A 105,406-nucleotide genomic window follows, 5' to 3' on the forward strand; every position below is an offset into this window, starting at 1 on the left:
TTGTGCTGGGGAGCCCAGAACTGGATGCAATACTCCAGGAGAGGGCTGATCATGACAGAGTAGAGGGGGAGTATCACCTCCCTTGACCTGCTGGCCACACTCTTTTTCATGCACCCCAAGATCCCACTTCTTGGCCACCAGGGCACACTGCTGGCTCACTGTGTTGTTGGTAGTGATTTTTTTTTTTCCCATATCAATATTCTGGAATGAAACAGATTTACTTTGTTGATGTCTCATTACCTTTTTTTATCTATTCAGGGAAAAATCTGTGGCTTCTGGACAGCACAGGATAACTAATAATCAAAGAATTAAATTAGTTCTATTTATTTAAAGCAGGAAAAACATTAGAACTACAGCAGGTATGCTGGAGGGGGCAACCACAGCTCACTTCAATCTGTATATGCTTTACATATGAAAACTGGCACAGCCGGTAACAATTAAATAATCCTCACTTAGAATATCTAGTAGTGACAGTTATTAGTTTCTATTTAAAGCACACATGAGATACCAAGACATGACAAAGGAAATCTTATTCTTCAGTTTTCCTTTTTTCTTAAGTACAACACTAGAAGGTACTTGCCACACCATAATCAAAAACACAAGGCCTCATCTTAAGTTCACTTATCTATGGAATAATAAGCAAATGTAATGAGGGTGGATAGTGATATGAAAAGTGGGAATGGTTTTATACTGAGACAGGGGTGATTTAAGTTAAATATTAGAGGGAAGGTTTTCACCCAAAGGGTGGTGACACACTGGAACAGGTTGCCCACAGAGTTTGTGGATGCCCTGGAGACATTCAAGGCCAGGCTGGGTGTGGCTCTGGGAAGCCTGGTCTTGTGGTTGGTGACCCTGCACATAGCAGGGGATTGGAACTAGATGATCTTTGAGGTACTTTTCAACTCAGGCCATTCTATGATTCTATGACTTAAATTACAATAGCAGAAAGGGAAACCATGCACCACAGTAGATGCATACAGGTATAAATACTCAGCACCATAGAGCTCCAGTACTGGATATCATCATGCTAGTTTTAAAGTAGCTAACTTGGGATCCAGTGATAGAAAGACCACTTAGTCTTTTCTGTCAGTATGTTCCACTGTCTTATGAAATCTGCCAGAAATATCCACTAAATGGTAAGTTCACAGGAAAATCAGAGAAACTGAAAAACTGTATGCCAGTCAGTTTGACTGTCCTTTTGAAAACCGAAGAAGTGGAATTAATTCCTCTGAGTCAATTTGCATTAGCTGTCTCTTCTATCATACAATATTTTCCTTGGAAAAATATTTCTAGAATACAAATAATACTAGATGAAGTCAGTGTTTTAGAGGTTATCTCTGGGGACAGCCTAATGATGAGAAAACTATAGGAGTTAATATATATGATTAAAGAGTCATTGATAAATTTCTAATTTAAAAAAAAAAAAAAAAAAAAAAAAGATACCATTAAACAGTTACCTAAAGGTTGCTTAGCCATGGAGAAGCCCGTGTAGAAAATGCTTTTTATTGCTCAAAAGGCAGAGAAAATTCCTATTGCTGATGCAAATACTGCTCTGGATGAGGATGAAGTAATTAAATAAAGAAACATGTTTGAATAAAGTCTCCATGTTGGTCTTATTCTCACGAATACTTAAGGCCATTTATATTGTGGTATTGGGATATTGTATGCAGTTTGATTATATCTGTTTTTAAAGAAGGTCAGCCTTCTGAAACACTGCTTGCTTTCTTTTGAATACTGTCAGTCAAACATAAATCACTACCCTTCCACATCTCAGATATCCCCTCATAACAGAAGAAACAGTCTCAAGAAATATCCTAAAAATGTCACTTGCTGGCAAAACATTCCTGAATGCATAGTCTGCCAGAAAAAAAAGATTCCTTCACATATTTAACATCATACTATGTCTTTCAAACCCTGTATCTATTTGTATTTTTAATGTATTTACAAAACCATGACAACAATTCACAATAAATGAATTCCCTAATCTGATGTGAAAATAATCAGAGCAGCTAGAGCCAAAACTATTAAGTAGATCTCCCATCAATAATCTCCCTTCTGATGTTTATTTGTTTATTTCTCTTGTGCATATCACCTGTTGGCCAGACATAATATTTTGACATAATGTGGAAATCTTTATGCTAACATTAGCGTTCTCTTCAGTATCAGTGCATGCACGCTTCACCATTCCTTAATACTTCAGTGGTGTTTTGTGTTGCCAACAGCTTCATCTTTTGAAGAATTTGTTTTCTGTTAAGATCAGAATTACCTATATTCCAGTCAAGGAAAAAAAATAAAATTTAAAAAAAAAAATAAAAAATTACATTCTCAAATTGCTAATTCAGAGTCTGATTTTTAACCTGCAAGAGACCATCTATATAACTCTATATACATATTTCTATGTGTTTCAATTATATTAGTTGCCCGGAACTCCTTTGGGAATCTTTTTAAATTTTGATTTAATTTTCCTGTTGCCAGTAAACTTCATCATCGTACGCTTTGTGAAAATTACAAACTATTCTGTGTTTTTCCTCTATCTTTTGATTTGATCTAAAATGGCATCCTAATGCCAATTCATTAGTAAAAATGTTATTTGTAACATTAACAAGGCCCACTGAATAGTATTGTCCATAATACAGGCCTGTCACTTACCTCCTCAGAATCAGTTTGTGCTTATACTAATGAACCCTGTTAATTTTGTTTCTAAGGTAGAAATAAGACTGGTCTTAAATGTCCTATTTTTAATAGAAGTTGGGATTTCAGTAAATTTTGGAAGGAAGAAAATATACAGAGAATAATTGCAAGCTGATATTTGTCAGTTTAGTTCTGGGCTGTTATTCAGCTCAGTTCCCCTTGCTTGTATTGCACAACACCCTTTTCTGTTCTCAGTAAGAAAGCGAGATAAACAAATAGTTAAGTGCTTCAGCACAGTCCACATCCTCCTCAGAACTCAAGAAATCAATACTTGAAAAACGTTGCTGGCTCATGGGTAAGTCTAGAGATTTTACCTTATTAATTGCTTAGAACATACTGATCAAAATTAGATTCATAATGTCCCAGTCATTAGCAGTGAATTAATTGCTCATTACACAGGTTGACTTTTATGAATTGTTTACCTTAATAATTTATTTACATATTCTCCACCAGTAGTGATGAAATTCGTGTTTTAACTAGTAACCATTTCAGCAAGATTTATCATTTCAGTTTACACTCTAATGAACAAATATGAGAAATTACTTGTATGAGTGACAAAATTGATTTCCCTATTGAAGACTTAATCTCACTTCATCAATATTTGATTTATAGCAGTCATAAAGATAAATGTATCTACTATTAATTAAAATACTTCCCTCATCATTAACATCTTACATTTCTAATCATCTGACCATTATTTTTGTATTTTATCTCCTAAATTTCTTAAGATTTTATCTCATTAGCCAAAAATTACAATCATTTTAAGGCAATACTTTCTGTTTAGATAGTTGTCAAATTTTGCACTAGTTTCTCCATCACCTTTTGTTGCACATTTTGTCACAAGCCTTTTGTCCGTACCTCGGCTGGCATTCTGTTTTTTGTCGTTTGGGGTTGAAGTCGGGGTATTCCTAATAGAGGGGCATTGGCTGTGGAAATCACTCCCTCTACTGGCTTTTTGAGCTTCTTGCTTTTGCAGTTCACATTCTCAGCTGCAGCATTTAGCAGACTGATCTAACCCGTGGTTTTAACTTTCCCAATCTGTCTGGTGGCTAGAAGAACTGTCAGGACTTTTGCAGTCTTGTATGTACTTTCATAGGAAGCAAACAGATAATGTCCACGTGTTTCTGTTGAACTTGGAAAACTGAGAGACATTTAACGAAAAAAAATGAGAAGTTTGATTATAAAAAAGAAGAAGAAGAAGAAGAAGAAGAAGAAGAAGAAGAAGAAGAAGAAGAAGGAGAAAACCCATTCCAGGTTTTAAAAAAGTACTGAATGTAAGAATGTAAGTAAGACCAGGGTAAATAAAAACCATAGCATTAAAAAAAATAATAAAAAAATAATAATAATAATAAAAAATCATTGCCTTAACTGGAGATATAAAATGTTGAAAAGAGTAAAAAGAGTTTTTTTAAAAAAAAACTGCTACTGAGGTGAGAAAAATAAAAATAATTAAAAAAAAAAAAAAATCACAGGCAAACCATAGGAGAAAATGGAAAGTAAAAATAAAAACAAAGGCAGATATATAGACCTGGATTCTGTAACTACCTCAAGTATTCACATTCTGAAAGATGCAGTGACAGAAGTACCAGTCCCTTGTAGCACAGGATTGTAGGACTGTCAGTGTAGATCAGGGTAGATGTGCTCCTGATCATTGGCTGTTTGGTCTCTTAAGGGTAGCTGAAAATACAAATTTTACTGACATTTTTACATTAGTTTTAAAATTTCATGTCAAAATCTGCCAAATTGTGAATCTGATTTCTCAGGTTGTAAGACATGAGAATCTGGTTCTGGGCATAAGTCTGCTTATGATGTCTAGTTTCCTCATGTCTCAAAGGCAGGAGTAGCATCTTTAACTCATTTGGTCAGTGATATGACAGTTCAATGCCAATCCACATGTGGGTTGCATGGGCAGATGGCTCCACCCTGGGAATATACAGAAACAGGCACAGCTGTGGCAGCTGATCAGAAGCAGAAAACTGAAGGGCAAGTGTGTGCTCAGGAGGGAGAACTCCTACGTTTAGATGTTTCCAGCTGTGTTTCCCTGCAGGCCTACAAGAAGTAGCCTAGGTAGCCTCTCCCTATCAACCACAGGAAATATTCTGGGTGGGGAATATGATTTTGTGACCCCATCACATTGCCTGGCAGTGAGAACACATAGAGTTACAGATGGATTACTGACATTATTTAGATTATTGTAGCCACATATTCATTTGCTTTTATAGACATATATTTTTTTTTTTCCAATATTTTTAATGAAACCCAATTTTCAACATAATATGGAAAGACTTTCTTTCTTGTTGCAAGAGGGCATGGAGCTCCCTTGCAGGTTTTGCAAAGGACTCTTGTGGGTGCAGCACAAAACTCTTACTGTACATGCTTAGAGTCTTTTATACCCACACAACACAACAGCTTTCTCATGCAACCAAGATTACATGTAAGGCCTTACATGCAAGGACTGGGTACCTTGTGGGTGTTTATCTCTGGCTCTAATTATTTTTGAGCTTTACCACTCACTAGCAATGCTATGACACTCTTTACCCCACATCTCCCCCTTTTCTATTAACAGAATAAAAAGCATGGGTAAGAGACAGTTCTAAAAGTAGCTAAACTAAAATTAACACACAGAATAAATGATGGCTTCTTTAGAATACAAACAATAGTTCGTGTTAACTAATTCCCAATGATTTCAGTTCTTTAGACTTCTTGGTGAGGCAGCTTCACAAACAAAGTGTGACTTGATGGTGAGTGTCCAAACCACTTCCCCTTTTTTGTTTTTGAAGCATGATCTTTAAAGTGCCGTGTGCTCGTTCAGTAACAGCTTGACCTATTGGGTGTTGAATACCCACCCCACTGCCGAAAGAAGTAGTGGGTAGCGTGCTCCACATATCCTGGCCCATTGTCTGTTTTTTTCATTTTAGGGACCCCAAGGGCTGCAAAGGCCAATAAAAATTGTTTATAGACATGTTTTGCTTTTTCTCCTGTATGTACCAATGTAATGCAAGTAGAGAAAGTATCAACAGAAACATAAACATAACAGAGCTTCCCAAATTCTGGTATATGTGTAACATCTGTGCTACATTTCTAAGGAATTTAATCCTCAGTGATTAACAACTATGGATGGAGTTGGTGCAATATTTCGACAATCTAGGCAAGTTTGTATGATCTCTTGGTCCTGGTCTGAGGTTAGCTGAAGGGCACACTGTAATGCTTTTGCATTCTGATGGTAAAAACCATGAGATAAGTATGCTTGAGCAAACTGATCAGGGACAACAACTGCTCCTGCCAGTTTGTCTGCCTGTGCATTACCCTCAGAAATAGGGCCTGGCAGGGAGGAGTGAGAGCATACATGCTGAATAAAATAAGGACCTGAGTGATGGTCCAAGAACCACTTTAAACATACAAGGAATACAAACAATTGCACATTAATTGTCTCTTTTAGATAAGAATGTTTGAGTTGCATCATGATGTCTGCAACACAAGCAGAGTCTGTTATTATGTTTATGAGTTCAACCATCGTTTGAACACAGAAACCACTACTGTTAGATCAACAACTTGTGGAGAGCAGGTGGTGATATGGACATCACTATCCCATGTTCCAGCACTGTTCCTTCATATTATAACTGCATGGCCAGTCCTGCCGGATCCATCTGTAAAAACAATACGAAGACCTGCAAGAGGGGTTATTGGTAGTTTAAGCACTCGCAACAAATAGAGGGAGTTAAGGGACTGTAGGAGCTGATGGGCAGGCAAGTGAGTACTAATTTGTCCTGGGAAGTTGGCAAGGGCACACGGTAACAGCAGCATTTGTCAAAGCAGGAAATCCAACTGCTTGAGATCTGTAGGCAACTAGATGGTATTGAGCTCGCTGCCATCTAAGGCCATCAGCCATTCCTGTCCTTTCTGGACCAACATTGCCATTGCATCTATTACTGTGGTTAATGTTTTTGCAAACAGAAATATCCATTCCAATATGATTAGGGGGCTGGGGTCCTCCACAACCCACTGTGCCAGCAACACATACAGCTGGAAAGGAGAACTAATAACAAAAAAGTTAATAGGCTGCTTTAGTTTCCTGCGATGTGCTGCTTGTCATCTTTGTAACAGCTGTATTCAGAGCTGTTTTAACTTCAGCAGCCAAATGCTGCGGTGATAACAATTCCGGGTCCCCTTCCAGTAATTTAAAGAGGGAATGGAGGTTTCCTGTACAGACTCCTGTTAGTGGCCTTACCCAATTTATGGTGCCTAACAATTTCTGTAAATAATTCAGAGTATTAATCTTTGTTCCTATTGTTAGGGTCTGTGGCCAGACATTCTGTTGTAAAATCTTCCAGCCTAAGTATATCTACAGGAGTGTCTTTCGAATTTCATCTTTGCCAAATTTCTAGTCCAGCTGCAATTGCTGCCTGTATAATGCAAAATGCTATCAAATTCACCACTGGCTCTGTTGGTGATGCTACCAATATGTCATCCTTATAATGATATATACAAGCACTGTTATTCCCTTGGTGGATTAGCAATAGGATATTGGCAATAAACTGCTGACATATCATAGGACTATTTTTCATCCCTTGTGGCAAAACAGTCCAGTGATAATGACAGTGTGGTTCAGCAGCATTAATGGAAGGAACAGAAAAGGCAAGGAGTGTCCTGAGAGCACAATGTGGTGTTAAAGAAACAGTCTTTTAGATGTATTACTATCAGTTCCCATAACTGATGGAGCATAGTTGGGGATGTCCTTTACAGTACCTTCCCCATACTGTCACAGGGCTGTGTAAAACAAAAGGTCAAACAGAGGAGACTCTGCTTTCCAGTCCAATTATATTGATAATTACAGAACTTTGCTTAGGTGAAGCATGTCCCCCTATTCCCAACAGGGAACAGTGAGAGTTTATCAGTGGCCACTCTTCTGGCCAAAGCACTGCAGGGACAATGGTGACATCAGCACCACTGCCAAGAATTCCAGCTATTTGTACCATTTGATTCCCCTTCTGCAATACACAAGTCAGATTTGGTCTGCCCACAGAGACTTTCTGAGTTCAATATACCTGTGACATCCCAGTTGACCCAAAAATATTTGTACCCTGTGAGACATTAGCCCATAGCGGTGGCTCAGCTCAGGCTGAAAGTAGACCAACCACATGATACGACTTCCTGCAAGAACAGTGCAGGTGGGGGGAGGGGTGGAGGGGAGGGTGTTCACATTAATCTGTATTAATCTGTAACTGTATGTTGCTTCCCAGTGTGGGTCTTGATCTGGGGCTATGATAACGGTGAAAACATTCAACATGTCTGCGTCTTCAGCTTCCCCAGCCTCCTTCCAAATACATGCTTACATATCATGTGGATGGGGGAGAAACATATCTGGCTCCTCCTTAAGACCCATTGAGCCAGGATCAAAAGGGTCAGCAGAACCTTTAGGAGAGGGGGCAGTGAGGAAACCTTGCAGCAGAGATAGTGGAGGAGCCGACGGTACAATGGGGGAGCCCAATAAGAAACCAGAGGCTCCTTCATCCTCAGATGAATCAGAGGCAGTCAGTGATGAGCCAGTCTGACTTTTTAAGACTTCCAAAATCTCCCTCCAAGTTCCAAGTAACCTGGCCTCCATTTTATCACCCTTTGTGAATGCATTCTGCAATGTTATCCTGATCTCATCCCATGTTTCCAGACCATAAACTGACTAATTTGTTAGGGAAAAATTGTTCTCAGCTGTCTATGCGAGCATTTTTTGCAGGTCAGCAGAAGACACTGCCTTCCCCTGTCGCTTGGGAATACATTTAAAGGTATCAAGGACCTTTTCTGGTTCAGAAGTAATTTTGTTCCCCATAATACACAGTCACTTACTTTCACCCAGCAAAAGGCAATCAGAGCAGTTGGGGATGATGAATCCTCAGCTTGCAGCATTTATCTCAAAGGACTTCTTAAAAATTGCTTCATGTTTATCTCAGTGCCTGCCACGTTTGTCTCAGTGTGCTCCTGTACAGGTTTCTCTGCATTTCTCTCAATGCACCCATGTTTCTCTCAATGTGCTCATTTGTCTCAATGTGCTCCAGACTGGAAAGTCTTCAGTTCAGGTTAAGTTTTGGGTCCCTGTGCATTCTTGTCCATGTTCATTCTCTTTCTTGAGTCTCTATTCGGGCACCAATTTTTGTAAGAGGGCATGGAGGTCCCTTGCAGGTGTGGTGAAAGAGGTGTGCACTCCTTCACTGGTACAGAACAGAAAACATTTATCGTGGGCGCTTAGAGTTTTTTATATCTGCACAACACAACAGTTGTGTTTACTCTGTCCATTTCTGTATCAGTATAAACCAGAGAGAGATTCCTGTAGTAAACTAAATTTGCACAGAAAGTACTAAGAGCTCTTACCACTTCGACTCATCAGCTTAGCACATGGAACTACAGGCTCCTTTGTAAAGTAGAATTGCACTAACAGAGAAACCAGTGTTGTTTCTCATATATCAGTAAGCAAATGGGGAGGAAAATGCATCAAAACATAAACCTGAAACATATACATCCACAGATCTTAGATTCTTGTAGCAGACAATAAGAGACGAGGCAAGAATTAGGAACATTCTGAAACAGCAATATCATGGTCCAAAGGAAAAAGCTCTGGCTGAAGACTGCCACTTAATATAAAATAATGATTACATGCTAACTGCATATTGCACTGCCACTGTTACATTGTGTTTAAGAGTTCCAGTCAGAGACCACAGGTTCAATCCTTCTCATGCTTGTCTCCTAAGATATATAAAATTTCCCTGCACTTCCCCTAGGGATTTTCAGTTTGAGTAATGCAAGTGGATCATCTGAGTGGATGGAGGAAGTGGGAGTGGATCATCTAAATGGGTGTGGGAAGTGGGAAAGCTGAGTAAACTAATTTATAAAGACTGTAAAAACTATCTTGATTGTAAAGGTTATGTTGTAAACATTATGTGTTTCACAGCTACCACCCAAGTTTGGATATTGATCCAAGGCTCCTAAAATCAATATGCTCTCTATAAATATTAAAATAAAACTATCATAATTTTATCTTTTTTCCTGATTTTACTTCTGCTTAAAACATTAGTATCTCTGCCCATAAAGCATCATGCTTGGATCCTGTAAATCCATGTACAAAGCACTGCTGACTTTGCTGAGCTTTAATGAGAACAGATTTGTTCTTTATCCAACCGTAAACTGTAAAATAATGATCTATAAATGAATATGCATATACATTCTGCTCCTCGTGCTTCTATAATTCTACTATACATTTCTACCCATTTAACTTTTCTCTATCTCATCAAAGTTAAACTGCAAGCATCTTTCACCTCAATTACATCTTTATCATGAATGTAAATCAGCATAATAATTAATAAATACCTTAATTCTGTCTATCTTCCTTATGGAATCTCCTCTTCACATGTACAGTGTTTCCGATAAAATGACATGGACTCAAGGGTCTATAATCTAGGATTTCTCTCTAATCCTTGTTCTTATTCAAATTAATACCTGCTTTGAAGTTATATATTGTATGATTAGAATCACTGGAAATTTATAAACAAGAATTGTAAAATTTTAATCAGTTCTTTGTTGAAATACTGTCCTTCTCCTGCCCTTTACTATAAAACACAGAGTGAAGAAAATCAAATGTTACTCAAATCAAGCATTCATAAATACACATGAATATCTTTGCATGTTTGTGAAAGAGTAGACACACAAAACTAGTTGGACAGACTAGCAACTGCAACAAACAAGACATTTGGCATTACACTGTCCCTGGTATCAGAATCAGAGAATCATTGAATGGTTTGGGTTGGAAGGGCTCTTTAAGATCATGTACTTCAAACCCCCTGTTATAGGCAGGGACACCTCCCTCTAGAACTGGTTGCTCAAAGTCACATCCAGAGTGGCCTTGAATGCTTCCAGGAAGGAGGCATTTGTAGCCTCACTGGGCAGACTCTTTGAGTCTGAAATAAGAGTGTCACTAAGCTATGGCAAAAGCCTTGAAAGCAACAGCTCAGATAGCTCATAGCATCAGTGCTTCTGCCTGAAGAGAACTGAGCATCGTAATTATGTGGGTGTGCATTCTTACTCACTAGCTCTGACGGCATTCTTCTCAGCACTAGAACAGAGAAATGCCCCTTGAGAGTCTCATTCTTTGCTCACTCTGTGAGGTATGAAGCTGCCCTGAATCATGCTGCTAAAGCAAGGAATTCTGTTCCAGACAACTGGTATTTAATTCTGGCATTAGGAATACTGATTTAGTAGTTATGTTTAGTGGAATAAACCAAAGTTTACATTTAAGAGTTACAGAATGGATTCTACAGCAATAGTACCACAGTAATGCTGAATTAAATAAAACCTATCTAAGTAAAGTGACAAAATTATTTAGTGTAGCATCTCATTATATTACATATTTTAGATGATTGTATGACAAGATGAAAAGTTTGGATCTCTCTGAGATCTGGCAGCAGCATTCACAGGCATCATATTTCAGTAATGGCGAAAATATTATGAATAATCAGGCACGAGTGTAGGAGGCTCTTTTGACTACAACAAAAAGAATATTTGAATACAGTATCATGTTAAAAAGATGAAGCTTTGAAGTCCTACCTTTTATTACAGCTTTAAATTGCATATTCCAAGCACAACAGAAAATGCATCAGACTACAATTCTTGATTCAGAAACAGTGATATATGAAAAAATAAACATAAGTTTCCAAAAAGCAAAGTCAGAAATTACCTTAAAATGATTTATGACAATTTAAACTGATGACTAAGTGAGGATAAAACAAGTGAGCTTTTCATAATTGAAAATGATAATTGTGTAAATGATTGGTTTTCAAGGAGAATGAGATAATGTAAAGCTGAGTGACTTCTAAGAAGAAAAACATATCATATTGTTCCCTTTAGCAGTCAGACAATTTGCTTTCTCTCTATTTAATAGTTGTAAGATGTAAGATTAAATATATGAGTCACACACAAATTTATATAAAAGAAAAACTGCTTAAAAGCTGAACTACTTCGATGACCCTGTGCACTAAAATCAATTTTCAGTACGAACAGAATAATTGATTTATTTGTATCTTAGCCTGAAAACCAGCCTGCTGCACATACAGTTTAGCACTGATGAGTGAAAGAACCTTTTTTTTCTACTGATTCCTACTGAAAAAGTTAAATTGACAATTCTAGAAAGGGAGTGAACGTCAGGCTGCTCTAACAAACTACATTACTCAGCAAAATAGTATACTTGGAAATATTTAATTTAGACAGTGGTAATATAGCAGATGGCCCTGGAATCTCATGAAAGCTTAAACTTCATCAAATCAGTTTTGTTCAGCATTTTGGAAAAGAGATCAGCACTGGAAAATGAACCAACAAAACAAGAAAACAAACAACAAACCAAGAATATATATGGAAAATCAAGTCTAAGTACATGGAAACATACAAGGTAACAAATCACCAATAAAAATAATATTTTCCCAGGAACTGCAAGATTTTCAAAAGAACTGCTGTAAGTGTAATAACAGAGGACATGAAAGAAGCTGACAGATCTTTAAATCCCACCACTAGCTGCTGTAAACTTGATAATCATGCAGCTATACTTCATTTTCTTTCGTTAGTTTGTGTTCTTTTCTCTAACCGCCTTAGGAAGCAATTTCATCAATTTCCTTATTGGGACAGAAATGGCCTTTTGATTTCCACCTTACATTTTTTAAAGGCCAATTCATATATTCTTTTTACATACATCTCCTAGGCTCCACAGTGCAGGTCATAGTTTGCCTTTTTCAAGCTATGACACACTGCCAAGGCATAGGCATCCTGTGGCCAATTAGTATACTCCAACAATCCTCCTTCTTATTGCTTCCATTGGATGAGCCCCTCCACTTTTGCTACCATTTGTTCCAGGGTAAATTTGGATTTGAGAGACAAGGTGTCTCAGGGCCAGAAGCAATCAAGCTATGCACTCAGAGCAGTGCAGAACTACCCCCCAGAACTAAATACAGTTTCCTGTGCATGTATAGTTCAAAAAAGATTTGTCCAAGGGTGGTAAGGCTAGGACAGGTGCTTTCATTAATTCTAATTTGAGGTTTCTGAAGAACTTTCAGTATTCTGGAATCCACAGCAGGTCTCCCGTTTCTTCCCTTAAGGCATCATATAGGAGTTAAGCAAGCTAAAAACTCCTAATCAAAGGCTCCAGACTCCTGAGTTCCAAAAGATATTATTACGTCCTAACAGTTATGCTCCCAGTTTCAGCTGGATAGTTACCACTGCTGGTTCAGCATGTATCAATCATCCAGATGTCTCTGATTCCTTAACCCATTCCAGATATCACTGCGTTTTTCACCTCTTCCATCACTGTCTAGGGATAATTTCTGTAACATAAGAGTTTGAGACTCCACAGCTGCATTTTTTGGAAGATGGGCTGTGGATTTGTTCTTTACTAAATGTGATTTAGGCCTGCGGAGTGTTTAAGGTATGTCTGCCCATTAACTGCACCAGGCAATCAGGCCCGCTTCAAATTGCTAGGTAATGGAGTCCACCAGCTCCCTAAAAGCATGGTTGCACACTGAATTCCTTCAGAGAGAGCCATAACCAATATCCTAAAGCAAGATGAGAGCTTCCTTTGTTATTTTCTATAGATCCCAGGTCTCCACAAGAAATTTTAATCACTTTTCCAATCCATCAATTATTAAGATTTTCAACAAGTTTCCTCTGCAATTTGCACCAACTGCTCCATGTCTGGAACATCCAGAATGGAATGTGCAAATTTCTTCAAATTTCTTTTAAGCATATATAACACACGCTGCTGCAGCCACACGTTTAAAAAAAAAAAAAAAAAAAAAAAAAAAAAAAAAGGGGGGGGGGGGGGGGGGGGGGTTCTGGCTCTATTTTTACATAAGTTTCAAGCTGAACCCTCAACGTACTCCATAGTTCACCCTCCCAGCCTGGTCTCTTCACTTGGGGAGACTCGGTCTCAGCAGACTGGGCCTGTGAAACATACACACAAACACACACACTCAAGACCTTATGATGGCACAATACTGGGACAGACACATCCTGCCACCTAGTCCCTGTCTTAAAAGAGGGAGAGAAAGAAGAAAACAACACAAAACAACATAACAAAACAAAAACCTCTCACTGCCTCACCATCAGTATCTCAGTGGTCAGATTCCATCCTCATCACAAACTAATGTTTCAGTGTATGTTTGGATCTGAGAGACAAGATGTCTCAGGTGCAGAGGCAAGCAAGGTATGCTCTCAAAGCAGCACAGAGGGTTACAAGTTTTAGTCAACATACACATACTCTTGCACACACAGGCACCCATTTTAGATAATTCCCATAAGAAGCAACCAGAAACTCCCTTAGCAAGTGCACTAATACTTACCAACCCTTGAGAGACAGCAAACCACCAAAAAGCAGAGAGAAGGAAAATGCCAGCAGTGGATTTGATAGGCAGTGACAGCAGGATGTTCCCTGCTTCATAGTGCACTTTTCCTCTCTCTCCCACCACAGCCTCTCATCTGCTTTTATTCTCCCCAGGATCTGTGGGGTTTTTTCCACTTGCAGGCTGTACCTGCATGGTCACTCTGTGTAATGGAGCCCAGGTAGAACACCAGTTTGCAAAACAAGTCCTCGCAAAAACAAGATAAACTACCAAGATCAGCTCTCTCTACACTACGTCCCTTGAAACTGTCACAATACTTTGCTCCATCTCATTATTGTTCTTCAGTAGGTCACCAACACATAATTCTCCAAGTGTATAACATTGCATGTTATGCACTTGAATCTCATACATTTTCCAGATCTCTAATACCCAAGTTCATCTACATCGTTCTTAATATGCTTTGCAAATTCTAGCTCAGTTGCAGTTTAAACATCTTTTATTCTTGCTCCATACTTACAGAAAGTAACTTTGTTGTTCCTGTATTCAGTATTCTTTTATTTCTGTATTTCTTTTTTAACCTATTCCTTTTACTCATCCACTTAGTTCTAAAATCTTTTCAGTGATTATCCAGTATTATTTCTGCAAGTCTGTACCTTAATTGCTTAAATTATGACTCACTGGTTTGAACAAATTTTAATTTAATTCCAGAAGTCCTCTCCATTCAAATTCCTGTGCACTTCAGACTGGTTGAGATAGAGAACTTGCAGTTTTGTTTCAGTTTTTTTAGCTTATCTAAGCTTCAAGCCAAAAGGAAACTGTCCTTTCGGATATAAATTGAGCACATAGTAGCACACTGGGAATTACTTCAAAATAAGCATGTATCTTTCTTCTACTGGGCAATCATGACTGTGCACAGCCAAACTTATTTACTGTAAGCATTTTATCTGTGAATGTCTTCATGTAGACCTTCTTTACCAGGTCGAAAGAAAGAAAGAAAGAAGGAAGGAAGGAAGGAAGGAAGGAAGGAAGGAAGGAAGGAAGGAAGGAAGGAAGGAAGGAAGGAAGGAAGGAAGGAAGGAAGGAAGGAAGGAAGGAAGGAAGGAAGGAAGGAAGGAAGGAAGGAAGGAAGGAAGGAAGGAAGGAAGGAAAGAAAGAAAGAAAGAAAGAAAGAAAGAAAGAAAGAAAGAAAGAAAGAAAGAAAGAAAGAAAGAAAGAAAGAAAGAAAGAAAGAAAGAAAGAAAGAAAGAAAGAAAGAAAGAAAGAAAGAAAGAAAGAAAGAAAGAAAGAAAGAAAGAAAGAAAGAAAGAAAGAAAGAAAGAAAGAAAGAAAGAAAGAAGAGGAAACAATTAATATATCCCACCAAACTGCATAATTATTAAGAAGATCTGGGCAGTGGTATTCTTGGCAAATAAATAAATATCTCACCAATAAAGCAGGAAAATAGGCGATCATAGGCCAGGATAAGATTGGTTGTATTTTTATTTACTTTAACATACACGTCAATAGGACTTCACATAGCTGGAAATGAATAAACCCATGCCATGTCCTGAAAAACAGATTAATTCCATTTGTTACATTGTAGTCTGCTAGAGCAACAGGGTAGAAAAGAGCAAAACTTAGTAGCATCATAAGATCACAGAACCACAGAATTGCTGAGGATTGAGATCAACTGGTCCAACACCCTGCTCAAGAAGGGACAACCCGAGCAGGCTGCCAAGGATCATATCCAGGCAGTTTATGACTGCCTCCAAGAAAGGCACCTCTGTGCCTGCTGATGTTTAAGACGGTGTCTTTAATAATGTGCTTTAACTTTTTGTTAGCCCCGAGCTGGTCAGGCAGTTGAAACAGCCAGGTAGTTTTACTCAATGGTCTTTGCAAGCTCCCTCCATCTAAACTATTCTAACTCTTTGGACAACCTGTGGTCAACCAGTGAAGAAGTGTTTCCTGATGCACTCACAAAGCCTCCTATGTTCCTCCTGCTTCTAGTTAATGCCTATTGCTTCATCATGTCATAGGATTTCACAGAAAAGAGCCTGCCTTCACCCTTTTGCATCCTGCAGTGTACACACTGATAAGATCCCCACCAGCCTCTCTTTCTTCAGGCTACACAGTACCAGCTCTCTCAGCTCCTCCTTACAGCAGATGTATTCCAGACCCTTCACCATCTTCAAGGCTTTTGTTGGATGCTTTCCACAGTGTCCATGCTGCTCTTGTACTGGGGAACCCAGAACTGGACACAGCACTCCAGGTGTAGCCTAAATAGAGGAGAAGGATCACCTTCCTTAATCATTTAGCAGCATTTCTCTTAATGAAGCCCACAGTGCTGTAAGCCTCTTTGCTGCATGGGCATATTGCTGACCCATGTTTAACCTGGTATCTACCAGGAGCCCCAGGCCCTTTTTTGCAGAGCTCTTTCCCATGTGGCTGCCCGCAGCACATCCTCATGCTTGGACTGTTCCTCCCCAGATGCACGACTTGCATTTCTTTCTTGAACTACATGAGGTTCCTACCAGCCCACTATTCAGGCCTGTCAAGGCCCCCTTTGATGATAGCAGAGTCCTCCGGTGCATTCCTCATAGTTTTGTGTCTAAGTTTTCTTCCAGACTGCTCTGCATGAGTTGCAGCAATTCCATGTAAAAGTTCACAAAACTACTTCTGTTATTATGTACCTCATTTAAAACTTTCTGTTTGCTTTGGTGACCATTAAGTCATACAGGGGCTGCAGAGGAGCTGATACGCTGCTATACATGATGCAACCTGCTGCTGGCAGGTATTCTGCTCATACTGGTTCCAGTCTGGCTGTGGCACGCTCTGGGCAGAGCTTGTCCCTGAGTTCTGAAGAACCCTGAGCACAGGCGGGCATCGCTGCTCACCTGGAGAAGTCTGATGTATTCGAGTACCTGCACTGCTGCCTTTATGGAAAGAGCTGCAGCAGCCCAAAGTATTTTCGTGGTTTTGTCACTGTTGCTTTTTTTTTTTTTTTTTTTTTTTTTAATTTTTTTAATTGAAAAGTTTTAATTCAGCTCTCCCTAATCCACTCCCGCGTCTCACCTCTGCCACACCCAGCCTCCGGCACACCCCACCGCGGCTCCCCCCTCTGCCAGGCAGGAGACAGCGGACGTACCACCCTCAGGCCTCCTCGCGGCACAGCCCGCCGCACCTCAGCCCGCCGCCTGCTGCCCGGCCTCCGCCGGCACCCCGCGGGGAGGGCTCGGGGCAGTGCCCGAGAGCACCGGCCCGCCCCTGGGTGACCTCCAAGGAGGGCAGGGCCGGCCGGGCACCGTGGTGCCTGAGCGCTTTCCGCAGCCGTTTGTCTCTTGTCTCTTCCCGTTCGTGTGAGCAGCTGCTGCTGCGCAGCCCCTTCCCCGCCCGCCTCGGCGGCGTCGCCTCCTCATCGCAGCCTCGAGCAGCGCGGCCCGGTAAGCGGAGCGGGGCACGGGGAGGGGCAGCGCCGCCGGCCCGTAGGCCCAGCCGGGGCGCGCTAGGGAGAGGACACCTGCACGGAGCCCTCGGCGTGCTGCCCGCCCTGGGGGGAGCCGGAGAGCGGCGGCGGGAGCCCCGACTTCTCTTCAGAGTTTAGTTAGCGGTGCCGCCGTCTGACAGCGCCCGCAACGCGCGGGAGTGGGGCCCAGCACTCCATGCGCCGCCCAAAGGGCGGCTGCCGTCCCCCGGTCCCGCTTCGAGGCGGTCGGTGCCCGGTTGGGGCCTGGCGGGAGCACTGGGGACGTGCGCTGACAGGTGGCGGCTAGGCTGGGACGCTCGGTTAGCCGTGGCTGTGGCCCGGTGATTGATGGAGGGGAACATGTGTGCCTCCAGAACTGACGGCTCAGACCTTTATTTTTTGAGGCAGCCGGTGTTCGTACATACAGAAACATTAAACAGTCCTGGAACAGTCAGTGGGATTTCACGCACGAAGAAATTTACGTGCCAGTCCCTGGTTTTCCATTGACCCATTTTGTCTGTTGTGTCAAAGCAATTTAAACACTCCATGCTCTCTTGATGTACCCTGTAGACTCATAGACTTCAGCAGCAGGATCTTTTAGGAAATTAAATAGCACATTGTAAGTGGGACATTCCTTCCTATCTTTAAGTTTGACTGCCTTTTAATTTACTACTCTTGCTGGAAGGGAGTATCATTGCACACCGGCACCTGCTCATCAGCAGTGGACCATGACATGGGGCTGAGCACACAACAGCTGCACTGGTGGAGGAGCAGTTTGCAGTCCCACAGGAGAGACATGCACATCAGCTCACACATGTTGCTGTTCTGCCCTGGCAGCCTGAATGTAATTTTCTTTCTCCCCTTATAACATTTATTTTTTGAGAAATGCAGGTTAAGTGTCCTTTTACAAGCATCTCTTTTAAAGAAAAAAAGCTCTGGGGGTTGCAGCCTAAGCAGTGAGTTTTTGTGTGTGCTTGAGCTTCTTCTGGGATTGTTTTCCTGTTCAGCAAAGTGTTGGTTCCTCCCTTTTCAGAAACCAGAATTTCTGTAACATACACTTGTTGGCCAACGCAGTTCATCTCGCTTCTGTCGCTCTACCTCAAAGCTTCCATGCATCTACTGATTTTTCAAGACTCTCTGTCACTAATGCTCAGTTAATGTGCCCTAATTCCTTGCTGCAACCTAATTATTATTGACATCTTCATGGCTACAGTATCCTGATGGGGTCACAGGTGAACAAAAAGCACTGAGAACCACTTTGCTGTACTTGAGGGCAAACCTAGTTGAAGAGGTATGCTAGATCAGGCTTTCAACAGAAATACATTTTTATGTTTCGTCTTTTGCTTTGCATGTTTGAGACTTTCTTGGGGGCCCTTACTTCATGTTTTGTAGCATTATTTTTGAGAGCAGAGGACCAAAGCTGAAAAACTTATAGAGTTTGCATTGTATAAGAATCTTGAATAAAATATCTAAGAGGACTTCCTACTTATGAGAGGTTGCCAGTAGGGAAAGCATCCCATTCAAGGAATGGTGAGTAAACAGGAAGTTGATTAGCAATATTTTCTCAATTTATTTGCTGCTTCATCCTTCACATGATTCCTTTTGCGTTCTTCACAATAGCCCCACTAGTTCTGTGTTGTTGTTCATAGATTTTCCAGATGGATAGCAGAAGGGAAAAAATATTTTTGTTGTTTTTTTCTTCGCTTAATGAACTGGTGAGCATGTATAAACCTGAAAATTTTGAGGAACTCACACAGAGACTGCACGTGAAAATTACTTACCAGTTATTCACTGCAGTAATTGTTTAGTTTTCTGGTGTGTCTCGTTTACAAAGAAATCTAGTGAATCTTATGTTGTTTTCCACCCTAAGAAGACACTGTCCTTACCTTTTCTTCCTCATTAGAATTTGTTTGGTCAACTCAGTACTGGTAGCACTTCATTTTGAGTTCTGTAGCCAGATAAGAACACAGCTGTGTAAGAATAGATGACCCTTTTTAAAGAGTTCACAGGATTGTAGTGACAGGTAGAGATCAAAAAAAGCATGAGAAAAGTAAAGAATTGATTTTATTTTAACCCAAAGACAAGTCTGAAGGGAAGCTTTAAACTGTAAAATGTTCCCATGTGGAAGGAAAAAAGTCATTTTGTCCTCTGAATTCACAGCAAATAAAAGAATGAGTAAGGTTTAAATTGCATGAAAATTCAGATTAGACATAGGAGAAAGGTTATAACAATGAAGATAACAAGGTAATGAAATAGTTAGGGAGGGCTGTAAAGTCTCCATCAGAAGCCTTTTAAGAGAAGGTTAGAAAAAAGTTTTTAGAGAGTACAGAGTCTCTGACTTGTCTTTACATTGGCATCATTACTGAAAGGTGAAACAAGATGAGAACAAGGTGCCTTGTAACAATTTTAAAGACAAACCATGAGAAATAATATATATATATATTGCAATGTATCCAGAACACTATGGTTAAACTGCATTTGATTAATAAAATCACTTCTGAACCTTGTGTGCACGTTTTTTTGTTGGTTTTTGTTTGTTTGTTTGTTTTGAATTCCATTTTAATTTGTTTCCAAATCAAAATAGAAATGAATGCTTGTTGTAAAAATCGTGTTTCATCTGTTGTTTTCTAAGTGGTGCTTGTAGAAACCTCTGTAACATGTTAGTGTAATCTGTAGCATTTCTTCTGCCCTCTGCAAGATCTGCTAAGAGGGACATACATGTAAGATTTTAGCAGTGTCACAGGAAGTTTTTTTAAACTCTGTGAGGCCAGAGGAACACTTTACCCACTGTAATACTGTTCTTTAAAGTATTTGGATTTCAATGGTGGTGGGTTTTTTTCATCTAGGTTAGTACCAGCATTCTTGGTCTCACTTTGCAACCTGTGGTATGCAGATTATTATATCTGTAGTATATCATACATTCATTTATTTTTAAATAAAGGTATAGACCTGAGCAAATACCTGTAGTGTTTAATAAGAAAACAAAACCTTGATTTTGCAGCGTAACAGTGATTCCTTGCTAGGCAGTATTCAGGTAAAGGGAATGTTTACATTGCTTCGAATGTGACACTTTCATTAGGCAACCTTTCTTTAAACGACTTGAGCATTGTCTTTTAAATGCAGCAACTACATTTATCCAACAGCCTGTTGTCTGTTCGGAGCTCCATCACTAATTGTTCCATACCCCACCTCAGCAAGTATTACCACTTTCGACTGAAGAAGCTTTTGATCAGATGACAAAACAGGTTTTTTTCTAGTTAGTAGAAAGTGAACAGGCTAAATACAGAGACTTAAATATATACAGTTTGGATACACAGATACAGTATATATATCTGTACAAGACAGATATCACTAACTGCAGTTTCAGGGATGTGTCTTTAGTAAAAGATGATGTAGCTGTACCTGAAACTCCCATTTGAGCTAGCCTTATGCAAAGAGTTTTTCAGGCTTTACTGGGTCTTGGATTGGAGGTTCCCACAGAGCTTCTGTAAGGCTAAATTAATGCTATGAAACTGCTAAGAACAGATTAACTACAACAGCTTCAAGGTGTTTGAGTGATGCTCACTTGTAAATTGGTGATCATTCCTACAAAGTCCAGTATCATAGTTTTCACTGCAAATTGGTACATGCTGCCTGTGAAATCTTATGGAACCTGATTTTTTATTATTATTTTTTATTTATTTATTTTTATTTTTATTTAATATTAGTCCCTTTCACAATATTTCACAGACTGAAGTTGGTAAGAAGAAGCTGAGATTCTGCTTCCGGCATTTGAATAATCAAATATTTGTCACAAGTGAAATGGAATTTCCAGTGTAAATTCTGCCTTTTCTTTAAGTGTCTATTCTGTAATCTTTTGTTTGTCCACCTAAATGTACATTAACTACTTCCATTCATTTATCTAGAGAAGAAGACTAATGGAATCTTCATAAAATTTTATTTTAATCTACCATGAAAAAACAGATTTAATGTTTGTCTTGATTTCACTTTCTTAGTTTGGATCTAGTTACTAAATGCTGTGTATACACTTGAGGTAGTGTTATGTATGAAAATGATGTTTTAGTTCTTCCTTGTTAAACCATATTCAGACTCCATACGTATTTAGAAAATATAGAAAATTTGCAGAAAAAAGAACCTCAGATATAAATGGAAAACAATGAATACTGTGTGTTTGTTTCCTAGTCTTCTGTTCATTGAGAAAACAAGGCAGTAAAAGACAAGGCAGAAATAGGGAAGATACAAAGATACTACATGGCTCAGTAAGCCACATATTGCTATAAAGGCAACAAATGTTGATGACCTCAGAGCAAAAAATACACTAAAATGAAGTTGAAAGAACAGCACAATGAGACATTTGGACTGTGGAAGGAGCAGAGTTTATTTTATTAATAGTTTTAGATTTTGCCCCACAGCCTCCTTTATGGGAAGGACTGCTCAGTTTAGCAGTGTAAGTAGGCATAATTGCAGCATAATCTTCCAGTTGATTGTGTATGTGTAAAAGATATTTTGCTTTTTTCCATGTAGCTAGCATGAAGGGGTAAAACAGAAGCAGGAAGAAAGAGGAAAACAGTTGGAGAAAGCATGGCAAAATGGAAACTTACAGAATAAGGCAGAAAACAACAGAGAATAATTGTAACATAGCAAGGCATAGAGGAAAAAATATTTGCCTGTCTTAATTTAAGTCATAAGTTTGTTTTACAAGGAAGTTGATTTAGGTCTGTGAAAAGCTTGGTTGTACCAGTAGCACTGGTTTTCTTACAGAACATTATGAAAGAGAGCAAGCATTTTCAGAAAACAGCGTTTGTTTTTATACAGTGTTTTTCATCCATTAACTTTTGTTATGTGGCATCACATAAATGATGTGTGTATTAGATGTGTAGATGTGTAGGGCAACAGTGACTTGTTTCTGTGGAGGTGTTTTGAGAAACAGTGTGATGTGGAAGAGGAGATTGTAATTGGGAAGGTGGAAGTTCTCTCATCTGTTGGGGCACTGAGTTGTCTTAGTAAGGATTTATGAGTGCATACAGTAGTTCTGAGTAAATGGAGTGTTCTAGAATAGCTGAGTAAGGCCTGTAGCTTAAGAAGTTAGTGGACGGGGGGTTTAGGTAGGTGTATGTATAGGTTCTCTCACATGCATTGGGTTTTTGCATAGTGGGTGTATGCATCTGCATGGGATTTAGGGTGGTATATAAGGTGTGTGATGCAGCAATAAACTGAGGGAGGACATTATGGCATCCATGTTTGTGTCTCTCTCCCCCGAACAGTTGAGGTCCCGGGATAAGTCGGGTTAATTGGCGGACACGTCACTCATCTCTTCTGTAAGCACTGAGGAGATCGGTTTATTTTTGAGATTTTGGGATTTTTCTTTTCCAGTTCTGTATGCAACCTGGAAATTAGAATTGGGACAATTAGGAAACTGTTTTTACATACTTTCTTAAAGTGGTTAGATGATGTGCTGTACAAAATCAGGGAATGCTTGTAAACAAAAGCATTAGCCTCCTGCATCATGAAGAGGAGGTAAATAGACTGATAGATTTCAGAGTTGCGAAAGAAAACCATGTGTGGTTTTAAAAGGTGACTGAATTGTACATTTCTATGGTCTTTTCAAATAGACTCATAGAGCTGAAGAATCACAAGTTGAAATGAGTAACCAAGAGACTGATGTGCTACGTTGCTGCAGATGTAGAAAATACATAGCAAATTCTGTTTGCCTTGCAAAATGTTATGGAAAAGAGTCATCTAATGTAAGTATAATGTCTGAAGGGCTGTTTTGTTCTTGCTTTTTAACTTTTTCCAGTACTATTGGTTTTTAATACTGTTAGTCTTGCCTTCACTAAATTTGCTTGTGGAGATAAGTACTAAAATATGGACAATTCCATAGAGAAAAACGTCAGGGGTAGTGTTACCAAACCCAGGTAATCAACAATCACCTAATGTTCTGCAGCGGCTGATGTTTGTGATGCATTTGTCCACTAGCTTGTGTATATATTGTTACCAGTTTACATATAAAAATCAGTTTTATCTCTGCATCTTGTTTTGTTATAATTTGTCTTAACAGGGAACTCTTTATTTCTAAGGTGTATTTTAAATGCTGATGCTGATTTCCAGTTAACTGGTAGTTAACTGTGTGTTGGATATTCCTAGATCAGATACCTTTGCTATTAATTTTGAAAAAGTAGGGGGTAGTCTGTGCACATAAATTGCTGAGAAGATTAGTCTGCCTGCCAGGGAGATGCACTGCCAGGCGAAATACCACTTAGTAACTTGTATTGTACTGCTAAAATAAAGAGAAAAAAGATCATACAGAACGAAACAGTGACAGAATATTTCTTACTGCTTTGTAACATCAGTTAGCTATCATAAAGACTTAGGGTCCTTCCAGGTACGCCAAGAACACCATGCTTACATCCTGTGATGTTGAGTCAGAGAGAAAAAAATAAATAAAATATCTTGATTTTCTTTGTTTTTGAAAACACTAGAAATGAAATACAGCACCATTTGTTTAAGCACTGGAGAAAAGCGTAAGCATATAACTTTTCTTCAAATAAATGAAAGAAAGCCTTTTTTTTTTTTTTTTTTTTTTTTTTTTTCATCTAGAAAGTGTTTCTAGATATCAACACACACAAAAAAAGATAAACCAATTATGTTTTGTGTGCCCCCGGTGGCGCAGTGGTATAAAGTGCTGCTTGCGGCACCGAAGGGCCCGGGTTCGAATCCCCCCTGTGGCGCAGGGGCTAGAAGTGCCACTTCGCTACACAGAGGGCTTGAAACCCAGGAGTTGGACTCGATGATCTCTAAGGTCCCTTCCAACTCGCACGATACTATGATACTATGATGTTTTGCTTAAGATCTGCATTTGGAATTTATTGTAAAGTTAGAAGCTCAATGCTTTTGAATTGTGATTTGCCCCTACTCATTATGTACCTCTCCAACAATACAAAAGTAAAAATTTTAAATGGCTTTTCTGATACAAAAATTAAAATTTAACAGTAACATTAGTCCATTTGAATAAATAAGCAAAACATTTCCAAAGTCAGCAGTATTTGGATGCAGATATTTCTTGACAATAATAACTTTGTTCTAATCAAGATCTCTTCATATTTAATGCAATTAAATCATTTGTTTGAGCTTGTTCTTGAATAGCATATTGCTAGTGCCCTATTAGTGGAGTTATTCCATTTGTAAATTGAAGCCCAGATTATGACTATATAAATACCTATACATTTCTAAGGAAAGCTTCAGTTCCAGAGCACTGTTATTCTAGAAGGTTATGTGTGTCTGTACTTGACAAGCGCGTGAGAAGATACCTACAAGTGGGAAGGCAAAGACTCGTCTGCTGTGTACATAGTAGGAATTTCCCCTTTTCTGTACAGGTTTTGTGGGTACCTTATTAAAATAACTCACAGAATATACTCACATGGTCTTTCTCACATTGCAAAGTATACTCATTTCAGTTCTTTTTACAGGTTGTTTTTTTTACATGGTACTTTGTTTTGTGGATGGGAACATCTTTGCAAAGTCAAGCCTAGTGCACATTTCTTAAGGCAGTGTAGATCCTCTGATACATTCTGTGGGGCCAAGCAGAAATGCAAATGTATCCCATACTACTTCATCAGAGTACTAAGACACGCCTTTCAAGTGAATCTCTTAAGTTTACTACAAACATGAGTATGCTGAATCAAGATTCAAGGTGACTTGATTGTCATCACAATGTGCTTTCCTGTGTTTCAGGATATAGGATTAACATGGGTAGAGTCAACTTTCCATAATATGGATGTGATCTTGATTTGCTAACACACTGTAATCTTAGAAAGAAGATTAATTTCTTGCTGATTTTTTTTATGATCAGACTCCTTTTGCCTGCAGAGCTTGAGGGTGTAGAATATTTTTCATAGTATGTACTAAAGGTCTTTTGTTTGTTGTGTTTACAGGGAATTTCCATTCCTTTCATGGCAAAATATGGTGGAACTTTAAATTGTTAGTAAAGGTTCATCTTTATTATTGGTAGTAAAGGTTCATCTTTATTTTGAACAGAACTGGAAGTGCTCATTTACTAATTATGTAGATAGTAGATAAATGTAATTTAATACAGCTTTCTGAGTCAGCAGGAGACAGAGAAAGTACTCAGTAGAGTAATATTTTCAGTATATCATCTTCCCCTTTGAATTTTAGGCTTGCAGTTGAATATGTAGCTTAAATATGAGTAAAATAATATTCTTAGAACCAAACTTAACACCAAATGTTGAAGTTATGCATACATTATAAATACTTTAAATCAGGATTAGGTCTAAGTTGAATCAGAATTATCTAAGTTGAAGTACATGTAGTCTCCATAATGAGGAGGAGGGTGATAGCATAGATATGGCAAATGAATCTGTTTAACTCTTACTGTCATTAAGTGGAGAATTTCTAGAAGTTTGTCTACAGTACATCGCCCACTTTAAATTCTCAGAATAAAATTTTTACTTGCATTAGTCCCATAACTCGCATAAGTTCCAAACACTGAGTAGTCAGTCAGTGTTTTTTCCACATTCATCACTTTTAACAAAGGATTTTGAGACTTTGACACTTACTAGAGCTTATGTCTTAGCCATCCTTATAAGTTTACTGACATTCGAAACTACATTAAAACATTTTAACTGCACTTATGTCATTTCTGTGCTAGAGGGTAGCTAAGTAATTTTATTTATTTTAGTGTCAGTTACTGAAATGCTCTATTACTCTTACCAACTTTAATTTTTTTTTCTCTTTATTTAGTCACATTATTGCACATAAAACTCAAAAATTAATAGAATCCCTGGTTTCTCAGATAATTTTTCTGAAAGCATTTCAGAAGTGATTATAAATCAATTCAAGCAATAGATGTCCAGTACTGACCAGTCTTCATATAAACTATAACTTAAGATTTTCCTGTCTTTATGGAAAATTGTGCCAGCTGATAGAGCATGTGAAATCAGTTTCCTTATATACTTGGAAGATCAGCTGTTGCATACTTTCTGTTCTTGCAAACAAAATAAAAACACCTCCAGACGCCTCCATCTCCACAGTGGAGTCTGTCCAATGTCCTTAGATTCAGAAATAGTATATTCTTGACTGTACCTACTTGATTTTTGGCTTAAAAAATGTACCAGCATCTTTGAGTTTTATCATTTGTTAATAAAAATATTTACTGAGTTTGGGAGGCTGATATTTGACTATGTCCAAACAAAAAAAAAGCCTACGTGAACGTTGAATAACAATACAGTATTATTTTTTTCAATAGATATCACAGCATTCAGCTGTTGCTCAGGAGCCTTGCAGTGTATGGCATGTGAGCTTAGAAGCTATTCCAGAGTGGGTCAAATGCGTCATCGAGAAGGTAGATATATTTTTCCTTGTATCTTTATCATTTAACAAAACATGAAATAAGGAGGGAAGAAATTTCCAGAATACTTCTCTGAAAAGGTCTTTATATATTGCAGAGACTTTCTAACTGAGGTTTTTTTTCCTTGGTAACCTATATTATAATGGAAGACTTTTACCTTACATATATTTTCTTATGTACAAGGGCTGCTCTGAAATTAATGCCTCCTACTTTACGATGTTGGTCCACCATGTCAAAGGCAGATGGTTATTGTATGTCAGTAGAGGTCAAACCTTCCCACTGATATTCCATTACATTTTGTTGCTATACAACATATGGCAGCAGAGGGGCAGACTGACAAAATGACATCTCACATGGAAGTTCATACAAAGGAAAGGTGAGGAATTGAGTTCCTCCATGAAGAAAAAAATGCAGTTCTGCTCACGAGGAAGCAAAATTGCTTCTGACGGTTTCTTGGCAATACCAGACCAAGTATTCACTGGTTGGCCAATAGTCATATGCAGAAAGAAGAGCTGAAGTCACCCAACCAATAAAGGGGACCACTGGCCATACACACTCCTTCACAGTGAACAGCCAACATCCAAGTGACACTCTCTTTTCAGTGGCTGGCCCTTATGTGAGCCCATGGTGACTCCATTCAGAGTCCACCCGTTCTGATCACATGGGGAGCACAGGTGTAAACAGTTTGCCTGTGCTCCATAAGTCAGTGACACTTTTTCATCAAGTGCTCGATCACCAGTTCAAGCTATGACTTAACAGTTCCCCTACATGCACCCAATGGCATTCATTGACTCCTGCTGAACACTGAAGGTGGCCTAACAGTGGATATGTACATTGTGAGGCAGTGGGGGGTGTGTTTCAGCTGATGCAGATTGTCATGAGCATGGCATGCAGGCTCTTTTTCATTTCTGGGGGAAATGTATAGGTAACGGTGGTGATTATATATTAAAATGTGTGAATTATTTAAGCTTTGGCTTTTGGTTTGTGCTGATCATTGTATCTTTTGTGGACAGTAACAGTGAAGGTTTTTTAGAGATTTGTTGTTGGGATATGGTGTAATTTCTTTTACATACTGTGATTTTTTTTATATGACTAGAGAGTACTTGCTTACTTGGAAATTCCAAGGTCTGATGACAAGCTAGTGTCAATGCATTTGAGTCTTAACTGCCTGTTGAAAATTATAAGACATCTCACAACTGTTGAAATTATTGTTTCTGTTTAGTATATTCTTTTTTTGGGTTTAGAACTAAAATGTTATTTGTAGAATCACATAATGGCGTGGGTTGGAAGGGGACTTAAAGCTCGCCCAGTTCTGACTCCATGCCATAAGCCAAGTTTCCAGACATCAGATCAAGCTGATCAGGGCCCCATCCAACCTGGCCTTGGCACCTCTAGGGATGGCGCAGCCACAGCTTCTCTGGACAGCCTGTTTGAGTGCTATACCACCTTCTGAGTAAGGATTTTCCACCTAATATCTACCTTAAATCACTATTCCTTAGTTTAAACCATTCCCTTTCATCTGGTCACTATAAGACCTTGTAAAATGTTGCTCTGCCTCCTGCTTATAAGCTCCTTTCAAGTACTGGATGGCCATAATGAGGTCTCTCCACAGTCTTGACTTCTCCAGGTTGAACAAGCCCATCTCCCTCAGCCTTTCTTTGTAAGAAAGGCACTCCACCCCTCTGATCATCTTCATGACTCAGTTCACATCTGTCTTCTTTGCAGGCCCAAGGCCTAGATGCAGTACTGCAGGTGGAGCCTCATGAGGGCAGAGAAGAAGAGGACAGCCCCCTCTGTCTCCCTGCTGACCACCCTTCTGTTGATGTAGCCCATGATACAGTTGGCCTTCAGGGCTGAAAACAGAATCACAGAATCACAGAATCACAGAATTATAGGGGTTGGAAGGGACCTCTAGAGATCATCGAGTCCAACCCCCCTGCCAAAGCAGGCTCCCTACACCACGTCGCACAGGTAGGCGTCCAGGCGAGTCTTGAATATCTCCAGAGAAGGAGACTCCACCACCTCCCTGGGCAGCCTGTTCCAGTGCTCCGTCACCCTCACTGTAAAGAAGTTCTTGCGCACATTCGTGCGGAACTTCCTATGCTGGAGTTTCAGCCCATTGCCCCTAGTCCTGTCCCCACGCACTACTGAAAAGAGACCAGCCTCGCCACTATAGCTCCCACACCTCAGGTATTTATAAACCTGGATCAAGTCCCCTCTCAGCCTTCTTTTCTCAAGGCTAAACAGACCCAGTTCCCTAAGTCTCTCCTCGTAGGGGAGATGGTCCAGGCCCTTCACCATCTTTGTGGCCCTCCGCTGGACTCTTTCCAAGAGATCCCTGTCTTTTTTGTACTGGGGAGCCCAGAACTGGACACAGTATTCCAGATGAGGCCTCACCAGGGCAGAGTAGAGGGGGAGGATCACCTCCCTTGACCTGCTGGCTACGCTCTTTTTAATGCACCCCAGAATGCCATTGGCCTTTTTGGCTACAAGGGCACACTGCTGGCTCATGGCCAACCTGTTGTCCACCAGGACGCCCAGGTCCCTCTCAGCAGAGCTCCTCTCCAGCAGGTCTTCCCCCAACCTGTACTGGTGTATGCAATTATTTCTACCGAGATGCAAGACTCTACACTTGCTTATGTTAAACCTCATCCGGTTTCTTACTGCCCAGCTCTCCAGTCTGTCCAGGTCTCTCTGAATGGCTGCACAGCCTTCAGGCGTGTCAGCCAATCCTCCCAGCTTCGTGTCATCAGCAAACTTGCTGAGGGTGGCCACTATCCCCTCATCAAGGTCGTTGATGAAGATGTTGAACAAGACTGGACCCAGCACAGACCCCTGGGGGACACCACTAGTCACAGGCCTCCAGCCAGACACCGCACCGCCAACGACAACCCTCTGCACTCTGCCAGTCAGCCAATTCTCGATCCACTTCACCGTCCACTCATCTATCCCATACTTCCTCAGCTTTGTTATAAGGATGTCATGGGGGACCGTATCAAAAGCCTTACTGAAATCAAGGTAGACTACATCTACCGCTCTCCCCCCGTCCACCCAGCTAGTGACATCTTCATAAAAGGCCACCAGGTTGGTCGAGCACGACCTCCCCTTGGTGAACCCATGCTGAGTACTCCTGATAACCTCCTTTTCTCCCAGTTGTCTGGAGATGGCATCCAGCACAAGCTGTTCCATCACCTTCCCTGGGACAGAGGTGAGGCTGACTGGCCTATAATTACCCGGGTCATCCTTCTTGCCCTTTTTGAAGACTGGGGTGACATTGGCCATCCTCCAGTCTTCAGGCACCTCCCCAGTTCTCCAAGACCTTTGAAAAATTACAGAGAGCGGCTTAGCAATAACCTCCGCCAGCTCTCTCAGCACCCGCGGGTGCACCCCATCAGGTCCCATGGATTTATGGACATTAATGTTTCCTAAGCACTCACGGACCACCTCTTCCCTGACTAAAGGGAAATCTCCCATTCCCCATATTCTCTCATCAACCACCGGGGACTGGGATTCCTGGGGGAGAGCCCTTTCACTAAAGACAGAGGCAAAGAAGGCGTTCAGTATTTCCGCCTTCTCAGCATCCCCCGTTACCAGAACACCCCCCTCACTTAGTATGGGGCCCACATTCTCCCTAGCCTTCCTTTTGCGGTTAATGTACTTAAAAAACCCTTTTTTATTATCCTTTATCTCCTTAGCTAGATTCAGCTCCAGGTGGGCTTTAGCCTTCCTGGTCGCATCTCGGCAGTCCCTGACTACATTCTTATATTGTTCCCAAGTGGCCAGACCCTTTTTCCACATATCGTGTACTTTCTTCTTTCTGCGGAGCTTGCACATGAGTTCCTTACTCATCCACGCAGGTCTCCTGGCACCTTTTCCTGACTTCTTAGTTACAGGGACGCACCGATCCTGAACCTGGAAGAGGAGCCGTTTGAATGCTAGCCAGCTCTCACAGGCCCCCTTGCCTTCTAGCACCCTGGCCCACGGGATGGCCCCAAGTAAGTCCCGGAGGAGATCAAAGTTGGCTCTCCTGAAGTCCAGGGTAGCAATCCTACTTTTTGTTTTGCTTCCTCCGCTCAGGATCTCGAACTCCACCATCTCATGGTCGCTACAACCCAAGTTACCCCCGACTTTTACTTCCTTAACGAGTCCTTCCTTGTTGGTGAGAATAAGGAAAATACATATTACTGGCTTGTGTCAGTCTTTTCATCCACCAGAACCCCCCCAGGTCTTTTTCTACTGGTAGATTAGGAGAAGTAAGACATAACAGTTGTTTTTGGTTCGCTGCTCAGAAGAAGTTTAGTGTATTTCCTCAAAATTGCAGAAGATCAACACTTCTCTAGTTGTCGAGGCACAGAAATCAGTACTCTTTGAAGGTCTTCACTGTCAGTGTTTTGTTTTCCCTTTCATGTCCTGGAACTCTTGCTTCATTCACTTCTGACCTCTCTGGAAAGATGCTGCAGGTTTATGGATATGTATATGGGTTTTTAAAACAATTTTGGTTTATCCGCAGATCCTCCTGGGCTCTGAATAATGTTGTGATCATGTGTTATTTTCTCCTTTATGACTCCTGAATCAAAGGCTAAATCATTTTACATAAGCACAAAGTCTATTTGCAGCCTGCAACAGCCCACTGCTTCCCAGCCAGTTCTTTTTTGCCATCTGTCCCTGTTCTTAACCAATCTCATTGGGTCTCATGCACACATTAATATATATAAAAAAAATTCAATAGTTATAAATATCTGATCAGTGTTTCTAATGCCCATTATTAACTTGCATTCTGTTTTCCCTATCAGTCTTCATTTTGTTTGGCTTCTTTGGGTAACCTTTTCTACTTTTATGTCTTTATGGAGGTCATTTTTAAATGTGTACTCTCAGCTCTTCTTAAGGTCTTGCTGATTTTCCCACTTGCTACTGCCTCTGCTGTTACTTCTTAAACTGAGTCCGTGGTACATCAGTCCCTTGCTAAGCTCATGCTAAATCAATCCCAAATTCCCTTGTACTGCACTTCATCTCACAGTCTCCCTTCACACTGGACTTTAGGATGTACTTCCCTGCAGTCTCTTGCTTTCACATTTTTGCCGAATGTGTTCTGGGCTGCATTAAAAAAGGAGTGGACAGCTGGGAGAAGGAGGTGATTGTCCCCCACTACTCATCTCTTGGGAGGCCCCATCTGGAGTACTGCATACAAGCCTGTGGCCCCCAGTACAGAAAGGACATAGAGCTCTTCGAGCAGGTCCAAAGAGGGTCCTCTAAGATGATCAGAGGGCTGGAGCACCTCTCCTATGAGGAAAGGCTGAGGGAACTGGGCTTGTTTAGCCTGGAAAAGAGAAGGCTCCAGGGAGACCTCATTGTGACCTTCCAGTACTTGAAAGGAGATTATATACAGGAGGGAGAGCAGCTGTTTATGAGGGTGGATAGTGATAGAACAAGGGGGAGTGGTTTTAAACTGAGACGGGGGAGGTTTAGGGTACCTATTAGAGGGAAATTTTTCACTCAAGGTGCTGATGCACTGAAACAGGTTGCCCAAGGAGGTTGTGGTTGCCCCATTCCTGGAGGCATTTGAGGCCAGACTGGATGTGGCTCTAGGCAGCAGTGAAATTCTCTGCTGTTCAAAGGAACCTCTTGTATTCCAGTTGCCAGGCACTTAGCTTTCTTCCCTAACCTTTGAGGATCATTTCCTTCTCCCTGTCTATAGATTGAGGTTACTACCACAATAAAAAGTGTTTTTTCCTTAATTTTAGTGCCTAGTCCCCAGCATCCAAGAAAAAGAGTGTGAGAGACTTATAGTAAATCTCTGAGTTGGCTTAATTGTTCTTAGGGAATGGCAGAGACAGTTTGTCAGCCTTACAAACTAGGACTGCATGTTTAATGAGTTTTGTGGGATTTGTAAGTGTTTGGGCATATGCAAATAGATTTATTTTTCTCTTAGTTAATAACATGTCCAGATTTAAACAGGTTCTCATCTGGCGTATCTTTGATACTTTGTGAAATTTTATGTTTTTAACCCACTATGAAGGAGTTTCTCAAAGAAACAGTAAAGTAACAGTATCACATGAAAAATAACTTTTCTTCCACACACATTCTTTTCTGAAACTGCAAAAGTGCTTTTATTGAAACTTTCAAAAGTGTTCACTCAGACAAATATTGGTCATGGAATCATTTGCCAAGCGACCTTGCAAAGATATTTGCAACTGAAAGCAGTGCTTTTGCTAGAAATGCTAGCCAGCTTCTGTATTGGTTGCTAACCTCACTTCATGCACACTAGTGAGCAACATGTGACCGGAGTTTATAATAATGTTTCTCATCTGGTCCCGCAAACACTAGCATGCCTTTAATCCCCAAAGAAGTTTCTCCTGAGTAGATGAGTATAGTTGTGCAAGCATGAAGGAGATTTTAGGTCTTAGATGTGTATTTTCTTTTCAAAGAGTGTCATTAGGATTAACATGAGATTCATAAAAATGTTGATAATATAAGTAAGCATGTCCCTAATGATACAGTATTAGGGATTTATGATGGTGTGTTCACACAGATTATGTTGTTATACTACATAAACCAAAATGCAAGAACCATTTCAAGCTTTTTGTGGGTAAGCAATGAAAAAACCTTTATTTTCTTTGTGAGAAATTTCCTTCCACTGTACTTGGTATGCAAGAAATGTATCAGCGCTCAGAAAACTCAGCTGAGAAACTGTGCTTGCCAGTTACGGATTAACATGTTATATTAATTTCCTTGTTTAAAAGGATCTAATGTTTTCACTGGTATTGTTCTTCCTATGAACAAATTATTAGAATATTTTAGAGCCCCTACATTTTGAAGTGTACGTTAGTACTAGAATTCTTACATTTAGAATAGTTGTCACTTAGAATTAATTATCACTTCAGTAAGCAGTTTTCTCTGGAACGTTTTTTATGGTGGATTTTCTCTTTGGAGTCTCTTTTCTTGTGCTCAAAAAACCTCCTCCTTTTAGTAGAAGGACAAAAGTAAATACAGTAATGATTTCCTAATCTTGGATTTTTAATGAATGTGTTGAATGATAGTTTGTTTTTTGTTAATAGGCACAGTGGACCGTTGGAAAACTGCACTGTCCATTTTGTGAGGCCCGTTTAGGGGGATTTAACTTTGTTTGCAACACAAAATGCTCCTGTGGACAGCTAGTAAATATACATTTCTGCAAAAGTCGGACTGATTATCAAGCAGCTTGTTCTGTTAGGTTGGCAAAGTCAGAAGGAAAATGCTTACCTCTCTGTGAAATTAAGTCCGGTTTTAGCAAGGGTAGCCACCATGAAGTGGTAACAGCAGTTTCAGATATCAGCCCCCAGGAGCTTTCATACATCACCAGAAAGAATAACGATACTAAAAGATTTACAGAAGCACTTTGTCTAGAAGCAAGATCTCCCAGATTTCTGATGGAAAGTAAAAAATTTGCCCTAACGGCATTAAATCAAAAAGGAAATCTTTTTGCTTCCTGTCTGAATGAGGCACACACACTGAAACCTTTTCACCGAAGATCACACAGTTTGGATTTAAATATCAAAGAGACACTTGCTTTGTCACCCGTGTTATTTGAAACTTCCAGTATGGGACCGGTTTACCACATGAAATGGTCGAATGGCCAGAATGACAATCCATCACTTTATACACCAGGTGATCTGCACTTAGAGTCTAATAATAGTGCTTTTCAGGACCAACATAGTTCAGGTGCTGGCAAACTACAAAAAAGGTTTCGAGCTTTGTCCTGTACCACATTGGTACATAGAGACACAGAAAGTGATGAATGTGATTTTGAAGCTACTGGAAAATCTTCTGGGAATGCCATTGCTGATGGATCGCCTTTTCTGATGAACATTTCTTCATCTACAAGTGCTGTAGAAGAGGAACAATATACTGCATCTGTGACTCCTGTGCAGTCTACAAGTATTTCTTCCATCCAAAACCTGAGTAAGAGAGAAAAAAACAAGTTGAAAAGCATGAGGAGAAAACAGAGGCGGCGAGAACAGTGGCTACAGAAGCAAGTAGGTATTTAAAGTGATTTGTGCTACTTTCTTTTTGTTTGGCTTACTTTTACATTTTTTTTTTTATTTTATTTTTGATACTGTTTCTTAATTTGATTTTAACATAGCAGTGCTGTACAGACTTAGGTATCCTGCAAACAAGGCATTTCAACTTCTTTCTGCATGTAATGTGTCTAACTCAATTCAATCAATTTTTTCTGACATAAAATCAAATTGTAATGGATACATACATATATATGTACATATATATATATAAAAAACTCTGTTGGCTTTTTTAATGTTTTGTGATGTAACAGCAAATCCGAAGTAGGAAGAAATACAGTAAAATTTAATCAGTGTGACTGAAGGCAGCCTACATCTTGTAAATGAGAAACCGTAATATTTCGGAAGTTTTTAGCTACTATATAATGTCAATTTAGGTTATATTTGCAGAAAAGAAATATTTTTAAAGGTGTCTTATATATTATATTATATTATATTATATATAACATATAATATATATATATATTATAATTTTATTTATTTATTTATATAATATATAGTATTATATATTATTATGTATTATATATATCATATATGTTATATGATATATATGTATTATATATTATTTATAACATAAACCTTTCTTTGAGTAAAGAACTGAATATTGCTTTTGAAGATATAAGTCTTAGTATCTAAATGTCTTACCTACTAATATAAAAAGAAGCTGCATTTTTTATCTTGTGTACAGCTATGGTTTCCATTTTCAGGCTATCTAATGAAGATCAAAATTGAAGGCTACAGATAGTAATTTTTTCTTGAGGAGCTGGAGACCAAGAATATATATTAAAGTGAATAATATTTTTTGCTCAGGGACTAAGTAGAAAGGCTAGTACTAAAAAATAAATAATAATAATAAAAAAATAATAAAATTTCTCCTCATAAAATTCCTGCAGTAAAAGACTGTGTGGCTGTAGAGATCAAACATACCAACTTGCATAAGACAAGTAGAGTCTACTGAAGAAATCATTCCATTTTGGATAGGTGTGTTGTGGTAACCTTAAAATGTGCCATAACAGTGACATATTTCACATGCACATATTTTGATGTGATTGTTTTACATCTGATAGCAGTCAGGTTGAATTTAATACTTATGCCTCACTAAGAAATGCCAAACTTATTTTAACAGACTAAGCTTAGGTTAGACATTAAATTGTTTTTGTTGTTTTGAACATAATAAGCAGGTTATATAGGATCAGTGGTTTGTATATGAATCTTTAATCAGTCCTTTGTACATAAATGATTTTTCCTCCTAATGCTTTGATGTAGTCCTACAGTACTCAGGCAGTGAGTGACTTCAGGTTCTTTCCTATGTACTGTCAGTAGAACCTTTAGAGTGTAGAACAGAATCTAAGCAGAACAGTGAATTCAAGGTTGAGAGATAGTTACCTGGGGGCTGACTCTCTTAACTAAATTTAAGAACCAGCTTGTGAATATGAAGGGACATATCATAGGACTTTTTCAGTCTGTGTATGTGTTCTTTTATCTTTGGGATTTATTTTTTATTTTTTATTTTTTTTGGGGGGGTGAAGGGGGTGTTTAAAATTCATATTGCCAAATTTGGAAGCATGTTCAGATTTTTTATGTTACACTGATACTGAGAGTAAAGAACTCTTTTAAGATTTGTATGTCTTAATACTAAATATTTATTTTCTAACAAGTTTAAGAATTACTGGAATGTCAGAGTCCCTTAAATGGTTTTATAAATTCAAGGTCTTCTTATTTCTGTGGAAGGAAATGACAAAGCAAATACGTGGTGCGTATGAGAATTTGCACGGTTATGTCATCTGCAGTCTCTGTAGACACCTTTGTCTTTGCTAGATGCTACTTTCAATAGTAAAGAGCTGTACAGATTTTCCTAATTTGTGGCAGCTGGTGAGAAGAAAAGTTAAACTTCAAATCTTGCCCACATTAGACCATGTTTCTTATTGCTTTTGCTGCTTAAGTGTCCTCCATTCTCTTCCAAGTTTGCCTTCATTTCTCTTGGGCTTTCAGATACTCCTCTTGGTAATTATGTACATATTATTACATTGCTGCTTAAAATAGGAAGCAGAGCTGTGGGACCCTATAACTGTGATTTTCAGCATACTTATCACCTATGCTTACACAATCAGGTATTAAAACCTCGCAAAAACAAACTAACTAACTGAAAAAACAAACAATGTCATCATAAACCTCTGACTGGATAGAATGCGAGAGTTTTGATAAATGACACTGAGCATTGTTTCATTTAAGTGCTCTTCTCAAAGGCACTTCAGAGCAGCAGAATCCTTATGTGGGTGAATCTCTTCTAAGTTCTCTTCACTATAGGTAGTATATATCTCATTTTTATATTTAATTAAAGCCTTTCTGAAGAGCTGTTTAGGCTTTGAACTTGCTTTGCAAATGCATCACATTTCTCTACTTTTATTTCGTAGCATGGTAACTTTATCTGTCAAGTTGTTTTCCTGTTTTTAAGTAAGCCAAAATATGTCCATAAATGTTGTTTTGTGACAGAATGTGCACTACTATGAAGGTGAAGTATATAAAACTCAAATTGTAAATAGGGACAATCGTGTGAGCTTCTGACATACACTTGCACTTAGAGGCCTGTGCTGGGAGTACATGCAGGACTAAGCTGCCCTGCTTACAGCAGAGGGATTCAACCTTCCTTTGACTGTTCTGCAGGGGAGAGCTCTTAAAACCTGCGGTGTATAAGCATTTTGTGCACATACATGTAGGCATCTTTGTGTTCAGGAGGGATTTCTAGCTCTGCGTTGTACTGTTAGGTTATAAATTATTTAAGTCTAGGACATGCCACTGTAAATATTTTTTTCTCATAATTGTTACTATAGCTTTTTGTTACAAACTCTTCTTTTATGTGCATCTTTTTATATTTGCATTGTTTGCTATGGTCTGAAGCTCATACTTTTATCTAAAATATCTCAGATGGAGACATCATTGCTGCTCCTCCACTTATATTTTATTTCTGTTCAGCATAATTTTACATAAAGGAAGACTACTGAGCTAGCTTCAAAACTGTAGTATCAGTTCATCCATATCAGATGATTTTGGAAATCATCCTGATCCATCTGAAGAAACATGTTACTGAGAATTCTGAGAGCCTACTCTGTCTCTGCTTCTGAAGTTCTCTGCTTTCTTAGAAGATCTGTATTTCTTTAAACTGCTTAATTATTTTATGTGAAATAACTTGTTGTTACAGATATTTGTGGTTGTCCCATACAATGATAACAGAAATAAAACATGCTAGACACAGATATCTGATCAGTTAGATAAAGTGTTCTTACAGCTAAACCAAGTAAAACAAAGCTGCAGGCTGGAAAAATTCAGGCAGAGCAAGTCTGGCAAAGCTTTAGCTCAGACCTTGCAGGCTGAGAACAGAGCTGATACCTGTTGCTAGCTGTGGCAATACTGCATTACAGGGCTATGTGGTTGCAAACATAAGGCAGTATCTTTATTTAGCTAGTACATCTTATGAGACTGTTAAGGAGCATCTGAGCCAAAACTTGATTGTAACTATTATCTGGTATCTTTGTAATTAAGAGATTAATTCTGTCATGGATTATAAACTACAGTAAAGAAGAGGTATTAGCAATGATGGATTCATGCCCAAATGCATAGCTTACCTTTCTTAAATTGCAACTGTACATTCAGAGGGGCAACTGTAGTTTCTTTTGTTTTTATCATGACTATTATCTTATACCTTTGTAATTAAGAGATTAAATCTGTCACATATTATAAACTAGAGTAAGGAAGAGATATTGGCAATGATGGATTAATGCCTAAATGCATGACTTACCTTCCTTAAATTGCAGTTGTACTTTCAGAGGAGGTTGCATCTGAGGGAGACAACACACAAAAGTTACTGGTTTTTGAGGTGCACTTAGAGCTCCTCTTGCATGTCTGTAAGTCCTAGCACTTTAGACTTTAATTACTTTTATCAGTAGTCTTCTCATGTGTTTATTTATGATTGCAGTTTTTTAGGGTTTTTTGTGACCCAACCTCTTCATATAATAGTAGAACCATAGAAAGCATAGTATGGCTGGGGTTAGGAGGGACTTTAATGATCATCTACTTCTAACCCGCAGCAGTACGCAGGGTTGCCACTCACCAGATAAGGCTGCCCAGGACCCTATCCAGCCTGGCAAATGCCTCAAGGTATGGAGCATCCACAACTTCTTTGGCCTGTCTGTTCCAGCACCTTACATCAGGGTCTCTGAGTAAAAAAATTCCTCCTAATTTCCCCCTTATCTCTGCACTTTTAGTAAAGCCATTCTCCCTTATGCTGTCTGACCACCTAAAAAGTACATTTTGATCTTGTTTATAAGTTCCATTCAAGTATTGGAGGCCACAGTGAGATCTCCCCAGAGGCTTCTCTTCTCCAAGCTGAATAAGCCCAGCTCTCTTAGTCTTTTTTTGCAGGAGAGGTGGTCCAACCCCCTGATCATCTTCATTGTCCACTTCTGGACCCACTTCAACAGCTCTGCATCTGCCTTGTGCTGGGGGCCCCCGGGTCTGGATGCAGTACTCCAGATGTAGTCTTAGAGGGGCAGAGCAGAGTGGTACAGTCTCCTCCCTCTCACTGCTGGCCACCCTTCTTTTGATGCAACCCAGGATACAGTTGGCCTTCTGGGCTGCAAGCACACACTGCTCCCTCACATCCAGCTTTTCATCCTCCTGAGCCGCTGTGTCATTCTCCACAGGACTGCACTCAATGAGTTTTTCTCCCAGTCTGAACACATATTTGGGATTATCCTGACTGAAGTGCAACACCCTGCACTTGACCTTATTGAACCACATCATGATGTTCACATGAGCTCTCTTTTCAAGCTTGTCTAGTTCCCTCTGGATGACATCCCTTCTTTCTGTCATAAACTGTGCCACTGCTTGTCAATTTCAGGACTCCCTCTCATACACCACAGTCTCCCATTCCTCTGTATTTTATTGTTGACTGTCAAAAATGAGTGTTCTTTAGATAGTGTACATCACTGCTAACATTCCATGGTTATTACTTCTTCAGTAAAATAATGATGAGCAGTTGAGAACTATAGAAATACTATAGTATAGTATAATATTTTCTTCTTGCATGCACTATTGAATTTATATTATGTTGTTTTTAATAAGCTCATAGATGACTTAGATAATAATGGTTTATGAGATGTGCTGTCCCTCAGCTAAGAACAGCGATCCCTTAATGGAGGTAAGTTACAGTGCTGTGCGCACTGTGAAAAGCAGACTGAGTTGCACAGTTATATAATATGTCTCACTGCACAGAAAAATAAAAATTCAATGATACAAGTACTTCCATATTTATGAAATTTACTGCAGATTAATAGAAGGAATATGAATACACAGTAAGGAAAGATTTAAACAGAGAGCAGACCTTGGTTCTATGAATATAAGTAGAATTTTTTTCCAGGAAAAAGAAATTCCAAACATCTAGGAGCATTAAATTTCCATAGAGTTTTGTTTATTTCTGTTTGAAGAACTAATCATTCATGCACTGTAGCATTCAAGATACCTGATTTTTCTCATTCACAATCCCCTTCAATTTTACAGTATCAAGGATGCTAGTGTTTATTTTTGTCATTGTTTTCTTCCTCCCCACTCAACATGTCTTAATATGGCACAAAATAACTGTGTGAAAAGAATTGGTTTCTTTACAACTCTTCAATTTTTTTTTAAATTTTTTTTGTAAAAATCTAGGCATGCATGGAAAAGTCATTTTAAGCATTAAAAAGATCTCACACAAGTAGAAAAGAAATATGAGATTCTGTAAAACCTCACAAGTCAAGCCATCTGATTCTAGTAGGAAATAGCAAAAAGTAAAATATCAAATTAGTAAAATGAATTATCATATGTAGCACTGCAAATAATGCCAAATTATAATGATGCCAAACATATGGATACTGATGATTACACAATTGACAGCAAAATCTTTGCCAGTGCATTATAGCTAATTTTTGTGCTTGTTTCATTCTTTCCATAAGAACTTGGCACCAGTTTCTTCATATTGCATTAGACATTGCTCCCAAAGCTTATAAAAATTATTTCACAGAATCACAAAATGATCTGGGTTGGAAAGGACCTCAAGGATCTTGAAGCTACAACCCCACTGCCTGGCAGGGCCACCAAACTTCCACGTTTACTAGATCAGGTTGCCCAGGGCCCCATCCAACCTGGCCTTGATCACCTCTGGGAACGGGGCATCCACAGTCTCCCTGGGCAGCCTGTTCCAGGACCTCACCACTCTCCTAGTAAAGAACTTCCCCCTCACATCCAACCTAAATCTTCCCTCTTTCAATTTAAATCATTTCACTTTGTCCTGGTATTATCAGCCCTTTCAAAGACTTTACTCCCCTCCTGATTATAGGTTCCCTTCAGGTACTGAAAGGACGCAATGAGGTCACCCCGCAGCCTTCTCTTCTCCAGGCTGAACAAGCCCAGCTCCCTCAGCCTGTCTTCATAGGTCAGGTGCTCCAGCCCCTTGACCATCTTCGTGGCCCTCCTCTGGGCCCTCTCCAACAGCTCTCTGTCTTTCTGACAGGCTGAGGCTGTCAGAGGGCTCCATACCTGGACACAGTACTCCAGATGGGGCCTCACAAGAGCAGAGTAGAGAGGGACAGTCATCTCCCTGTTGCTGCTGGCCGCCCCTCTCCTGATGGAGCCCAGGATACCATTTGCTTTCTGAGCTGCAAGAGCACACTGCTGGCTCATGTTAAGTTCCCAGGCACAGAAGTGAGACTCACCGGCCTGTAGTTCCCCAGGTCCTCCCTGCTCCCCTTCTTGTATACAGGAGTGATGTGACCCTTTCTCCAGTCATCTGGGACCTCACCTGACAGCCACAACTTCTCAAATATGATGGGGAGTGGCTTGGCAATGACCCCAGTCAGCTCCTTCAGAACCCTGGGATGCACGCCATCTGGCCTCATAGACTTGTACTCATTCAGTCTCATGAGGCACTCTCAGAAATTTCACATACTTTCTTTTCAGTAGGGATGTTTTGGAAAAGGCTGCCCTATATCTAAACAATAGCTGTCATTGGAGATGATTTGTAGCCAAAAAAATACATTACTTTTTGAATTACATAAGCATTCATATGCTAATAACTACTCAGAAGAGAGGACAGAGCATTCTGGAAGGACAGAAATGAAGTTAGATGTAGAAATTTACAAATGTACAGTGTCTAGTTATGTTAAATGCATGGTTACGGAAGCCAAGATCCAAAGAACCTCAAAGAACCCTCCAGAAAAACTGCTGTACCACTTTAAATATGTGTATGTTCATGCTCTGTGAATCATTGGATCTGTAAACAATATCTGTTTAATTGTGTAGCTTTTCCATAGAAGTGTTTTGCTGCATTTTTCATAAAGACATCAGCAGGTAGGGTATCCTAACATATTTGTTTGTTTTGGAGCTCTTCAGAATTGTTAGATACTTGTCATTGTGAGTAAAATCAATAACCCTTGCCTCACTGGCATGCACTGCATCTTCAGAAGTGATTCAGTGGAAGAGAACAGCCAACTAGAAAGTTAATAGACCCAGTAAGCCATGCCATGTTTGGGCTAAAAACACTGTCTGAGAGAGGATTTGAAATTAGGTATGCTAAGAGTAACCACATTTGTTCCATGCTTTCATATTTAATCTGATGCAAAATTAGTGTATCTGTTTTTTTAGGCAGACATTTTTATTTGAGATCACAGAGCGCAGCAGAGGCAGAGGGAGGTAATCCTGCCCCTCTACTCTGTGCTGGTTAGACATCACCTGAACTATTGCATCCAGAAGTGGAGTCCTCAATACTGGAGAGACATGGACGTGTTGGAGCATGTCCAGAGGGTCACAGATGATCCAAGAGATTAAACAACCCCACTGCAAGGGCAGAGTGAGAGAGCTATGGCTGTTCAGCCTGGAGTAGAGAAGGCTCCAGGAGACTTTACAGCAGCCTTTCATTATCTAAAGCAGGGCTATAAGAGTTCATTGGTATAGGACAAAGCAAATGTCGTCAAACTGAAAAATGGGAGATTTAGATTGGATATAAGGAAAAAGCTTTTTACAATGAGGATAGTGAGGCACTGGAACAGTTTGCCCAGAGATGTGATGGAACCTCTGCCCATGGATGGACCAGGCTTTGAGCAACCTGATCTACTTTTGTGTCCATGTTTAGAAGTCCCTTCTTACTCATACAACTCTATGATTCTATAATCATTCTGAATCATGCCCCTCCAGTCTGGACCCTGTAAGACAGTCCAGGAGCATACTGAATTCTGCACATATTCCTGAGTTCCCATGCTGTTCTTTCCTGTGTCACAGAACATTTAATGTCAATGCAGTGAAGGTTACATGCAAGCTGAATCCATGGTTTTGCACTGTCAGGAAAGAGCACGATGCTGAAAATATCTAAGTGCCCCTGTATGAATCAGTCTGAATACAGGCAGGCAGTCAGATGTCCTCACCGTATATTTCTGGGATCATCATGCAGAAGCATTTGAGCTAACATTGCACAGAAGTGTTTCTGATGTGCTATATTTATTTCTTCACACCATATTATAGTGGTTAGACTGCTCATATGTCTAACGGGCCCTGAAAACTTCAGATTAGCTTTGATGTGATTCTGGTTATGTCCTATGATACCTGCTAAATAAAACTACTGTGTAAAGAACATGTTGTCTTTGCAATTATGACAGTTAATCATAGAATAAAACATCATAGAATGGTTTGGCTTGGAAAGAACCTTTAAGATCATGTAGTTCCAGTCCCCCTGCCTATAGGCAGGGACACCTCCCTGTAGACCAGGCTGCTCAAAGCCCCATCCAGCCTAGCCTGGAAGGCTTCCAAAGGAGGGGACATCAACAGCCCCATTGGGCAACTTGTTCCAGTGTCTAACCACCCTCACATTAAAAAAATTATTTCTAATTTCTAGTCTAAATCTACTCTTTCCCAGTTTAAAACCATTTGCTCTCATCCTGTTGCTACATGCCCTTCTAAAAAGCTTCTCCACAGTTTTCTTGTGGGCCCCCTTCAGGTACGGGAAGACTGCTATAAGGTCTCCTCAGAGCCTTCTTCAGCCTGTCCTTGTAGTGGAGGTGCTTCAGCCCTCTTATCATCTTTGTGGCCCTCCTCTGGACCTACTCCAACAGCTCCAAGTCCTTCTTGTGTTGGGGGCCCCAGAACTGGACACAGTACTCCAGGTGGGATCTCACAAGAGTAGAGTAGAGGGGCAGAGTCACCTCCCTCAACCTGCTGGTCGCGCTTCTCTTGATGCAACGCAGTATATAGTTGGCTATCTGGGCTGCAAGCACACATTGCTGGCTCACGTTGAATCTTTCATCAACTGACATGTGTGCCCCCTGTGGCGCAAGTGGTAGAACTGCCACTCTGCTACACTAGAGGGCTCGAATCCCGGGGGTTGGACTCGATGATCTCTAAGATCCCTTCCAACTCGCACAATACTATGATATTATGACATCTCCAATCCTCCTCAGAGCTGCTCTCAAGTCATTCTCTCCCAGCCTGTATGTTTTTAGGACTGTCCCAACCCAGATGCAGGACCTTGCACTTGGCCATGTTGAACTTCTTGAGGTTGGCATGGGCCCACCTGTCAAGCCTTTCGGAGGTCCTTCTAACCTAACTTTTCAGGTTATCATTCTTGACAAAGGTGGAAAAAAAAGCAATCTAAACAATTTATATTTTATACCGCTTTTTGTTTGTATAACACTTGGGCATTTACAAGGCCACCAAGTATTGGAAATTTGCCAGTGCTAGCAATGAGGTAGGCAGAATTTTTTGGCATTGGTTTCTCAGATGTTTCATTGATATATATTGTGTGTACTCTGAGAAGTGAACCTAATCACTAGATTTGGTGCCAAGAATTTTTTTTTTTTTTTTTTTTTTTTTCACACAGGTTGTACAGGGGAAAGTAGTTCCCCTAGTTTCCTTGTCAGTCTTACCTGGTTTTCTTCCTCTTAGTTTGCTAGGTTGTTGATCTTTACTTTTGCCTTTCAGTATAAATGTAAAACTTATTTCAGAATGTAGGAATGTCATTTTGAATCAGTGGCTATGAAGTAGAAGCTCCCATCTTATTACTCATAATTTTAGAATACTGGAGTCAGAAATCCAGGAGTATTCTGGTCCTATTTCTTATAATTCTATGACCTTTTAGCCACCTTGTGCTACTTTGAGTAGATCTAGTTCAGGGACTAAAACGTAATGGGTACATTTGTAATTGCTAGAAAAGAGCCCAGGACTCATCCTTCAGTGTGAAGCCTGGTGGCCCTGGTCCTGGTTGCAGTCTGCTTAGAGCACCTTCCACTCAGAGCAGTATGACTCTGGGTCTGAGACCCAGGTGGTGCACCACATTCTGAAGATGAAGTGGGGTACTGGATGTTTCCTCTGTCAGCTAAGAGTGTCTGAACTGATAGGAAAGGGCTATATGCATGCAAAATGTAAGTGCAGTGATTTTTACCACATCAAATTATAAGTAGATGTTGCATAGCTAAGAGTCTCAGCTGAGCATATGGAATAACATTTCAAATGCAAAACCTTAACAGTGTAGAAGAAGCTGTATCATCATTCTGTCTTTTCCTATATACAAAAAATTCCTTCTGGAAAAACTACTTTTTTTTTTTTACTGTTATTTGTTCATCCACCTCTAAACTGGCTTATCCAGAATATATATCCAGAATGCAGTGCTTCTAAGCACTTATCATATGAAAAAACTACAATAACACTTGAGCTTCTTAGAACTGGTAATATATCAGAAGTAATGTTTAGAGTTTGCTATTTAAACTAATTTTGTATATTTGCAATTAAACTTGTTAATGTGTATTTTTTTCCTATGCTTTTTTCATTTGCTTGGCATCGTTATGCAGACATACCAATTAGTTCTGTATAAAGTCTTATCTGGTAAGGCCATTTGTTTAGCAATGGATGTATGGATCATAGAAAGGGAGCTGTTTTCTCATCTTTCAGAAAGTAACATCTTTCTGTTACTGCCTAACAAACTAATGTTCAGTTGCAGTATAGTTTTAACAACTATGAATCTTTGTTCTTTAGAAATACTTAGAATTAAATAAAGCATTCATTATATGTAGGAGTTCACAATGTTTTTTTTCTACCACTTAGGAAAACTACATTAGTCGTGTATAGTATGTCCAGCTGAATGCAAGCTGTGCAAAGCTGGTACAAAAGAATTGTTTTCATGGTTTCTTGTAGTTTTTAAAGATAGATGTTTTTGCTTTTTAGATACTAAATTAAGAGCAGCATTTAGGAGGGCTTATGGTAATATTTTACATTAGAAACTACATTTATTACAGTTCAGTATTTGCTTTCTAAATATTATTATAAGTCATTTGTTCTTGATATCAAGTGGTCTCTTCTGGTATTTAAAAAACAGCTGATGAAACACATCTGTACATACTGTACATACTGTAATGCAAGGTCCATAATCTCCTGTAATTACGTAATTGTCCTCCACAATTATGCAACAGGCGACATGGTTCTGTTTGATTTAATATATGTTTTGGTACGTACATTTTAATATAGATTTTATTATGTATTTTATGAGCTTTAGACTTCCCTGCTCCTTATAGGATGCAGCCGTATGAAGAATAGCTAAATAAGTAGTATTTTCAGGGCTGTGGTAGGGTGATTCTGGTCAGCAGCCAAACACACATCTTCTTTATCACTCTGTTCTTCTCACTCTGGGAAGAAAATAGGAGGAAGGTGAGCTGACTTGTGGTTCAAAACACTACAAGCTTAATAGAGGAAATGAAAGCTGCACATAAAAGCAAAGAAAAAAGGACCTCATTTACTACTTCTCATCAGCAGGCAGATGTCCAGCTGCTTCCTGGAAAGCAGAGTCTCAGCACACATAGTGGTTACCTGCAAAAAAAAGATGTTGCAACCTTGAATACCCTCGCTCCTCCTCTCTCTGGGCTTCTATTGCTGAGAGTAATGGCCTGTGACACAGAATATCTCTTTTGTCAGTTTGGATCACCTGTTTTGGCCGTATCATCTCCCAGCCTCAAGCTCATACCAAACATGCTTGCTGTGGAGTGGGCATAGAAAGTTTCTCATTTCTTTATTGGTAGTTTCCTTGTTGTCACACCTTTGTTCTTTTCTTTGCATTTTCTTCCCAGTGGTGTCTCTTTTTGAGATCTGAGTCTGTTTCATTACCACTTTGTGCCCCCCTTTATTAAACGATCTGTGGTTGAGTAACTGATGTTGACATTGATGGACTTCAGAGTTAATATTGCAGTCAGGCTTAACAGGGGCAGAATTCACATCACTGAGTTTTTCTTTCAAGTTGTCTCTACTAGTTAAATTTTATTATTTTTGAAGGCTTAGCTGCAGAATGAGCACTAAGAACTACTTTCTAGTAACAAAGTGTTGGGTACTAGAGGATTTGAGTTTTTCATGTGTGCTCTAGATATTCCCTAGATATTCCCTTCACAAAGACCTCTTCTGCTTGAGGACTTCAACTTTCTTTTATTAGGAACCAAAATAAAGTAATGGCATCTCATTGAATTCACTGTGAAAGCCATAAAATAAAATGTAGCATATAATATTCTTATAAGATAACCAGATCCTTGAATAAAATTGCTTCAAACATGCCCTGTGTTTGCCTGAGGAACTGACATAAATAGTCATCTAAAAATGATCACAATCTATCAACTACAAGCTTACATTAAGGAGGCAAGCAATCCATCAGAGTCAAACTAAACAGCAGTGCTTTACTTTGTGTGCTTTACTGTACTAGATTTTTTGTCTTTGACCGTTACATTTCCTCATCAGAAAAGACATTTTCCATTTTGCTAAAGTAGGTCACAGGATGCTGCCTACATTAAGGGAATAAAAGTGAAATTATTCTGTAAAAAGATTTAGAACATTTATATATAAAATCTACGAGCGTGTAAAATATTTAAAATATGCTAAAGAAGGATTCACTTTATCCATTAACCTAAGTATCAAAGAGTGATTTTTCCAAGCAAAGGAAGCCCTGTCTCATTCAGCTACCTAAGAGCCTGAGCACATCTACTCACAAAAGAGAAAGCAAGCAAATATGGGATACCTCAGTTGGGAGCCTGGTGTTAAAGTGTTAAAGTGAAAACCTCACTTTTAAAGCTGAATATCTCTTATGGACAACACAGAGCAATCTGTTGTTATTGCTTTTGGAGATCTTACATGTTAAGGTGAGTGGTATGTCCCCATGTGCTGTGTCACAACAGTCCTATCAAAGATATCTGGGCATCTATGGTACATCCCAGTACAATATTAAGTGCTCCTTTTTAGATATCAGTAGAAAGGTTGCAAGACCCCACTTGAGACACTTGGATAATGGGGGATGCTGTCCGATAGAGATCTGACCTCTGCTGAAGTTTTACAAGACTATTTTATTGTTTCTCTCTTTTTTCCTACACTGTTCTAAAAGATGGAAAGCGGGAAATAGAGTCATTTCTTAATTTCCGTGTAGATAATTAAAAATAAAATCATATTTAATGAATGGTAATAGCAATGGGCAGTCTTATATTGTCACATTTAAACTGGAATTCTGTTGCATTTTCCTGAGAGGATTATGTTAATTCTGATCCCAAATTAGAATACAGTGTTTTGGCTCATCCCAGAAAAAGAAAACTGCAGTTAATTTTGCATAACTTAGGGCATTGGTTCATAAATAACCCAAATAACACTTTCTGATATTCCTTTTTTTTTTTTTTTTTCTTGAGTGTACTTTTAAATGTGTTTTTTTGTTTTGTTTTGTTTTGTTTTGTTTTGCATGAAAATACTGTAAGCTGAGCATTCTGTTTTGTTGGTTTATATTTCTGTGAATTTCCAAACTCCTTGTTTTGTATATTGTCTATCATAGTCAGATCTGACCGTGTGCTTTGTCATATAACCTAAGTTAGGCCTGAAGTGTAGGGCAATGTGTAAAACCAGATAGAAGACTTCTAATAAATATTTATTTCTTACTATTTATTTAAGGAGGGTGTTGCTGCTTAAGAAGTTAAGGTTTTTAGGTAAGGTGTACTGGTAGTAAAATAACTTCAGGAGCTTGTGATCCATGAAAACAGGTGATGATGTTTAAGGTGTTTTTTCTTCAGCTGCTTTTCAAAAAAAATCGTGTGTAATGTAAAGTAACTTTGGTTTTCTCTTTTCTATGGGCTTTGAGAGGGGGAGGAAAGGAAGAGGAGCTGTTAAATATAGCAATAGCTACCTTAAAGATTGTTGTTTGTTCTTCCCAATGTTTATTCCATTAATCTCTTTTTTAACTTAGTCTATATGTGGCTGCTAGTTGACTAGAATATTCTCTAGATAATAGCTATCAGGCTAGTTGAATATCAAAATTATTTCACTCCATGTGATAGCCAGAAGTATAAGCCCTGTTTTAAAATTCTATCTATTTGTATCAGCTGTATTTTCTTGAAAAACAAAAATAGTATTTAAGCATTTCCTGACATTCTTCTGCTAGACTTTTCACCTTTTCATTGGTGATATTTTATTTCTGACTGCCATTTGCCAATGTTTTTTTGTTCTTTTTGCTGTAATTTTGCAGCTTTGTTTTAATCTTCCAGCATGAGTGTGAGCCTTGTAAAGAAACTTTATCTACTATTCATTATTTGTGCGTTTAAGCAAAAAAGGAAAAAAAGCAGGGAAGAAAGTTAGTTGGAACCCTATTTGGGAGGAACACAGACAAAATGTACTCATCGGATAAAATTATCAAGGAGTTGGATTTCTTACAGCTTGACAGAATGTGTCAGAGTATCTTCAGTTTCTGGAGATGATGTGATTAAAAATCTGTAATACAGTTACTGTTACAGTGCAGCACATTTTCTTCTTACAAATATATTATTTTATGAAGAGTGAAAATGGGAACACGGAGAGCATTTCAGTTCAGATCACTTCATTAACAAAATACATTGCTGATTATGTTTTGCTAATAATGGAAAGATAATAATGAAAAGATAAATTCCATAAAAGCGTGCAGCATGAAAATGAATGGTAGAGGAATTACACAAAATACGTTTGAACATCCCTGTCTGCAGAATCCTAACTTCCAGCTGTTGTCACATTCTCAAAAATAAATACTTGTTAGCACAGTTTTTCACAGCCAGTTCATTTTGTTACAGCAAGAAAACAACCACAAAAGTAATCATATTTTGCTGAGCACTGCAGCAGCAGTAGTCCACAGTGCCCTTCCCCTGGCTTGTCTTAGCATCTCACATCCCCTCTGAAGAGAGAGACTTAAGAGCATTTCTTGGGCCAGATACCTTCTATATTTATAGGTAAGGTAAAAAGAATTTTGTTTCATCAATACCATTGATTGCCATAGACTTTATCAGGAGCAAATCCAATGTTAAAACAGTGGATCCAGAATCTCCTAAGAACACAGTCTCATTCTACATCCTAAATACTGCATGTTGGAGTATATTCCATAACAGCTGAGCCAAAGACACCTTTAGGTGTTTTCTCATCCAGCCTGTACTTTGCCAGACAGTTTCTGCCACTTCCATATTATCTAGAGGGCCATGTTTCTATTACACAAAGACACAAAAACAGGATAAATGTTGGTTTAAAAAATGTCATTCCTGACCAAATGGTTGTTTCCTTTACTAATAAAATTACATCTGCAATACAAGCAGAAAAGAAAGTCCTCTGTCGTTCCTGTCAAGTTTTTTAATCAAAAAACCCAGTCTTATAGTAATGCGTTGTTTAAACAGAGACTTAAGACATAATCATTAGCAGAGTAGGACATGTATCATAAATGAAAGTGCACATAGCATCTTAATGACAGTTGAAGAAGTACCATGTACCATGACTTGCCCACTGCCAACAGATGGAGCGAATTCTCTGTGAGAAAGGAGGATATCTGGCAGTGCTTGTTGAAAGATTTCCTTGTCAACAATCCGCTACTTAAAAATTGGGAAGCTACTATTTGTGGACTAGCTATACCTATTGTAAGTCTTATGTTGTAAAGACTTTGTTGCAAAGGAAATGATGTTTGAGAAATGATGGGGTAAGTGATTGGTGGGTGATTTTTTTTTATGTATAGACTCTCGAGTTATCAACTACTTTGAGGTTGCTAGTAGTTCTGTCATTTTGCAACTGATCCTATTTACAGTCAGTTATACACTTTAGCACAGTAATTCTTAAATCCTTATGTTGGTGAATATGTTGCACCAACATTAATAGTTCAGTCCTACTTTTTTAATCCAGGCAGAAAAACGTGAAAGAAGCAGATGTTCAGCTCCATTTTCTGTTTCATTATCCTATCTTTCTCAAAGAGGAGCTTTAAATTCTCGGATTTTTTTATGGAGGGGAGATGGATTTTAGTATTTGGTTTCTGAGAAGCTTTGTGAGAGGCTTCACTAGAAGGCAATCTGCAATACTAAATCATAACAGAGAGAAAAGATTGAATTCGTTAGAGATTGTTATTCAGTCCCCTCAAGGCTTTTGAAGGAAGCCTTACAAGAAGGGAAATTTTGCCACCCTAAAATTTCGAATGTTCTTCTCATCTTCCTAAATAGCTTCTGGGAAAAAAGTAAAGTAGGATGTGATATGCTGATTACACAACACAGATAATTCATGTCTTGCATAAAATAGTGTATGAATGTTGTAATATCTGCACAGTAAATTGCTGTATATGGAGCTACATATTTTTGTAATAATTAGGACTTAAATATACATACATATGTACAAGATTTTCCACTTATGCTGGGGAATAAAAAATAAGCAGTAATTTCTGCTCTGTTTATAGAAAAGATTTGTATAACAGCTGTTTAAATAGAGTATCTGGAAAGAGGATTTATTTAAGTATCAGCATACTGACAACGGGCCCTTCTGAAGCCATCTATGTTCATCGCTTTCTGACTGAGATATTTAATGGTTAAACAAGCTTTTGCACAGTTTGGATGACTGGATATGACTGAAATAAAATGCCAAGGAAAAAAAGCACAGTGCTTATTGATGACAGCTGTCATAACAGAACTATAATTTATACTTTCTGATAAAATAGCATAAAAAATCAGTTGAGATTGCATAATCAAAATGAGCATCCAGGTCTTATTTTCCAGAAAAGGAATATAAGGTGTATTTGGATGGCATTTTGTTCCTGGGGATAGTTCCTGTATTGTTTGTATCTCAGTTATCAGTTTGCTCACATTTTAAAGAAAATCCCCTTGAAATTTCGTTATCATTCCTGAAATGCATGAGAAGCAAATTCCAGGATTCAAGTGTGATAGAGTATGGATTATTGAGTAGTGATCTTACTGCATAAAGATGATAAACTAAGAGTGATGAAATCTGATTAATTTCACTTGTATTTATTTTCCTTGAATGTAAGTGAACATTGTACTTCAACACTGTTTGTGGATGGAATCTATTTATGTAGTAAATTATTAAATAGAGATTAAGGAAGACAGCCAAGATGCATTAAGTAGATGGCCTAATTGCTCCATGCAAGCTGATCACCCAATTGTTCCAATCAGTTAAGGAAACTTTGAAAAACTGGAACGATCATTTAACTGTCAAATATAGATTTAGATCCCTAATTTTAGGATGACGTATTTTAAAGCAATTTATTGCACTCAATGGATCTTTTGTCTACTGCAGTATGTCACAAGCAACCTCTTGATTGTAGAAACCAAAGGTATTAGCATGTTCCTGAAAGCAGGTGTCCTGTTTGTACCTTCATTTTGGGGTGAGAAGGGGATATGCCCTAGGCCAATGGAAAGGACGCCCTGGGCACCCAGCCCAGATGAGAAGTACATCACATTCCAGTGCGTGCCCAGCGGGTCACAGGTGGGGAATACCATGACGCACATCCAGCTAAATGCAGGCAGAGCCATAGTTAACATACAAAGGTAGCTCTGAAAGTAGTGCTCCCTGTTTTACTTTGTTGGCTTATGAAAAGCCATTGAAGATAAATTTTGGTGGGATGGCAGTAGAGTTTGAACCAGTATTCCATTACATTTGGTTGTCATGAGACAGATGGCAGCACAGGGGCAGTCTGGCAACATGATGTCTGACATGGAAGGCTGTATGAAGTGCAGTGTGTCAGGGATTTATTCCATGTGGAAAAAAATGCACCCACTTATATTCACTGACATTTGCTGAGTATTCATGGAGACCAGCCAGTAGGTGAGAGCACAGTGAGGTGATGGCTGATGCATTTCAGCAGTGGCTACAGCAGGGTGAAAAACAAACCACATTCCAGACAGCTGTGCACAGCCATCGCACCACAAAATGAGGAACGTCTCAGTCAGCTCATCCACATGAGTCAGCTAATGGTTCTGTCTATGCTGAAAAAAGAGGGTTTGTAGCTGAGAATTTGCTCTATTAAATAGTGTTACTGTGCTCTGTGTATCTGTTGTAGTTTCTATGCATCTTAGTTTCAGGTGGGGCAGAATTATTTTCTTCTGAGTGTCTGACAGGATGCTGTGTTTGGTTCTAGGAGAAAAACAGTGTTGATAACACACCAGTGTTTATAGTTGTCTGCTAAGCAGTGTTAAACAGAGCCAAGGCCATTGACAGCAAAGGGCCCAAGGGGCTCTGAGGGAAAAGAATTATGAGAACCAACATAAACTGGCCAAAGGGATGTTCCATATCATATGAAATCAAGTGGAAGGAGTTTCGAAGGGAGTGGTAGTTCATCTTACTCTCTTCTGCTACTTGGGGGCTAGCTGGGCATGCATGAGAGGATGATGAGCAATTACATCAGTTTTTATATACATTTTTGTATGTATATTGTCTTAACTATTTTCCTTTTCCTTTTTTTCTATCTTATGAAGTATTTTTATCTCAACCTGCACCATGTAAATAAAATTGGAGGCATTACTTCTGGAGCAGCCTACATACATTGGTTACATTTCTGTTTTGATTCAGTGTTATGGTGCTAAACTATTAGCTAAACTATATTCTCTCTGGTAAGAATGGGAAGAAACTTTACCCTCCTTTCCCTGGTTGATGCTGCAAGTCTGTATTATCATCATAGTAATAAAATTTGAGGGATCCTGTGGCCAAAACAATGAATGAGTGAAGGGAGGGTCATGCTTACGTAATTCTACTAAGTAGGCTGTGTGAAATTTATGCAGTAATTCCTTGTAAAAGCCTGTGGTGAGAGTTAATTTTAGGAAAACTATAATTTTGTCTAAAACATTGGTAATTATATTCATTTCTTATATATTCATATATATGTGTGTGTGCATAATTTATTATGCATTGTATATTTGATGTCATATTTAATAATTACATATTGTATACTCATATATGTATGTATTTGTATTAGATATATAACCAACCAGAAATTATGCGCAGCTTTCATAATGGTATTCTTTTGAATGGACTTGCTGTAGATTGTATTACACATGTATATATAGGCTATGGGATATAAAGCACATATGTAACTTGGAGCCAACAAATTGTATGAACAGTAAAGCCTTGGTAATAAACTGAAGGATCTGTCAATTAATATTATTGATTATAAAGCAGTGCCCTAGAAATGGAGATACACTAGAGCTACAGATGGTTTGTAAAGGCTGTTCAGAAAAGATGTGGAACTCCCTCTCCAGACAGACCTCTTTTCATGTCATCTTCTCCATGTTCTGCCATACAGTGCATAGAGACTTATTTTAATGATAGGAGGAGGAGTTCTGCACAAAGGGGCCTTTTGTACGCTATTAACTGGGATTGTGTCATACATCACTATAAATTGCTTTAGATTTATGCTAAATGACAAGAAGAATTACAGATGCATTGTTTGATATACAATGACTGTATTTATGCAAAGCTGCCAAATTACAGCAGCATTTCTCTAAACACCCTTTCACAGCCATTTTGTTAAGAGCATTTCCTTGAAAGAGTAACAGTACCTACTCTTCTACAGAGACTAGAAGTAGATGGAAAAATAATTGTTATTTCTGTGCTGGAAATCTTTTTGTTGTATTTAAAAGATTTATGAGACATAATACTAATATTTCAATTTTAAAAACAACTGATCCTATAGTTTTTATATGTGCAGACTGGCAGGATTGTTTCTTTTTACCATGTACAGAATGAACTACCAGCAGAAGAGAATTTTCCAGGTGTAGATAGAGATTGCTTTCTCTGTGCAGAATTTGCAGACTTTTGGGAATTAATTATTTCATCATGTTATTTGAAATACTAGTTGTTAAAAAGATGAGTTATTATTAACATTTGCTTTATTGTTAGGTGTGGCTTAACTAATTGCTATGCCTGGATGTTCTCTGCATATTAATATCTGTTGTGAAGCCGCGTTTGCCAAATTAGCTGTAATGCCTACATTATTCTCCTAAATTCCTGAATAAACAGTATGTATATTTAGTTAAATGCAAAATAAAAGAAAAAATGAAGATAAGCTTGAACTTCTTCTATACTTGTTGAGAGGTGAATATAAAGACACAAGCATTGAAATTACTGTTATTCAAGTACTTCAAGTAATATGTATTCCAGTAGTCTACTTCCGAATTTACCTTAGTAATTAAATTGTTCTAATAGGAAAAATACTTTTTATTAATCAATGAAATAGATTTCATCACCATAAGAGATCTTCATAAGAGTTATGTTTGTAGTTCTACCTTTAACAGTAAATTTGATTCTCCTAAGAGAAATTTCCAGGAGGATAATATTGCCAATTTCCATTTATATTCCAAAAGCTTAGCAGTTCAGTTACTTCATAAAAGGAATCAGGGTTTGTCCAAGATTCTTTACAAAAAATGCGTAAATAATTTCAAATCCATCATAACAGGAAGCAGATGCTTGTTAATAAGGGAGATGTATAAAATAACCAGTTGCAAGGCCATTATCTATGTGGGTTGCTTGTTTTAACCTGATTAAAATAGTATAAATCAGTAGTACATTAAAATACTCATTGCCAGTTCTGTGAGGTCTTTACTGGAATAAAAAGATAAAGTATTAGATCCTTTTTTCCTCCTTTACCTGTATGTGTGGGATTTGGTTTTTGTTTTTCATTTCTTCCACAAAATGTGTGGTTTGTTTTCACTTCAAATTTTATTCCGTCCAGTAGGTTTAAAAATTTCAGGCTGATTGAATTGCTGTGCCTTTTGTTGTAAGATGTATTTTAGGCTTTTATTTCATTGTCCCCTTTCTAGTTTTCAATGTCAGTTTTAAATTGTGTATAATACTTGGGTATTATATTCTAGCAGAGGTCTCAGTAACGGTACTGAATTTCAAGAGTCTTTAAAAGCAATCTGTGTAGACAATACAAGGAGAAATTTCTTTGGGGCAAGCACAAGTTATTTTCTTTAAATGATTTTCTATAACCATGTTTTCCCAGTGGGTATGAAGGCATCCTAACATTCAGTAAATATGTGAGGAGTTTTTTGGTCCTCCAAGGCTCAGTAGAATTGACAGATTTGTCATCTCCCTGTATCATCCATTGGTGGCACCTCTGATCTGGTGCCGTTGTAAATGACATCAATGAAGGGGCAGCATGACATAACATAAGTGAAATACATGTAGTTCCTTAGCTCTGGACTCTTGACTTCTTGCTTAGAAACTATGGTGAATAATGTCCAGTATTGTTGTTCCAGTGTTTGTAAGTACTGATCCACGATCTTGTATCCATCCATTACAGTTGCTCAGTTTCTAGTTCATAGTTAACACAGTTGTTTCTACCTGAACATTTTCCAGCATTATTTATATACCTTCTTTGAAATCATGAGAGGTGATCTCAGAGTATCTCTCAAAGAGTCATCATCAATGCACAGCCCTTTTGATCTTTATTCCTAACTGTCATTAAAACCTACTTAATTTTCTCAGCTGAGTTCTGTGAGTAACAACTGAGTAAACTTAACGTGGTGAGAAATATAGCTTGCCTATGTTGCTTAGTATGTCATCATTCAGTATTAAGAAAAGTTTGTAGTCATACTATTGTAGTCATCATTAACTGAAGAAAGAAAAAAATCTGAGGTTGATACAGTAAAGATAGTTTGTGCACAGATATATGATTAGACAAATCAAATCAAGCATATTTGATTAGGCAGGTTGCTAGAGCATGGGGAAAAAATGTGGGATGAGGATGTCCTTTCAAATAAGTAAAGTAGTATCATTCGCGAATAAACATAACGTCAGAATAACTTTCATTTAACAGAGAGGGAAAGGGAATTTGGGTGTTAAGGAAGGTATTGTCTTTAAGAAGGAAGACAGGTAGTATGTTATTTTCTCTGAAACACAGAGAGAGTAACTGGAGGTTAGAGTGCAAATATCTGTTCAGAAAAACCTAATTTTCACTTGTATTGTTTATACATTTATTGTTGTCTCTTTAAAGCTTCACATACTAAAAGCATAGGTGTCTCATTAGTACTTACCTTAGAAGCTAAGGTTTCCAGAGCGCTTCGCCGAAGGAGATGGAAAACACCATTGCCTGTAGCTATTTCTAAATGACATAACATAAAAATAAATATGCTGCTTGCTTTAAACAAAAGTTCTCTATGGAAGAAAATGAATGTTCCTCAGTTGTTTCTCCCTTGAGCAGTTCATAAAACCCAAGTGCAGCAGAGAGAGTCTGCAGAGAGGCCAAGGCTCCTGGTAGTAGGCAGCTCTGCAGAACTGCTTGAGTTGCTTTGCCAAGCTTTGAAGTTTTTAGCTTTCCTTTGGATCTTGCTAAAATATTGTATAGTAGAGTGCAGGTAGTTCAGAGTGAATTATTGATTTGTACAGATATATAAGCTGTGGGCATTGATGTTTGCAACCTATTATGATTCATATGTTTCAAGCTTAGGTTTGCAAGCATCCTGAAAAAATGTCCTTGTATATTCATCATACCAGTCAACAAAAATAGAGTGCTTAAAGGCAAACAGTCCCCAGTGGACCTTATGGCCTGATTTGAAAGAATTTTTGCTAGGTTAGTTAGCAAAGATTTATGATTTTTCCTACTGTGTTTTGGACTTGGTTTGTTTTCTATTTGTTTCAGACCAATTTAGTCTGCAAAAATCAGGTTACGTAATTTCTGATCAAAGCAACAACATATTAATGCTCATATCATCACTAGAAGTTGTTATGTGAATAGGTAAAGCCTACTTTCTTATCTCATAACTAATATATTTGTTCCTCCTCCTGTCTATGATCATTTGCGGTTTCTTTACTCTCTCTATGCCTAAGTCTCCCAGCTATTATTTGCAGATGTTAAAGCTTCTTATAGTACTGCTCTCTTATACCATGTCACTGCTTTGCTCTTCCAAGTCTTCACTGTAGACACCTACAGACTTTCCCACAGTAATCACAGAGTCACAGAATATCTGTACTTGGGAGGGACCCAGCTGCTGGCACCACATGAAGCTACCCAAAACTCAGCATTTCTTGAGCTCTGTCAGGTTGGGTTGTGACCACTGCTCTGGGCAGCCTGTTCCAGGGCCAGACCACCCTCTGGTGAAGAACCTTTAGTCTGATACCCAACATAGCCCTTCCCTGATGCTGCTTCAATGCCATCCCCTCAGGTCCTATGACTGTCACCATAGGGAAGAGACGAGCAGCTGTCCCTCTGCTATTTACCAAAGAAAGCTGTGGGCCACCATGAGGCCTCTTTTTAGTCTGTTCCAGGCTGAACAAACCACATGACCTTGGCTGTACCCTTCATCATCTTTATCTCTCTCCTTTCAATTCTCTGAAATAGCTTTAAAGTGATGGCACTCATTTCAGTCTGTCAATTTTTATGAATTTTTCAGGAAGCTCTAACATTGTATTGGATTTAGTTACAGTTAACTAACGGGTTTCAAAGCTGTTGCGGGACAACCTGACAGATACGGCAATCTAATTAGCTGTATTTTTGTAGGAAATTAGGCTAAAACAACAGATGTTTCTTTTCCAGTAATAGCCAAAATATTTATTTCTTCTTGATCTATTTCTGTGCAAAAGAGGATCTATATTAATCCTTTCAAACTTTTCAGACTGTTAGTGTGTGGTTTTGATTATATAATGTGAATGAAGTCTTTAAAGCTGCAAATCACTGTGGTGTCATTTATGTTCAATTTATGAATAGCAGGGAACTGACAAAGGAGCAGGTTTCAAGAGACCAATGAAGACTATGCATTCAAAATGTGAGGTACCCAAATGTGCAGCAAATTAGGTCTTCCTCCTAGTCTGGAATTGCAAGAAAGTAGATTTGTGTATTCTTCTCTAACAGACCACTGTCCCCATTTCAAGGTACTGTTTGAGGTACTTTACACATAAGAAAACAGAAAAGTGTTTGCTACTGCAAAGAAACTGTGGTTTATACACCTTCACATTAAGCATGCAAGGAGAGAACAAGATTTTTTTCCTCCTAACGAATCTACATAACAGCTAATCTGATCGCTACATAAGTCATTATCTGGAAAAAAAATTGTCATTATATTATGTTAGAAATGCATTCTGGAATGGGATCTACAAAGTTTATAGCAAGGATGAAGCTAAGTAAGAAGTTCTGAGTGTATTCGATAAGCTATGCACTAATAATGTATGTTTCCCTAGTCTTTGTTCCACAGGGTTCTCCATCACTCTTACACAGTCTCATCCATTGTAATGCCCAGCTATTTCATAATGTACATTCCTAAACTTTAGCCAGCACTTCACTCTGCTAGGAGTTTTTCTAGTCCACCATACAGCACAGTGCTTTGCTTCTCAGCATTTCCCATACACAGATTATTTCTCATTCTTAGCACCACAACACTACAAAATTGTCATCTGATAAAAGTGTGTCCAGACTGAATGGATTACCCCTGAAATTTTCATCATGGAAGTTACTGGAGAGTCGACATCATTCTTCTGTTTAAACTTTCTGTTAGAAGTATTAGAGAATATAATCCTGTGAGGCATGTATAGTCATATTCTATTATCATTTCAGGGCAATTTATTGCTACATTATTACATGCTCTTAAAAAGTTAACTGCTAATTAATTTGGACTTACATTTGCATTGTTAAAGCATTCATAGGTACCTTTATATTTCTGATTAAAAAGTGAAATATATGGAAACCATTCTGTAGTATTTACTTAGCTTCAGAGCCCTTCAAAAATCCACCTTTGATCATTAATCTTTGCTGGCGTAATATTTGTATGAAATACAGTTTTATGTGTGTTTTTTTTTCCCAGGTTTTATTTCAGACAGTTAATTTTTTGAATTCTGTGAACTGCAGAACTGATATTTTCTTTGTTATCATTCTCTGTAATTATGGACATTTAAAAGAACTTTAAAAGCATTGTAAATTGCTTCATTTAAAGTGACATTTCTCTGTAGGCTTACTTTTAACTGTTTGTAGTCTTGGTGCATGTTTTTTCTTCTCAATGTCTGTAGAACAGAAGGCTGCAGGGTGACCTCATTACAGCCTTCCGTTATTTAAAGGGAACCTTTAAAATGGAAGGAAGTCAACTCTGTGAAAGGGTAGATAACAGCAAGACAAGGGGAAATGGTTTTAAGTTGAGGGAGGGAAGATTTAGGTTGGATATCAGGGGGAAGTTCTTTACCAAGAGTGGTGAGGTGCTGGAACAGGCTGCCCAGAGAGGCTGTGGGTGCCCCATCCCTGGAGGTGTTCAAAGCCCTGGGCAGCCTAGTCTAGTATTAGATGCGGAGGTTGGTGATTCTGCATGCAGATATTTCAGCTTTTTGTATTGTCCTGCCTGTACAGGAAATGGGGAGCTGTGAGGGGACACAGCCAGCATGGCTGACCTAAACTGAGTAAAGAAATATTTTGCTAAATAGTATTAAATAGTATTTTGCTATCTTCCTTTTTGTCACTGTCTTTGATGTCTGTCATTTCTCATTTCTGTTTGTATTATCGTTCTGCAAAAGCAGTGGTCTGTCTTACAGTTGTAAAGATCTCAAGCACTGAAGCTTTCCTTCTAATTCAAATATTCAGGCACTGCTTAACTGCAGATGAAAAATGGTAACCCTATAAAATATTTGCTCAAGCTTCGCACTAGAGTTTGGAATTTGCTTTGATTTAGCTTTGCAATTCTAAAATTGTGTGCATATATAGATCTTTTGAGAAGAGGGGCAAAGCAGTAGAAATGATAGCTCTTCCTCTGATCCACTAATCAAATTACTCATACCTAGAGTCTAGTTAGGACAATAGGGTGATTTTTATGTACTTGCTAATTGTAAATGGCTCAGAGATTCTCCTGTCTGTTCTTCTCAAGCTGGCTACAAAGCCTCTGAACCAGCAATTGCCCTTGAGTTCTCAGCCATTTTGCTTCTAGCTCCATCATTTGTTTAATTGCTTCATGGAAAATGTTTAACTTGAAGCCTGTGAGAGAGATAGCTCAACTACACATCATGTATTTTCTCTCAGGTCAGCATTCATCAAAACCAGTCAGCAAAAATTGCTTCCACTCCACAACATTCGGGTTTATGCTAGCTTTTAATTATGATTTTATCCTAACGTGGCAGAGTTCTGTGGGTTGGAGCTGGGACTGCAGGGATGGTTTTTGTCACAACATATCAGAACTTCGTTATTTCTACCAAAGTCATCTGTGTCACATATCAAGCTGTGACTATACTCCTTGCTTCCTGTGCCGGTGTCATTTCCGTGTTATGTCAATGAAATCGTGTTGTGAGGCTTCCTTCATTTTAGAATTACCTAGCAGCAGTCACTTCATGGTGATCTTTTACCATGTCCTTCAGGTGTGGGATATTTGTGCTGTACGTATAGGGACAGTCTGGGTTAAGAGAATAATTGGTGTAATGCAGTGCTTCTAACACTGTTTTGGGCAGGCTTTCCCCAGAATATGACACAGTTGTTTTCATGCAGCACAGAGCTAGAAATAATAGTCCCAGACAGATTACATTGGCTGTGCATCAGGGCAGCCGAGTAAATTTCAGTACATGCAAATGTTTTCTGGACCCATCTCAGACCTGGAATGGAGAAACCTGGAGTAATAAATGCTGAGATAAGAGTTACAAGAGCCACATATATGTTGACACTCTGGGTTTCACATGATCTTATGATTGGAGACAGTGCTAAATCCAAGCTGTTTCCATGCACTTAAGTCACAGCAGGCCAGAATCTCTGAGCACTTTGGCAACTGTTCTGAAAACAGGTCACATAGAGCTGAGAAAGTCTGGCAGGACTACTACTTACTAGAGCTGATAAATTCTAGGTGAATATTTTTTGTGTTCTTAAATGCATCCCACAGTATAGATACTGTTGGAGCCTATTCATTATTTTTGCTGATGAGTGTCCCAGTCAACAGCTGTCTGACAGTAGTGAGAAAACACAGAAATCCAAACCAGTAAGTTATACATGTGATCATCCCTGAAATCAACATAGAGACGCTCATCATCATAGTATCATAGTATCATAGTATTGTGCGAGTTGGAAGGGACCTTAGAGATCACCGAGTCCAACTCCCAGGATTTGAGCCCTCTGTGTAGCAGAGCGGCACTTCTACCCCTTGCGCCACAGGGGGGATTCGAACCCGGGCCCTCTGGTGTTGCAAGCGGCAATTCTACAGCTGCGCCACCGGGGCACACAATTTAGGCATAAAATAATAGTTATTGTTAATATTTGCTATACCAGCATCAGACAGTGGTTGTCTGCTGTGGCCCACAAGTCTCAAAAGTGGCCCATGAAACATACAACTAGCAGTCAAGGAAATTAAATGCAAATCAAGCAGCTACTTTAGCACAAAGTAATATTTATTGAGTAAAAGGGTATCATTAGGTATTCTAAGTATCAGTATGTAAGGACTTCTGAAGAGCTACCAAGGAAGTAGATGCAGAGCAGTGCTTGAGAAAGGGGTTTTATATATACAAAAAAAAATTTTCCTTATATTCAATCTAAATCTCCTCTCTTTAGTCTGCAACCATTCCCCCTTGTCCTGTCACAACAAACACTGCTAAAGAGACTCTCCCTTCTTTCTTAGAGGCTCCCTTTTGATGCTGAAAGGCCACTGTCAGGTTTCCCCAGAGCCTTCTCTTCTCCAGGTTGAACAGCCCCAGTTCTCTCAGCTTGTCCTTGCAGGAGAGGCATTTCATCCCTTGGATCATTCTTGCTCTGCTGAACATAATTCTTTTGATGTAGCCTGAGCTGTTTTTTTGGGCTTCGAGGGTACATTGGTGGCTTATGTCCTGCTTGCAATCCACCTTATTGGTAGGGTTGCGAAGCCTTCGTCAACAAGTTCTGCTTGATCAGATGGCCTTTGGTAGACACCAAGACACAAGGTTCCCTTTGTTGTCTTGATCTGTAACTCTCAACCAAAGCTTTTGACTTGCTCATGGCCATTCAGAGATAATTCTTCACACACTATTCCTTCCTTGATGTAGAGTTCAGTGTCTTTCATCCTTCCTTGCCTCTCCATTCTGAACAGTTTGTAGCCATCAACAGCCACATTCCAGTCATGGAAATCATCCTTCCAGGTTTCAGTGACAGCAACTACATCAGGATTTGCTAGAAGCACAGTGGCTTCCATCTCCTACTGTTTGTTTCCCAATCTGCATGCATTGGCATAGAGGTACTTCATCTAGGAGCCAACTTTGTTGCCTTCTTTAAGATTAACTCTTTGATTCCTCCAAAATGTTTTTCTTGAGTTTCCCTATTACTTTCTCGTGTTGCCTCACTGGTCCCTGGCTCTTTCTCATAAGATTTCATGTGTGCTGCAACGTTTCCAGCACATCAGGGCAGAGGTTGAGACACCTTCTAGCACCCTGTCCCTCTAACCCAGCTATGCTGTCCCACACCCTATTATGAACAGGCTTGCTATCACCTCACTACACCTTCAAACCTAGTTTAAAGTCGTGACATTTTAAGATGTCAAGCATGCATGCTAGAGCCTGCATCCATGACTCAACTGAACCTTCTACTTGAAGGTTTGGTTTCTGCATTATAGTAATAAAATTGTGGCTTGCTTCAAATTGTGAATCAGCATTCATACCAAAGCACGCACTTTGCTGATGACTTCTCAACTGAAGAGCTATGTCCAGGTTATTTTTAGTTTTAGATTTTAGTTTTGTTTTGCCTTTCTTGGGAAACTATACAGCAGTTATTCTCATAATAAAGTTGTAAGTATATTGTTAAAATTTATTTTTAAAAAATGTGACTGCAGTGCAGCTGTATTCAGCATTGTTGCTTTTGTTATTTCTTTTTCTTTTTTTACTGTCTCATATGATTTTTGTTCTTCTATCAGAATACTTGTGACATTCCTTTCTTACCAATATGTTTCATCACCTCATTAAAATTAACCTTTATTAAAAATTAATATTGCCCACATGTATTGACATCTTAACCATTATTTAAAACACTTTCCTGCTGATTAGTTTATCCAGAATAGTCATGAGATGAGCTCTGAAGAGATGTTTTCTTTTTCTTCTTGCAGACTGCAAATGATAATCTGCATACAGACGATGAACCTGAACTCAGAGGAGATAAGGAAAGCTATCTCTGTGCAGTGTGCCTGGATGTTTATTTCAATCCTTACATGTGCTACCCATGCCACCATATCTTTTGTGAACCATGCTTAAGGATGCTTGCCAAAGACAATCCAGCCAGCACTCCATGTCCACTGTGTCGTACTACAATTGCCAGAGTCTTTTTCCAAACAGGTATCAAATTGAAAGCTTTTACAGTATTGAAAGTTTCTTCTAATTTTTCATTTGTGTGTTACAGAGAATTACAATATGTTTGATGTTGGATAGGACCTCTGGAGATCATCTACTCCAACCTTTCCTGCCTGTGTAGAATCCCCTAAGGAAAACCAGAATTGTGTCCAGATAGCTATTGAGTATCTCCGTTTCCTGCACTCAGTCATCTTCGTAGTAAAGAATTTTTTTCTTGTGATCATTCAGAACTTCCTGTGTTTGAGTTTGTGCCCTTGCCTCTCATCCTAACACTGGACCCTACTGAGAAGAGTCTGGCTCAATTTATTTGACATCCTTTCTTCAGATTTCCACTGAGCCTTCTCTTCTCCAGACAGAATAGGCCCAGCCCCTTCAGCCTTTCTTATAGAAGAGATGCTATAGTCCATTCATCATTTTAACTGCCCTTTTCTATGCCCTCTCCTAGAGCTCCATATTTCTCTTGTACTTGGGAGCCCATAGCTGGACACAGTACTCCAGATGAGGCCTTACCAGAGCAGAGTAAAGGGAGAGGATAACTTCACTCAACCTACTGGCAATGCTGTTCCTCATACAAACCAGGATACCACTGAGCTTGACCACAGGGGCACGCTCCTGGCTCACAGTGAGCTTGACGTCCACCAGACTCACATGTCCCTATCCACAGAGCTACCTTCCAGCAGATTAGCCCCTGACTGTATCAGTGCAGGTGGTCATTCCACCAGGGATGCACTACCCCACATTTGCCTTTGCTGAATTTCAATATATCTGAAAAAATACATAGTTAAAAGTGTAGCATACAGTTATAAAATCAGTCTCTTGTCCAAAGAGATAATAGTGTGCAGTGAGTACATCCAAAATTCATAGTGAGCAAAATTTAGTCTTGCTATCCATTGTGAGGATTTCTTCATATTTAACTCTTTCTAGGACTGTTCCATGCAGGCTTAAACCTTTTTGATATTTGAAGAGATATTCTGATGATGAGTAATGGTTGGCTTTTATAGAGCAGCATAAAATCTTTCTTTTGTACCTGGAGCTTTAAAAGGTAAATTCAAACACCGCAAATGAAATTCCACTTCAATAAAGTATCTCTATGGTAAGTGGAGGACTTTGCAGAGCTTCAAACTGTATATACACAATCATAACATAGCAGTCCAGAGGAGGGCAATGAGGATGATCTGAGGGCTGGAGTACCTTCCTTATGAGGACAGACCGAGAGAGCTAGCGCTTCTCAGCTTGAAGAAGGCTGCAAGGAGACCTTGTAGTGGCCTTCCAGTACCTGAAGGGGGCCTACAGGAAAGCTGTGGAGTGACTTTTTATAAGGCATGTAATGACAGGGTGAGGGGAAATGGTGTTCAACTGAAAAATGGTAGATTTAGCCTAGATATCAGGAAGAAGTTATTTACTATGAGAGTGATGAGACACTGGAACAGGTTGCTTAGTAAGGCTGTTAATGCCCCTTCCCTGGGTTTGTTCAAGGCCAGGCTGGATGGGGCTTTGAGCAACCTGTTCTACATGGAGGTGTCCCTGCCTATAGCAGGGGGTTGGAATTAGATGATCTTAAAGGTCCTTTTCAATTCAAACCACTCCATGATTCAATGATTCTGTGATTCATCCGTCCTGTTGCCTACATGAAATAAGCCTTTTCTGTCTTTTCTATCCTTGAAAATAAAAATTGCAATGAATAAAGTAGAATAATAGTACATAAGCTTTTTAAAAGGTCCTTGAAGGGCCTTTTCTTTCTTTTAAGACATACAAGGAGTTGTAGCAGCAGCTATATTATTTGTATTTATCTGGAGACATGACATTTAGATGGTAAAATCTTTGTTAAGCAATTGAAACTGTGGGTTTTTAAGTTTTTCATACTAACTGCTAACTTGAAAACTCTGTCTGCTATCATCAGGTCAGTTCATTTTTGTAGTAGGAAAATGTTGTTACTTTTAAACTTTATTTTCCATTCTTTTCTTTCTCCGGATGGGTTAGTTTTCCCAGATTTAAGTTGCAGACCATGTTAACTGAAATTACGTCTTCTTGAGCTAATAAGCTCCTGAGATTTATGGGTTATTGTCAACTCTTATAACCTGTCATTAACCATTCTATGAATGTTCATTAATGTTGTATATTAAAAATGTTCAAAATAATTTTTAGACTTTTCCTTTTTCTGCATTACCATCTGTTACTGAGTGACAGTGTTATAACAAAAAATAACATGAGCTAAGAAGTAATACCACAGTCAGACCAATAGACTCATTGAAGTCATCATAGGCCTATAAGTTGAATAAACTGATCTGCAATGTATTTCATTTTGTTAGCACTTGACATCTTTTCTAAATGTTTTATTTCTGAGGAAATAGCATGTTTAAATCTTGTTCTTGCGATGTCTGGGGAGTAGGATTTTTGATTCAAAAGTCTTGAAGAGCTCTACTTCACAGTAGACAAAGCACTTTTATTGTGTTGCATAGCCATATACAGCATTTATACATATGTTGTTTCCTGTTAATTATTGTAGAATTGAACAACTCTACCAAGTCCTTTTTCCCTACGGAATATTTGAAGCTACAAGAAAGCTTTCAAAAATCTAATTCTGCAAAATGGCCTCTACCAAGCTGCAAGAAAGCTTTCAGAGTTTTTGAAGGTAAGGACATTACTTACATATCATTTTAGACAAGAATAATTTTTAGACTTTGTGTCTGTATTTGTTGAAGATTTTCCTAAGCTTTGTTGAGTTTTGAATACAATTGAAAATAAGTCTCTAGCTGATCTGTGCTATAGGAAACCAGCAGTGGATGATAGTTGTAATTGAGTTAAATTCTCCCTCTGTGATTCATATGTAGTGTTCCAGATTTAAACATATATTGCAAATTTCAGAAAGGCAATTTGTGAGTATAAATTTCTACTTGTTCTTAAATCCTTAATTTTGTGCACATTATGAGGATAATTATATGTGGTTTCCTGTTTTGGAAAAAAAAAAAAAATGTGGCTGCAAGGTGGAAGAAAGAAAATTGCTCTGGAAAAAAATTACCAATTTTCAGTCTAGCCAATAAAGACCACCCTCAAGAATTCAGTCTCTTTTATTAATAAATTCATATTAAAATTTAGAATAATACCAAATGTACTATTTTATTTTATTGTTTTATACATGTGAAATGGAGTAAGGATGGGGCTTTTTAAGGAAGGACATGATGGCTGTGCAGAGGGGATGAAAACATGGAATTTTTGATGTGAGGATAACTGCCTCTTTGTAATATACTTTATCACTGTCCAAGAAGAGATTTGGTGGGATATGTTCCTTGACCAGGGTTACACCTTGCCAGTGTAGGGGTGGTGTATTTTAACCTGGCAGCTGCTCAACACCACACTGCATTTCCTCACCCCTCCCCCCACCCCAGTAGGATGAGGGAGAGAATTGGAAACAAAATAGAACTTGTGGGTTGTGGTAAAAACAACTTACTAAGACACAACAAGAAAACAGAAACAAAAATGTTGTGATACATATCTCTGTGGTGGCACATAATTGCCACCCACCAAACAATGCCTGGGTCATAATACAGCTGCACACTGACAAACACCCTGATACCAATGCAACATTTCACCGACTGCCAAACAACGCCCAGCAACCCTCAAGCACTGGCTGTGCGTGGCCAACTCCCACAGGTTTATAGCCTTCCACACGATGTCATATGGTACTGAATAACCCTGCCGCTAACTCAGGCCACCTGTCCTAGAGCTGCCCTGCCCCCTGGTGCCATAATGGCAATGGCTTTTCCCCACCAGGCAGCCCTGTCTAGCTCTGGGCATGCTCTCATCACTCAGCAACAACTGAAATGTCAGTGAACTGTTAACAATGTCTCTTTAAAATCTGCCTTTAAAATTTTACTTTATGAAATAAACAAATGCATTACATTTCTCAATTACTTTGAGTATCAGTAACTTCAAAAAATGTAAGTGCACAATAAAAATAACGGCTCAAATAACTATGTTGTTAAAGAGATAATAGGTGTTGTAGTTTTAATAAGGCAGTTAGATAGCAAGTGTGCATCGCTGGAGGCTGTCATACTTACTCAAGTCTAAAACCTGCCATTGAACAATATCTGAAAGTGTAGCCTTCCTTATGCAATGCCAGACTGGAACTGCATTCTGTAAACACTACACAATCACAGAAAGTTCATAAACTAAGGGAAAATCTCAAAAAGTAATTTGATTCCATAGATGTGATTTAAAGAAAAAGTGATTTACAGTCATTTAAATTGAGGGTACAATGCAAACGAATTTGCTATAGTCAGATGTAGGAGTGTCAAAGACAGACTGAGACAGTTAGGAGACTGGGCTTTATATAGTTATTGAAAAAGTTTTCATATAAAACTGAGATAGAAATACATTAGGGAAACCAGAAAAATATGGTAGTCAAGATAGAGATGGAAATGTGGTAAAATAGTGCTGTCTGCCTGCGTAGGGAAGATTTTAGATGTACCCAAAGATTACATAAATAGTGTTCACAATGAGAGATGGGAATTACAAAACTACTGTGTTACAAGACTTAATAGCTATTTAAAAGTATAGGTTTTGGTAGGATGATGGGAAATTCCCTCTAACTGTTCTTATGCTAAGATTTTTATTTAATATATAGTCATTACAATGGAAGTGAGAAAGCCAATTTAGAAACAGGATGGTTCTTTTTATTATATCAGTATTCCACATCATAACATCATGTAAAGTATGGATAATTTACCGAATGTTCAGCTCACAGAAGAAGACTATGTATCCCAGAGGACATCACAGTCAGGGATAAGTCACAGGACAAGGACACTATATAATCTCATTCCTGGGCTAGAATCACTCTCTTGGATCCTCGGAGCGTGGGGAGCGTTCCAGCCGTTTTGCCTAGAGCTTACAGTAGGCCTCTCGGTTTTGGGACTCACTCTCTCTCCTATTTTGCTTGATTCATTAGTCTTAATTTCAATTATATTGTATTATATCGTGTTATGCTGTATTTCGATATAGTATTTAGTAAATAAGTGTGCCTCCTTATATCGTTGCCGCTGTTTTCTTTTCCCTTTCCCTTTTTTCCTTTCCTTTTTGGGCCAGTGGCCCTGTGGGCCAGCTGCCCCCTGTCACGGGCACAGGTAGATTTTCGATTAACCCGCAACAGTTTTTTGAGTGCTTAATCTAGAAGATATTCCACCAATGTTGCATTTAATGGAATCTGTGCTATCTTCTTACTGATCACATCTGTTTAGTAATGTAACAAAAAGCTATTGGCTTCTGCACCAGGCAGGGACTGCAAGATAGAACAGTGATTTCAACTCCTGTTGTTACCAGTGGGAGCTCCTAGCCTGCAGCAGGCCACATCTGCCATATCCTTTTTGATAACAATTCTTTAGAGAAAAAGAGTGCTCAGATTTTTATGCATTTTTCAAAAAAGGTAGAAATATTGTGAAAGATTTTATTAACACCTACTGATACATACTTTTATCTCTGTCTTTAAAAATGCACATTGGGGTACAACACTCAAAAATCTTCCTTTATTCAAGATTCTTTCAGTGATTTCAGCTAGAAAGACAGGAAAAAAAATGCTAAACAGCTGTAAAAATACATGTCTAAAATCTCAACAACTAGGTTTTGAATTCATCATATTTCTTTTTTTAAAAAGAAGGGAAAGAGAAAAGCGGTGCTGTTTTTCAAGTTACTGGTGCCATGATCCACTAAGAATAGAAACAAAACACTTGGGCTGTGTGTCCGTGGGAACCAGGAGAATATACCAGGAAGGTACTGCAATGTGCTTGCTCCATTCTTATACTCTTCTTCACTTTTCATCAGTTTCTCATTGTTTGACCTTGTTAGAGAAAGAATAATAGGGTGATAGGCCTTTAGTCTATTCCAGTGCGCCTTTTCCTTTGAGGTATCTTACAGTTTGCTGGCAATTCTATCTTCAGTTACAATTTTTACTTAAACATCATAAAATAATGTTATGTATTTATCAAATAAAATTACATAAATACTTGGTATTTGCCCTCCAGAAACAACTGAGAACAATACATAATCCTGCTTACACCACCCTGGCTAAATTTGGAACTATTATGTTTTTGCAATGGTACTCTTTCATCATAGAATCTGTTCAGTGCATAATACTTACCATGTACTTAATTTTATGCTTTATGTAAGAGTCTGCTGAGACTAGTTCAGCTTGTGACTGATTTCTGTGAACGTGTGCCAGCAAAAACGCCTTCTGTCTTCATCACCAGCAGGGATTAGCAAGTAATTTTTTTTCTTTCCATGCATTTTACTGGAAGTGAGGAATGGTTATTGCCAGCTAGGCCAAGCTGAATGGGAAAATAAATATAGTGGCCACTGAACAATGCCCAGTAAAATTGATTTTATCTGTAGTTAGCTGTGAACTGTGTTTCGTAAAGATAATGGCAGACGCGCTTCTCCAGTACACTCCTTCAATACACTTAGCACTAAAATGCAGTGCATAGTAGAGCAATTTGTAATAAAATAGCCCCTGAAGAGTCTCTACTGGTGTAAGGATATCTTACCTTGAAAGTTATATTTGCTCAGTGTACAGAGATTTTATTAGACACCACACAGAAATCCCATTTACTGTAAGAATAAAGAAGAATCTGTGGCTGAGAGGAGGTTACAGAGAATGGTGGTAAAAGCCTCTAAAAGTCATCTAGTCAAGCCCCGCTTCTGTGTGCACCTTGTAGATCAGTGCCTTATCCAGCCTGGCTTGAACACCTTCAGGGATGGGGCGTCTGCAGCTTATCTAGGAAGCCTATTCCATTCAGCTATTAGAGAAAAGAAAAAAGAAGACTGAACATGTACATTTTTTTTCTGCTTCCTAACAGGATTTTTTAACAGTTTATAAACTTAGTTTATCTTAAACATATTCTATTTTAATTCTAAATCATAGTATCATAGTATCGTGCGAGTTGGAAGGGACCTTAGAGATCATCGAGTCCAACTCCCGGGATTCGAGCCCTCTAGTGTAGCAGAGCGGCAGTTTTACCCCTTACGCCACAAGGGGGATTTGAACCCGGGCCCTCTGGTGTTGCAAGCGGCGGTTCTAACACCGTGCGCCACCGGTGTTAAGATCTTTCTTGATAAAATTTTAAGTAATATTTTTTGGTGAAAATTTATTTTTTATTTTCCAATTAAGAAATATGACAGCTTTTCACACAGCTATTTCTGTAAAACCTTGGTCAGCTTCCTAAAAAGTGCTTAAGTAATGCCAGTATTACAAGACTTTGAATTCAAAAAACTATGCCAGCCTTCTCAAGATATGGTTTTGCATTGTGTATTTTTCTCTCTGGAGGAATTGGTATTTCTTTTGTTTGCTCAAATGAGAAGGAGGGATTTTCTGAATTGACTTTGGCTACAAATTTGAATATCAGTTTGAAGATGATGACATGGCTCCAAGATAGGTCATCCACCAGTTTGTCTGAAGAGGTTGCAAGAGGCACGCTGTCAGGCAGCTGGATGTGCAAATGTAAAGGTTTTGTGGCAATAGAAGTCTTGTCTTACATAGAATTCAGTGAAGCTCTGGCATACCTATACTGCATATTGTCTCTGGCCTTCTCTGTCACAAAAGTAGAGTCAATCATTTTACTTAAGAAAGTATTTACATTACTGTTATCTTAGTGTTCCAGTAAAATTGGCTTAAAACATTAAATCTTTAAGCACTGAAAGTCTTGTGGTAAGCAAAACATAAAAAAAAACTCTTCAAAGTTTTTATTAGATGATCAGTAATAGTACGTCACTATAATTTTTAAGAAAATGCAGTAATAATGCAATTCAGGAAATAGCATCTGAGGACAAACTAAGTACACCAAACTGGGGACAAATGATATCCTATTTATGCTATTTTATACTTATTCAATCTTGAGCTTTTTATATTAATCCTTCCTATAAATATCAATAGCTGTTGCCTCTACATATTTTTTATTGTAGCATTCCCAACAGATGGAAACTGCAAGGAAATAAATAGTTAGGAATAAAGCTAACAAGAGTAGTTATTACAACAATATTATATAAAAGGTTAAAGAATCTTTTTATAATTTAGCAAGAGTTGATGATATCTGAAATACAGCATTTGAACAGCTGAGGAGATGATAAAAGTAAAAATATATGCATGTCTTGCAACATGATTTTTAGAGGTATTTGGTGATAAGAAAGTAGGAGCATTGCAAGACGTTGCCAGCAGTGGACAGAATTTGAGACTGTGATAACTGCATGAAGAGACAGGGAAATAGACATGAACAAGAGATACAAAGTCAATAGGAAAATACATGTTGAGTTAGAATATTCTGAATAATTTCAAGCTGATTTCACACGTTGGCTGTTGGTATACATGCTATATAGAATTAAATATTTCAAGGTTTTGTTTGACATTCCCTGTTTTTTAGTGTTATTGTATAGTTACTACATATATATATATATATATAACATATTATAACATGCATACACATGTTATTATATAGTTATATATGATATAGTTATTACAGTAAGAACAGAGATATTCCAGAAGTTACATTCACTGTAGAGATACAACTTGTCAACATAAAAATGCTAATGAAAAGGGAAGTAAATGAGAATTGCAGTAACTGTTATGTGTCATTAATAAGCATGTTGAAAACTTAGAATGGTGTGCTCCTTACAATTAAAGGAATACATGTGTTTGATCTGAAATGTACATAGACTGTATTTAGATACATGACATGCTCTCACAAGGATAGTGAATATTTTGCATTCATCATCAAGGCCATATGGATTGCAGTCAGGAGAACTGTTATGGTGAAGGATAACAGCATTAAAGAAGCTGATGTTTCAGTTCACAGAGCTGGTGTGCACCTTGAAAAATGAGAACATGCTTTTCAATTACTGCATATTATTTTTATTTCATCACCCTCAATTGAATTTTCAAATACAGAAGCTTTAAATTAGGAGGGTAGGTTTTGCTGTAAATCATCTTAAAAATCTGTCATATGGTGTTCTGCCTGTTTTGTACTTAGTGTGTTGTACTTTAGGGGAAGGGAACAAAGCCAGCAAAAAATGCACTTAGTGATTTTAAAAAAAAAAGTCTGATTACAAACTGACTATCAAAATTCCTTCACAATTCCCACATTCTGACAGCATTTATATTGTGAAGCATGAGATTACTTACCCCATTTTTGAATGCATCCCAGTTCTTAGACTCACCAATTAGCTTGTAATTACAGAATAATCATAGATGTTTGAGCAGACAGACAACATTTTCTAAGCTTGTTGTGTCCTCCCATGCTTGTTGATTCATTTACTTGAAGAGAAATAAACAGCCCATGACAGAAAACAGAAGTTGTTCTATCTTTGTTGTGAATTTATTAGAAGAGCTGGGCATGGTAGCCTTTGAATATTTTTCATGAATTCAGTAAATAGATTTTCAGATGTAAAGAATTAGCAAAAATCTCAGATGTACATAACTCTCCATGTAAAAATGTGTTTCCTTGTGTATAGTGTGGCATCATGGATTTCTTCCTTTTAAAAATTCTCTTGTTTTATTTCTCAATAACTTGATTATTTGATGAGGTATGCCAGCTGGCTTTCTGGTTTGTGTTCTAATTGGTAAGAGCTGAATTATTCATCTGTAAAATAGTAAAAGGTAACTTGCTTCATGCATTTTTATTTGGTTATTAAGATTCAGAAGGTTGTTGTTGATTTCTGACAGAGGCACTACAGTTATGTCTTTGAACTGAAGATAATGGTAGAAATGGTAGCTGTACAAAAAACTGGAATTGTAAATAATCTCCACTGAATTCCAGTGGGTGTTATTTTAATGGAAAAAATATCTGCTCTCTTTCTCTTAGACAGAGTAAAACTGTCGTATCTTTTATGTCAGGTGTAATTATTTGTAAATTTTGTTTGAATTATATTTGTGATATTTCCAAGAGGAAAAATACTACAAATGAGCAGTTTATTCCTTTCTGTATGGAAGAGACGAGAGCTCTTAGTTCTAGTTATTAACAGTAAAAGGTTGAAAGATATGTTAATGCAGGCAGGTATTTTGTGAACAAATGTGTAATATAGGAGCTTAGAGCCTAGGTTTATTTAGATTGCGTATATCAGGTTTATATAGATTGCTACTGAGAAAAAATATATATATTAAAAGATTATCATTTCTGATTGTGAAAAAAAATATATGTTGAAAGGCTGAGCAATACGGAATAAAGCCTCCTAAGAGCCGTAACTGTTACAAGAACTTCTACAAATTATTTTGATTGTTATAATTTTAAGTTACTTCTGTTTCACTTGTGTATATTGCTGCTTACAAACAAGTGAGATTTTTGACATCTCAGACAATGAGTATGCAGATCTGAAGTATCTGAGGCAGTCAGGGTAGGCAGGTTTGAGCTTTTCATGCAGGAAAAGCTAAAAATCAGAATTTGAGAAAGGCTTGTGATGGGGATGAGTGGCTGTTGTTTCAGGAAGGAACTGGATGCTTTATTGAGTGTGGTGAAAGTTGTGAAACTGACTTGTAGCTTGGGACATGAAATTGGGGTTCGGTGGAAAATCCTTGCAGATATGCACACAAAGTGACTGCCATCTTCGCTTAGACGTCTGGCAACAGATGTTCTTTTCTTTGTTGGGAATAACTTAGAACTCATGGCTCATTTTAAATATTAAATCTTATGCTGTCAACACAACCAGAATATAAAGACCATGATGTGCACATGGGAGGAGGCTGGTATATGTGTAAGAAATTCAGGGCAAACACTGGGAAATTTCATTTGGTCTGTGTCTGACAGTAAACTGAAGGGTTGGTCTGCCGTTCAGACAGTCACATAGACAAGTTGGTGCAAACCAAAAGAATTCTCCTGAAATTCAACAGACCCAAATGTGTTGTCTTTTATCTGAGAGGGGGGAGCCCCTAGCAATGTTGAGCACTGGTTGGGGCACATTTCTCTGGAAAGAACATGGGTATCCCAAAGGAGAGGAAGCTGAACTGGCTGCATGCCTTAGTGCACTGTGCCCCAGCAGTACTTTGGGCTGAAGAAACAGGAGCGTGGCCAGTAGAGAGGAGAAGTCATTATCCCCGGCTATTCTGCAGACTACATCTGGAATACTGCAAGTACCAGGAAGAGGTTGTTAAATTGGAGCAGGTTTAGCAAAGGGACAGCAAGCTGATGATAAGGCTGGGTTTGCTTAGTTTGGAGAAGAGAAGGTTTTGGGGGAAGATGTCAGGGCAGCACTGTACCTATATGGAAGTCAACAAGAGCACAGAGCTTCCTCTTCATGATGACATGTGACAAGCATAATAACATAAGATGTTCAGACTGCAAATAAGATCAATATTTTTACTAGGAGGACATTCAAGCAGTGGACAAGCTGCCCACAGAAGTGATGCAGCATTCTGAGCTGTAAATTAGGTTATTGCATCTTAAAAAAAGAGACCAGTTAATATAACTGATAGTTCTCTGGAAATATTCAATACATAGCCATTGTCAGAAAGTAAATAGGCATTATTATGTTCATAATAAAATGGAAAGCTTTGGTTTGTTAGCAAGATTTGTGGTGAACCCATATTTGTGTGCCTCTGGTGGCGCAGTGGTATAAGGTGCTGCTTGCAACACCAGAGACCCAGGGTTCAAATCCCCCCTGTGGCGCAAGTGGTAGAAATGCTGCTCTGCTACACAGAAAGGCTCGAATCCTGGGAGTTGGACTCGATGATCTCTAAGGTCCCTTCCAACTCGCGTGATACTGTGGTCTCCAATTTTGCTATAATTTTGAATCTAGTTCTCTCAAAGGATGAAGCAGAGTGAGGTGTAATATAGAAAGAAGGGTCTGAATCATGGAAGTCTTTCCACACAGAAGGAGATTACAACTTTTTCATTTGGAGAAGGTTTTACAGAAAATATACAGGAGGTAAAATTATTAATGGTAGCTCAGAAGTCTTCTTACATTAGCAATTAAATCAGCCATAAAGGATAGGGAAAAACAACAGACATAGGACCATATGTCTACATTTGTGTTTTAGGAAAGAGATTAATAACTTTTTAATAACTTTAGCTGAATTCCCATTACTGGTTGGTGCACATCACCAGTGAGTATTTGAGCTCTTGGAGCTCATCTTCTGGTTTAACTGTACCCCAAATAGTCGTTCTGTTTCCAAGATTACTCCTCAAAGGGACAAAATGTGTGGTAAGGGGGCTTAATGTGACGTCTAGTTCAAAAGTATGCATGGTCACATCTCAGGAAAGGAGGTCCCATCAATGATGTTTTAATGCATTTTTCTGAGCATAGCTTCCAAAGTGCAACCTAAAGTGCAAGGACACTGTGCCAATACATACTTGCCTTTTTTTAGTCTTTTGGAAGATTTATCTGCTGCTGTTCATATCAATAACATGAGACTGTGTCAAAATGACATCTGTATGTCTGAAATGTTTGTTCTTAGGTAGTTTAATCTTACATGAGCATTTGCAGTGTAAATGGTTATTGTAGGCTGCATATTGATCAGGCACAATTTTTGAGTAAAATGTGCTTCCTTATCATCTTTTCTTCTTCAGTAGTAGCAAAACAAGTTCTGTTAATTTATAAATTAATTAAATTAGTAGCCTTATTTCAAGCATTGAGCCACAAAAACCTCGGCAAGAACATGTACCACAGATGTGCCCATTCATGTTCTGGAGCTAATCCTTTATTTGCTCAGTTTCTTGGTTACAGAAGTGTGTTTTGCACATAATGTTGCTTTTGTTATCCAGTGACTGGTTTCCACTAGCAATCTACTAGTCTCTTCTGGCACTGTGCATGTATCTGCATGTGGTTTGACTGGAAGTATATTTTTAGAGTATAACAACACAGGCACAAAAAGTTAAGTTACGTGTTTTAACAAATACATGTGTTTGTAGAAATTATTTAGGAAGTGTACTAATTAAATAAGATTGAGTTTGCTTTGGAAAAAAAATGGAGCAAATGCATTGGAAATGATTTGGAGCTCTGTCAGCTGTTCTGTTTCATAATTCAAACCCCTTTTACATGTTGCTGTACAGTTTTTAAGGAGCTTCATAGCTCTGAGTTTTTGTCTGCAGATGGCTAGAGACAGATGTAGAGGCAGTTTATGTCAGCTCTCACTGGAGACATAGACATTTGAAGGTATTTTCTATGCCACAACTTACTGAAGACAGTAGTCACAGGATGGATCATAGTGTCTGAAGGAAACTTTGGCATGATCATATAGGGTTTCTAAATTTGATCCTACTTCATTACTGTACTGAAGTTTATTTCATAATATGCTTCAGGTCAATGAAACACTGTTCTTTGTTAGCCTGTGCTAAGTTCAAGAATTCAGTTTACAGAGTAGTTTTAATATTGAAGTTTTCAGCTTAATCAGTGTATACTGTTTTAATAATGGATTTAAAATGCAATCCATATAACCAGCTGTCAACATCCTATAGCTTTGCCCGTGCTCAGCGAAGCCACAGGGATTGCATGTGTTACACACTAACCAATTCCTGACTGTACGTGTATCTTCAGTGCATCAACAGTAGTTTCTCTGTGGCTTTCTATAGCAAGAACAATACAGTAATTAATATCCTCTATGAATACAGCTGTTCTTGAATGTAGGATGATTGCATTATGACATCTAATCCATGATAAAATCAGTGTGTGTTTCCAGAAGGCTAATTGCAGAATAATGTTTGTCTAAATCCTGTAGAAGGTGAGGAATACCAATTCAAAACTAATGCAGCTGCTTGTGAATATAATTCCCCTGAGTAGATGTTACCAAACACTAGAATTCATGTGTAAAAGGTGAAGTGAATGATACAGTGTAAGTGATAATATTTATATATCTATGTATAATATTAGTGATAATATTATTTTCTTTAAAATACAACACAGGCCAAGATTTGTGTTTGACAATAGTGTTTAATGTGTTAGAGAAGCATTTAAGGAAAATAGAGGATTGAAATCATATTAGCATTTTTCAAGTGAATTATGTCTCGATATAAAGTTATTTAGACTCACATTTTTCAGGATTAATTTAAGGAATTATTGATACTATTTTTAAGTAATCAAAGACCATATATTGAATAAATATAATTTGAGGTTAACATAATTTAAAGCTTAACAGAAGTCTATATCATTCTTCTCTTTTAGCTGATGTTTAACTCATGTGTTTGTTAGGAGGTTTTTGCTTTTGTTTTTGCAGTATTGCAATTTCAAATTTCTCTAAAATTACAGCAATGGATTGTTTTCTCTTTCTAAAAGCAAAGTAACATATTTAGCCATGAGGCAAATCTTAGACCAATCTGAGTAGCTGAAAACCATCATAAAATATCATCTTTCCCTTCACTAGAATGAAACTTTTGCGTATGGTCTCCAAAACAAGATAGATAAAACATATAGAGGTATTCTGATGTATACAGGTGCAGGTCTGTAAGCAGTGCCTGTATACAATAAACTGAAACAAATGGTGATAGATAGATAGATAGATAGATAGATAGATAGATAGATAGATAGATAGATAGATAGATAGATAGATAGATGTGATGATATGGTGATGTCTAACCATCAGTGGTTCTCCAGAGAAAATCTCTCTTTTCAGCAGGCCAGTCATTCTTCTATTCCAAGCATCCTTGAATGATTATATATCTTATCTGGAGTAAAAAGATCTGTCATTAAATATCTCTAAAAGTACAACAGAAAGAAACAGTGGTCTTACTTGAAATGCATGGAAAAAATTGTTGGAATGGAGATAATTAATATTTTGTCCAGAACTTTTCAGCACAATTATTTCTGGGAAAAGAATACAAAGAAACAGTCAATATCCACCACTGAAAAAGTAAACTAGTGAATTCCAGCAAAATTCTCTATTAGAATACTTATTTTTTTAAAAACAGATTTCTCAATTACCTTGAACAAGGTCTGGTGTTATTTAAATGAAAATTACTGGCACACAAACAGCAATTATATATTAACCAATACTAAAGACAGGAACTTCAAGGAGTGCTGATTAAACTGCACTAGAAAGGCAGCACTATAGCAGATAAAAAATGAATGTATGCTGCTTCATGCTATCGGGCAGTGGTGCACACTGAAGGACTGAGAGATTTTATGTCATCTTATCCACCTTGGGACTCCCAAAAGCCATTATGTCTGTTTAGAGAAGAAGAATCTGTATGGCTCTGCAGAGCCCCATTGTAATGATTGAGAGCAACCTGGAAACAGAAGTCCAGAAAGTGCTCTCTTGCCACCTTGTCCTGCATGAATGGGACAGATCTTCTGCCCTTGCAGCTCACCTCCCACCCTCTTTTCCGAGTCGCAAACTGTGTCTGATGAAGATGAACGGATGTGTAAGAGACTTGAGCATCTTGCTTTGACATACTCAAGCTTACATAGTATTTATCTTACTAAATAGAGAAGTCAGGAGGAATGGAAAGGAGTGCTTGTTTGGCAGGGCAATGAGGATATTCTTGGGGTCTCACAGAGCATATAAAATGCACGGAGATCACTAATTCAGATGCTTAGATTTCATCATTTCAACCTAGCAGTGATATGTGAGATTTCCTGCTTCTTACTGTTCTGTAAGTAACTAAGAGAAAAGTTAACTTTTGTCATAGTCAGTCTAGTTGCTTTTATAAAGATGTTTTATATCATGGTGTATTCTTCAGCAGGTTTTCGAAGACGCTCAGACACTGTAACAAGGAGACATTTCCCACATGCTGCTCACAGAATGGACTATATGGACTTTGAAGATGATAGCCGTGGATGGCGGTTTGATATGGACATGGTGATAATCTACATTTATTCAGTCAACTGGGTAATAGGATTTATTGTGTTCTGTTTTCTTTGCTATTTCTTTTTCCCTTTCTAACCTGTAGAGATCACACCTAAGGAAAACAGCAACTGAACAACAATAATGTGAATAGAAAACAACTGAAGATGAGAAACATTCGAAGTTGCATTTTTATCATTCAGAACTGCATCAGACTGCATCAAGTGTGCTATTAGGCTATTTGATGCTTCTGCTATGTATGACAAAGCACTGAAGTTTGGTTCCAGATATAATGTGAATTCCAGATCATTCTTTATTCAGTAGCCGTTTTACCTTATGTTGGATGGGAACAGGACTTTACTACAAATGTATAAAATAATTACTTGGTAGAATCACACATTACTGTTTGTTCTTAGAGGAGTTAGAGTGTGTGTTATGATAGAAAGCAACCCATACACTCATGCTTAGGGTTGATGCTATATTAACAAACTTTGTAAATAAGTCATCTCATTCATTGGTGCTTGAATTGCTTGTGTATAAAAAACAATAAAGGCAGTTGCCATATATAATCAGATCTGTTGGGGATAGTAGATTATAAGCACTGCACTATGTAATATATAAATATTTACCAGAGTAATTTCACTGGTATAATCCAAATTACTGAAGGCTTTGACAATTGGTAGACCTGTCAGCTTTCTGTTGTGGGGATATACTGTACTCAGTGCCTGAAATCTTGAGCCTATAAACCAAAAAGAGAAATGACACTGCACAGCATTTGACAAGTTTGTCTTTTCAGCAAATGGCAATCAGAAGGAATCAACTAACAACCCAAGATCTGCACATTAAAGGGACCTTTTCTGTGCAAATTCACAGAGTGGCACTGTACCTTTAGTAGCCATTCAGATGACTGCATATGGATCCAGCAAGAGAGTTAATGGGGGCAGGCAGCAGGCCTGCAGCTGTGATGCTATGAGACACTAACTCCAGTAAAGAGTGGAGGAATAATGGAAACTGGAGCATTCTCCTGTGGTAATTTAGTCTGTACATGACTGAAACACTATTGAATTACCGTAGCAATTTGAGGATACTGTTTAACTGGGGGCTCACCAGCACTACGTGTCTCCAGGGAGACCAAGTAGGACGACACCACGTTTATGTGCACCTTTCATATAAAAGAATTGTAGAGCACTTTATTCCATGTGGAGACTGCTGAGTTTCAGTACCAAACTGCAGAGAGGTCAGCAATCATTGTGTACTTGCTATTTTACACGGTATTTTCAAATGAAAGTGAAAATAAATTACGGAGAGGATAATTGAAACTATTATGAGAATGGGAATCAAATGCTGAATAATGATACAAGGTATCTGAATGGTTTGCTTTTCAGGAAGGTACAAGGAAGTTCTTATTTCTAAGGTCATGATCCTACGAAGTACACTGTGGTTTGATCTAAAAAAGCATTTATGTTGTTACTGTGGTATCAGGGTTTGTGTGGGAGACCTGTGTTTTACTCAGTAGGTGGTATACTCCCCTGTTCTAAACGAGAACAAGGAGAAACGTGTTACAGAAGGTGCCATCTGCCAAATGTTACGGAATGAAACCAGAGGCATTATCAGTGTGCTTAACATTAAGCATGTGCTTAACATTAAGCATGTGCTTATGCTTCTTTGCTGGAGCAGGGCCATCATGCTCAGTATCTTATTGGTCATAAAGGGATCAGGACCAGAAACTTTGACTTAATCTGAAAAACAGCAGTAAATCAGCTGCTTGTATTTAATTGTCTTACAGGCTGCATAAAATAACTTCTTTGTATGTTTGCGACTATATGTGTAGAATTAGAAATTACAAGTCTGACCACACTGATTGAAATAAATGTCTATTGCCATCATATTTAATACATGAAAACGTAAGAAAGTGTACTAATTGAGATTAGCTATCACTATGTGACTATGACAGTGACAGAAATACATTTTCAGTAATTGCATTGCACCTAGTTTCATTATCTCCACTTAAAAATGATTGGCTGTGTTACTGGTGGTGTAGTCATACGATTTTAAAAGCTTTAAGGTTATAGGAAAGCTCTTGGTAAACCTTCTTCTCTATACAAATGCAGGTAAATCATTAAACATTTGGGATGTTTTTAGGTATAGGTTTCTGTTTTGCTACGTACAATGTGTAGGTCTGTATGCTGAAATGCTATCAGTAATTTGTAAAAATTTTCTATTCCAGGACTGAGATTCTAACTTTTTTTTGTTGTTGTTTGTCTCTAATGTTACAAACTTCATGCTCCTCTCTCCATGAAGAGAGGGACAAGTCTACCTGTTAAGCCAAAATTGCTTCTACCTTTAGTCTGAGAAAGTACTAAAATAAAGAGATATGTAATGAAGAAAATCTTTAGTTTAAATCACATAGTCTGAAATTTCAGTAATAATTTAAATTAAAAATAATATAACCAGGATATCTGCTGAAGCAGTATTCTTAAGTATTTCAAAATATATTCAGACATAAAAAACTTAGTATAGATAATAACTAATTATATAAGAAAGACTTACTTATATCAATCTTAGTAGCAGGTCACAATGGATTAATTCTGAAAATGGCAACAAGAAGAGTCAAAAATCCAGTGTAATATTGGCCCCAGCAAGCAAAAAAAAAAGTTGGTAACTGAAGTGTGGCTGCATTTTCCTTGATTTAGTAGGAGAGTCAGCTTGGTGTGGCATTCCCAACTGTGCAGCAGCACCTTTCTTTGAGGCCTAAACAGTGAACTCCCTCTTGGGCTGGACAATTTTACTTCATGTTGTTTGTTATTAATTCCAGGTCATTATTTTTTAAAGGCTTATAAATGACTGTTGCAACTTTGAGACGTCCTCCATAAGGAAAAAACAAACAAATGAACAAAAACATGGTAGGCATAGAAAGAAAGTAAACTTTTTGTAGTTTATTGCTTTTGTGAGATACTTTGTTTTGTAAAAATACAATGAAAATTAAAAGGTTCAAATCTGGTTTTCATCAAAGACTGCCTGTAAAATGATGTTGTTATCTCTGGGAGCAATTTTCTGGTTAAAAGCTGATCCTGCTCTTCAATCTTGTCTTTCTTACCTGCAGTGGTATTACAATGTTTGCAATAAATTTTGAGTTGTTTCTAATATTTCACAGCCATCAGTAGCTTTTCCTTGGTAGAATTAAATTTTAATGTTTTGGTTTTGTTGGGTTTTTTTTGTTTGTTTGTTTGTTTTTCTCAGCTGGGTTCTGCTGAATATTTTGTTACTGTGATTACTTCTTTACATATTAGCAGACGTTCATCAGAAATTATCCAGGGTAAGATTTTGGTCGTGGTGCTTTTAGTCCAAACTGATTAAATGTTGAAGTCAGCATAAATCCAGGATGAGAATGAGAAGTTTGCTTGTTGACTGGCAAAGGGGCTTTGTGCTCATTCAGTAATGTGTTTCTAGCTGTGCAGTGGGTGTGTTTATAAATCTCCTACCTGCTGGAGGTGCAGCCATCTTGCTTTCCTCCCACAGCTTTTTAAAACAATTCCCAAGCAACAGCTGCACCTGCCCACAAGGCTGGGATCTAAGGTTAGCCTTTAGCAGTACTCTGCAGATACACATGGAGTACATACATATACCACCAACAGCATTACTACAGTTACTGGTGGAGAAGGATGATGATAATGCAGTTTGGGCTTATTTCATCACTCTTTGAGAAAAATAAACCTGATATCGTGAGTCTCTGGGAGAGAAAGCAACTATTTTGGCTATCATAACAAGTAAATCTCTCATGTAGCATTGCTTTTGTGAGTATATATTCAGCATTCAGCATCTTTTGTCCTTGGCAACTCATACCACTTCATAACTGTGAGCTGTACTTAGAAATTAGTAAATGAATATACACGAAGAAGACTGAAAGAGAAGAAGACTGAAATTCCATACGTGCTGTTTTCTTGGTGCTCCCATGGGGGCAAACAGCCATTCTCATAGGGTTGTGCTCAATGGCACAAAGTTCATCTGGAGGCCAGTAATCAGCAGTGTACCTCTCAGCATGTTTGCTGGTGACAAAAAAAGTGGGACAACTGACTGATGTACCAGAGGGTTGTGCTGCCAATTTTAAGAAACAGGCTGCAAAAAGAGACCAGTGGGAACCCCATGCAGGTCAGCAAAGGGAGACACAAACTCCTGAATGTAGAGAGAAACAACCCCTTTCTCCAGTACATTCTGGGTGTTACTAGCTGGAAAGCAGCTCTGCAGGAAAGGGCTTGGGAGTCCTGCTGGACATCAAGTTGATCACAAGTAATGCACCCTTGCAACAAGAGGGCTTACAGTATTATGGCTGCATTAGGATAAGTGCTGCCAGCTGGTTAAGGAAAGCAATACATCTCCTCAGTTGTTCATTTCTGATGAAGCCAAGCCTGAACCATCATGTCCAGTTCTGCATTCCCCAATAGAGGAGGGACCAGGACATACTGGAGAGAGTCCAATGAAGGGCCATTGAAGTGCTGAATGTAATGGAGCATCTCTCATATGAGTAATTCTGTGAAGTGAAAAGAAGTTGGTCCTTCAGCAGTGAGCAGATTGCCCAGGCAGTTTTGGGTAGAACATCATAGTTTCACCTAAGACCACAAGGCGGTACGACGCTGGAAAAGCTTTCAACACGTTTATGTCCATTTCAGTGGTTTTCTATTTGCATCTTTAATTCTGCAGGCAGAATAAATCCTGGTAATCTCTTTTTTTTTTGTTTTGTTTTCTCTGACTTGTATCTTGAGTCAATACAGCCGGTCTTTCTTTAAGGACAGTTCTAACTTTAAGGAGATATTTTTCTTCAATTCCTTAAATCTGTTGCTGTAGTCATCTGAGAGTAAAGTCCAGAAGAATAGTAAGCAAAGAATGACAAGGAATCAAGTCATATTATTCTGCTATGATGAATTTTAATGATGAGAAATAGATACACATTTTATTAACTGACTTCTCATTATTTTCCTTGTTAATGTCTAAAATCCTTTTTTTTTTTTTTTAAACAATTAAAGGTGTTAATTCAAATTTCCAGTAGTGAGTGACTTTATTTGACATTCCAGACATGAAGATTTCCTCTCAACAGGTCCTAAGGGAGAAAAACTAAAGTTCATGTTTGTAAGCCTAGTAAACCTTAAATACATCTGTTTTTCATGGGCAGTCTCCAGTAGAATTAATGGGAGCTGGTATTGCAGCGATAGCTGCTACTTGGTGTTACCAAGTGTCAGTAATGGCTTATTTAAGTTTGCAGTTCAGTTTTAGGATGAAAAAACTGCAGTAATTGTATTCCGACTATTTACTAGATATCATTTCAGCTTAACCTATTTCATTTTCTGTCAAACATTTTCTTCAGTTTTACATTTCTACATTTCTGATAAGGAATTAAAATTTAATCAGGAAAGCACTTAAAATATATTGCACGTGTAATCTTTTATGCTCAATCATGAGGATGAAGCAGAAGGAATAAGTGCCACCAATAAAAAGATTGTAGTAGGTCATTTGATATTGATACAAGTATTAAAAATTAATTACATAAAATTCTTCTTGCTGTCATAAAAAAGAATTAGTATTAAAATGCTGGTTATGTAATGTTCTCCACTGTTTCAAACTGGAGAGTGGAAATAAACTGAGCAGAAGGCAGATTTGCATGCGACAACACAGTATTAGCTGTATAAAATGACAGATACTAGATACCGACATAAAAATCTGCGTGATGACCCTGTTCAATGAATGAGTGAGAAACAATAAAGAATTCTATGTAATCTTGGTCTTCCTGAAATAATCCCCATTTGGATTTGTATAATTAGGCTTCTACCCAAGAAATACTGTTTAGACTCTACAATCCAAATGTGAAAATATCTAAAATTTACAAAAGCTCGTCCTCGATCCTTGAAGGTTATAAATCCCAGAATACATTACCATCCATAGAATGGCACCTGATGGTGCCTGAGAGACAACACGTTCCAATTAGAAACATGAGGTAAGAATGCAATTGCCTTGCAGATGGCTCTAGATAGCTAATGTATGCATTTCATCTGTCAGAAGTTAAAGTAGTTCTGAAATAATTTGAATTAGACTTCAGGGGAGGGAGGATATGTTAATTCTCTTTTATGTCTTATGAAGCAGAAAATATTTGCAAGAAGTGAATGTTACAGGCAATTCATAGCCCTAGCTGGTTTCATCTTCAAAAAGTGGTACCCACATTTTGTCTTCCCAAGGACATGTGAATTAAATGAGCATAGAACTTGGGAATTCTCTGTGTTGTCTTAAAGACCACAACTTTTTCACATACATATAGTACAGTTCCTCATAAATATCAGTAGCATAACCTAGTAGCATAAGTTGTCTGGTTACATTTTGGGTTGTCATCTGGGAAATATCTTAAATTCTTAACCACAAGAAAAAAATGGTCAGGTTGTCATTAAATTTCCCTGCTACACTGCACCCATTCTTTAATTCTGTTTAAGACAGAAATACAGTATGATGATAATAAAAGCACAAACCACTATACCTTTCTCATCCCTTATCTATTATTCCTCAGTGTCCCATTTTTTCAGAGTGACTTACAGGCCAGATTATTATTATTTTGAGTCTATACAAAATAAGTTAGAATTTCCACTTCCTGTGAGCTTAGTGATAATACTGATAAGTGTTCAAAGCTCTTGGAGCTTCTTGAGTGATAAACACTTCTACAAGCACTGAACAGTGTCCAAATTCAAGCATTACAATGTTAATCCAGCAGTTGAACACATATTTCAGCAGCAGTAATAAGTGATTGCTATCATGATTTAAAGCAAAGGACGGGAGATTACATGTGTGGCTTGTGCAGTCATTACCTTCATACCTTATTGACTCAATACTAAAAAGATTTAAACAAACAAACAAAAAAGCTTGTTTACCAGGTACTGCTTTACAGGAAGGTTAATATTAAAAGTGTTTGGGGATTTTCAGTGTTAAAGTGGTAAGAAGGAGATTTCTGGAAGGTTTCCACTAGCAGCATTCCTTCACACAGCACATAGCCAAGTGTCCTCATTTGGAAAATGAGAAAATATCTCAACTTTCAAGTGGCACAGACGGCGAGTTACTTTGGGCAACAAAATGCAGGTTATGGTGTAATTTATCCAACATTTATTGTGTTTGTTTTTACCTCCCTGAATGACTGGTTTATTTCACAGAAAGCTGTCTATCAAACACACGTATAGCAACCCAGTGTCAAAAGCCTATCCACTGTCAGCACCATCAGTGATCAGTAATGTGATCCCAGCAGTCACACAACCCTGTTTCTGTACAAAATGGTGCTTGTGAGGTCTACTCGCTGTCTCTTTGGAAAGACAATAAGCTTAACAGTGCATTATTTTAGAAAAGCAGTGCAATTGTGGTAAGCAGTTGAGTGCCAAAAAAAATGTTTGAAGTGTTCTGAAATGGCTGTTTTCTAAAGACGTAGGTAATGAGTGAATTTCAAAAGTGGAGTAACATTATTGCAAACACAGTGAAGGGGATTGTAGCTGTTCTTTTAAAAAAAAATTCTAACGCAAAAACAATTAAGATTGCTTGATGTTTCTTCCTAAAAGACAGTGCACATTAACAAGAGTCACAGTATACCTGAAATCAAAGAGACAAAAATATTCCAAGTTCTGGGAAAAAGCTTTCTGAACTTGTAAGGATGAAGTCCCAGTTCAGCAGCTAGAACTGCCCACAGCTCCTTGTATTTAACTGCTGCTATGGACAAACCCAAGCTCTGCCTAGTCCTGTTTTTGCAGCACTGTGTATTGCACATAGAGCCGTACTGAACCTGATGTGGCTGTACTCCATTCCTTCAGCACGGGAATCCTTGCAGGGAGGACAGCGGGCGATGCTGGCTGCATGCAGAACCGCTTGGCATTAGGAGATCATGCAGATGGCAGGGAGTGCAGTCAGGTGGCATTGCACACAGGCTGTGAGCTGCCAGAACAGGCTGGAGGTGACTTACAAAAAGTGGAAATTCAGAGGCTGCAGCTTTCCAGATATTTCTGCTTTATTCCCAGGAAGGAATTCCAACACAGAATGATTTATATCCATTCTCCAAAGGTCCTCAGCACTAACTCCCCTAGCAGCAATATCTGCTGTGCATAATGATGGCACTTGTGACTGATCACAGCATTCTTTTTTTCTACAATTACAATTTTCTACAATTCCTCAATCCAAGAAAAAGTTTTCTGGCCCCATGGCCAGAGCTTCCCTTGTCCTAAGTGCTATGAAGATGCTATGATCATTATTTAAATACTTATGTAAGTAGAGAAGATGGCATTTCTGCATTCTTCTTTCACAGAAATTCAATATTTGGGTTATATGTGCATTAGTCACGGGTTTGTGCAAGAAGGGAGAAAAAGGCCAATGCTGGGCCCTTAGTTGCCCCTCTCACATTTTTGGAGGCTGTTTCCCTCCTGTCAGCATCTGAGTACAGTGGATCGCATTCTGCTGCATCTGATCTCTCCTCAGATGAAGGGTATCTCAGTCCTACTTGGAATTCCAGTACCCAAGTGTCTCAACTGAAGGTCTGAAATATCATTGTCTTGAACCCTTTTTAATCCTGCTCTTTCATAGCTCAGCTCCTGAAAAATAACTTTTGTTTCTGCTTCTGGAAAAAGACCCATTTCAGTGTTGGAATATCAGCAACAGATTGATAAGGCTGCTTTGAGCACGTCCCATGAATAAATGCAACTAAAGCCATTTTAAAACCTCCTGGTATTTAATTAAAGCAACTAGATGAATGAGCTTATTGTATTTTTGTATATGCAACTGTATTGGTGTGATTATAATGGTAATCGTATTAAAACCCTAACATAACAAAGCTAATACCTGATTAAAAGTATGGGATAACTTTTGTATTAATTAGTCACAAGGAAAAATACTTGATGAACTGAGTTCTCTTTCAGTGTCAGTTTTTACTGGTGGTCTAAGCATCCTCCTGCAATCATTACCATAACTAAGATAAGCATCCTTATTACAGTATTAGTTATGTTTATGTTGGAAACCAGCAGATTTAGCATTCATTTTTGTATTGGTAAACAGATTTCTTATGTGATAATAAAAAACAAACAGATTTACGGTGAGTGACCACTTTGAAGTAGCGGATTTCAAAATCAGCTTAAACATTCTGCAGTATCAAGTCAGCAGAAATGGGGAAAAAGCTTAAATAATGAATAGAATTTAATTACTAAATAACTGAACATTTATTTCTCAAGTTTAAAAAGAACTTTTTAAAAAACAAAACGTATTTCTCTTTTCAGATATTTGGTGAATGCAAAAAGCGTTCTGTGTTTATTTCAAATAAATGTTTATTTGTTTATATAGCAACTTTAATGGAGAGAAAAAGGGAAATAACACTAACATAGTTCTGTTAAACATTCATTAAGCTACTAGTGTTAGATATTACCACTTCATAGCAGATGCACTTTTGAGGCCAATAGAATGACCTTGAGGATCATACCCATGTCCCTGGTAACCAGATCCCCCATTTCCTTCCAGAAAGTGCCCACATTTTCCCTGGTCTTCTTTTTATCACATTCATTTGGAATCGCGGTTGTTGAAGTTGCCGCTGAGAGCCATGGGGAACATATGCAAACCCTCCTCTCTCCCGTTCTGAGTTGTCATGAGTGTTCCTTCATTTTCTGGGAAATGTGACAAATGTTTCCTTCTATAGCAGGCACCGCAGTTTCTGATGTTCTTTTAACTGTACTTTCTTCCACAGCCTGTGGCAAATCTTAAAAGAAAAAGATATGTATATATGTAATAATATACATTACAAAAGAGCATAGTAAAATAAGTATAATAACTACTGATCATTTAAGGAACTTAAACCAGTTATATGGTGGCTATGGTATACACATTAAACACTTTAAAACAATGGTGTGTTTTTTAAATTATATCCCAGAATTTTGATAAGTAATCTAAAGTTCATAATTTCCCATCATTTTGTTTTTTGAATAATGAGAACCCAAGACTATGGCAATTCAGATATCAACAAATGAACTTAACACCACTCTAACTTCTTCAATCTATGTCCGCATCAACAAAGTGTTGTCTTCAGACTTTACAGTGAAATGCTGATAGTCTTTCTCCAGATTACAGAGTATGAATTTGGATTGACTCTTTGGGGTTTTTGTAGGATGAACTATTCTTCATTTCCAGATCTCTGCTTTCAGACTCATACAAATGAGTTCAGTCTAAAAGTTAGCACTGCTACTGCTTTTTGGTAGAGATTCCGTGTGTACAAGTTACAAACAGTGCTCTCTCAAGACAAGGGCCCCAGATCTCCATCTTGATGGAAATGGCAGAACAGCAATCCAACATCTTCTGTTTATTCCTCCAGAAATAGACTGTGCAGTGAGTGTGTGATGGTTGGGCGTACTTCGTGTCTCACACACGAGGTGTACATGAGCATGCAGTGGTGAGGTGCTTTTCATGTGTTAAATATTCCTGCCTATCTACAGACTGAGAACATTCTAAATATTGAATATCATGAGCATGATAATCAATTATTCTCATAGAAAAAAAGAAGTTTTCATTGAATTCAAATGGTATGACAACAAAAGGAGAGAGGAAGCACCCCTAAAAAGAGTCATTTATTGTGTATCTTCTGCATGAAGAAAAATAGTTTAAGCATGGTGTGATGATGATGAGGGAACTGTGGGTTTCAAAGGAAGTATCGTTTGACTTGAGCTGTTTTCCTGTATCAGCAGGCCCTGTCAGAGATCCCCAGCCTGCTGTTCTCATGAGCAATTTCAGTTACTCTGGTGCCATATTAGCTTTGGACAAAATAGGATGACTCCTGCACTCAACATGCATCCTGCAGCGGGGTCAGTGGGGAGAGGTAAGGAAGACATCAATTAGGCCACTTTTGTTACCCATCAAATGGCTCTTCTGCTGGGTCCAGCAGAAAGAGGAGTACATATTTTTCATTGGCTTTTCAGAGGGAGGAAATAAAGTGATTTATACGGTTGTAAGAAGGTAAAGAAGCACAGCCAGTGAAACCGAGAGTGGATAGAGAAAGAAAGATTTAGAAGGAAAACAAGGAGCTTCTGTTTCTCATCTGACCTTCCAAGGACATTTACTTTCAACAGAGATTACATAATCATCCTGTTATCTTGAGATCTCTGTTGTGAAATACTAATAGTGTTTCTAGGTTTTTGTTCTGTGGCTTTGACCTGATTTCCTTAATATCTTTTCACAACAATGCCATCTACTCCCAGGAGAAATTCTGAAACCTTTTAGGACATAGGGTTATAAATTACTTCGGCAAAATTACGAATAGAAACTTTCAGCTAATGTGAGTGCTTTGACACAGGTGCTTTTGTGCTTTCCAGCACCATTCACAGCAGCAGGCGACCCTTTGTCTGGCTTATGTAATTTAGATCTATGAAAATGTTTTCAACTGCCTTCACTTCTCGCACCAATCTTTGGATCAGAAATCTATCTGTTTCACCTGCAATGCCAGGTTCATTAAAGTGTATTTGATACTGCACTTACTACAAAGTGACTTCTGTGTCCCTCAGTGCAGGTGGTTAAAGAACAACAACAACGTACTCCAACTTTCCTGTCTACGAAGCGATACAAATTTTAAATGAGAGTCATCATGGCAAGTCTTCAAGCTCAGTCCTGTGGCATAAACATAAGACATCTGTTTTTCAGCCTTATGAGTGCAGAGCAAATGGGATGTGATGCAGGATAACCAGTACTAGAGTTCATCATAAGCTCTTCATTTAAAAGAAAAATATAGATGAGAAGCGGTAATGCCTCCTTTCTCAAACATGTTATTTGTTCTTGACTAAAGGAGAACTGCTTTCTGGGCTATAAAAGGATTTCACCAACTGTCTTAACATGTGTGCAAATAAATTCTATTTTTTAGCTTTTTCTTCCATATTTCAAACCTGGGACAGAAGTGAAGATTACTGTTATGAAAACAAAAATACATCTCACTCTGGTTCATGAGTAGGTGGCAAAAGTCTCTTAACAAGAGTGCTTTGAAGTTTGTATTGCAATCATTTAAAGTCTTTCTTAGATCAGCAGCCTTCCCTTCTCCTGAGTATACAGTGCTCTGAAAGGAACAGCTTTATTCACATCTCACTGTGACGAATCTGAAAAGCCTCTGAGGGGCCATGTGTCATGGCTGTAAGGAAGAAAAGCTTAAATCCACATATTCCTTTTTATTCTCAATTATACCAAAGCTAAATGGGGTCATCTTCTAGTATGATCTTAGCTGCCTTTAAAGCCTCCTTTTCAACATTTATGTCATTTTAAATTAATTCCAGCTTTTTGTAAACAGATGTTAAAACTGATGTTTATGAGATGCAAAGAAAGAAAAGGAGACAGATGGTGACTCTTAGTTTTATTCAATATCTTCATTAGTGAAATGGATGAAGACACAGAGTCCATCCTCAACAAGACTGCTGATGATACAAAGATGGGAGGGGTGACTGACACACCAGAAGGCTGTGCTGCCATTCAACAAGACCCGAACAGACTGGAGAGTTGGGCGGGGATTAATCTGATGAGATTTAACAAGAGTGAGTGTAGAGTCTTGCACCTGGGGAGGAATAACCACATGCATCTGTACAGGATGGGACATGATCTGCTGGGGATGAGTTCTGCAGAGAAGGACCTCAGGATCCTGGTGGACCACAGGTTGGTAATGAGCCAGTAGTGTGCCATGGTGGCCAAGAAGGCCAAAGGGATGCTGGGGTCCTTTAAAAAGAGCTTGGCCAGCAGATCAAGGGAGGTGACTGTCCCCCTCCATTCTGCCCTGGTGAGGCCTCATCTGGAATAGTGTATCCAGTTCTGGGCTCCCCATTTTAAAAAAGACAAGGATCTCCTGGAAAGAGTCCAAGTGGAGGACAGCTAAAATGATAAAAGTCCTTTTTTTGGACTTTGAGGAGCATCTCATTTATGGGGAAAAACTGAGAGATCTGGGTCTGTTCATCCTGGAGAAAAGAGGAGTGAGGAGTGCCACAGACTTTTTGTGAGGGTAAAGAAAAGGGACTGGAAAAGAAAGGTTTTTGTCCTCAAAAAGCCTTATATGCTAAATCCACGTTTTCCACAATACAGTTAATCCCACTTCCTCTAAGGGGACTGGAATTTCAAAACAGAACTTGACCTCTTTTAAAAGTGTTTTTTTACATGTCTCTTCAGAAAGCCATCTCAGCACACCTGCCAGAGTGACGCCTGCAAACAATCAAATGAACCAGCTTGTATCTTAACACAGTAGAATGTATCTGAATATATGTATCTGGAACAGTGTGTACCTGAGTATATGCCTGAGTGTCACAATAATGTACTTCTAAAACGGCAGCTCTGTAGGCTCACAGGGTCAGGTACTCAGAAGCTGTTACAGATTTTCCTTTTCACAGCTTCACTCTGGTAAAGTTACCACTTTCTGGTATTTGGTATATTGTATAGCTTCATTTTTATTGTTCAATTTTCCAGTAATCTGGATGATTGAAAGATGATCATAGAAAATAAGAAAAGAAGTAGCCCTCTTCTCCTAAATCACAGTTCTATAAACGTGTGCACATAAATGACTATTTCAAAATGATTTTGAGTTGTAAGCACTAGTAAGAAAACCATCCTTTTTTTTTCTGATTTATTGTAAAAATTGTCTACACTGGAAAAGATGAATAGCTCAGAGTTATTCTTCAATAACTTCCAGACTGCACACGTACATGCCGCATGCAAATGGGACTGAGGGACTGTGGCTACAAATAGCAGTGCTTAATTTGAATATGCAAAAAAGTATTTGCATATGCAAACTTTACTAGAAGGAGAGTAAAATCGTTTAAAAAACAGAGTTGATATCTTTGTTTTCTAATCTTCTGCAGGATGGCAGGAATGTTGATCTAATAAAGACACATGGGAATATCAGTAAATAAATAAAATGTAAAACTGCTGGGGAAAAGAAGGGGAAAAAAGTGAATTGCAGTCCAGTATACTCTCATAGTTCAGCAATTAATCCAATCATATTCAATGGAAATAATGCTTCGTGACCATTAGTACTTCTGAGAAAAAAGGATAATATATTAAAACTTACATTAAATGTTGTCTTTGAATTTTACTGAGCTTCCCATACGTCTGTGCTCTGGTTCTGCATATGGACAAAATCCAAATTCTGTTCCTGCAACTGAGGAATTCTAGACATTAAGAAGACAAATGTAGGAGAGTAAAAAGGAATAAATCAAATTAATGACACATTCAGAGAAATGCACTTACAGCCAGACTCAGAGCAAACAAGACATTGATCAACATACTGTTAACAAAATTCCTAAGACTGTCCTTGCACCAAACATTCTACGGTAAGGGTGCTTAAGGCAGCAGATACTACTCCTCTTACTAAGAATCCATAACTAATCATCTGCACTGAGACTCCACAAAATGAAAGGTATCTCGTTCATATGTCACTGCTGTGCTTGTTGGCAGGTACTGTTTGGCAGCCTTGTGGAAAATCCAGACTACATGTTAAATCTCAAATGGTTTTGCTACCAACTAAATCATTAATGAGCCTGTCACTTGAAGAATCAAAGTAATTGCAAGACTTACTACTCCTTAGCCAATAATATTAAAAATGCCACTCTTCTGGATCTTTTTTCAAGATGAAGAATAAGTATTTTCCTAGATAAATATCTGTTATTCTGTATACCTACTGTGCAGTGCATATGCTAAGTTTTTATCCCAGTTTTTATACACTATTAAAAATATTTCTCATGCAGAAGTAATCATCATCATACTTCGTATGCTTGACACATAGTTTGAGATACCATTATCAGCATTAAGGGAAATGTTATAAAACATTCTAAGTTTTGAGGAGAACAAGGGAAGGGAAGGGTAAGATAGGAAAGGGGAGGAGAGGGAAGGGATAAGGAAAGTGAAAAGGGATATGATACAATTTCCTGCTGAAAGATTTGAATTTGAAAGATTTTTATCTTAATTGAGAAATAATGTGTCTAAAAAAATGTGTTCAAATAACTGAGATGTGGGAATCAACACTGCAAAGACGTGTATACGTACTGTACTGTGCATACATGGCAGAGAGTTTTAGAAAACCAAGCATATTTACAGTACCTACAGTCATAGATTTATTAAGGTTTTATGCATGACAAAAGAAACATGGTCTGAAATTGCTTCTTTTTTTTAATCACATCAGCATGCTGCTTTTGAAACTGCAACCAGGATTTCACCCAGGCTGTTTTGTCTGCCATACTTTACATAACTGTCATCATAGCTCCACAAATACAAAAATCTTGATTTCTTTATATACTTTAAAAGAAAAAAAGATCGTGAAAAAGAGAAAGAATGAGCAGAAACGCAGATCTTTTAAGAAATGAGAATTACCACTACCGACTAAATACTTATTTCTTGTAGCAAAATGTCCGTGCACCAACCACTGTGTATGTTTTTATAGCTCATATAAGCTGAAGCAGATAGCTTGAGTGCTTAACTCACATGAAACATGCTAACATATACTGATATTTGTAATCATCAAGAATCACTTTTTTAATAATTTTTAGCTCCTAATTTCCTCAAAGATTTGGGTTTTTTCATTTGCTTGGTTGGCTGTTCTTTTTGTTTGTTTGTTTTGTTGTTGTTGTTGTTTGAGGGAATTATTTATTTATTTATTTAGAGGAGGCTTGTTTACTCGGTTTGGTTTGCGTTTTGTTTTCTCTGATAAAAAGATCTCAGAAGGCTTTCAACTTCTTTTGAGTCACAAATCTCCCTAACATCTGGATTTGTTCTTATTCATGTGCTTTGAGAGGACTATTCTCCACTAAATAATTAAGACACATTTCCAAGTTTAAATTTTAATGTATTTAAAGCATTTTGAATTATTAAAAATGTTTAAATGATGACGTGCTACTTCAGCTTGAGCAGCCCCTAGTATTGCATTGCCTGTAGAAATTTCCAAACTGCTCTCTGCTCTTATATTTGTACAGCCATCTCCTTCTGTATCATCTGGACAAAGAACTACTTCTGAAATATGAAGAAAGAAAGAAAGAAAGAAAGAAAGAAAGAAAGAAAGAAAGAAAGAAAGAAAGAAAGAAAGAAAGAAAGAAAGAAAGAAAGAAAGAAAGAAAGAAAGAAAGAAAGAAAGAAAGAAAGAAAGAAAGAAAGAAAGAAAGAAAGAAAGAAAGAAAGAAAGAAAGAAAGAAAGAAAGAAAGAAAGAAAGAAAGAAAGAAAGAAAGAAAGAAAGAAAGAAAGAAAGAAAGAAAGAAAGAAAGAAAGAAAGAAAGAAAGAAAGAAAGAAAGAAAGAAAGAAAGAAAGAAAGAAAGAAAGAAAGAAAGAAAGAAAGAAAGAAAGAAAGAAAGAAAGAAAGAAAGAAAGAAAGAAAGAAAGAAAGAAAGAAAGAAAGAAAGGAAGAAAGAAAGGGAAGGAAATTTGTGTATCATTTTGTATTTTTTTATTAGAGAAAAAACAGAATAAGAAAGAAAATCACAAAATGTATCTGTTATCCCTTCAGTCCCCTAAGTCAGTATAGACATACACATCATCTTTTATTTTTTCGCTGATTAATACCATCAGTATTCATTCATCCATCTCTGGGGAGATCTGAGAGTGGTCTATCTAAAGGGTGGCTGTAAGGAGAGGAACAGACTCTTTAGTGGAGTCTGTGGAGACAGACTGTGGAACAGGTTGCCCAGAGTGGTAGTGGATGCCCCATCCCTAGAGACAGCCATGATCAGGCTAAACAAGGCCCTAACCACCTGACCTAGCTGTAGGTGTCCCCATTCATTGCAGGGGGGTTGGACTAGATGGCCTTTAAGGATCCCTTTTAATTCAGTTCTGTATTGCTGTGATTCTATGAGCTGGCCAAAGGGATATAACATATCATAGCAATTCATGTGAGAAAACCATAAACCAGGGAGGAGTTGGCCAAGGGTGCAACCACTGCAACCCCTGGCAGTTGGCAAGTGGTGAGCAATTGCACTGATCACTTCTTTTGTAAATACACACACACACACATACATATACATAATTACAGTTATTTCTTTATTCTTTTTCTATCTTACTAGATAGATTTTATCTCAACATATGGGCTCTAAGTTTCTTTTCCCAGTCCTCCCCTCATCACATATAGCTGCTGCTGGCTTAAACCACAACACAAACCTTGAGGAGGAAAACTGATTAGAGAATGAAGAAGTGTGTACTTCACCTTGTTCTTAAAATGAATTGAATATGGAGACTTCATAACAAACAAAACAAGCTAGATCAATTTAATGTATTTTTTCACCTAATCTAAATATATTTACTTGTAAAGGATATTTTTGTACTTCTATTGCTACATCAGAATTTATTGAAGTTAAAATTAATGTAAATCAATTTCATGGGAGTATTTTTTATGAAATATCAAGATAAAAAGATCATTTTTAATGCTCAGCCTGCTACTCAAAGTAAACAGTCTCCCTCAGCTTTATATGATATTATTTTCTATATTGAACACAAAATAAGATGAAGAGGAAGAAAAACAACACAGTTCTCAACATCACACACACACACACACAAAAACATCTCATAATACAGTAGTAAGCTTAAGAAACATATGACAAACTGTTCTCTGATATGTACGCATTACAGAATCCTATGTAAAGGCAGCAACAAATGGCCTTCAGTTCAAATCCTACACCTGCTGCTGGTGCAGAGTCTGAAAGAGTCCTTGAATATTCATCTTTCTTGAATTATCCCAGAGGTTCTGGCTGCTAAGCTGCCAGAGTACAAAATGCCAGACACGAGCACATTAAACTTGAAGTAGAAGTAGTGTGAGCTTAAGAACTATTTCATATGCAAGTAACTGTGCTTACATGGACAGGTTTGTATGGATACAATCACTTACAGTACTGCAAGTGAAAAATAAGACCTTTTCATGTTTCATGCTGCATATCTTCTTGCTTTGGTGTTTTGTTTTGTTTTGTTTTTAAGTGTAAAAGCAATTTTGATCATGAGGAATTATATTCATTTCCTAAAAATTAACTATAATCTAAGTTTTGCAAAAGAATAACCAAAAAATACTAAGAACTGGTAGAAGCCCAGCTGATTTCATCCTTCCACTGTCAGAATCAGCAGCTGAAAGAACAGACACACACACAGAGAAACAAATCCAGAATGATAAAGAATTATCTACCTGATGCATGTTTGCTTTCCCCTTTTTTACCTCATAAAAAGCCTTGCACTGGCATAGCAACCCCAAAGGCCTTTTGCTTTTCTTATGGGGGTAGCTGCTGAAAAAATGCCTTGTGCTTTGAAATTCAGTGGGTTAATATACTGCTGTTTTCAGAAACCAGCTTTGTTGTCTATTAGTTTTGAAACTATTTGTCACAGTCTCCTCTGGGAGTCTGAACACTTGCTGCCCACATTAAAAGCAAAGTCTGTTTCATCTGAAGAGTCAATTATTCTGTTTATTAAACAACATTTCTTCCCAAATGCATCTTTCACATGGTTTGCCTGTTAATTTAGAGGCAGATTATTGGCAAAAGAAAAAAAAAATCTTACTTAGATTCCAATGGTCTTGGATTTACTCTCTCCTATAATGACAGTCACACAGCCCTGTACACTGAACTTAAATTAGAGATAAAATGTCTTATTTTTTAAAGATGTTACTTCTCTTTATGTTATAGCTTCATAAAGCTAGCAGTAGATTTTCCTTTTATTTCTGCTGTTTTGAATGCAGCCTTTGACTCTTCACTCATTTCTGAAGATGATACTCCACTGTAGGGAGAAGTGCAATCCATACACACTCTGTATACTATAAAGACCTACAGACATCCAGGGACTGGAAGAGGACCAAAAGTGCTGCCATAGTACAAATAACGTGTCTTTTCTGCTGTGACAAAGCGTACACTCCAGCCACTGCACCCAAGCACATGCTTCCCATCACATCAAGAGTTCAACAGTGGTGACAATGAGAAGAGGACCTGACTGGGAAAACTTACTATCAGAAAGCTGCAGATGACCCACAACCAGGAATAAACTAATAAATGGCAGACGTTGTGCAATTCAACTTACCTTGAATTTACTTATCAAAGACTGCAAAATGCTTTAATTTTCTTGCTAAACTTAAAGTTGGTGAATTGAGCCATTATTCATTAAAATTAGTAATTGGATTCAATAAATCAGGTTTTTTTTATAACTGCAGCAAGTACACAGGTAAAAATAGATATAAAGACAACCTGGCCCCACTTGATACACTCTTCTTGCTGTCCATGCACACTTGTATCTCCCCTTTCACTTCTGAATTAGTAAAGTTTTAATTTCGCACTTCCTCAAAATAAATGAAAATATTTACAGACAAAACAGATGAACAACTCAGAAAACTCTGTTATTCTTCAGGTGCCAACAACAGTTGTTCTGTGTACAGAAAGGGAGGGAAACAACACAGAAAAAAACTACAAGCAAAATGTGGTCTTGCTTTTCTGTTTACCACACTGACATGCCTTTTCTTATTTTGATCTTTGTTCCTAAATAACTTCTGCCTTATCACTTTCCAATTCACTTAGTTATGCAGATGTATTCTCTGTTGCTGTTTAATTTTTTTATTTGCTGTTTCTTCACATTAGTGCATTTCTTCTTTGCCCCTTCCTACATTTCTTCCCCAGTTCATCATTACTCTTATCACTAAAGGTTGTACAAACTTATGGAATATTTAATAACACTATCTTCACTAGTACTGTATTTAAAAAACATTTCCAGTAAATACAGTTTAAGAACTACTGCTTCCAACAGTGTGAAACTGCAAAGCAAAAACGATGCTGAAGTACCAGCAAACACAATGGTAGGATCTGTCTCATGTGTTAATAGAACCCCTGAAGTAACAAAGTAAGACTGGGAAAAGCTAAAAATCATTTTTACCTCCTAAAGGAATATTTACAAGTGCATATTTCTTACGAACTGAAATGACTTTTTGTAACATGAAAAAGGCTCATAAGAGTAGAAAAGGACTCTGAGAAGTCTGAAATTCAGTTTTCCGTTGAAGGGATGATTAACAACATAATTGTAGTTTCTGATAGAAGTCTCCTATGGAAAGCTAATCCAAATCTTCACTGTCCTTACCATCATGAAGAGTTTTCCATTTCACCTGAATACTTTTGCTGAAATTTATACTATACTTCTGTGACTCCAGATATTTTTTCCTTTTGCAGCAGCACTTTGTGTACTTGAGAAGTGCTGTAATTTTCCCTCAGCTCTCCACTTCCAATACGTTCAGTCTCTGCCCAGTTCATGTTTTCCAGTTCCCATCACAAGTCTTTCTCCCTAGCTCTCCCTTCCTTCCCAGTGGCCCACATCTTGATTGAAGAGCAGGACAACAGATTGCATCAGCTGTCCCAATTACTAAAGTCAAAGCTTATTGAAGACTAAGTAGACTTACTATTTCATGCATCTTGATAGCTTTGCCAGTAGTTATACCTCCTCCAACAGGAAAGTTTTCTTTGTAATAGTTTCATCTTCAACTCATTAACAAGAATGCCTAGATCCTACTAGCAAGAGTTTTATATAGCCAGCTCTCATTTGTATGGTGAAAAACAGAGCAAAATACTGTACCTCATGTATTTCCTTACCAAATTACTCAACAGTTTTAAAGACTGTGAAGACTGTGTTTTTTGTTTTGTCAAGATTACAACGAATCCTCATCTAAGTATGTGCAGCTATTGCTTTCAGGTTTGTGACATCTAACTTAATAATTATATTCCCAAAACTATCAACTGGATGACATAGAAAGCTTCATTTGATACGTAATCCACTGATTTTGTCTTGAGATATTATTCATCCTACTTTATTCTCCTATTAGCTCTGATGCCCTCCAGGGGGAACAGGAAGATAAAGCATATTCACAGAAGTTGATTCATGGTACATACATTCCATAAATAAGCAACTTTTTTTGGATATTTATTTCTCTGATTTCATGTTACTCTGGGAGAACAAAGGCAACTCTATTAGGTAGAATGTATTTTTTGTCTACATATATAGTTCAGTGTAGTACAAGGTAGTTTAAAGTCATTTGTATATTAAACTTTCCCATCTCGTGGATTCTGGCCTCATTTATGGAAAGTTTCAAATTTTGCTCTTGTTTGGTGACCAACACACTAACTTCAAAGCTGCACTTCTATTTGTCATGTTAAGAACTGAGCATAAATCAATGAACTACTCTTTGAGAAAGCAAAACAAAACAAAACATATGGGAGTATGGACAGCACACAATTGTGTTTAATACTTTTTTGACTTACACAAAGCTGTTTTTTAAGGTATAATTCAAAGCCCAAGTTAGAATCATTAGAGAGAATTCTTTAATCTTCTGCCTTACAGAAGGAAGGCAGAAGGATTTGAGGAGACAGATGCTGCTCTGGTTCCAAGCATTATAGCCACCACCATGAGCAGAAGGTTACTTCTCTCCTTTATTAATCTCTCCATCTCCTCAGTACATAACCAGCAACTTCTAAAAGCTAAAACTTCAAGCCTAGAGCAGCAAGACAGCACAGCCACACCACAACAAAGATTACAGAGAAAGAGAGCAAATTCAAAGCAGTCATCAACTCAGTATAGTTTGCACAGTCATGAAAATAATGAAATAAATAACTGGAAATCCTGCTCAGTACCTTCTCTGAAGTCATTATTCTACCATCAAAATAATACTGGGGAAGAGATATTCTTCCACTTGATTTCATACTTATAGCCAAAAGCTTTTGATTGTTGATTTTCATATTCTACTTTTTATATTCTTGAAATCCTTAGATTGATTAGTTAATTAGTTCCTTTAATTCAGTTCTCTGTTTCCTTAAAACTCCTTGTTTTAAGTGAACCACTTTGGAATAACTTCAGGCAGCACCATCATTGCTAATCCTTTCCCAGAAATTTTTAAAGTTAATTGAATATTTAAAGGCTGTGAAAGAAAAACTGAATTTTCTTACTGCTGTCATCATAATTCATACATGCTCAGCTGAATTCTAAGAAGTACACAGAATTGCTCAAGAACAGTTTTCTGTTTGCTCTGCTTTGACTTGAAGAGTGTGTTCATTAAAAGGAAATATAATGGGCACTTAGGAGGCTGAGAAGCATGGTGCAAGCAGATGGATAGCACCTGATTAAGGATAAGCACAATATAGGAATGTGCAACATATGTTTGTCAAGAATGGTGTGATTCTGGTACAGTTTCTCAGAGCAGCAAAGAAACTTGAAAGACAGAAGATCTGAAGGCTCCCCACTAAAATTACCAGATGCTCAACTGAACTCATATTGCATTTTCATGTAAAAATGAGCCATGCCACACTTGCAATGTACCCAAAGTAGATAAGGCAGTGTTTGTGGTATACCATAATGATTCCTAGATGGAAAACACATCATTTTTTATGCAATTTAAGCTTTCAGTTGAAGAAAACATGAACGTGTGGTTATGGAAATAGCTTTCTAAACATGAAAATTCATTGAATTTGCAGAAGGAACAGTCCAGATTATGGCTCTTGAGAGGATATGATTTATTTCTGTTCATTTCAATAAAATACTAATTTTACAGTATAGTAATCATCTTTTAAATTAATGCTACATCTTTTCTGGCCATTTAAAAACAGAATAACAGAAACTACAGACAAAGTTGGCTTTCTAGGGCTACAGTATCTCTGTCAGACAGGCAGTCAGTGAGTAGTCATGGGCAGAATACGGCATGTATCGAGGAGCTCATAAAGGCATTTCACAAATGCCAAACTCACAGCAGACAGGGGTGTCTTTAAGTACTGGTGCCTCCAGAGAATTTACCAATTTTGAGCTATATCCTCACCATCTTAGACAGATAATTTCCTCAAACTGACAAGGCCCACGTGTCAGTCCGATTCATTTTCCAGCACTTCATCAGGGGATAGCTCTGAGAGATTTATTGGAACAGTTTCTTGTGACAGTAAATATCTTGTATTGTACTCACATCAGATACGGCAGTAAAATTTTAGTTTCCTTGATGTGCTTTTGAATTTGAAAACATTTGTCTTTCTTTAAATGTAATCAGATCTTTGGTGTTTAATCTTGAAATACTAGAAAAATTATATCTTTCCTAAAAAGGATACGGATGTGTACATATAACCTGATAGCAAAGCTATCTGTGTGAGTAGCTTATGCTTGTTGCTATTCCATGTCTGAGCACCAGATCCATGATGAGCAAGAGACAGAGCAGACATAGTGACAAACTGCTCTGATACTGACTGACCCAGAAGTTTTACACAGCACTTTGTTTCTGAGAGCCACATAGGTCTACAGAACAACCATGGACAGATATATTTTGTCACCTGTGGCACTCTTGCAAAGCACGTGGCTTTATGGGAAGATAGAGAGGAAGGCCCCTGTGCTGGTCCAGGCATTTTTCCCATAGGAGTAAAGAGGATGGGGGTTATTTTTTATTTTTTTATTTTTGGTAAATATTACTCATGGATTCTTGAAAGATTACTCTTGTTTTTCTGAATAAAGTTTATTTTCCCTCAGTAGAAGAAGGACTGCAATTTCCACATGTAATATAAAACCATCACCATGTCTTGCCATACAAGCATATGCCAAACATTGCATTTTGGAAGCAGCAAAGCACCGGCACACTTACATAATTATTATCTTAAACATCCATTTGGTGAGAGCTGTACATTCTCACTCCTCTGTCTTACAGCTCCTTGCAAATTTATCATGTGCTCTGTTCCAAAGCTGTTCCTATTCTGCTTTTATTAATAGCAATGCTTCTCTTCAAGAGTTTAACCTTCACAACTTCATAAATAACATACAGATTTATTAAGTGTAAGAATATCTTCTAATATTTTACTACCAAGTCATTTGTGAAAATGGTCATGGGACATTTTGGGCATTAGAAATTCAAAGAATATCATTAAAAAAAATCAACAACTAGTTCTTTAAAGCACTAACTGTGCTAAAGATAAATTATCTCACTGATACTTAGGTAATGAGAAAATGGCATTAGCTTTATTCTTTGAAGAATAAATTCAGAAATAAAGCTAATGCTATTTTTTTAAGTAAGAATTTTGTGTATTTTTTTCTCATAATAACAGAAGTGCTGATTACATTAGCATTATTTTATTACTGATTTTACATTTTAAAGAATTATGGAAGTGAAAGCAAAGAAATATTCAGTGTCCTGGGCCATCATAGCTTGCCTTGTCATTAAAACCAAAATCCAGATAAATTTGGACCAGGCAGTTGTCTGTTACCTGGGTGCTTCCTAGGGTGTTTCTGTGCAAATTCATATTGGAATTACAAATGTAATGTTGTAAAGGCAATAGAAAAGGTGGGAAGATATTCTTGTTTGCCTCATCTGGAATTGTACCACATCCAAACGGCTCTTAAACACATCCAGGGATGGCGATTCTACCACCTCCCTGGGGAGCCCATTCCAGTACCTAACTACCCTTCTACCCCTTCTGTAAAGAAGTTCTTCCTAATATCCAACCTAAACTTGCCCTGGCACAACTTGAGTCCTTTTTTTTTTTTTTTTTTTTAGAGATAGGCTACTGGTTAGGCTGTGGTTGGACTTGATGATCTTCAAGGTCTTTTCCAACCTGTGTAATTCTATCATTCTATGATCTGGAATTTCTTTCATCCTCTGACTTAAGTGACAAAAATATCACCACAATCATCTCTCATCCTCAGGGCATAAATTAAGCATCATGTGTGGTGTTTTGCAATGCTTACGGAACAGGTAAGCAGAAGCAGACTAAAAGCATGTTGACATCTTGTAGCATAAGCATGTTGGTTCATACCTTTGTAATTGGTACAATCCTGCCTGTACGGGGCTGGCAGCTACAAGCTCACTAATGACCACGTCTTAGTTTGTTTTTATTTCTGCAATCAAAATAAGTCTTTCCTCAGTATTTCCATTGCTACATACTGAGGGGGCAGAATCTTCCTGAGAACCCTTGTAAACCTGTTGGAACAGATGAAATGGAACTTGGAAAAATATTGGTATTTTCTTTGCAATATTATATAATGCAGTGCCAGTCTTCGGAAAAATATTGGTATTTTCTTTGCAATATTATATAATGCAGTGCCAGTCTTCCTTGCCCTGTGACTGTAAGTCTCACAGGATACAGAAGCCTTTGATGACTTAGGTGAGTACCTATTTAAATAACAAAAAAGTGATGCCTCCAATTTATTTCCATGGAAGCTACAGCAGATACAAAGGGCA

General features: G+C 38.0%; 1 protein-coding gene across 3 annotated transcripts; it reads left to right on the forward strand.

The window, feature by feature from the left end:
• Positions 1 to 17,276: 17,276 nt before the first annotated feature.
• RNF180 (ring finger protein 180) lies at positions 17,277 to 83,516 on the forward strand. Of its 3 annotated transcripts, none has more exons than XM_072360535.1 (7): positions 17,277 to 17,476; positions 23,112 to 23,243; positions 26,762 to 26,857; positions 33,919 to 34,875; positions 64,236 to 64,461; positions 66,983 to 67,108; positions 80,118 to 83,516. In XM_072360535.1, exons 2-7 carry the CDS (start codon positions 23,142 to 23,144, stop codon positions 80,318 to 80,320), a joined length of 1,710 nt encoding a protein of 569 aa, XP_072216636.1. In that variant the 5' UTR covers positions 17,277 to 17,476; positions 23,112 to 23,141; the 3' UTR covers positions 80,321 to 83,516. The 3 variants fall into 3 exon arrangements, with proteins under 3 accessions (XP_072216636.1, XP_072216637.1, XP_072216638.1); XM_072360536.1 differs by having other exon boundaries at positions 80,121 to 83,516; XM_072360537.1 differs by lacking the exons at positions 17,277 to 17,476; positions 23,112 to 23,243; positions 26,762 to 26,857 and adding an exon at positions 33,273 to 33,449.
• Positions 83,517 to 105,406: the final 21,890 nt, after the last annotated feature.

This window comes from Excalfactoria chinensis, chromosome Z, assembly GCF_039878825.1.
Source record: "Excalfactoria chinensis isolate bCotChi1 chromosome Z, bCotChi1.hap2, whole genome shotgun sequence".
Taxonomy (NCBI): Eukaryota; Metazoa; Chordata; class Aves; order Galliformes; family Phasianidae; genus Excalfactoria; species Excalfactoria chinensis.

Coding starts and splice junctions, on each gene's coding strand:
- RNF180 (XM_072360535.1), top strand. CDS start 23,142: ATGAGTAACCAAGAGACTGATGTGCTACGTTGCTGCAGATGTAGAAAA. Junction 23,244..26,761: donor ATGGAAAAGAGTCATCTAAT/GTAAGTATAATG, acceptor TTTTTTCAATAG/ATATCACAGCATTCAGCTGT. Junction 64,462..66,982: donor CAGAGTCTTTTTCCAAACAG/GTATCAAATTGA, acceptor TAATTATTGTAG/AATTGAACAACTCTACCAAG.